Source organism: Theropithecus gelada, chromosome 12 (genome assembly GCF_003255815.1).
Source record: "Theropithecus gelada isolate Dixy chromosome 12, Tgel_1.0, whole genome shotgun sequence".
In the NCBI taxonomy this organism is placed as follows: Eukaryota; Metazoa; Chordata; class Mammalia; order Primates; family Cercopithecidae; genus Theropithecus; species Theropithecus gelada.
In genome coordinates, this window is record NC_037680.1 from 94,639,904 (window position 1) to 94,784,082 (window position 144,179).

At 45.9% G+C, this 144,179-nt stretch overlaps 2 protein-coding genes and 2 pseudogenes across 2 annotated transcripts; 3 read left to right on the forward strand and 1 right to left on the reverse strand.

Moving 5' to 3' along the window:
* The first annotated feature begins 1,989 nt into the window (after window positions 1–1,989).
* Window positions 1,990–18,527, forward strand: LOC112635886 (annotated as a pseudogene).
* On the forward strand, window positions 10,161–72,690 carry RUFY4 (RUN and FYVE domain containing 4). Its single transcript, XM_025404776.1, has 14 exons — window positions 10,161–10,236; window positions 10,317–10,493; window positions 10,575–10,652; window positions 51,815–51,966; window positions 52,083–52,189; window positions 53,662–53,787; window positions 54,068–54,174; window positions 54,513–54,656; window positions 55,079–55,148; window positions 56,371–57,018; window positions 57,702–57,808; window positions 65,187–65,333; window positions 71,358–71,468; window positions 72,058–72,690. The coding sequence occupies exons 4-14, from the start codon at window positions 51,921–51,923 to the stop codon at window positions 72,158–72,160; spliced, it is 1,716 nt and encodes a 571-aa protein (XP_025260561.1). The 5' UTR covers window positions 10,161–10,236; window positions 10,317–10,493; window positions 10,575–10,652; window positions 51,815–51,920; the 3' UTR covers window positions 72,161–72,690.
* On the reverse strand, window positions 41,025–46,365 carry LOC112636224 (annotated as a pseudogene).
* Window positions 72,691–111,961: 39,271 nt separating the features above from the next.
* On the forward strand, window positions 111,962–119,503 carry CXCR2 (C-X-C motif chemokine receptor 2). Its single transcript, XM_025404499.1, has 3 exons — window positions 111,962–112,034; window positions 117,911–119,364; window positions 119,452–119,503. The coding sequence occupies exon 2, from the start codon at window positions 117,951–117,953 to the stop codon at window positions 119,016–119,018; it is 1,068 nt and encodes a 355-aa protein (XP_025260284.1). The 5' UTR covers window positions 111,962–112,034; window positions 117,911–117,950; the 3' UTR covers window positions 119,019–119,364; window positions 119,452–119,503.
* Window positions 119,504–144,179: the final 24,676 nt, after the last annotated feature.

Below are 144,179 nucleotides of genomic sequence, written 5' to 3' on the forward strand. Positions count from 1 at the left end.
CTCAACAGCCAAGAGCCAGCCTAATGCCAGGAGCCAGCCTAATGAACAGGCCTAGGCCTGGAGGGAGCATGGTAGCCTGGGGCCCAGCCTGCTGCCTCCTTCTAGGTTCTTGGGTCACCTCTGCCCACCCCTCCCATGCTACCTCTGACTCCCTGGACCAAAGGCCCTGGACCTCTTCATCCCTCAAAGTCCTGCAGCAGCTACAAGAATGCACCTCGCAGACCTCCTGCTGCAGGAAGCAGAAATGACGGGGGCCCCAGCTACCTACTTTAGTTTAGTTTAGTTGGGTTTAGTTTACTTTAGTTTAGTTTAGTTTACTTTAGTTTAGTTTTTGAGACAGAGTCTCGCTCTGTCACCCAGGCTGGAGTGCAGTGGCAGGATCTCAGCTCGCTGCAACCTCTGCCTGTCAGTTTCAAGAGAGTCTCATGCCTCAGCCTCCCGAGTAGCTGGGATGACAGGCGTGCGCCTCCATGCCCAGCTAATTTTTTGTGTTTTTAGTAGAGACTGGGTTTCACCATCTTGGCCAGGCTGGTCTCGAACTCCTGACCTCAGGTGATCTGGCCACCTCAGCCTCCCAAAGTGCCGGGATTACAGGTGTGAGCCCCTGCTCCTGGCCTAGCTGCGTACTTTAAAATCCATTGTTGTGTTTGCTGAGGCAAGGCCCCCCACAGGCTTCTCCCTGCCATTGGCAGAGTGCAGTGGCGATACTAAGGCAGACCCCTGCCTGGGAGACACAGGATTTCTTTTTTTTAATTTGTTTTTTATTTTTTTAATTTCTATTATTTAGAGATCCCCCAGGCTGGACTGCAATGGTGCAATCATAGCTCACTGCAGCCGCAAACTCCTGGGTTCAAGTGAGCCTCCCGTCTCAGCCTGCCGGGTAGCTGGGATGACAGGTGTGATCATCTCACTGGCACTAGGGACAGTCTTTCTAGATCAACTTCACCTCCACGTTCCCTGTTGACTTTGCTGAACTCCCCTCGGAGTGCAGTGAGGTTAGGATGCTTCCCCCAGGCCTCTTTTCCTCTCTCCTCCCCTTGGGGTCAGGTTTACATTGCAGTGTGAGGCTCTCCCAGCCTCCCCTAGCTCTTTCATTTCAAAATCAGGCTTTTCCCCTAGTAAAATCCTCCATTCTATCCTATCTTGTTTCTCAGAGGACTTAGACTAAATCCCTTAGATAATGACACCACCAATAGTAACATCTTGATTAAGAGCTATCAATATGTCCCACCCTGTACTAAATGCTTTTAGGACAGTGGAGGAAACCAAGGCACAGAGAGGTTACATAAGATCTTCATCAACACACAGCCCTTAAGTGGCCAAGCCCAAGTGGAACTCAGTGTAAGCTCGAAGGCTGCTTGTACACCTACTCCCTCACACTATAACACAGATGCCAGCCATCCCTACCACCTGCCTTCTGGGGGAAGAAAGAGGGTAGAAAAGTGACTTGAGGCTCCTGAGGAGTGGACAAGACAGACTCACAGGAAGACACAGATGGAGCATGAGAGTGACGGAAGGAGAGAAAGGAGGCAGACAGGAGACCAGGATAGACCAGGAGCAGAGCCCGATCTGGCCCCGAGAATCCTGACCCCGCAAGCAAAAGCCCCTCTACCTCCCCAGAGCAGGGCCAGGTTGGAATATTGGACCCAAGGAAGCAGTAGAGAAAGGAAAAGATGGCTGTAGGGCACTTTCCCACCCAACCACTTCTGGCCATCCTTGGCCAAACGCTCCCCATCCCCCACCTCCCTCCAGCCCTTTCCCCACCCACTGCATATGTCAGGAGGCTGCGCCACAGGTGCCCCTCACAGCACCCAGGTCAGGAGACTCCAGCTCAACTCATCCCTCCCCTCCTCTCCATCCAACCCCTCAAGGGTAGGATGGACATGCCTAGTCTGGGTCCAGGGTCCCAAGAAAGCCAGGCTGTGCCCTGCCCATTCCCCAAGGGAGTGATGTCTGGACGGGCAGCAGGTGAAACTGAGCCAAGAGGACATGGCAGAGGGCCAGCCACGAGGTGAGCTCTTGGCTCAGATCCTGGCCTGGCGGGTTTAAGTTCTTGGGGCTACTGGCTGGGGTGTTGAGGGCTTGGTGGAGGATAAGTCAGGGAGGAGGAACGGCAGCTGGCTTCCAGGGGTCCACGAAGGGAGGAGAGGCTTCACGGTAAACACAATACCTATACTGCAGCCCCCCCACCCCGCCCCAACCAAACGCACACACACACTCATTCCCTTTTGGCCCAGCCATGTGAGAAACGCCCACCGGCTGTTCCAGTAACCCTACACCCGCCTGTCGTCTTCCACCCTGAGCCAGGGATACTTTAAAACATCAGTCCCTCTCTCGGGGGCCTTTCAGGGACTCCTTGGCCTACACATAAGTGTAAAGCCCAAACTCTTCAGCTTGGCATTCAAGGCCCTTTGCATGCAGACCCACCTCTTTCCCAGCTTCTGATCCTGCCTCTCCCCCGACCCTACTCTGCACCCACACTTAACCACTCCACTCCCTGAAAGGGCCACATGCTTCTAGCACCTCTGCGCCTGACCGAAATGGCCTTGCCTCTCCCTCTGGGTAGGTGAACTCCTGCTCAAACTTGTTAGGAACTTGTTCAAAGTGTCGCCTCCTCTGGGAGGGCTTTCCAGACTGTCCCAAGCAGAACAGGCCAGTCCCTGCTCTAGAACCAGGTGACAGCCCTGGGCACAGTGTCTCAGGGTGATGTGTTGGACCCTCTGCCTCCCGCACTGACCTCCCAGGAGAGGATGGAGTAGAGATGGCATATGTATGCATGGGGCTTGGCAGAGGTGAGGGGACGGTGGGAGAGAGGAAAGGTGCCTGGCTCAAGGATGGAGGGGGGATAGAGAAAGGGAAGGTGGCAGATGAGTGGAGGAAGAGGTGAGCGGAAAGGCAGAGGGGCTGAAAGGTGAGCAGACAGGTGAGGATTCAGAGGCTTCCCCAGTGCACAGCCAGCATCCACCCAGAGGCTGCAGGCCAGAGGCCCTGCAGACTGCAGGCTGGGTCAGAGGACTCTAAGGAATCAGGAGACTCCAGGCCACCCTAGATCCCTCTCAGTTTCAGCCATGGCAGGAGGAGGTGGGTGAAGTGGGATTTGATGGCAATGCTCAGAAGTTCCTGGGAAGGGATGCTGGCAGGAATGCCAAGACCAGCTAGCCCAGAGGACACCCCTCTCCAGCATCCTGGTGACTGCCACCTCTGCCAGCCCCAGCTGGTCACCAGGCTCTTAAGTCCTTTCTCATGCTCTTCAAACCTCAAAAAGTCCTTCTGTCAGTTGACTTCACCTGACCCTGTACACATTCCTATCTGACTTCCAGCCATGCGTGAGCTGGCCCCCACTGGCCTTACTCCAACCCCCTATCTCCACACCTGCACCCCCCTGCTGGGTGCCCAGAGAAGCTCAGGCTCAGGTGGAGCCCCGGGCGCAGGGAAAGCCACTATTTCCCAGACAGAACAGCTCCATCCCGTACAGCAGCCCACCCAGGCCTCTCACCACCATCCTCTTGCATTTGCCCTATCTGCATTCTCTCTCCTGTCTGTGGGATCTCTACCTGTCTGCCTCTCACCATTCATCCAGTCATCCCTTGGGCAACCTTTATTGAGTATCCAGATGTCCCAGGTCCTTTGCTAAGTTCCTGGGATGCCAGGCTCACTGAAGCTTGGCACTGGCCTGAAAACCCTGGCTCGTGGACTTACCGGGGAGACACACTTTAAACAGACAGCAGCAGAAGCACTCAGCACTCTCATATCCCAGGCCAGAAAGGAACCCTAGGGCTTGGGGTCTGCCATCCCCTATCCCTGGGGTAGATTTGCAGCTTCCTGCTCTGGGCTTTACAGCTACTCAGGCTAGGAGGCAGAAGGGCTGGCCAAAAGCACCAGGCTGGGGTCTTGGGGGTGGAGGTGAATTTAAAAATCAGAGCTGGGACAGTCAGCAAGGGGACCTGGCCCCTAAGCATAGCCTGGGTCCCCTTTCCTCCCCACTCCTTGGCCTCTCTGCAGATGGCAGCCTACACTTCCCACTCACAGGCTGCGGCCCCTCTGGGGTCTGCCTTAGCTTGCCTGCCCTTGGCACCAGGCTCTGTCCCAGTGCCAGGAGCCCTGGGCAAGTTCATACATCAAACAAGGAGGCAGTGGCTGGCTTCTTGCCCTTCTGGAAAGAGCAAACAAATAGAGGGTGTGGCCCTATCTTCAGCCTCACACCCCCTACCCATGCTAGGGACCCAAGCCTGCCTCCAGAGGGTGGGTAAGAGAGGTGATCGGTGGACCCCCACCCACCCCACTCCAAAGCAGGACTCCAGAGGTTCTTCCTCCTTTCCCTCCTGAGGCCCACAAGGCCTGGGGACAAGTGAATTGAGAAGAATCATTACAAAGGGACATAAGAGGGTGCTAGAGAATCTTCTCCCATCCCCAAGGCATCCCTCACCCCCAACGTCAAAATGCTGAAGTTCTCCCTTCATCAAATGATTCCTTTGATTCCAAGACACTCAGGTCTTCCAGAGACATCATCGAAATGGAGGGATACATATACCGAACAGATATCTGAGTTCATGATCTTCAAAAGACATGCATGAAAGTGTTCTTAGCAGTCTATTCACAGTAGCCCAAAACTAGAAACAACTCGAATGCCTGTCAATAGCAGAATGGATAAATCGCCAGCATGTCTTCACACAGTGGGATGCTGTCCAGCAATGAGAAGGAACGCTCGAAACCACACCCGGAAATGTAGATAAAATTCACAACCATGATATTGAGCACAAAAGAATACATATGATGTGCTCCATTGATTACAAGTGCCTTCTATTTATTAGACATTCTAGAACAGGCAACTCCCTGTGGTTAGAAGTCGGGATCGCGAGCTGCCCTCCGAGGGGGATTAGTGACTGGAAGGCGCAGGAGGCACATTCTGAGAGCTGGCACTGTTCTGTTTCCAGACTCTGCGTGCCAGGTATGTGAGTACATGCGTGTTTTCTGTCAGCAGGAAGTTCGTACACTTTTCTGTGTTTATGAAATATTTCAACACACTAATACAAATACCTTGACAGCCACCATCTCTGTGAGATGAGAGGGGTTATTTTCAACGTCCTCCTGCAAGTTGGAAGAAGTTCCTTCCACAAGTTCCTTCCACATGCAAGCCATCTCCATGTCCAGTCCTTTCTCCCAAGTTAGTCATGGCCCCACTCAGCCCTCTCCCTGACCAACCATCTCTAACCCTGACCACTCAGCACCTCCTGTAGACGGCTGCCCCGCCTCCCAGGCACCTTGCTTTGACTCTCACCCTCCCAATCCATATACATACAGCATGCGTGCAAGGGCTCCCAGGGATCGAGGAGCAGCCAGGGAAAGCCTTTGTCCACTTCTGTAACAGGTCCTGGCTCTTCTGCATCCCAGGACCTTCAGGTGTGCTGCTCCGACCACCTGGAATGCTTCTTCCTCCCAGCTGCTCTTGCTTCGGCTCCTCGCTCAGATGCCACTTCCTTCACCTTCCCGGTGCGATCCCTCTGGGATCCTTACCAGTCACATCCTGAACTTGGCCTCCATAGCACTGTCTCCAGTCATGCATTTCTCTGTGCAACGACTTGTTTGCAGTCTGTTCCATCTCTCCCACTAGATTGACAACCCCCTGAGGGCAAGGACCCGGGCTGTCTGCTTTCTACCCTATCCCCAGCCCCAAGCTCCATGCCTGGCCTATAGCTGACGCTCAAAAATGCTTGCATCAGTGTTGAATAAACGAATGGCCTTACAGGCAGCCTCTGGGGAAAGCAGTAGTTGCATCTGGGGATGAAACCCTCACTTATCTGGACCCGGGACTCCTGGGATGTGGTCCCAGTGCCGACACTCACTTCTAGTGTGACCTTGGGCAAGTCACACTGAGGACCCCTACTCTGGTCCTCAGTGTGCTGGTTTGAAATGCAGGGGGTGGATAAATCAGGGCTATAGTGGGGCTTGAAGAAATATATGACATTGTGTATGTTTGCACAGTGGCTAAGTGTGTGTCTGTGTGTCAGTGTGTGTGTGAGACTGTGTGTAAGCGTGTGTGTACGAGTGTGTGTGTCAGCATGTGTATGAGTGTGTGAGTATATGTGTGAGCATGTGTGTGTGTGAGCATGTGTGTGAACTGTGTGTATGAGCATGTATGAGTGTGAGTGTGTGTGTATGTCAGTGTGTGAGCATGTCTGTGTGTATGAGTGTGTGTGGGAGCATGTCTGTGTGTGAGTGTATGAGTGTGTATGTGTTGAGCGTGAGCATGTCTGTGTGTGTATGAGTGTCTTGTGTGTGAGTGTGCCTGTGGGTGTATGAGTGTGTGTGAGTGTGTCTGTGTGTGAGTGTATGAGTGTGTGTGTTGTGTGTGAGTGTGTCTATGTGAGTGTGTATGAGTGTGAGAGTGTATGCGTGAGCATGTCTGTGTGAGTGTGTATGAGTGTGAGAGTGTGTGTTGTGTGTATGTGTGCATATGAGTGTGTGTCTTGGGTGAGTGTGTGAGTGTGCCTGTGTGTGCGTGTCTGTGTTCATGTCTGTGTGTGAGTGTATGAGTGTGTGTGTTGCGTGTGAGCGTGTGTGTATGTATGTGTTGTGTGTGAGTGTGCCTTGTGTGTATGTCTTGTGTGTGTGTGAGTGTGCCTGTGTGCATAAGTGTGTGTGTCTGTGTGCATGAGTGTGTGTGAGAGCATGTCTGTGTGTGACCGTATGAGTGCGTGTGTGTGTGTGAGCGTGTCTGTGTGTGTATGAGTGTGTCTTGCATGAGTGTGTGAGTGTGCCTGTGTGTGTGTGTGTGTGTGTACCTTCTCCCTAGCAAGAGCACCCATAGGTTACACATCAGATTCTCAAAGGGATCTGTGTCCTCAAAAGACTCAGAAGCACTAAGATCCTTTTCAGCTCTGGGGTCTCTGATGCTACATAACAAGAGAGAGAGGAAGAGGAGGTCATCCAACCCATGGGGGAGGGAGTCAGGCCAGATCCTAGAACTTCCAAAAGGGGTGCAGGTCGCACAACAGGAATGCAGAGGAGGCTGCAGGACCAGGCCCCGGGAGAACTTCTAACTTAGTGGGTCTCCGGGCTGAAAGAAGCAGAGCCAGAAGAGCTGACTGCAGAACAGAAGAGGCAACAACAGCCCGGAGTCTGCTCCCCACTGCTCCCGCCCCATCCACAAGCACCCACTTGTCCTGGGATACAGCAGAGAGCAAGGAGGCATGACTGGCACCCAGAGATGCCCGCCAGGCCCCTTGGCACCCAGAAGGCTTGGCGGGAGGGCTCAGGAGGGTGCCAAACCCAGCCTCTTGCTCCTGAGGCTGACATGTGGGACCATAGGAGGGCTCAGGGTGCAGGGCAGTTGTGGGACCGAGATAGGCCACCTGGGAGGGGCAGAGCCCACAGCTGCAGGCACTGACAACCCAGAGCTGGACTTGGAAGCCTAAGAGCCAAGACATGCACCCTCTCGAAGCCAAGGAGAGCAGCAGGAGCCAAAAGCTGGCCAGGGGAGAAAGAGGAGTGGGCAATGAGGGCTGGGGGACAAGGCAGTCCAGGAGAAGGAGGAGGACAGTCTGCTCGTGGAGGAGGAGGCAGCATGACAGGGGAAAGGGGCGATGTGGCCTGGGTAGGAGAGGGGTGTGCTGAGGGGACAGGAGAATAGCGAGGCTGGGTGTGGACACAGGCAGCAGGAGCTCAGGCTGTGGCTCAGGGAGACACACTGGGCCTATGGCAGGACCTGGGGCAGGAATGGGGGGTGTGTCTGCAGCAGGACTGGCATTAGGAGTGCCCTGGCAGGCAGCCCAGATGTCTGGGTAGCCACTGAACCCTGGCTCCTGAGGGGATCAGCACCCAGGAGATGTTTATCCACCCCAAGAACGAGGGTGTCACCCCTCCTCTAGTGAGGGCCCAGGTGATGGGTGCAGGCTGCTCTTCCCTAAGCCCCTGAAGCGGGGAGCCCTGAGCAGCAGCAACCCCCACTGGAGCCAGAGTCGGGGCACAGCAGCTGGGATGGAGCTTGATCCCCACAGATAGAGGAGGGAGGGAGTCACAGGCGAGCTCCAGGCTCTCCCAAGAGGCCTCTCAGAAACCAGCTCATCTGATGCAGACAGACACTCATCCCCATCCCTGTCCCTGCCACTGTCACACAGCGGCACACCCACCCTCCCCTCCTTCTCCCCTTGATCATCCACCTCCAGAGCCCCGGCTCCTCCCTCCATCTCAGCCCCACTGCCTGTCCCTGTCCCTGCCCAACCTCACCTGGCCCAATAGGCACCCGCCCCATGTCAAAGGTGACTGTGTGGGAGGTGGGGAGGCAGGGACACGGGTGAAGAAAGAAGACCCACCAACAGTGAGTCCTGAGGTCACAGGGACCTAGAGAGGAATTACCCATCCCTGGTGACCCCAAACACCTCCTCCTACTCTCCCAGGGAGAAACCAGCACCACATCTATACCAGGCCTAGTGGTTCCCTGGCAGACACCTCCTCCAGAACAGACACCTGCCTCCCAGCTCAGACCTGTCCCCACTGCCAGGTCAGCTCCCCACTTGCTAGTCTCCCAGACTTACCCAGCACAGAGAAGGCAGGGGTGAGAGGCCAGCTGTCCCCACCATCCTTGGGCAGTTCTTGTGCCAGTGGCCCCCACCCTCCTAACTCCAGAGCCCTCTAAATCAAGGGACACTGCCAGAGCTGCCCTTTGGCCCAGCGCAAGGAAGATTAACCATTTCCCTACCTTGCCCCAGCACTCCGGGCCTGCCCCTCTTGGATGGCTCCTAAACCAACCTCACCCAAGCTATTTGCCCTTCTAGGAGTCAGGTCCTATATCACCCTCTTCCCAAGGGCACAAGAGACCCAGGGGAGCCCTCCACCCAACTGGAGGACCCTTCACCCGGTCCTGGTCCTGCCTCCCCCTTGGTCCACCTGCCTTCCCACACTTCCCAAGCGGACTGGCACTGTCCTGGGTTGGCTTCTTACCTGTGTCAGGTGCCCTGGGCTCTGCCAACCGCCAGCTCCCGACTCGGGGCATCCTCCCTCACCCATTCCCGCAGCCCCGACCTGAAGCAGTAGCTGCCTTCTCTCCGCACAGGCCAAACCCTGAGGCTCCCAGCACCCAGCCCGCGCCGAGGCCCAGGGACTTCCCGAGGGCTGGGGACCGCAGGGTGGCCCGGGTCGCAGCTCTTCGCAGCACACCAGGCTCACAGTGCAGCCCATCCGGCCTGGCGCCCGGCGGGCAGGGGCGGAGACGCGGGAGCCCCAGGAGCCGGCCCGCCCCCAGCCCTTGCTACAGCTCAGCCCCGAGCGCCTGCGACATTGGCAGGGGAGCAGCAACGCCCCCCCAGTCTGGCCCCGACACAGTCCCTGCCTTTACGGCCAGCAGCGACAGGAGCCCCCATTGTGGGGTCTGATGAGGGTCTGCAATACCGGTCCCGGACACAGCCAGTGATGAAGCCGACCTCAGGGAGGGGGGAAGAGAGGGTGGCAATGGTAGAGTCCTCGGGACAGGAACTTCAGACTGTCTGACTTGGGGGGCAGGGTGAGAAACACACCAAGAACATGACAGAGGGACAGGGAGAAGATAAAGGGAGACAATGAGGAAGAGGCAGAGATGAGGGACAGAGATGGGGACGCAGCCTCAGCATGGGGGATATAGGTGCAGGACCGAGCCCAGGGCAGAAACTCTGGGGCATCCCTGGTGCTGGTTTTTAGATGCGGTTCCTGGGGTTTGTGAAAACAGCCGTCCTCCCAGGCCCCTGCTCCGCTTCCCCGATACTAGCCTCTGGGGCAGCCCAGCCTGGAGAAACGAGGACCCGGCATGGAAAGACCCCAGCCTCAAGGAGGCAGAGCACAGCGAGGATGGGAGGCCCCAGCCCACGTGGGAAACCCGCCTAGCCCATTACTGGGCACAGGATCTCACTGGTGGTCTCACATCCATCCTTTTGGGAATGGGATCAGGACTGGGGGGTCGGCACTGGTAACCAGCACTCACGGGGACCGCTCAGCTCACTAAGGTGGAGAGAGGAAGGAGCAGCGTGGTGGGAACCTCGCCCTCTCCTCCCCACCCTGGAGCGCCGCCTCACAGCCCAACCAAACAACACGGAAGAGACAACCACAGGAACAGCAGCTGCGGAGCTCCACGGCCTCCCTCTGCCCCCTGGTGGCGAGAAGGAAGAAAGGCAGGAGCAAGTGCTGAAAACGAAAAGGAAACTAGCAGCAGTCCCACTAACCACAATGGATCAGCCCTCATTTGGCCAACAGGTGACTCTACCCCAGGCCGGCCTGAGGACCCATTTCCCATCTCACTATTCTGCCCCAGTGCCCTGGATCCTGCCTCTACCACTTCTTCCCTGCAGCGTCTTCCGTTCCCCCACCGCTGTGAGCCAGGTTCCCCCTCCAGGCTGCTGGGCTGAGACTGAGTCACTTCTTCCCAGGCTGTAAATCCTGGGACAGCTCTGCAAGGCACTGTCACTAGGGAGGGGCTCAGGCAGCAGAGCCGCGCTCTCGTACCCCAGCCAGCCAGGCTCTCCTGGGTGAGTAGCAGGGAGACCCTGGAACTTACGGGGATAGAAGGGGAGTAATACCAGGAGCCAGGGAAGATAAATTTCACACAGGATCTGAGCTGGAAGAGGCTGCCGAGACCATCAGTCCAATCCTTGGTCTACAGGTGGGGAAACTGAGGCTCAAGGAAGGTGAGTGATTTGCCCGAGATCACACAGTGAGTGCGTAGCCAGGCCAGGATGGAGACCCACGTCTCTGGACTTCTGACCCCATCCTCCCTAAATCCCATGTCCCACCCACCTCCCTCATTTACCTCCGTTTCCCTCTCCCCTCCCCTCCACTGTGTTCCACTGCTGCACCACTGCCACCCCACTCCAAACTCCAGCAGCCGCAGCCTGGGAGGCAGGACACCTGGGTTTTCCACTCCATACCTGGTCTTGACTAGGATCTCAGAATAAGGCCACCAGCTGTCAAGGCCACAATGTCCCTCTCTGGGCCCCAGGACCCATCGGGAGGAGAAGAGGATGAGATCCCCCTGGAGAGAAAGGCAGTATTAAAACCAGGCGCCCTGCTCCGCACACACACGCAGCATCTGCTCAGGCCCAGCCCTGGGGCTGCACTTTACTTCTGCACCCTCTCCTCAAAGAACACACATTTTCCACTCAGCTGGGGCCCAGGAAACAATGAGTGGGTGTCTCGAGGAGGATGAGTACCCAGGCAAGGCTGAGGGCACCCCATGGAGAAAGAGGGGACACCCCCAGCCTAGTGTCCACATGACATAAGCCCTCACAGGGTCACTTACACCAAGTCAGGGCCCAGAACATGGGCCTTTTGGGCACACAGACCTGAGTTCAAATCCTGGGTACCTCTGTGATGTTGGATAAAAATCTTACCTTCTCTGTGCCCCAGGTTCCCCTCTAGCCTCCCAGGGTTATGTGGGGATTGAATGGGACAAAGATGTTAAACAATTAGCACAGTGTCATCACCCGGGGACTGCTCAATCGGTGGAGGCCACACCTTCATATTCACATGCTGGCCTACAAGATAGAGCTGGGATTTTCTCCCCACTGGGTAACTTGCTGTGTGGCCGGAGATAAGTCTTTCCCTCTACAGACTTGCCCTCTGTAAGCTCTACATCCTCCTTTGTATAAGGAGAGAGCTGGGCAGTGAGACTCAGGGTCCTTCCTGGGCTCACAGTCCAAGTCACAGGGAATCACATTACCTAGCATCCCATGACTGGGTTAAATTAGAACAGGGGGGTGAGAACAAGTGAGTCTAGAAATCTAACTCTATAAAAGGAACGACAGGTCCAATTTGAACAAACAGGTGAGTTAGGGATGGTGCTAAGGTTAGCCACTGGGTGGCCTAAAGGATCTCTTAGGTCGTGTACAACTTTGGGTTTAATATGACAGAACCAACACTCCCTCAAGTTACCCAGAGAAGCTACTGGCTGTGAAATCCTAATTACAGCATAATGCTGCCAAGTGAAAGGGGTAGACATAAGCAAGGAGAAATTAAGAAAGGTAAGAGACTCGTTACGATGAGGAATCTTCTTCAGTGTTTTGGGGGAAACTGTCCACAGTGTGAAGTCATCAACTTCTCATTCTGGTTTGCAGTTTAAATGTCTCTGGTTATGGCATCAGGTATTTTGGTATGTCTGCATGGCACACACATCAGGCATGAAGGTTTTCCCTTGAAATTTACACCAAGTTGCCCAGCTCCAGCTTATAAGTCTTCAGGAACAGGGCAGTTCTTATTCTTTGTAATTCCATGGGAGAAAATTGGATTGGAAGAATCTAGAAGGAGTCAAGATCCAGTCCAGTCTACAGGTAAATAATAAACTGAGGCTGGGCGCAGTGGCTCACACCTGTAATACCAGCACTTTGGAAGGCCGAGGCAGGTGGATCACTTGAGGTCAGGAGTTCAAGACCAGCCTGAACAACATAGTGAAACCCCATCTCTACTAAAAATACAAAAAATTACCCGGGCATGGTGGTGTGTACCTGTAATCCCAGCTACTCAGGAGGCTGAGGCAGGAGAATGGCGTGAACCCGCGAGGTGGAGGTTGCAGTGAGAGGAGATAGCACCACTGCAGTCCAGCCTAGGCAACAGCGCACAACTCCATCTCAAAAAAAAAAAAAAAAGATAATAACTGAAAAACAATGAGCAGAGCTACAATCTAATAACAGGCACACTATAATTTTTTTTCTGAAACATAATTTTTCTCTCTACAGTCACTCTCATTTCTATTAAACATAATCAAAGTAAGACTAATTTATTTGCAAAATAAGTTTAGTCTCATCAAACACAGCCTGACTAATTAAATAAATGCAGCAAACATAGTAATCGACCACAGAGGTTTTCTTTTAAAGCTTGCTTTGTTGGAACTTTTGATAAGAAATCTCAAATTGGATTTTTTAAAACCTCTTGAGGCTAGAAAGCCAAACCAAAGCAGACTTCAGACTTCACCAGCAATACCTATAGATTCCTTCTCTGGACATTTTCAAATATGACATCCCAGTCAATGCCCTAGGAATATAGCCAGTACTGTCAATATATCCTGTTATAAAGAGAGCTGATTCCTATTGAATGGAAACAAATAACTATATTACCATAGAAACAAGAATATTCACAAATAGTTTCTGAATTCTGGAAGGATCCTATATGGAGAAAAAGTAAATGTTTCCATTTTTGTTCACAAAAGTACATTTGGCCAAATTGCTGTAATCTATAGATAGTTTAAAAGAAAAAAAAAGTTTCATAAACTATAGCAAACAAAATATTTAAAGAACCAGCAAAATTTCAAATAAAAATTCATAAAAAAAATTATCCTCCTCAGTTCATTTAACCTCATGTAATTAACTTTGTTCTGCTTGATCTTGATTAGAAGTTTCATAATAGCATCAGTCTCTTCAATAGAGTTATGGAAATTCTTACCCAGTCCAATGGTATGATCTTAAAGTTACCAAAAACCTATACATGTCAGAGTCCTTTCCATGAATCTCCTTGAACACATAACACCTTAGAATTATAGCTGCTTGAAAAAAAGTTTTCAAAAAAACACCAGAAAAAAGCAATTAATTGTGGAAAACAGGTCTTGAAATGGCCATGGTTAAAGACCTTATTTGTGTTTATTATGATGATGCAACTCAGAAGGAAATTTGGGCATCAGAGACATAGACAGAGCTGAGTTTGCTTTTGCAAAGTGCTCCATCGGTAAAAATGCAACAGTTTTGGGTGATTCATGGTGAATCTGTTTTCATTTTAATCATTACATATTCATTTTAAATTAAATTAACAAAAGTGAATCGATTTAAAGAATATTACCCTTCAGCAGACATGGCCAAAATGTGAAAGGTGGTTTAGGGATAATGGAAGTTTGGAAGACCCCAAATTAGATGATCGTGTTATCAGTGAAGAGTGCCCTCAGCTGCTAGTAACAAAAACCTAACTCCCAGTGGCTTAAAAACAGCGGGTGAGGGGTTTTTTGGTGGTGTTATTTTACGCATAACATTTGCTAATGTTGGTTGGGGGCTCAGCAATGTCCAAGGCTGACTGCCCTCTTTCTGATTCATTTGCCCTTTTCCTCATGGCCCCATGATGGTTGCTGCAGCTCTAGCAGTCACAAGCAAAAGGAAAGAAAAGGGAGAGAGGGTGCCAAGCAGTGTCTTTATTTCTTTTTGGTAGGAAAAGCAAAGGTTTTCCCAGAGCTCCCAACAGCCTTCTCCTTGACCTTCATTAGCCAAAATCGTATCCTTGGCCACTGCTAGGTGTAAAGAAGGCTGGGAGAGTAGGCAATAGATTGCATAACTGGTTTAAACCATCCTCATCCAATGGCGATTCTATCAGTGAGTAAGGAAGGGGCCTCACAGCATGATAAACCAACATTAGTAAAAGCAAACTGAGAGTGGCTGCTGTCTCTTTAAACTTCCTGTCACTATTTATACATGAAAAGAGAACCCAGCAGGAGAGTATGATCTACCTTTAAAAATAGGCTTGCCAGTGGCAGAATTGTAGGCATTTGTGGCATGATAAATTTGACGTTTGTGGTAAGGCAAGATTTACACTTCCATTAGAGGATGGTTGAGAAGGAACAAGGGCAGGCAGACCAGGTGGGCTGTGTGGAAGTGAAGCTTTCAGGCATACCTGTGGTATGAGTGTGTGACCAAAAGCAATAGACAATGAATCGCGCTGGTGACACGTGATCCATGAATCACAGTAGAAATGTCTCCCATTATTTATTACCACAACCGTTGATTGAGCACTTATTATAGTCCCTGAAAGAGAACACAAAGATGAATGGAAGAGGATTCTTGCTCACAGGCTGGGAGAGGGCAGACTTGCAAACACATCATTGCAGTATAGTAGGGTTCATGTTATAATGGAGAATTGATGAAGTTACCAGAAGACTCAAGCCAGGGGACAGACATTAGCTGCCAGGGAAAGTTAAGGCAGGTTCCCAGAGAAGCCTTTCTCCATTACTGAGATGGGGAGAGCAGTGACCTTGACCCCAGCTCTTCCATTCATGGACTGCCCCAGCTCTATGGTCTCTCTGCTAACCATCCAGACTCTGGGAGTGGCCTATGCCCCCAGCCTCAGAGCCATTTAAATCAACCGGTCATTGGCACTGGTTGTGCAAAAGAGTGGCTAGCAGCAAAGTAGCATTCATTTTCCCTTCAAATCCCCACCAGACTACCTCAAAGAAGCATGTAAAATAAGTAAAGATTGTGTACCTGTTGTCCAAACACAGCTCAAGTGCAGCCCTCCACCTCCTTCCCACTGGATTGTCCCCAATTTGCTCATAGAGAGGACTCCTTCTGAAGTCTCTGCTATAAAGCCAAATCCTTCCCCCTTTATTCTTACCAGACAGTTGCAAGCTTTCACAGGTGATCTACAAGGGAATTTTGGAATAAACAAATGGAAATAAATTCAAGAAAAGGAAAAGAATGAAAACGATCATCCATAGAGTGGAGAATTCAGATAACAGACCCTCAACCCCAGCTTCACACCTGGGACCCGCGCTGGGTCATATGGACCCTGGCAGTCTCTAATCACAAGTCTGTGATCCCTTGACTTAAGTGTTCTTCTCCAGATAACTTAACTGTGGGGCTCAGAAGGGAGGTGTTGTCTGACTTGGTTTCCTTATTTCCCTTTATTCATCAAGTGCCCTCTAGTTGTTAAGTCACTCTGATCCCTGAGCTGCAGCTCCTACGGTTGGACACACCCGGCTGGGGCCTCAGGTTGGAAACCACCTTTGCTTGCTGGGATTTTCTTTGGGGTAGGATGGCTTGGCTTGACTTTATTTTAGGAAACGTGTTCATTTCTGTGGGACCTGAGGATTTCTGATAAACTGGCTGCCCTCCTCCTCGCTTATGACCATGTACTAAACTCTGACTTCATACATGGAGGTAGGTGAAGAAGAGGCCACAACCTCCTCCTCCCTTCTTTTTATACCTCGCCATGGGAAGAGGCTGACAGTTTTCCAATTTGATGTTTATTGCTTTGCCCTAAGACTTTGTCTTTGGTGAAAATGCAAATACTGGTAGGGAGGGAACGTACTAAAATGTGTGTATCTGAGAGAACTTATCATAGATCTTCAGGCCTGGCAGCAAATGAGAGGTGGATGACTCTGTCTTCCTCGATTTGCAGATGAGAAAACTGAAATCTATAGGGGTATGAGACCCCACTCAAGGTCACGAGGCTTATTAATGGTATAATCAGGATAGAACGAGAACCACATGCTAGATGTCCTTACAACCAAAGTAATTTTCCAAAGGCTTTCAGATGGTTCTCTAGAGAACCCTGGGGCTTTGAGGGGCTTTTTAGGGGTCATTTGTGTTGGGAGATCAGCAAACCCTCCCCCACAGCAGCTCAGCTTTTGTCTATTTCACATATTGGGCTTCTGGGAAATTTTTGTTTCAGCAAAATTCTTCACAATAGGAAAATATTTGAAAAGTCTTGAATGACTCTGTAGATTTTGGGGGAAAATTCAAGGACCAAGATTAAAGCTTTATCCTCTCAAATGGCTAAAATTCCTTTAAACAGAGGAAAAGGCTTAAAATACAGGTTAATGCAAGGTGTTGCTACCACTTCCTTCTTTTCTTTCTTTTTTTTTTTTTTTTTTTGAGACGGAGTCTCGCTCTGTGGCCCAGGCTAGAGTGCAGTGGCCGGATCTCAGCTCACTGTAAGCTCCGCCTCCCAGGTTTCCGCCATTCTCCTGCCTCAGCCTCCCGAGTAGCTGGGACTACAGGCGCCCACCACCTCGCCCGGCTAGTTTTTTGTATTTTTTAGTAGAGAGGGGGTTTCACCATGTTAGCCAGGATGGTCTCGATCTCCTGACCTCGTGATTCGCCCGTCTCGGCCTCCCAAAGTGCTGGGATTACAGGCTTGAGCCACCGCGCCCGGCCCCACTTCCTTCACCTAGTAAATTTTAAGAATCAGGGAGAACACAGGAAAGGAAATAATAGAAGGGGCCACCTGGGAACAGGTTTGCCTTCTTGCATTTTGCTTAGTGCTGGCCCTTCCCTGAATGTGCAAGACCAACCTAGTACCCCTATCCGAATGCGCAGACACAGCTGAGGATAGAGAAGGCTAAAGAGGGACAGAGGTAGAGACATAGGCCGAGAGGAGGCAGTTGTAGGTTGAGCTAGGACTAAGGCGTTTTCCCCGTATTCCATCTTACCCCATACTCAGGCCAGGCCTTGGAGTTATGGAAGGTGGAGAACACTGGGAAGCCAACCTCCAAGAAGCCCAGGTTGGAGGCAAAGGAGGAAGGTGAGCTCTGGTTGCCAAACCAACAGGGAAGCAAAGGATATCCCAGTAACTGCTCTCACATCCTTGATGAGAGCACCTTGAATCCAAGCTATTAAGTCACATTTCCTTCCATCTAACCTTCCAGTTAGATCAAACCATGACTGAAACTGAAGAAGATACGGAATATTACAAACTCATGGATGTGGTTTGGTGAGGAGCATTCATCACTGACATGCCACCTACAGCAAAAGATTACAGCCCCTGTAGACTGGAAACTGACACACTCAACAAGTATGTTGTGGTCGTTACCTATGCCCTAGTGTTCCTACTGAGCCTGCTGGGAAATTCCCCGGTGGTGCTGGTCATCTTATACAGCAATGTTGGCCGCTTCATCACTAATGTCTACCTGCTGAACTCAGCCTTAGTCAACCTACTCTTTGCCCTGACCTTGCCCATCTAGGCCACCTCCAAGGTGAATGGCTGGATTTTTGCACACCCCTGTGCAAAGTGGTCTCACTCCTGAAGGAAGTCAACTTCTATAGTGGTATTCTACTACTGTCCTGCATCAGCGTGGACTGTTACCAGCCCATTGTCCATGCCACTTGTACACTGATCCAGAAGCATCACTTGGTCAAGATAGTTTGTTGGCTGGGCGCAGTGGCTCATGTCTGTAATCCCAGCACTTTTGGAGGCCGAGGCAGACAGATATCTGAGGTCAGGAGTTCGAGAGCAGCCTGGCCAACATGGTGAAACCCCATCTGTACTAAATATGCAAAAATATTAGCTGGGTGTGGTGGCACCCGCCTGTAGTCTCAGCTACTTGGAGGCCGAGGCAAAAGAATGACTTGAACCCAAGAGGCAGAGGTTGCAGTGAGCCTCACACTTTTGTCTTCATCGTGCTGCTGCTGGTCATGCTGTTCTGACACAGATTCGCCCTGCGCACGCTGTTTAAGGCCCACATGGGGCAGAAGCACCAGGCCATGCGGGTCATCTTTGCTGTTGTCCTCATCTTCCTGCTCTGCTGGCTGCCCTACCACCTGGTCCTGCTCGCAGACACCCTCATGAGGACCCAGGTGATCAAGGAGATCTGTGAGCACCGCAATGACATTGGCCGGGCCCTGGATGCCACTGAGATGCTAGGCATCCTTCACAGCTGCCTCAACCCCCTCATCTACGCCTTCATCGGCCAGAAGTTTCACCACGGATTCCTCAAGATCCTGGCCACGCATGGCCTGGTCAGTAAGGAGTTCTTGGTACGTCATCACGTTACCTCCTACACTTCTTCCTCTGTCAATGTCTCTTCCAACCTCTGAAAACCATCGACGAAGGAATATCCCTCCTCATAAGGAAAGAATAACCAACACCCTGAGGTTGTATATGGAAGGTGGTCTGGCTGTGGACAGGCACTATCTGGGTTTTGGGGGGACACTAGAGGATGTGGGGGAGTTAGGAACTGGTGTCTTCAGGAATCATGCCAACCTTCTGAAGAGCTGCTGAGGTACCTCCAAGGACCAGCCTTTGCAGCTCCATGGAAAGGAAGCACCAACATTCCTGTTGAACGTTGCATCTTTATCCCACTAACTGGCTAATTAATACAGTTTTTTAAAGCTAGTTTGACTTCGTTTCTATCATTTGACATCAGAAGAGCCCTGACATTTTCAGTCCTCACATGGGACATTTTTACACAGATGAAGCTAAACCACAAAGGCAAACTTGCTAAGTGGACAGCAGGAAACTGAAAGAGGAGAGGACAGACAACAGGAGCTTTGAGCAGATGGTGTGCAAATGAGCTGTGGTCTCTTCAGCATGCATACATTCCTTTGATCATTATTTATTGAGCATTTAATAGGCTCCAGGCACCAAGGACATAGAGTGAACAAACCGACAGGGCCCTGTCTTCAAGGAAGGAAAACGGACTAGGAAAAACTGCAACTCACGGAAATCATTTTGGGAGGGAGGGGCGAGCTCTCTCGGAGCTCCTCATTGTCTTCTTCCAACCTGGACAGTGCCTCTCCGTGCCTACTCTTCTTTCCCAGATTGATTTGGCTATGTTTCTAGATAAACTTTAGACACTGCTTATCAATTTCTGTATAATATCCAGCTAGGATTTGGATTTGGATTGTATAGAATCCATAGATCAAGTTGGAGAAAATTGACATCTTAACGGTATTGAGTCTCCCAGTCTATGAGCACAGTATCTTTCTCCATATATTTAGGTCTGAAATATAAAATTTTAAAGAGTTTATTTGAGCAAACAACAGCTCATGAACTGGGCAGTTCCAAACCAGAAGCAGTTCAGGAATTCCACTGAGGGAATGCAAGAGAGAGGCTTTTATAAGTTGGACACAGAAGTATAGCAAAAAAGAAAAAAATTGATTGGTGGTCTGTTATACAGCTGCTTTATTTGGTCTATCCTGTTGGAAAGTCCCTATTATGTAAGTTTGTTGGCTACTTCTGATTGATTGAGATAAGTTTTGTTTTTCTTTAATATGGGCATTTACAAGAAATAGCTTATGTTTCACTTATGTTTGCAAATCAAGCCAGCTTGAGGTAATTTATAAGGCCTACCTGGTTTTGTTTTCTTGGGGATTCCTGAGGCCTGATTCCAATTTTAATTTACTTTAACAATTTTCCCTTTTTGGTCATCCTTTCAGCAAGCTAAGAGTATGAGCAAGCAATATAGCGTTATTCTCAGTTACTGCTACCGATGTAGTCACTGGAACAAAGAGTCCTGTAGATGCCATTATCATCAACAGCTACCCTGGGATGTAAAATCACATAGTCAGCACTATCCAAAATTGCATAGTCTTTGTAGGCTTGAGTAGTTAGGCTGTTGACTTATCCAAGTTGTCTAATCCTTGATGGCAATCATTTGATGAGTGAGTGGCTGGTGGGAACCACCATGTAAGAGACTATGACACACTCAGGATATAAAGGCAACGACAATCAGGAGAATAATACCCGAGGACTGAAAAATTCCCTGGAGCAGAGTTTCCAGAATTTAATCAACTAAATAAATCAATAACGGAGGGAGTACCTGATTTAAAAAAAAAACAAAAACATATTAGTTTCTTAAGGTCTTTAATTTTGGGGCAACTATTTCTGATTTGTTGACATAGAAACACCATTTCTTATCAATATGAGTGTAAGTTTTTCTTGTTAAATTACATAGCTTAAAGAAAACTCATGGTATGTATCTATGAAAACAAAAGAAAAACAGAGGTTAATATTTTGAGCAAACTATGATCTTAGTTTTTTAGTCCAGAGGCTAGTTAGTTGAGATTTCTAGATTTGAGTGTAAAGCATCTTCAGAAGATGAAATGAGCATGGCAGCTGCAGTCTGATGGATTTACCTCATTTGCAGTTTGAATGTCTCTGGTTATGTCGTTGGGTGTCCTGGTAAACTCTCCAAGTGATCCCCATAGCAGCAGGCATGAAAGTTATTCATACATGATCTGCTGTAGTGATTTTTCTGAAGCTAAAATCATCCAGCTTCAGCTTGAAGGGCTTGGGAAATGGGCAGTTTTAATTTTTAATGAAACAGGAAAAACCAATACTCAATCCAGTTTACAGGGACATAAAACTTCAAAAAAATGAACAGGATCAGAATTTGATAATGGGTGTGTTACAGTTTTCTACTGAAATACAGTCTTTATTATAGTCACTCCTATTTTTACCAAAAATAATCACAATTATTTTGTTTCTACAAAATAAGTCTAGTTTTGTGATTGCAGTGTTGCTTTTCTGGCTAAAAACCTCTGTGGCCAGTGGTGCCTCTGCCCAAGTTTTGGTCTTGCATCCAGGGAGAATGAGGTAGGCAGAGAAGTGGAGGGTGAGCAAGATGAAGAGAAGGTTTACTGCATGTGAGAACAGCTCAGAGGAGACCTGCAGTAGGGTAGCCCCTCTCTGTAGGCAGATTGTCTCATTGAGTCTTCAGCTCTCAGCAGAGAGGAGGCCCTGAAATGGGTGGCTCCTCTATGTAGGCAGATCATCCCAGTGAGTGGTCAGCTCTCAGGAGAGAGGGTAGGTCTTCTCTGCAGCTGATCATTTTGGTCATCTGCCACTCTCAGCAGACAGGAGGCCCTGAAGACAATAGCTCCTCTCTGCAGCTCGTCATCCAGTTGTCTGCAGCTCTCAGCAGAAAGGAGACCCTGGAGAAGGTAGCTCCTCTCTGCAGCTGTTCTTCCCAATATCTGTTCCGCTCTCAGCACAGAGAGTAGCTCCTCTCTGTAGCTGGTCATCCCAACATCTGTTCAACTCTCAGCAGAGAGGGTAGGTCCTCTCTGCAGCTGGTCGACCCAACTTCTGCAGTTCTCAGCAGAGATGAGGCCCTGGAGAGGGTAGCTCCTCTCTGCAACTGGTCGTCCCCACAGACTGCTCTTCTCTGGCTAAGTCTGGGGTATGTATTGTCTTCAGATGGGGGAAGTGCATGCTGATTGGTCCATCAGCAGCCATGGATGGGCACAAGAAAAAGCACTACAAGCTCTACCTCCAGTCCACAGGACTGGCAGCCCAACCCCCAGACTTTGAAGGTGGGGCTTCACCAGTGACCCACCACCTTCCTCCCAGGAGCCTGTCTGCCTCCTGCCACCATCCATGGCATCCAGGCTGCTCACATGAAGGGGCACCCACAGGCCAGTGCTGAGCTGCCCTCAGCCCCATCTTGGATTTCCTCCCATGCTTGTCAGTGCCCAAAGTCCAGAAGGGGGCTGAGGAGGCAGGGGGCTGGTGTCCCAATACTGTTCTAAGTGTGCACCCACCCAGCAGGGCTATGACAGTGCCCAGGCTCAGATGCAACCTTACTGCATGATCAGAGTGGACACCGGGAGTGGGACGAGGCCAGGCAGCAGGAGCAGGCACTTCTGAGCCTGCAAAGGACTGGGAGGCCTTCCGAGGCCTCCAAGAGCACAGAGATGCCAGGAGCTACAGCTAGGCTTGGGCAGCTGCAGTGGCACCCAAGGATGGGTCCATAGAGCAGAAGGCCCAGGCTGCACCTCCTCACTGCAGCCGGTGTCTTGGCAGTGGCCTGATGAGCCACTGCTGCCATCAGTTTCATGAAACTTGACCTGAATGTGTATGTAAATGCAAGAATAATAATTCTATATATGCTATAAAATATGATAATATCCAAGGTGCTTTACTGTGTTTGTATCAGTCAATCTTAGTTATTTAAAACTAGCTGTAATGAGAAATCCCAAATCAGACTTTTTTTATGTTAACTTTTATTTTAAGTTCAGGGTACATGGGCAGGTTTGTTACATAGGTAAACTTGTGTCACGGGGGTTTGTTGTACAGATTATTTTGTCACCCAGGTATTAAGCCTAGTACCCATTAGTTATTTTTCCTGACCGTTTTTCTTTCTTCTCCCATCCTCCACCCTCTGATAAACCCCAGTGTGTGTTGTTCTCCTCTGTGTGTCCATGTGTTCTCATCTTTTAGCTCCCACTTATAAGTGAGAACATCAGTATTTAGGTTTCTGTTCCTGCATTAGTTTGCCAAGGATAATAGCCCCTAGTCCATCCATTTTCCTGCAGAGGACATGATCTCATTCTTTTTTATGGCTGCATAGTATTCCATGGTGTATATGTATCACATTTTCTTTATCCAGTCTACCACTGATGGGCATTTAGGTTGATTCTATGTCTTTGCTATTGTGAATAGCACTGCAGTGAACATATGTGTAGCTGTCTTTATAATGGAAGGATTTCTATTCTTTTGGGCATACACCCAGTAATGGAATTGCTGGGTAGAATTATATTTCTGTTTTTCGGTCTTCACCACACTGTCTTCCACATTGGTTGAACTAATTCACACTCCCACTGACAGTGTGTAAGTGCTCCTTTTTCTCCCCAACTTGGCCAGCATCTGTTGGTTTTTGACTTTTTAATAGTAGCCATTCTGACTGGTGCCAAGTAGTATCTTATTTTTTGTGGTTTTGGTTTGCATTTCTCTAATGTCATTGATGTTGAGCTTTTTTCATATGATTTTTGACTGCATGAGAAATCTCAGATTCGACTTTTTAAAACTTCTCTAGACAAGAAGCCAAGCAAAGAACTCAAAGAACTTGCCCACTTATGTCCTATTTACAAAGAGAGTACATTTTTAATTGAACCAGTGCAAATACCCATATTGCAAATAAGAATATTTAAGAAGAGTTTCCAAATCCTGGAACCATCAGGTAGGAAGAAAAAGATAAATGTTCCCTTTCTATTTAAAAAGTATATTTTATCAAATTAATGTAAGTTATTGACAGCTTAAGAAAAAAGAAAAAAATTTCCCTAAATCTAGAAAACAATACATTAAAAAAAACCAACAATGTTTCAACAAAAAGTAATAAAATGAATAATCATAATCATTCTCATCAGTTAATTTAGCCTCATCTAATTAACTTTTTTGTTTTGTTTGATATTTTGTTAACAGTTTCATGAAACTATCAGTTTTCTCTTAGAGTTTTGGAACTACTTACCCAGTCCAATAGCATAATCTTAGTTATCAGATGCCTGTACTTACCAGTCTTTTTTCTACTTATTTTTTAAAAATTGACAAATATGTACATAATAATGATACATATTTATGGGGTACATAGTGATGTTTTGATGTATACTATGTATAGTGATCAGATCAGGGTAATTAGCACATCCATCATCTCAAATATTTGTCATTTTCTTGTGCTAGGAACATTCAATATCCTCTCTTCTAGCTATTTGAAAATATATACTATTGTTAACTATAGTCATTGGACAGTGCTATAGAACACTAGAATTTATTCCTCCTATCTAATTGTGTATCCTGTAATTGTGTAAGGAGAGTGTAGTCTCTCACTACTCCCCCTGCCACCTGCCCTTCCCAGCCTCTAGTAACCTCTCTTCTACTTTTCACTTCTATGTGTTCAACTTTTTTTAGCTTCCACATATGCGTGAGACAATGCAGTGCTTAACTTTCGGTTCCTGTCTTATTTCACTTAATGTAATGTTCTCCAGTTCCATCCATGTTGCTGAAGTCATCATTTTCTATGAACATTTTGCAATGTTGTGTCATAGTTGCTTTCAAAATCTTCCAGGAAGAAAATTTGGTTACTCTTAAAAATAGAGCATTATAAGACAATCATTAGTTTTATAACTGATAACATTATACCAGAAAATATGAGATTTCTAGGAATTTTATACAATTTCTAGAACACTCTTATCAGTGACAAATATAACTTAGAGGAAGTTCAGCATCACTTATTATTTGGCAGTGCCTCTCACGCAATTTAACACATCAAATAAGTCTAATTAATTTAACTTCCCTCTTGTTACAAGGAGATAAAATTAATTCTTTTGACACATTTCAGGGACCCTGCTGGAAACTCTCAATGTTAATTTGAGGTCCAAAAGACTTAATTTAGAATGTGATTTTGGGGAGCTGTCAAAAATGTCAAAAGGTTTAAAACAAACATTTGATTAAATAGGTTCACAGGTCACTGTGAAACAATACCAAAATGACAATGATTTTAAAGGCAAACACAAAAAGTTTCATTGTGGGGAAAAAAAAAAAGTTTAGCTCTTTTAGTATAGAAAAAAATTCACTTTTCTTCAATAATAAAAGGCTTTTAAAAAGACAACATGAAGTACAAAAAATTACCTTGATTAAACACAAAATCTGTGTTTCTAAGCCAATTATTTGATGAGTAAGGAAAAAAACCTTTCACAATCACGGGGAGACCAATACTCCAAGAAAATGTGTCCTTTTAACAGAGAGAAAACCTAATTCTAACTTTGCACCAGTACATTACTGAGTTTTTTTAACTTTCAAGTAAAATCTATCTAATCTTAGTACTGTGACCACAAATAAAGTTCTTCTGTCATAGACCTTCTGCAACTTTCTATATCTACTCATTTTTTTTGTCTTAGTCTTTTTCTCCTTTTTTATTCTGGATCAATAAGTCATCTTGCTCTAAGACAAAATTACTCTCTTTTCCTCTTAAGGAAAACACATATGTTTTATACTTTTCCTTATTAAAAATACATCTCACTTTTAAAATACATTTTTCACATACATATTTATATACAGTTGTTTTCATTCATCCTTTGTTTTTTGTAGTTTTAATTACATGTATTAATTAAAATTCTTAACCCTTAGTAGCCTTAATATCTAGTGAAAATTAGGAAGTACGTGGTTTCATTGGTTTTAAATCGTATTTCCCCATAGCACAGGATATGCTTACCAGTGCACGCAATTATCTCTAGTTCCTCTTTAACAACCAGCCTAAAGTACATAAGCTTAAATCTACATTTATTTAGTGATTAATAATTTTAGTAGTTTGTCTCATATGGAAATTATCTAGATATTTAATTTATATTTATATTTTCATATTTAATTTTAATGTAGAAGTCTATCCCATTATAAAGTTCCCAGTTATGAATGTTAAGTCTTTTGGCTACTTCTGATGGGTTGAACTTATAAGTTCTGTTTTTCTATAGTATGAGCATTTATATTGATTTCTCTTTTCAGGTCTTTGAGGCATTGCCACACTGTCTTCCACACTGGTTGAACTAATTTACACTCCCAGTAACAATGTATAAGCGCTCCTTTTTCTCTGCAACCTTGCCAGCATCTCTTATTTTTTGTCTTTTTAGTAATAGCCAATCTGGCTGGTCTAAAGTGGTATTTCATGTGGTTTTGATTTGAATTTCTCTAGTGGTCAGTGATATTGAGCTTTTTTTACATGATTGCTCACCACATGTATGTCTCCTTTTGAAAAGTGTTCATGTCCTTTGCCCACTTTTTAATGGGGTTGTTTTTTCTTGTAAATTTATTTAAGTTTTTTATAGATGCTGGATATTAGACCTTCGTCAGATGTATAGTTTGCAAAAACCTTCTCCCATCCTGCAGGTTGTCTGTTCACCCTGTTGATAGTTTCCTTTGCTGTGCAAAAGCTCTTTAGTTTAATTAGATCCCATTTGTCAATTTTTGTTTTTGTTGCCATTGCTTTCTGTGTTTTCGTCATGAGATCTTTGCCCATTCCTATATCCAGAATGGTATTTCCTAGATTGTTTTCCAGAGTTTTTATAGTGTTTCTTATGTTTCTGAAGATATTATGGTTTTTGTAAAGATATATTTGATTCCCTTTATTGTCTCTGTCTCTTTACTTTTGGTCTGATAAACTCAGTTACTAAATATCCATCTACTTCAGATTTCTATTTTTTAAAAAATCAGTTATCTTTTCTTCACTTTCTCTTAATCCTTGTACCTTGTAGGATTATGCCTTTAAAAAATCCCTTTATTGCCTTTTTTAATGGATTTTTGAGAGGAAATAGAGGTAAACACATTCATTAAATTCTCCATTTTTAATATAAAATGCCTCTGGATTTTTAAAACATGCTTATTTTAAAAATCACATTCAGATTGCTCTATTATCTCTAGTCCTCAGTTGTGAAATCTCCCATGGGTTAAGTTGGCTGATTGTTGATTCTGGTGGTTATTAGTTCTTTGTAATATTTAATCATGAATTTCTCTTTTGAAGAGCATATTTTCATGTAATCTTGCATTTGCCCTTGATTACAAAGAAATCTACATGGAGGAAGTTTCATGGCTGTACTGGCTGGGGCACTACTGGGTCACATGGTTCACAGTATTTTTTGTTGTTGATAGATTTCTTGGCCCTGAGTTTCCACACCATTCCAAATGGCAGGTTTGGGACCTCATCACTTGATACTCAGGCTTGGGATTCTAGAATGTTCCTCAAATGACCTTCTTTTTCCCATGGCCTGGGGCAGGCAGCTCACTTGTGGATCATGTCCAGAGTTGGCAGGTGTTTTTCCCTGGGAAAGTCTCTATGTCTCCTTCATCTTTGAAGGATAAGTTTGCTGAATATAATATTTGAGGTCAAAAGTATTTTTCCTTCAGCACTTTGAATATATCATCTCACTCTCCTGGCCAGTAGAGTTTCCACTAAGAAGTCTGTGGCCAGATGTATTAGCCCCTTCATATTTAATTGACTTCTTTTTTCTTGCTGTTTTTAGGTCTTTTTTTTTTTTTTTTTTTTTTTTAGATGGAGTTTCATTCTTGTCGCCCAGGCTGGAGTGCAATGGCATGATCTCAGCTCACCACAACCTCCGCTTCCCAGGTTCAAACAATTCTCCTGCCTCAGCCTCCCAAGTAGCTGGGATTACAGGCATGTGCTACCATGCCTGGCTAACTTTTTTATTAGTAGAGACAGGGTTTCTCCATGTTGGTCAGGCTGGTCTCGAACTCCTGACCTCAGGCGATCCACTCACCTCAGCCTCCCAAAGTGTAGAGATTACAGGCGTGAGCCATCATGCCCGGCTAGGTCCTTTCTTTATCTTTGACCTTCTTTGTCTTTGAATTTGATGAATAGATGCCTTGAGATAATCTTATTTGAATTGAATCTGCTTGTGATAGTGACAGGAGACAGACAAATTCCTAGTCAGACGGGGACGGGTCCCTGGTGAAACCTGACCTTCAAACCAAGAACAGTTTAAAGCCTGAAAACCCAGCTGTCAGTTTTGGATAGAGTCCACGACCGGAGTGAGAACTTCTATCCCCATCTCACCCACTTTCTCTTGATTGGCTACTTCTGGATGATGTCTTTTTAACCAATCAAAAGGTGTTTTTTCCAAAGCCACCCATGGACCAATCAGCAAGTATTCCTCCATTCTAAGCCCATAAAAATCCCAGACTCAGCCTCACAGATGGCTACCCCACTTTCAGTGTCCCCTCCTGCAGCCAAGAGCTTTTCTTCTGTCACTCAATAAAATTCTTCTCCGCCTTACTCACTCTCCAGTGTCCACATATCTTATTCCTCTTGATCACAGGACAAGAACCTGGAACTCATCAAGCTACAGTAGGCAGGAGTGAAGGAGCTGTGATGCTCCTGGCTGGCTTGATGAGCTACAGATGACAGGAGTGAAAGAGCTGTAACCCTCCCTTCCACTTGCCGAACTGCAGGAGCAAAAGAGCTGTGACACTCCTAGCCAGCTCACCAAGCTGTGGGAGGTGGGAATAAGAGCTATAACTCTCCCTCCTGCTCACAGAACTGCAAGAGTGAAAGAAGCTGCTGGGTGCCACTCCCTTCCACTCGCCAAACTACAAAATCCACATTTCGTATTATATGACCTTCTTATAGCTGGATATTCACATATTTCTTTTTTTTTTTTTTTTTTTTTTGAGACGGAGTCTTGCTCTGTCACCCAGGCTGGAGTGCAGTGGCCGGATCTCGGCTCACTGCAAGCTCCGCCTCCCGGGTTCACGCCATTCTCCTGCCTCAGCCTCCCGAGTAGCTGGGACTACAGGCACCCGCCACCTCGCCCGGCTAGTTTTTTGTGTTTTTTTAGTAGAGACGGGGTTTCACCGTGTTAGCCAGGATGGTCTCGATCTCCTGACCTCATGATCCGCCCGTCTCGGCCTCCCAAAGTGCTGGGATTACAGGCTTGAGCCACCGCGCCCGGCCCGGATATTCACATATTTCTCTGTATTACCACATACTTTTTTTTTGGCTTAGCCAGACAGTGTTATATTTGTCTCTGCTAGATGTTTTAAGATCATAAAAGTATGAGTTTGACCTAAGAACAAATGTACAGATGAGAGTACATGCAATGCTCATTGTTTTCTGTATATCAAACACAATTTAACCTTTAGTGATTTTCTTTGACAGGAAAAATACTTGGAATAACGACCTGCTCTAATATCTCAGTTTTCAAGAGTAATCTAGGTAAAATTATTGTAAATAAAAAACAAGGTATATATGAATGGAATAAACATTTATACACAAACTTTTCATGTAATTTAAAATTTTGAAGTTACGTTAAAGTAAATGACAGATATTTATAAAATATCTAAGTAATTTCTTTTCATTTTTTAAATAAATTTTTGTGGAGATGAAGTCTTATGATATTGCCCAGACTGGTCCCAGACTGCTAGGCCCAAGCAATCCTCCCGCCTCAGCCTCCCAAAGTGCTGGGATCACAGTCCTGAGCCCTTTCTAAATAAGATAAAATGCTGAAACATTAATTGTTAAACATAACTTCAAGCTTATTTATTTTTGACTTCTGAAATATTATAAAAACACAAAAGATATTTGGGTCTGTTAAGAAAATGTCCTATACCACATTAGAAATTGTTCTGTAAAAATATGTTTTTAAGTATTATAAAACGTACATTCAGGGGATGTTTATATATAACAGTCCAAAAAAGTACTTATTCCTGGGTTTTTACTAAAAATTAAGGTTTCTAAAATTAAAGTTCTAATCAATATATTTAATTCTGTGTACAAAATATACGAAAGCTAATTTATGCAAGAGAAAAAATATTATGTGGTTTCAATAATAATGAGAAAAAGAGAACGTTCTTGTCCTAAGATAAAATGACTGACTGTTCCAATATTAAAAAAAAAAAAAAAACAGAAAAGTGTAGGGCAGTGATGAGACCTTAAGAAAATAATGGAAGACCTAAGCAAGTTAGGGAGGGTTTATGAAGGATGGTTTTGTGAAGGGAGTTTTGTGTGTGATTACATTGCCTGGATTTAAAAAATGTTTCTAAGTTTTCTAAAAATTAAACACTGACGTCAGGGGTACGATGGCACGGGGCTGGAGACTGATTTTCTATGTTTGAAACAGAAAGCTTTTCTTAAAATGTTGATCTGCTCCTAGTAAAACAAACAAACAAAAAAAAAAAAAATTACAGGGGTTTAATTCTGAATTCTGTTGAATTTTCAATCATCTTCTAAATTACACCTTTTTTCTATTTTAAATGTTCTACATAATTTCAACTTAGAAGTGCTATCTTCCTCATTCAAAATGATAATTTCCTTTCTCAAGGTAGAGTTTTCCTCCTAAAGCTTTTCAGACTTATGTCTCAGGGGTTCAGCTTTTTTCACATCTCACTACATGTGACTCACAGGTCATGCGTCACTGCCTTCTGCTCTTCTTCCTTGAAAAGATACATCTTTTTGCTTTACTAAAGTGGTGACTGTCCCCTTCAACATTTGTCAGTTCCTGCAGCTTTTTCTTTTTTTATTTCAGACTCTGCTCTTGCGGCCTGACCCAGAAAGTTTGTCTTAAAGGCCTAGAAGGACAACGTGTCCTCCAGTGTAAGTTGACTCTGTACTCAGCTCTTCCTGATGTGTCTAAATTGTTCTATGTAACCAGACAATTTCATATGCTTTTACTTTTTCTAAAAGCCATGCATTCCATTGCCTAAGGTATTGGTTTTCTTGTTTACCTTTTTCTCCTATAATATGGTATACATTCCTAACCTGGGGCTTAATCTTCTTGTGTCTAATTAGCTTCGTATGAGGTTTGCCTTCCAGGTTATCCAAATAGGCTTCCCATAAAGACAAGCTGTTATACTGCAGGAGGCTTTTCTTTACCTTTTAAGTAATCCGCCTAAGAAACAGAGATTTCAAGTTTTAAGGTAGTTTTTTGCCAGACAGAGTATTGAGCACCTGTAGTTCCAGCTACTCAGGAGGCTGAGGCAGGAGAGTTGCTTGAGTCCAGGAGTTCAAGGCCAGCCTAGGCATCATAGCAAGACCCCTATCTTTCTTTAAAAAAAAAAAAAAAAGATAACTTCTTGTGCTTTGTGCTGTTATTAAGGTTTGGGGAACCTATTAGTTTATTAATATTAATAAACTAATATTAGGTGTTTTGAAAGCCATCCCTAACACAAGTATAAGGTTTTTATTTTCTCTCAGCTATGTAACATTTTATATTTACTTTTAAAGTATTTTTATTATCCTTCTGATTCAATAAATGACTGTTATTTCAAAATGACATTTGATTCCCCTTATTATTGTTGTTATAATTATTTCATAAACATAAGGCTCACCCTGTCACCCAGGCTCAAGTGCAATGGCATGATCATAGCTCTGTGCAGCCTTAAACTACTGAGCTCAAGGAATCCTCCTACCTCAGCCTCCTAGGTAGCTGGGATAACAGGTGCAAGATGCAGTGCCTGGCTCATGATTCTATTTTAATTAAATGTTTTAAGCCTTTTTAACATCTTTGACAAACTTCCCTAAAATAGAATTCTAATTTAAGTCTTTTTAACCTAACATTGACCTTGGGATTTTCTAGTTGGGCCCCTGGAAAGTCTCAAAGGATGTATCTCTCATGAGGCTTATTTAATATGTTTAATTGTATGAAAAGCACTGTCAAATAACAAAATGATATTAAACCTCTTCTTCTTCTTTTTTTTTTTTTTTTTTTTTTTTTGAGACAGGGTCTCACTTTGTCACCCAGTCTGGAGTTCTGTGCCATGAACATGGCTCACTGAAGCCTCAACCTCCCAGGCTCAAGCAATCCTGCTACCTCAGCCTCCCGAGTAGCTCAGACTACAGGTGTGCACCACCACACCTGGCTAATTTTTATAATTTTTTGTACAGACTGGGTTTTGCCACATTGCCCAGGCTGGTCTCCAACTCCTGAGCTCAAGCAACCCACCTGCCTTGGCCTCCCAAAGTGCTGGAATGACAAGCCTGAGACACTGCACATGGCATAAACATATTTTAAGTTATATTCACAAGGATGTTACTGACAGAAATCTTCATCTTCTAAAGATTATATGAAATTTATAAAAGTCTGATGGTCCTGGTGTTATGCTGTCAGTCATGATTCTCATTTTTGTCTTAAAATGCTGTTTGCAATACAAATGACAGAATTCCTTTTCAAAAGTTGAACTTACATCAGATTTTAAGCATGGCTATTCTAACTTTTTATCATCTACTGTGTTGATTCTTCTCTAAAGGCATCTGCAATCAGATTCATAAGACTCTTAAAAGTACTCTTAAATGCAGGTTTTTAATTACTTTAAGATCAATGGACTAGGGTAAAGCGTGATGGCTCATGTCTGTAGTTCCAACAGTTTGGGAGGTCAAGGCGGAAAGATCACTTGAGGTCAGGTGCTCGAGACCAGCCTGGCCAACACAGCAAAACCCCAGCTCTACTGAAAATACAAAAATTAGCCAGTTATGGTGGCGTGTGCCTGTAATCCCAGCTACTCAGGAGGCTGAAGCACGAGAATTGCTTGAACCCGGGAAGTGGAGATTGCAGTGAGCCAAGATCACACAACTGCCCTCCAGCCTGGGCAACAGAGTGAGATTCTGTCTAAAAAAAAAAAAAAAAAAAAAAAAAAAAAGTGAAGCAAGAAGAGAAGTTTAGAGAAAAAAGAGTAAAAAGAAATGAACAAAGCCTCCAAGAAATATGGGATTATGTGAAAAGACCAAGTCGATGTCTGATGGGTGTGCCTGAAACTGACAGGGAAAATGGAACCAAGTTGGAAAACACTCTGCAGGATATCATCCAGGAGAACTTCCCCAACCTAGTAAGGCAGGCCAACATTCAAATTCAGGAAATACAGAGAACCCCACAAAAATACTCCTCAAGAAGAGCAACTCCAAGACACATAATTGTCAGAGTCACCAAAGTTGAAACGAATGAAAAAATGTTAAGGGCAGCCAGAGAGAAAGGTCGGGTTACCCACAAAGGGAAACCCATCAGACTAACAGCAGATCTCTCGGCAGAAACTCTACAAGCCAGAAGAGAGTGGGGGCCAATATTCAACATTCTTAAAGAAAAGAATTTTCAACCCAGAATTTCATATCCACCCAAACTAAGTTTCATAAGTGAAGGAGAAATAAAATCCTTTACAGACAAACCAATGCTGAGAGATTTTGTCAGCACCAGGCCTGCCCTACAAGAGATCCTGAAGGAAGCACTAAACATGGAAAGGAACAACCAGTACCAGCCATTGCAAAAACATGCCAAAATGTAAAGTCCATTGATGCTAGGAAGAAACTGCATCAACTAACGAGCAAAATAACCAGCTAATATCATAATGACAGGATCAAGTTCACACATAATCAAGTTCACACATAATATTAACATTAAATGTAAATGAACTAAGTGGTCCAATTAAAAGACACAGACTGGCAAATTGGATAAAGAGTCAAGACCCATCAGTTTGCTGTATTCAGGAGACTCATCTCACATGCAGAGACACACATAGGCTCAAAATAAAAGGATGGAGGAAGATCTACCAAGCAAACAGAAAACAAAAAAAAAGCAGGGGTTGCAATCCTAGTCTCTGATAAAACAGACTTTAAACTATCAAAGATCAAAAGAGACAAAGAAGGCCATTACATAATGGTAAAGGGATCAATTCATCAGGAAGAGCTAACTATCCTAAATATATATGCACCCAATACAGGAGCACCCAGATTCATAAAGCAAGTCCTTAGAGACTTACAAAGAGACTTAGACTCCCATACAATAATAATGGGAGACTTTAACACCCCACTGTCAACATTAGACAGATCAACGAGACAGAAAGTTAACAAGGATATCCAGGAATTGAACTCAACTCTGCACCAAGCGGACCTAATAGACATCTACAGAACTCTCCACTCCAAATCAACAGAATATACATTCTTCTCAGCACCACATAGCACTTATTCCAAAATTGACCACATAGTTGGAAGTAAAGCACTCCTCAGCAAATGTAAAAGAACAGAAATTATAACAAACTGTCTCTCAGACCACAGTGCTATCAAACTAGAACTCAGGACTAAGAAACTCAATCAAAACCGCTCAACTACAATAACCTGAATAACCTGCTCCTGAATGACTACTGGGTACATAACAAAATGAAGGCAGAAATAAAGATGTTCTTTGAAACCAATGAGAACAAAGATACAACATACCAGAATCTCTGGGACACATTTAAAGCAGTGTGTAGAGGGAAATTTATAGCACTAAGTGCCCACAACAGAAAGCAGGAAAGATCTAAAATTGACACCCTAACATCACAATTAAAAGAACTAGAGAAGCAAGAGCAAACACATTCAAAAGCTATCAGAAGGCAAGAAATAACTAAGATCAGAGCAGAACTGAAGGAGATAGAGACACAAAAAACCCTCCAAAAAATCAATGAATCCAGGAGCTGTTTTTTTGAAAAGATCAACAAAATTGATAGACCACTAGCAAGACTAATAAAGAAGAAAAGAGAGAAGAATCAAATAGATGCAATAAAAAATGATAAAGAGGATATCACCACAGACCCCACAGAAATACGAACTACCATCAGAGAATACTATAAACACCTCTACGCAAATAAACTAGAAAACCTAGAAGAAATGGATAATTTCCTGGACACTTACACTCTCCCAAGACTAAACCAGGAAGAAACTGAATCCCTGAATAGACCAATAGCAGGCTCTGAAATTGAGACAATAATTAATACTCTACCAACCAAAGAAAGTCCAGGACCAGACGGATTCACAGCCAAATTCTACCAGAGGTACAAGGAGGAGCTGGTACCATTCCTTCTGAAACTATTCCAATCAATAGAAAACGAGGGAATCCTCTATAACTCATTTTATGAGGCCAACACCATCCTGATACCAAAGCCTGGCAGAGGCACAACAAAAAAAGAATTTTAGACCAATCTCCTTGATGAACATCGATGCAAAAATCATCAGTAAAATACTGGCAAACCAAATCCAGCAGCACATCAAAAAGCTTATCCACCATGATCAGGTGGGCTTCATTCCTGAGATGCAAGGCGGGTTCAACATATGCAAATCAATAAACGTAATCCAGCATATAAACAGAACCAAAGACAAAAACCCCATGATTATCTCAACAAATGCAGAAAAGGCCTTTGACAAAATTCAACAGCCCTTCATGCTAAAAACTCTCAATAAATTTGGTATTGATGGAATGTATCTCAAAATAATAAGAGCTATTTATGACAAACCCACAGCCAATATCATACTGAATGGGCAAAAACTGGAAGCATTCCCTTTGAAAACTGGCACAAGACAGGGATGCCCTCTCTCACCACTCCTATTCAACATAGTGTTGGAAGTTCTAGCTAGGGCAATCAGGCAAGAGAAAGAAATCAAGGGTATTCAGTTAGGAAAAGAAGAAGTCAAATTGTCCCTGTTTGCAGATGACATGATTGTATATTTAGAAAACCCCATTGTCTCAGCCCAAAATCTCCTTAAGCTGATAAGCAACTTCAGCAAAGTCTCAGGATACAAAATCAATGTGCAAAAATCACAAGCATTCTTATACACCAGTAACAGACAAACAGAGAGCCAAATCATGAATGAACTTCCATTCACAATAGCTTCAAAGAGAATAAAATACCCAGGAATCCAACTTACAAGGGATGTCAAAGACCTCTTCAAGGAGAACTACAAACCACTGCTCAGTGAAATAAAAGAGGACACAAACAAATCAAAGAACATTCCATGCTCATGGATAGGAAGAATCAATATCGTGAAAATGTCCATACTGCCCAAGGTAATTTATAGATTCAACGCCATCCCCATTAAGCCACCAATGACTTTCTTCACAGAATTGGAAAAAACTACTTTAAAGTTCGTATGGAACCAAAAGAGAACCCGCATTGCCAAGACAATCCTAAGCCAAAAGAACAAAGCTGGAGGCATCACGCTACCTGACTTCAAACTATGCTACGAGGCTACAGTAACCAAAACAGCATGGTACTAGTTCCAAAACAGAGATATAGACCAATGGAACAGAACAGAGACCTCAGAAATAAGACCACACATCTACAGCCATCTGATCTTTGACAAAACTGACAAAAACAAGAAATGGGGAAAGGATTCCCTATTTAATAATCGGTGCTGGGAAAATTGGTTAGCCATAAGTAGAAAGCTGAAATTGGATCCTTACATGAAAATTAATTCAAGATGGATTGGAGACTTAAATGTTAGACCTAAAACCATAAAAATCCTAGAAGAAAACCTAGGTAATACCATTCAGGACATAGGCATGGGCAAGGACTTCATGTCTAAAACACCAAAAGCAATGGCAACAAAAGCCAAAATTGACAAATGGGATCTAATTAAACTAAAGAGCTTCTGCACAGCAAAAGAAACTACCATCAGAGTGAACAGGCAGCCTACAGAATGGGAGAAAATTTTTGCAATTTACTCATCTGACGAAGGTCTAATATCCAGAACCTACAAAGAACTCAAACAAATTTACAACAAAAAACAAACAACACCATCAAAAAGTGGGCAAAGGATATGAACAGACACTTCTCAAAAGAAGACCAACCAACACACACATGAAAGACAACCAACACACACATGAAAAAATGCTCATCATCACTGGCCATCAGAGAAATGCAAATCAAAACCACAATGAGATGCCACCTCACACCAGTTAGAATGGCAATCATTAAAAAATCAGGAAACAACAGGTGCTGGAGAGGATGTGGAGAAATAGGAACACTTTTACACTGTTGGTGGGACTGTAAACTAGTTCAACTATTGTGGAAAACAGTGTGGCGATTCCTCAAGGATCTAGAACTAGAAATACCATTTGATCCAGCCATCCCATTACTGGGTATATATCCAAAGGATTATAAATCATGCTGCTATAAAGACACATGCACATGTATGTTGATTGCGGCACTATTCTCAATAGCAAAGACTTGGAATCAACCCAAATGTCCATCAGTGACAGACTGGATTAAGAAAATGTGGCACATATACACCGTGGAATACTATGCAGCCATTAAAAAGGATGAGTTTGTGTCCTTTGTAGGGACATGGATGCAGCTGGAAACCATCATTCTCAGCAAATTATCGCAAGAACAGAAAACCAAACACTGCATATTCTCATTCATAGGTGGGAATTGAACAAGGAGACCACTTGGACACAGAAAGGGGAACATCACACACAGGAGCCTATTGTGGGGAGGGGGGAGGGGGAAGGGATAGCAATAGGAGATATACCTAATGAAAATGACGAGTTAATGGGTGCAGCACACCAACATGGCACATGTATACATATGTAACAAACCTGCACGTTGTGCACATGTACCCTAGAACTTAAAGTATAATAATAAAAAAAAAAGAGATCATGGACTAAATAAATAACATTTCTAAAACTCTAATGAGAAAACTGATAGGTTCATAAAACTGTTAATCAAAATCAAGCAGAATAAAAATTGATAACATGAAATTGAATAACTGATACAAATTATGATTTTTATATCATTTGAAATATTGTTGATTCTTTACTTAAATGTCTTGTTTTCCAGATTTAAGAAAAGTTTCTCTCTTAAGCTATCTGTAGTTTAACAACAATTTGGTGAGGCAAATTTTCATGAACAAAGGTGAAAACATTTACTTATTCTTCCTACTCGATCCTTCTAAAATTTGGAAATTATTTGTGAGAACTTTTTATTTTATGACAATATAGTTATTCACATAAATTCAATAAAATTCTGTTTCCTTTATAACAAGATGCAATTAAAAATGTTAATTATATTATCAGGGTTAGACTAAGTTATCATGTTTTAACTTATTTCCGGGTACTGCAGATAAAATCAGAAGCCTGCCTTAATGTGACTTCCTAGTCTCAAAATTAAAAAAAAATAATAATAATAAGATACAAGGCCAGACACATTGGCTCTTGCCTGTATTCCCAGCACTTTGGGAGGCTGAGGCAGGCAGATCACCTGAACTCAGGAGTTCTAGACCAGCCTGGGCAACATGATGAAACCCCATCTCTACTAAAAATACAAAAATTAGCCAGGTGGCATGGCAGGCACGTGTAGTCCCAGCTACATGGGAGGCTGACACTGGAGAATTACTTGAGCCCAGGAAGTGGAGGATGCAGTGAGCTGAGATCGCGCCACTGCACTCCAGCCTGGGCAACAGGGTGAGACACTGTCACCAAAAAAAAAAAAAAAATACAATCTAAGATTCAATCACTGTCTTTACTACACTTATATAAATAATCAGGCCCAACCTGATAAAACTAAATTTGGTGTTACTCTGATTATCTTCAGTAAAAATTGGGATGTCTAGAATACACTCGTTATTGCTTTTGTATTGTAGTCCAGTACCTTGTTTTTGATTTTTTATTATCTGACTGTAGAAGAGACTGTATCCTAAATTCTTCTGGGTTCCTCCAATCCAATTTTCCCCTATGGAATTACTAAGCAGGAAATTACTCTTTCCTAAAGCCCTAAACTAAAACTAAACAACTTAACATACATTTCAAGGAACAAGACTCATGCCTAATGTATGGGTCCACACGGAGAGTTCACCAACCATCCCCGCCCCAATGCCATCATCAGATATTTGAACTACAAAACTGGCAACTTCATGCTATAGGCAGCTTTTCCCAAGACCGTCAAAATATAACTCCATAGGTAGTACAACTCCTACCCCTCTCATTGACTACCTTTTCCACTTCACAGGATAATGCTATAATTAAAATTTCACAAATTAGATACTGCTATGGGTAATTTGACAGAATCTGACCTAAAAAAATTCTTCAGTCCACCTAGCAAGTATCTTTGGCAATATTCTAGTAGAAATTTTTGTTCAAATTGTCCCTTTTCTAGAGTTGGCACTCTCTGCTTTAATTCAGCCCAGTCACGGAATGCTACACAATGACTGCAACAGGTCTCAATTTGATTTGTCTAGTTGGTTGCCTTGAGGCTTGGGGTTTTTGTTCAAAACCATTGTACAAATTAGATTTATTATACTGTTGCTGGTTGTTTTGTGTATTCTGCTCTGTAAGCTCTGTTTTATTGCCTGTCTAATCTTTGGAAAGCCAGTTCTCTGAACAGGACAATGTTAGCCCCACACTTCAAGATGATTGCTGATGCCTGCCAGAATAATGTTTTTAGCTTTGATTTCAAACTATTGCATTCACAATATTCCCTGGTGTGGCTGCACCTTGAGAGTGTAACTAATCAATTCCCTATTGATGAACATTTGAGTTTCTTCTAATCTCTGATTTTTGTAAATAAGGGTGCAATGAAAGTTCTGTACACATTTGTCCAATTAAGCGGGTATTTCTGTAGGATAGGTTTGTAGTAGTATAATTCCTGAATCAGAGATTGTGTGCATTAAAAGAGATGTCATCAAATTGCTTTCTCTAAAGCTTGTACCTATTTATCTACTACCAGCAATGCATGAAAGTATCTTCTTCTAATCTGGTGAATTCTCACTCCAAAATTGCAGGATGCAAAAGCCTGCACTCCACTCTGTGCAGTGGGTCCTCAAAATTACCCGAGTTGTCCCTGTGCTCTTCAATCACTTTCTCCTTAGCTTTTCCTTTAACATTTTAAAACATTTCCATTGTGAATAGTATACATACTACAAGTTAAGAAAAACTTACATTTATAGCCCAAGGAATAATAATACACTAAAGCCCAAGCATCTATCATGTGGGTAAAGAAAGAGGACACTATCAGGGCCTTCAAAAGCCCCAGTGTGCTTCTGCCTTCCCTGACCCTTTAATAAACATCACCTGAACCTTTGTGGGAACCATTCTTTTTCCTTAGAGTTTGCACATAAGTTTGTGTGGAGGATTAGTACTGAGTCAGCATGATATGATAAAACTGTGATTCCCCCAAATTCTCTTCCTTTCCCATTTCCAGATCAGTGGGGGGCCAGAAGGGACCTTGTATGTGAGATCTGGAAGGGGGAAATGGAGCAGCAGTTTCATTCCGCTTCAGCTCAGGAAGGTCAGCGCAAGGCGCCAGACACCTTTATGGGTGTGTGTTTGGGTGGGAAAGAGAGAGAGGGAGGGACACTCACAGCAGGTGCTGCTGGCTGAGCTGGGAGAGCTCTCTGCCTTCCTGCTACCTGATCAGGGGGATTTGGTGAACTTACTCAACCCTCCGCACCTTCTAACTCTAAGTCCGATCCCTGACACTCCTGACTACTGCTTCAACCAAGGACATGAGACGCCCTAGAGCATCCCAGAACACATTTCTTTCCATGATGCGTGGTCTACAGCAGGAAGCTTGGGTTGTGGGCAAGGGAATGGCAAGACTGGACTCCATCTCTATTCCATCCTTCTCTCTACGACACAACAAACAACAAAGAGATTTACTTCTTGTAAAGACTCTCACCCAAGACCTCTGCTCACTCTTGCCCCACTTCTCTGTAGCAGTTTGGAAGCTTTTGGTTGGAAGAAACAAAATAAACACACAAAAGTGGTTTAAGCAATGAAAGACATTTAATGATCTCATTTAGCAAGAAATTCCAGCCTTGTTTCTTTGGCAAACATACCTTTGAGGACCAAGGTATTTTCTTTTTAACTGAGGTAAAATATACATAAAATTTTATCATTTTAGACATTTAAGTGTACAGTTCAGTGGCATTAAGTACTCAGACATTGTTGTACAACTATCACTACTGTTTATCTTTACAACTTTTTCAACATCCCAAACATAAACTCTGTGCCCATTAAACCGTCACTGCCCACGCTCCCCTCCCCTCAGTCCCTGGTAATCACTGTTCTGCTTTCTGTCTCTGTGAATTTGTTTGCTCTCAGTACCTCATGTAAGTGGAATCATAAACTATTTAGCTGTTTATGTCTGGCTTATTTCACTTAGCATAACATTTTCAAGGTTCGTCCATGTTGTAACATGTATGAGTACTTCATTCCTCTTTCAGGCTGAAGGATACTTCATTACGTACATATCACATTTTGTTTAGCCATTCATTCATTCATTGATGAACATTTGGGTTGTTTTTGCCTTTTGGGTCTTGTGAATAAGCTGCTATGAACATTGGTGGACAAATATGGGTTCAAGTCCCTGCTTTCACTCCTTGTGGGTCAATTCCTAGAAGTGGAATTGCGGGATCATGTGATAATTCTATGTCCGATGTTTTGAGGAAAGCTGCCATACTGTCTTCCGCAGTGGCCACACCATTTTACATTCCCACTCACGATGCTCAAGAATTCCACTTTCTCTACATCTTTGTGGACACTTTCTATTTTATGATTTTGTTTCTTCTGATACTAGCCATCCTAATGAGTATGCAGAGCTGTCTCACTGGAGGGTAGATTTTCACTTCTTAGAACACAGAGTGCCACGGGCTCAGGGGCGGGATGGACAGAGCTCTAGCAAATGACGTAGTAATTATGGCAAGGGGTGAGGCACCAGGGCAGGCTTTCTAAACCATGCAAGAGAAACTAGTAAGAACGTGGCCGCCTCTGCTTCCTGTGACCACAATGGGGGTTGCATGGACACTGAGACCAAGAAGAACCAGTGGACATGAGGCTTGGAATGTGACTGTGAAAAGAAGGGAGGAACCCCACGGGGCTGCACTTAGGCAGGACGTCTTAGAGAGTAGTGGAAGTGTGCCCTGAAGAAGAGCCAACAAAGGAAGGCCTGCTGTCTTTGGGCAGGGAGTCCTTGCTGATCAAGCCATGTGTGGCTAGAATCTTGAGGAGTCCATGGCGAAACTTCTGGCCAATGAAGGCGTAGATGAGGGGGTTGAGGCAGCTGTGAAAGATGCCCAGAATCTCGGTGGCATCCAGGGCCTGGTCGATGTCGTTGCGGCGCTGACAGCTCTCCTTGATCATCTGGGTTCTCATGAGGGTGTCTGCCAGCAGGACCAGGTTGTAGGGCAGCCAGCGGAGCAGGAAGATGAGGACAACAGCAAAGATGACCCGCATGGCCCAGTGCTTCTGCCCCATGTGAGCCTTAAACAGCATGCGCAGGGTGAATCCATAGCAGAACAGCATGACCAGTAGTGGCACCATGAAGCCAAAGGTCTGGGACAGGGTCCGTAACAGCATCTGCCAGTTTGCTGTATTGTTGCCCATGTCCTCATAGCAGACTGGGCCAACGTAGGGTGGTCCTTGGGAAAAGTGAGATGGGTAGGGCCACTAACAGGAACAGGGTCCACATACCCAGACATATGAACTTGACCAAGTGATGCCGCTGGGTCAGTGTGTGGGGGGCATGGATAATGGCCAGGTAACAGTCCATGCTGCGGCAGGCCAGTAGTAGAATACCACTGTAGAAGTTGACTTCCTTCAGGAGCTAGACCACCTGGCACAGATTGTGCCAAAAATCCAGCCATTCATCTTGGAGGCAGCTGAGATGGGCAATGTCAGGGAAAAGAACAGGTCGACCAAGGCCAGGTTCAGCAGGTAGACATCAGCAACAGAGTGGCTGACTCAACTGAATAAGATAACCAGCATCAGCAGGGAGTTTCACATCAGATTCAGTAGAAACATCAGGGCATAGATGATGACCAAAACATAATTGATTTCTAGGGATTCTGACCAACATGGGGCAGAATCTAGTAGAAAAGGGGGCAGGTCAAGGCTGTAACTGTAATTACTAAAATCTCCACTGAAGATGTCTTCCCACAGGTAATTTTCCCAGCTAAAATTTTCCATTTTTGAGGTAAACTTATTTTCTGGCCTATAGAAGAGAGAAGAGGATTATTGCACAATAAACTCTACCCAGATTATTGCCCATCCACCCAAGAACCTGGGATAGGATTCTTTGTGTTGGCTTGTATATTACATGGAAGTAATTTTCACCTCTAATTTGTATATGGCAGGTAGTGTAAAGTTTTGAGACAATGTTAGTGATAAATGCCACAGTTTATCAAAAGACTTCCGTACTGGTTCCTTTCCATGCTGGACACATATTCTTAGCATTTCCCGTGACATCACAGTCTCCCAAAACTTTGTAGAACATTCCCTGTGGATAGTAACTACAGAACACTCAATCCTACGTAGATTCCTCAGTGGTGAGCACCTTCAGTTGTCGAGGCTGGGTTTAATGTTCAGAAACATGAGATGCCACTCAGTTCTTAATCAGGGGACTAAGCAGCCACTCCAATGGGGTCGTACCCTCAAAAAAGATCAAGGTTTGACTATAAAGGTGAGGGATGAATCTCTTTGTGCATCCATCTGAAAGTTGTTTTGAAAGAAGTGTTCCGGAAAATGGTTTGAACAGTAGCCTGGAGTTTTGGAAGGCTCGAGTAGAACAGTCTTCAGTTAATTAGTAAGGCCCAGTGTTTCTCTTTTGGGTAAAAGGAGGCCTGCTCTGGGAATGTGTGTGTAGTTTGGAAAAGTATACTAAAAATGATAAGCGGCCAGGCACAGTGGCTCACATCTGTAATCCCAGCACTCTGGGAGCCCGAGGTAGGCGGATTGCCTGAGCTCAGGAGTTCGTGACAAGCCTGGGCAATACAGTGAAACCCAGTTTCTACTAAACTACAAAAAAATTAGCTGGGCATGGCGGCGTTCGCCTGTAGTCCCAGCTACCTGGGAGGCTGAGGCAGGAGAACTGCTTGAACCCAGGAGGCAAGGGTTGCAGTGAGCCGAGATGGCACCGCTGCACTCCAGCCTGGGCGACAGAGCAAGACTCCGTCTCAAAAAAATAAAATGACACAAAATAAAAATAAATAAAAAATGATAAGCAAGTGCGCTGCCTGATTATTCCTGTGGGTGGAAACGTAACAGGTTATTTGGGGAGCTCTGAGCAGCCATGTGCCGCCATGCAGGATGAGCAGACACAGTCAGTTCGCACCCCAATAAGAGGGAGGGGCGGCAGGAAGCAGAGAAGACAGGGGCTGCACTACCCTTGCTTGGTGGCTCTCCAGCCCTGCTGGGGCCCCTTCCTGTCCTGCACGTGTGTGCCTCCATCCAGCCCTGACTCCCCTGTTCTTCTCATTCAGTCCATCTCTGCTGGCTCTGCTCTTGCTACAGGGGCAGCAGAGATCCTGCTCTGGGGAAGCCTGGGTGTAGAGGGTGGGCTGAAGCCATTCAAAAATGTTATCCCAGTTTCTCAAAGAAGTCAACTAAAGCAATCCAGGTCTTTTCTGAACCACAAAACAGATCACCCTCCGGCCATTGCCTTAGAGTAAGAGATGACTATCCTACTACCCACCATGTCCAAGACCATAACCTATCTCCAAATGGAACCCAGTGTCACAGAAAAACCAGGAAGTTAAAGGTCCCAGGACCCACTTCACACTCACCAGGCTGGGCACACTCAGAAAAACATGCCCAAGAACAATGTGGGTGAGGAAGTGGAAAAGTCAGAACTCTCCCATATTGCAGGTAGGAATGTAAGATGGTGCAGCTGCTTTGAAACACAGTTTAGCAGTTGCTCAAAAAAGTTCAACATAGAGTTACCATATGAACCAGCAAACCCCATCCTAGGTATATACCCAAGAGAATTGAAAGCTATGCCCACACAAAAGCTCATGTTCATAGTGGCATGCTCCAGCCCTCAGGGATTAACCAGCAGGCAAGGGGCAGAGTGGGCCAAGAGGAATAGGAAGAACCTCAGAACCTTTGCAGGAAGCAGCTGGGGGCAGACATGGTAGGCACTGAGTCATGGGTGTGAGGGAGGCGCACAGTGTGAGGGCAGAGCATCAGGCTCCCGGTTCCCCAAAACTAGCAGGGAGGTGGGGCCTCTGCAAGTGCTGTGTCAGACAAAATAAGCTCACCACGTCACACATTAGCCCATAAGGCAAGGTCCTTAGGAAGCTCTTCCTTCACCTGAGCCGAGCTTCCACCTCTGAGGCTCCTCTTCCTTCAACCAAACAAAAGTCTCTTCTGACCCCTATTGATTCCTGCTCCTATCTGGGTAGAAACAGGAGCCCGAGGGTCCCCAAACTCCAAGGCTTCAGCCACAGCCCATCAGAGGCCAGAAGTTGGTCACAAAACAATAGTATCTTCCATGAACCCATAAGCACCCCACCCCAGCCCCGCTCCACCTGGTCACCAGCTTCACTGTACTTATACTTCCTGGACACTGCCACCTCCCTGGGAAATTCTGCACTGGGGCTTTGCGGGAAGTGAAGCATGAAGAAGTATGTGATAAGGGATGGGGAAGCAGAGCCAGAAGGGCTCAAGGCCAGGCGCCTGGAAGCAGAGGGCCCCAGGTTGCCTCCTCCACCACCAAGAACCCTCAGCTTCTGATCACAGTGCTGGCTCCCAGCCCTGGTGGTCAGCCGGACTGGCTGAGACCCTCCCCAGCCTGGACCAGCCCACTTCTCTCCAACTCCCTTCCCTCCATGGGCAGGAGAGTCCAGGACAACCTCAAGTTGGGTATCCAGCGCTGATCCCGTTCAGGGCTCTCCCACCCACCTCTCCATCTCAATCCACATCCTCCCTCACTCCCTCCCACAACCCTGGGCCAGAGGTGTCAGGCAGGGGGTGCCCCAGCTATAGCAAGTGCTGAGGTCCAGGGAGAGCTGGAGTTGGGGAGACAGGAGTGGCCACCAGCTGGCAGGGGCAGGTGCAACTTGAGGCCAAGTCTGAGCCACCATGATCTTTACCCACCCCAGGCAGCTTCAGGAGGGAAAGAGAGGGTGCTCCTCTTACACCTTCCGCACTGCTGCCATGCTGAAGGGGCAACTGGGGCTTCCGGAAGAGAAGCCTCTGTGCCCAAAGACCCTGGCACCCTAGTGTCCAGGTCCTCCTCCTATTCCCATCCCACAACTGCCTGCCTCCCTGCCCTCCCCCTCCAGCTCCTCCCCACCCAGCACCCATCCTGTCCCCTAACCCCATCCCCTCCCCTGCAGGGAGCCCAGCCTGGGAGCACAGCAGCCTTCTCCGAGTCCCCCTTCATCACCCCAAATCCAGTTTCCTCTTCTAGACAGCAGCCAGCCTAAAACATCTGGGCAGGCAGTCCTAGCGCAAGTCCTGGATTGGGGGTTGGGGGACAGACCCTGAGGTCAGCTCCATATGGATTTTCCAGCCTGGTGGAGAATCGTCTCATCTTTATGAGATGAGAGGGGCCATTTTCAATGTCCTCCCACTCCTTCTCACCCACACCCAAGCTATCTCCATGTCGAGTCCTTTCTCCAAAATTAGTCGTGGCCCCGGTCAGCACTCTCCCTGGCCCACTGCAGGTGGGGCATCAGCGTCAGAGGAGAGGAGGGGTGGGAGGAGAGGGAGGCGCAGAGGGGACGCAGCTACAGTCTGTTCATTAACCACCTTGACTGGCCATTTCTGCCCAGAGTGGTAAAGAAGGAATAAGGACTTGTGGCTGGGGAGGGTGGAGGGGGCACTCCTGCCAGGCTATGCCCAAGGGCAAGGGAGCAGGGCCCACGCTTTAGAGTGGAGATGGAGACAGTGCTTTGAACCCTAACCTTGCCGGGCCTGCCAGCCCCACTCACTCACTCACCTTTCCTGTAGAGGAGCCACTGAATGAGGTGGGTGTCTGGGACAAGGGATTCCCAGGACAGGCGTAGTGGCTGGTGATGCGAGCAGAGGCTGTGGCTGGCAAGAAGCTGGTTTCCCAGAAGAAGGCAGCGAGCGAGCCTGTGTCCAGGCAGGGAGTGGGGTGCAAGGAGCAGAGCTGGTCCCAGGGCCACTGCTGGGAGCAACTGAGCAGAGGGCTTTACTAGTGGGGTTCCCTCCCAGACCAGCCCAGGGGCGGGCCAGCAGTGCACCACCTCCTTCCCGGAGACAGCCAGGAGTGGGCCCCCTCCACCAGCCATGGCCTCCTTTAACCCCTACAGTGCCCTGCTGGCTTCACTCTAACCGGCTCTGGCCAGGCCATGGCAGGGCGCAGACACCTGGGCAGGAGATCACCAGGGAGTGCAGCTGCCCCTCCTTCAGCCACTGCCCTAGCAGCCTCCCTGGGGACAGGAGAGGTGGGGCCAGAAGGCTTGGGGACAAAGTGGGTAGGGAAGGAGACAGGGAGGCATCAGGGCCTTAAGAAGACCAGGACCCCATAGAAGAGACACAGGTGCAGAGAAATGTCCAAAGTGCTGCTAGGTGGGGAAGGATGGTTGCTGAGATGGTGATGATGATAATAATGATGATGATAATAACAGTAACAATATAACAACTGTCAACTTTTCTTCTCTTTTTTTTTTTTTAAGAAGGAATTTTTTTTTAAGAAGGAATCCAGCCCAGGCTGGAGCACAGTGATACAATCTCAGCTCACTGCAACCTCCACTTCCCAGGTTCAAGGGATTCTCCTGCCTCAGCCTCCCCAGTAGCTGGGATTACAGGCACTCGCCACCACACCCAGCTAATTTTTGTATTTTTAGTAGAGACGGGGTTTTGCCATGTTGGTCTTGAACTCCTGACCTCAGGTGATCCTCCCGCCTCAGTCTCCCAAACTGCTAGGATTACAGGTGTGAGCCACCGCACCCGGCCAACTGTCAATTTTTCTAGAGCACTCTGCTTTATGCTATTTCCAATTCATTTTGTGAATGCAGGCCAGGAATCTCACTTCTTTTTTATTTTGACTTTTTATTTTAAAATAATTGTGTGTTTACAGAAGAGATTCAATGGCGGTAGAGACAGTACAGGTCTCATATATCCTTCACCAGCTCTCCCTACAGGTAACGTCTTACATTACGTGCCACGTGTGTCCAAACTAGCTAATTTGCATTGCTGCAATGCTATTCAGACAACTGTGAGCCCTATGAAAATGTCACCATATTCTGAAGTGTCTGTTTTCTGTTCCAGAACCCAATCCAGGATCTCACATTACATTGAATTGTCACGTCTTCATAATGTCTTTCAAAATGTGACAGATTTTCAGTTTCCTTGTTCTTTCACAAATACCACACTGTCTTGATTACTGTTGCTTTAATGGTAATTTCTAGACTCTGAGAGCTGAGGATACCGATACACCTGTGTGTTCAGTCAGTGGGAAGTTTGTACACCTTTCTGTATTTATGAAATATTTCAACACAGTAATACAGACAAATGTCTGAGGCCGCCTTGTCAGTCACCGTCTCTGTGAGATGAGAGGGGTCATTTTCAACTTCCTCCCGTTCTTAATCACCTATGTACAAGCCATCTCCGCATCCGATCCTTTCTCCCAAGTTAGTCGTGGCCCCACTCGGCCCTCTCCCTGGCTCATAACATTTCTAACCCCAGCCACTGGCACCACCTCGCAGACGGCTGCCCCACCTCCCAGGCTCCTTGCTTTGCCTTCCGCCCTCCCAATCCATATATACACAGCACACATGAGAGGGCTCCAGGAGAGCCAGGAGGAGGAATGGGGGCATGTAAGTAGCAGGACTGGCATTAGGAGTGCCCTGGCAGGCAGCCCAGATGTCTGGGTAGCCACTGAACCCTGGCTCCTGAGGGGATCAGCACCCAGGAGATGTTTATCCACCCCAAGAACAAGGGTGTCACCCCTCCTCTAGTGAGGGCCCAGGTGATGGGTGCAGGCTGCTCTTCCCTGAGCCCCTGAAGCGGGGAGCCCCGAGCAGCAGCAACCCCCACTGGAGCCAGAGTCGGGGCACAGCAGCTGGGATGGAGCTTGATCCCCACAGATAGAGGAGGGAAGGAGTCACAGGCGAGCTCCAAGCTCTCTCAAGAGGCCTCTCAGAAACCAGCTCATCTGATGCAGACAGACACTCATCCCCATCCCTGTCCCTGCCACTGTCACTCAGCGGCACACACACCCTCCCCTCCTTCTCCCCTTGATCATCCACCTCCAGAGCCCCGGCTTCTCTCTCCATCTCAGCCCCACTGCCTGTCCCTGTCCCTGCCCACTTCACCTGGCCCAATAGGCACCCACCACATGTCAAAGGTGGCTGTGCGGGAGGTGGGGAGGCAGGGACACGGGTTAAGAAAGAAGACCCACCAACAGTGAGTCCTGAGGTCACAGGGAGTTACCCATCCCTGGTGACCCCAAACACCTCCTCCTACTCTCCCAGGGAGAAACCAGCGCCACATCTATACCAGGCCTAGTGGTTCCCTGGCAGACACCTCCTCCAGAACAGACACCTGCCTCCCAGCTCAGACCTGTCCCCACTGCCAGGTCAGCTCCCCACTTGCTAGTCTCCGAGACTTACCCAGCACAGAGAAGGCAGGGGTGAGAGGCCAGCTGTCCCCACCATCCTGGGGCAGTTCTTGTTCCAGTGGCCCCCCACCCTCCTAACTCCAGAGCCCTCTAAATCAAGTGACACTGCCAGAGCTGCCCTTTGGTCCAGCTCAAGGAAGATTAACCCTTTCCCTACCTTGCCCCAGCACTCCAGGCCTGCCCCTCTTGGGTGGCTCCTAAACCAACCTCACCCAAGCTATTTGCCCTTCTAGGAGTCAGGTCCTATATCACCCTCTTCCCAAGGGCACAAGAGACCCAGGGGAGCCCTCCACCCAACTGGAGGACCCTTTACCCGGTCCTGGTCCTGCCTCCCCCTGGGTCCACCTACCTTGTAGCACTTCCCAAGCGGACTGGCACTGTCCTGGGCTGGCTGCTTACCTGTGTCAGGTGCCCTGGGCTCTGCCAACCACCAGCTCCCGACTCAGGGTGTCCTCCCTCACCCATTCCTGCAGCTTCTACCTGAAGCAGCAGCTGCCTTCTCTCTGTGCCAGCTGAACACCATGGGCTCCCAGCACCCAGCCAGCATCCACGCCTGGGGACTCCCTCATGGCAAGTGACAAAGGGAGACTGGAGGACAGGGGGCCAAAGGAGGGCAGAGGGCTGAAGGAGGACAGGGGACTGGAGGAGGGCAGAGGACTGGAGGACAGCAGGGGACTGGAGGAGGGCAGGGGACTGGAGGACGGCAGGGGACTGGAGGACGGCAGGGTCCTAGAGAAGGGCAGAGGACTAGAGGGAGGCAGGGGGCTGGAGGAGGGCAGGGGGCTGGAGGAGGGCAGGGGCAGGGACCCGGACAGGGCTTCAGACAGACTGAATTGGGAGGGCAAGAAAGAGACCAAGGGTGCAAAGTGAGACGCAGGGAACAGAGAAAGGGAAGGAATGAGGGAAAGACAGGGACGGGAGACAGGGACGTGATACAGGAGACAGAGATGGGGGCTGCAGCCTCTGCATGAGGGATATAGGAACAGAGGAGAGGGCAGACGGGCTGGGGCATCCCTTGTGCTGGTTTTTAGATGCGGTTCTTGGGGTCTGTGAAAACAGCCGTCCTCCCAGGCCCCTGCTCCTTTGCCCCAGTACTAGCCCCTGGAGCAGCCCAGCCTGCAGAAACGAGGACTCCGCATGGAAACATCCCAGCGTTAACAAGGCAGAGTACAGCCGCGGGGCGGGTAGGGGGGCCAGCCCACCTGGGAATCCCGCCTGGCCCATTACTGGGCACAGGATCTCACTGTTGGTCTCACATCCATCCTTTTGGGAATGGGACCAGGACTGGGGGGTCGGCACTGGTGACCAGCACTCACGGGGACCGCTCAGCTCACTGAGGTGGAGAGAGGAAGGAGGAGCGTGGTGGGAACCTCGCCCTCTCATCCCTACCCTGGAGCGCCGCCTCACAGCCCAACCAAACAACACGGAAGAAGCAGGAATAGCAGCTGCGGAGCTCCACGGCCTCCCTCTGTCCCCTGGTGGCGAGAAGGAAGAAAAGCAGGAGCAAGTGCTGAAAACGAAAAGGAAACTAGCAGCAGTCCCACTAACCACAATGGATCAGCCCTCATTTGGCCAACAGGTGACTCTACCCCAGGCTGGCCTGAGAGGACCCATTTCCCATCTCACCATTCTGCCCCAGTGCCCTGGATCCTGCCTCTACCACTTCTTCCCTGCAGCGTCTTCGTTTCCCCCGCCGCTGTGAGCCAGGTTCCCCCTCCAGGCTGCTGGGCTGAGACTGAGTCACTTCTTCCCAGGCTGTAAATCCTGGGACAGCTCTGCAAGGCACCGTCACTAGGGAGGGACTCAGGCAGCAGAGCCGCGCTCTCGTACCCCAGCCAACCAGGCTCTCCTGGGTGAGTAGCAGAGGGACCCTGGAATTTACGGGGACAGAAGGGGAGTGATACCAGGAGCCAGGGAAGATAAATGCATGGCAGAGAGGAGCTAGAGGAGGAGACACATGGAGCCATTCATGGATTTCACACAGGATCTGGACTGGAAGAGGCTGCTGAGACCATCAGTCCAATCCTTGGTCTACAGGTGGGGAAACTGAGGCTCAAGGAAGGTGAGTGATTTGCCCGAGATCACACAGTGAGTGCGTAGCCAGGCCAGGATGGAGACCCAGGTCTCTGGACTCCTCACCCCATCCTTCCTAAATCCCATGTCCCACCCACCTCCCTCATTTACCTCCGTTTCCCTCTCCCCTCCCCTCCACTGTGTCCCACTGCTGCACCACTGCCACCCCACCCCAAACTCCAGCAGCCGCAGCCTGGGAGGCAGGACACCTGGGTTTTCCACTCCATACCTGGTCTTGACTAGGATCTCAGAATAAGGCCACCAGCTGTCGGGGCCACAGTGTCCCTCTCTGGGCCTCAGGACCCATCGAGAGGAGAAGAGGATGAGATCCCCCCGGAGAGAAAGGCAGTATTAAAACCAGGCGCCCTGCTCCGCACACACACACAGCATCTGCTCAGCCCCAGCCCTGGGGCCACGCTTTACTTCTGCACCCTCTCCTCAAAGAACACACATTTTCCACTCAGCTGGGGCCCAGGAAACAATGAGTGGGTGTCTCGAGGAGGATGAGTATCTGGGCAAGGCTGGGGGCCCTCCATGGGGAAGGAGGGGACACCCCCAGCCTAGTGTCCACATAGCATAAGCATTCACGGGGTCACTTACACCAAGTCAGGACCCACAGCACAGGCCCTATGGGCACACAGACCTGAGTTCAAATCCTGGGTACCTCTGTGATGTTGAATAAAAGACTTACCCTCTCCAATTCCCTGTTTGTCCTGGTCTGAAATGGAGTTAATAACCTCCAGGATGATGTGGGGATTGAATGGGGAAAGGGCATCAAGTGTTAGTACAGTGTCACCCAGGGACTGCTCAATCGGTGGAGACCACACCATCATCTTCACACGCTGGCCTACAAGACAGTGCTGGGATTTTCCCCCCACTAGGTAACTTGCTGTGTCACCCGAGATAAGTCACTTCCCCTCTGTAGTCTCTGCGTACTGCTTTATGTAAGGAGAGAGCTGGGCAGTGAGGCCAAGGGTCCTTCCTGGGCTCACAGTCCAAGTCGGAAGGAATCACATCATTTTCAAGTACCCATGGCAGAAGAGGCAGCCATCCTCAAGATCACCAAAGACCTAAGAGGTGAGTGTGTCCTGAGAGATGTTCTGGGACTGAGTCGCGGGAGAAGTCAGGGTCTGGGAGCCCCTCCCTCAGGGGCCTCGCTACTCGATGCCTGACGCCTGCCATCCTCCCTGCAGCTGCCGTCTCTGCCATCCTCCAGGGCTATGGGGATGGGCAGGGGCCAGTGACGGACACCAGTGCCGAGCTGTACAGACTCTGTGGCTGCCTGGAGCTGCTGCTACAGGTGGGACCTTCTCCTCCCCCTCCCCATCCTTCTCCCCAGACCCAGACAACTGGCAGGACATTCCTGGAAAACAAGGGAGGAGCCACAGTCCCATTCCTTACCATGCACTGTGCCATTTCCCTCTCCCTCCTGATACCTGACCTCACTCTTGGAGGCTGTCACTACAGCCTGAGAAGCGAGGTGAGGCAAAGTGGGGCTGGAAGGGACCCGGGCCTTGGGGCAGGACACAGACCTGGGGGTAGCCACCACTGTTTAAAGCTTCAAAGGCATGGATGTCCTAGGACTGGCCCTTCCTGCTGCTACTCAGAGCCCCAACTATGACCAGCACCAGCTTTTATTGAACACTTGCTATATGTCAGGCTTTGGCCTCTGTATGCCTGGCTTTGTGCAATCCTCACTCTCACCCTCTGAGTTGCTTGATGTCCACCCCCCAACACCCCAACACACACCTTCCTACTTCTCTGACTTCATCTCTTGCCAGCCTGCCACTCATCTGCTGCACCCCAGCTCCCCTGGCCTCTTGGATCTTCCTGGAGCACACCAGGCATGCTCCTGCCTTGGGGCCTTTGCATGTGCTCTCCCCTCTACCTAAAATGCTCTTCCACTGGAATGCACAGCACACTTTCTCAGCTCCTTCAAGCTAGAAGGCTTTTCTTTTTTTGTTTGGTTTTTTTTTTTTTTTTTTGAGACGGAGTCTCGCTCTGTTCCCCAGGCTGGAGTGCAGTGGCACCATCTCAGCTCACTGCAAGCTCCGCCTCCCAGGTTCACACCATTCTCCTGCCTTAGCCTCCCGAGTAGCTGGGACTACAGGCACCCGCCACCTCACCTGGCTAGTTTTTTGTATTTTTTTAGTAGAGACAGGGTTTCACCGTGTTAGCCAGGATGGTCTCCATCTCCTGACCTCATGATCCGCCCGTCTCGGCCTCCCAAAGTGCTGGGATTACAGGCTTGAGCCACCGCGCCTGGCGCTAGAAGGCTTTTCTGGACACCCTAGATTTTCAACACACCTGCCACACACACCACACACCACACATACACCCACCACATTTTTCATTCTCTTTCCTGCTTTATTTTTTTCTCCATAGCAGTCATCACTATCTAACATACTCGATGCTTTACTTATCTCATCTGTTTGTTGTCTTAACTCCCCTATCGAGATGTAAGCTCCATGAAGTCAATTTGTTCATAGCTGTATCCCCAGAACATAGAACAGGGCCTGGAACATAGTCAGTGCTCAATAAGGACCTCTGAATGAATGAATGAATGAATGAATGAATGAGAACACTGAGGCTCAGGGAGGTCAAACACCTTGCTCATGGTCACACAGCCAGTAAGGACAGGGCTCGGTCCGGATGCCAGGTGTGTCTGCAGGAGCCCTCTCTTCCAGCAGGTGTCCCCTCAGGACGCTAGAATGCAGGGTGTGTTCTAGGAGGAAGCATTTCTACACTTTCTTTGCCTCATTTTGGTTCTAGTTTGACCAGAAAGAGCAGAAGAGCTTCCTGGGGCCTCGGAAGGATTACTGGGACTTTCTCTGCACTGCCCTACGACGGCAGCGGGTGGACATGGAGCCAATCCACTTTGTCCGTTCCCAGGACAAGGTATCCAGGGCCAGGCAGCAAGAAAGCTGACAGGGTGGGGGTGGACATAGGCCTGCTCCTTCTCCCACATCCTGCTCTACCGACCATAGACCGCTCACTTGCTCCGCATGTCTCCTAAACCCTGCCCGCAGCACCCCTCCAGACACCCTTTTCCTCCCATGGCCTCAGGTCCCCCCACACCCTTCCCATTGCCCAGCACTTCCAGTCCCCTCCCTCTGTGTTTCCTGGGCACCCTCTGTCCTAATACCACCCCTCCCTTCTGCCCCTGTGCACTCTGCAGTTGAAGACCCCTCTGGGGAAAGGCCGTGCCTTCATCCGCTTCTGCCTGGCCCGTGGGCAGCTGGCTGAGGCCCTGCAGCTCTGCCTCCTAAACCCAGAGCTCACCAGGTGGGGCTGCTGGGACATCCTCCTGCCAATGCCATCTGAGCCACTTTCCCTCCTTTGTAAAAGAGCCCTCCTTCACCCCCCATGGATGGCTTTCTATCAAGGACCGTTACGATGAGAGTCATGAAGGAAAAATTAAGGGAGAAAAGGCAGAGGGAGGTTGGAACCCAGGAGTCCCGGCAGCATCAGGGTTCTTGGGCCTCCTGCTCCTGAAGGGCCACAACTCTGCCTGGGGACCAGCCTCATGACGGTGTTGAGGTTGAGCTGGGGTGGGGGTGGTTGGGGTCGAGGGAAATAGCCCCAGGGTCAAAGGCCAAAGGTTCTGATCACTGTTAACACAGGGAATGGTATGGACCCTGGAGCCCTCTGCTCTGCCCAGAACGCCAAGAAGACATCCTGGACTCTCTCTATGCTCTCAATGGGGTGGCCTTCGAATTGGACCTCCAGCAGCCAGACCTGGATGGAGCCTGGCCCATGTTCTCAGAGTGAGTGGGTGCGGCCAGGAGGGAAGTTTCTTTTGACACCTGATCCCATGGCCACCAAGGGTCCCAGGCGAGCCCCAAGCCCTCAGCCCCCAGCCCCGTCTGTCTCTGCCTCCTTTTGCTCCATGACTTTGGATCCTTCTAGACTTCGATGTTCCCAGTGCAAATTCATGGCATAATGCAGCCTAGAATACGCACTCACTAACGACTTCCTGGGTGGTTGAGGTGGCGGGCTGGAGGATGCATGGATAGCAGGATGCTGGGAGGGAAATGAATGCAGGATGGGATGCATGAGGGTGGGTGGGCAGGAAGGAGGAAGTGTCATGGGATGAATGGGCGAGTGGAAAGATGGGATACCCTCCATCTGAGGGCCAAGGCCACCACCGAAGAGAAGCCCAGGGTCCCCCTGCCTCTTTCACTTTCAGGTCACGCTGCTCCAGTTCCACCCAAACCCAGGGAAGGAGACCCAGAAAAACCAAAGATGCCCCAAAGAAGGTGCCTCTGCCTCTGCCCCGCCTTCACTCTGAGTTACCTCTTCCCCATCTCCTTGGCGTCCCCAGTTTGAGTAGTAACTGAGCTTCCCCTTCTGAGTGTACAGAGAGCCCTGACCCAACTGGACAGACAGAGCAAGAGGCCAGTGTGTGGAGCAGGGGCCTGGGGAGCTGCAGAGGAGGAGAGGGCTCCTATTCCTGGGGTGGGGACACTGGGAGAGAAAGGGAACTCTAGCACCCTCTGCCGGAGCCACTGGGCCCAGAGGAGGAGAAAGTTCCAAGGGGGGCAGGCCACTGAAAGCTTCAGGAAACAGATGAGAGAGATGCCCTCTGCTGAGTCCCCTGCACTGGACAATAGACAAACAACTCAGTTCAGTTCAAGAAGCGACTGAAGACCCAGGTTGCCTGGTCGAATTCCAGCCCCACCCCTTACAAACTATGGTTCTTGAACAAGTTACTTGTCCTGCCCCATAGGGATATTGTGAGGATGAACTGAGGCAACTCACATCCAGCACTGCACAGGGCTCCTGGCTACACGCTCCCCTCATGGCACCGTGTGATCACCTTCATTGTTGTTATCATCATCCCACGAGCACATTTTGCACCCCCACCAGCTTCCAGGCACTGGGTACAGATACTATTAGTTCTCTGGTCTGAAAAGTTCAGGGTCTCTTCATGGAGATAGATCATAAAGAAAAGCATTGCAATATATGAGTTCAGTGTAAGTGACACAGAAATGAACAGAGGAACATGGGAGCACAGAGAAGGCTTCCTGAGAAGTTGCTCTTAGCTGAGTGTTGGTCTAGTCAAGATTTCATCACAACCCTAAAACCGGATATTATCATTCCCATTTTGCAGATGAAAAAACTGAAACACGAAGTGTAGTTCAGGAGGAAGAATTAAAGGAAAGGGGTGGGTGGAACTTAGGGGGAGCCAGATCAATACCCAAGACCCAGGTGCAGGAAGGAGAAGGATGCGGACAGGAGAAAGGGAGAGAAGGACATCAGGATGTACTGCTGTCCCTCACCAGACCAAAGCATGGCGCTCAGATCACCTGGGTGTTGCTAAAAGTCAGATTTGGGGTTTGATAAATCAAAGTTTCCAGTGAGAGGACCTGGTACCTATCTATTTAGCAAGCCCATTAGATCAGCGCTGTGGCCTCTCCCACGCACCAGGTCAGTGAATTGGTGCTGAGAGGGATGACTGGTTTGGGGTCCTCTCCACAGATCCCAGCTGCATATGGAAGGCCCGAAAATGTCCAGATTGAGGACTCACACACCAATCAAGCTGTCTGTCTGCAAGATGCACCCAGTGGACAGCAGCTGGCAGGGCTGCCCAGGTCCCAGCAGCAAAGGCATCTTCCTTTCTTTTTGGAAAAGAAGGGGGGAAATTCCAGGAGACATAGGTACCCCCAGAGTATGTGGGAACCAGAAGAAGAGGAGCTTCAACTAGACCAGGAGGAAGGAACCCCATGGATTGAGATGTTCCTGGGGAACTCAACACCCAGCACCCAGGGACAGGGGAAGGGCGCTATGGGCACTCAGAAGGAGGTGATAGGGATGGAGGCTGAGGGCACAGGGGTTCTGCTGGGTGCAGAGGGTCAGAGAACAACAGAGGAGACTCATGAAAAGGAACCAGAGTGGAGTCATGTCCAGAAGCTGCTGATGCCCAGCCCCAGAGGGACCATAGCGGGAACAGTATCGGGGAGCAGGCAGGGATCGGGGGACTCTAGCATCCTGGGGGAGCCCTGGGTCCTTCAGGGACTCACAACAAAGGAAGACTCTACCATGGAGAATCCACAAGTGCAAACAGAAGTTACCCTTGTGGCCAGAAGGGAGGAGCAAGCCGAGGTGTCCCTGCAGGACGAGATCAAGGTGAGAACAGTTGAGCTCCATACCTGGTTGTTCTCCCCTCTCTGACCTGGCCCACAGATGAGGGTCTGAAATGGTAGCCTGGGACCATTCCCTCCCATGGATCAATTTTTATTGGCCCACTCAGGATTATTATTTGGGAATGCCTTTGAAAGCCATGCATTCTTCAGGTCACCACAGTTCCCACATCTCCCTATTGCCTCACGCTAGACCCACTTTATTCGGCAATACTTCTTGCCCAGCCCCAGTAGCATTGGAGTTTGAGATCCCTTCCCAACAGTTCTTCCAGGCAGTCACTTCCTCTCCAGTTCTATATCCTCATGATGGTAGGTCTTGTCCCCAAATCTAAGTTCCACTGTTGCAGAGCCCACCTCGTTGCTCCTGTGGTAGATCCTTCTCCTGGAGGTCACTCAAGATTGTCACCAAGCCTTCCTTCAGCTTCCACCCAGGAACTTGCAAGTTTCTGAGTTTACAACTTCCACCCTTCAGTGAAGGAAGAAACAGTGGCCCAGCCTCACCCAGAAGCAAGGCCTAGGACAGAGTCAGGCATCACAGCTCCCAGCACTGTCCCCAGCCCTGCCAGGGCATGGCCTGGGATCTCTCGGGAATGTTGTTCAGGTCAGCCCCGGTGTTGGGGTCTCTGTCCTTCTCCTTCAGCCTCCTCCTCCCCTCCTTCCAATCCCCAGAGCCTCAGACTTGGGCTCCGGAAGGCCGAGGAGCAGGCCCAGCACCAGGAGCAGCTGCTGAGGAAGCAGGAGGGGGAGTTGCAGGCACTTCGGGAGCAGCTCAGCAGGTAACCTTGGCAACCCACAGCACAGGGCACCGGGAGGTGCTCCCTGAGTCCTGCTGTCAGTCACGGTCAAGTCAGTGAGGTCTTGTGAGAACCTCCTGTGCACCACATCCTGGGCTGGGCACACCTTTGGGATCTGAGGCCTGCAGGGCATTGCTCCTGATCCCAGGGCTCCACCCTCCCTCCCCTGTGCATCCCTTTCTCATAGGCCTCCCAGAGCAGCCCCAGGAGAGGCCCCACCTCCTGGCCTGCTTCCCTCCCACCCTCACCCCTGCCTCCCTCTGCTGCCTCCCCTGGGCAGCTCCTCTCTCTTTTCCACCCTCTGCCTCCCTACTCCACTGGGCTTCTTTCCCCCATCTCTTTCTGTCTCCCTCTTTTACTCGGTTTCTTTGTGTCTCATTTGCTTTTTCCTGTTACGCCACCTCTCACCCTCTCATAATCATAGCTATCATTTACTGAGCATTTACTATGTCCTGGGCCCTGCTGTAGGTGTTTCTGCGTAACACCCTTATGAGATGAGTTCTATAGAACCCCCATTTTATAGAGGAGGAAGCTGAAGCTCAAAGATGCTGCACAATTCACCCACCATTGGCTAGTTAGCAGGGGAGCTGAGATTCAAAGCCTGCGGCTGACTCCAGAATCAGTGGGCTCAGACGCCTGGCTCAGGCAGCATGTCAGGTGCCTGCACTTCAGTCTCTCCGTTTCTCTTGCTCAGTGTCTCTCACCATCCAGTGTCTTCATCTTCCGTCATCACATTGACCTCAGGGGCCCACAGCACGCTGTCTGTCTCTACCATGCCCCTCAGTCCTCAGTCTCTCGGGTCTCAGTTTCTCTCTCTCTCTCTTTTTGTAGAGACAAGGTCTTACTACATGGCGCAGACTGGCCTCAGATTCCTAGGCTCAAGCTTCAGCCTTCCAAAGTGCTAGGGTTATAGGCATGAGCCAGCACACCCAGCCCATAATTTATTTTTTAAAGTCTCTTCTCCCTGCAGAGATCTTCCGTGGCCTAAATCAGCCTCTCTGTGTCTCTCTCCTGTGGTCTCCGGGTGCCTCGGTCTGCCCACCTGCCCCTGTCTCTCCCTCCCACATGGCTAACACCTGCCCCAGGTCCAACAGACACCAGTCAGACTCCAGCAGGGCCTGAGGAGCTGTGATTCAGCCTGAATCACTGGGAAGCCTGCTGACTCTCTGCTTCACAGGGGAGAGAGGCCCAGGAGCCCAGAAATCAACCCAAAAGGGCCCCTCGGGCTCCTCCCACTCCACACTCAGCTGAGCCCACAGTGTGGTCAGCAAAGGTTTCCATGATTCAGGACCCAAATGACCATGGGGGTTCTGCCCACACGAGAGTCTTCAAGGGATCAAGACAAGCTAGGAGGAGCAGCTGGGAGGTTGTAGAGATACGGCCTGGCCCTGGCTGCTCCCTTTGCTGGGGGCTCTGTCTCACAGACCACAGTGCTCCAGCCACCTGTCACTCATCATTCAGTCATTCCACAAACACTCTGTGCACCCACTCTGAGCCAGGCCTGTCCTAGGTACAAGAAATCCTCTCACAGACAAAACAGGCCAAACACCTGCCTTCGTGGAGCTCGCATTCTAGTGGGTGAAGCAATAAATGTGATTAGCAAGTGAAGTACCTAGGATGTCAGATTGGAATAAGTTATAAGAAGAAGACATAAAGCAGACAAGAGGAACGGGACGTGTTGGTGTGGTATTTTACATTTTAATAAGGTAACATGGCCAGGGAAGACCTCCCTGAAAAGGTGACATTGGTCTAAAGACCTGAAGGAAGTGAGGATCGAGCCCTTTGACTATTCGGTAGAATGTTCCAGGCTGCGGGGACAGCAAAAACAAAGGCCCTGATGGGGGACGGGCAGGGCAGCTTCTAGGAACATCAAGGAGGCCTTCCGGGCCCCAGTAGAGTGAAGGAGGGAGAGGATGTGGGAAAAGGTCAGGTGAGCCAAGGAGGCAGGTTAGAGAGAGCCTGCGAGGTCATCGGAAGGGCCTTGACTTTGACTCAGAGGAAGATTGGAGCCACTGAGGGGTCAGAGCAGGAGAGGGACTTGACTTTTTTTAATGTCAAAAAGATGTTTATATGCTTTTTCAAATGCTTAATAATTAAATGGTTTTTAGTATATTCAAGAGTTATGCATCCACCACCTCAATCAATTTCAGAACATTTCCATCTCCCCAAAGAGAAACCCTGTACCCATTAGCAGCCACTCCTCATTCCTTTCCCGGCTCTAGGCAACGCCAGTCCACTTCCTCTATAGATCAGCCTGTTAGAGGCTGACATGTTTTCTGTTGTTGGTGGTTTTGTGGTTTTGTTTTTGTTTTTGTTTTTGAGACAGAGTTTCGCTCTTGCTGCCTAGGCTGGAGTGCAGGGATGCCATCTCAGCTCACCACAACCTCTGCCTCCTGGGTTCAAGTGATTCTCCTGCCTCAACCTCCTGAGTAGCTGGGATTACAGACGCCCGCAACCATAGCCAGCTAATTTTTTTGTATTTTTAGTAGAGATGGGGTTTCGTCATGTTGGCCAGGCTGGACTCAAACTCCTGACTTCAGGTGATCCACCCACCTTGGCCTCCCAAAGTGTAGAGATTACAGGCATGAGCCATGGTGGCCGGCTTCATGTGTGTTTTAAAGGCCCCTTGGAGTTGGCCTGTTAGCAGGCAAGCTGAACACAGAGAGTCCAGTGAGGACCCTACCGCGCAAGGGAGAGTGGGGGTGCTCAGACTGGGCTGGCAGCATGGAGCAAGGAGAAGCTGCTGGGCTTTGGATGAAGTGTGAAGTAGAACTTCCTGAGGAATAGGATATGCGGTCTGAAAGAAAGACAGAAGTTGAGAATGACTCTGAGCTTTTCGACCTGATCAGCTGGAAAGCTAGAGTCACTGTTGACTGAAGTGTGCGGGCTGTGGGAGGGCAGGTTTGTGGGGAAAGTCAGAGCTCGGTTTTGAACATGTTATGTTTGAGACACCTGTTAGACATGTTAGACAAGGACCGCTGGACAAGCAGCTGAGTGTGGAACTCAGGAGGGAAGTGTGGGCTGGGAGATCGATCCTGGAGTCCTCAGAGTAAGGATGGTGAGTAAAGCTGATCCTGAGGCTCAGAAGAGGATGTGCTACCCTGATGCCTGGGACCCAGAGAGCTAAGGACAAAGCTCACTCCCAAGAAAGGAGCCCATGGGCATCAAGCTGGCGATGAGGTCCTCAACACAGAGAATAGAAGTGCTGAGGGACCCATTCATTCCATGGACATTTATTATGCTTCCACAGTGGCCATGAGCAGGTGTGGTGAACAAACCTGGCCCAGCCTGCTCTAGAAGACCTGGGACAGATAAACAGATAGCAATCCAATGGCAAACAGATAAACAGATAGCAATCCAATGGCAGGCAGGTAAACAGATCCAATGGCCATTGGATAGATGCTAGGGAAACAAAGGCAGGGAAGGGCGCAGACAAAGACAGGATAGTCATTCAGACTGGGGGCCAGGAAGTCCTCTCTGAGGTGATGTTTGAGCAGAAGCCCCAACCACATGAGAGACTGGACTGTTCAAATATTAGTGAGAAGTGCTGTGGCCAGAGGAATGGCCAGAAGACATGCGTTTGTGGACAGGCAGGCCAAATGCATACGGGGTATGGCTGAGCAGAGGAGAGAGGGGCAGAGCCAGAGGCAGGGGCCTCAAAGGCAGAGTGAGGCGCTGGAATTCTTCTTTGTGCTACCAGAGGCTGGGGCAGGGTTTAGAGCAGGGACGTTTCTCCGTCTGACTTCTGTATTTAAAGGCTCACTCGGGCTGTGGTATGGAGGACAGTGGAAGGGTGGTAGAAGTCCCACGCAGAGCACAGACTGGGGGCAGAGGTGAGCCACAGCCGACCTGAAGGCGGGAGGCCCAGGGCAGGCCCTTGGGGCTGTGAAAATGGACTTTGGGCTGAGACATGGAGCTTCCAACACCCATCTCACAGCTTTCTGGCTGTGGGCCCCTGGGGACAGTGGCCTGCCCTCTCTGGGTCTCAGGTCCCTGATTTGCAAAACGAGACGGTGGGATGGCTAAGGTTCCTCCTCCCAGCTCAGATGCTCGTGACGCAATCTTTCCAAGCAGGTGGGTGTCCTCTGCGCTGGGAGTAAGACCTCGAGCAAAAGAAATTAGGACAAGCATCAGCTGAAGAGGTCCTCAGGATGGGGAACTAGGCAAATATCACATGTCCCCCCAACCCCTGCACAGCAGCACTGAGCTCCTTTGAGGCCTGCCAGACTCCATCAGCATCCTTCCCTCCCTCCCTCCCACCTGCTGCCCACTTGGCACCAGTGCCAGGAATCACTGGTGATCAGGGCTTCACCTGGATGAAGGTGTAGGGAGGCAAAAGAGTTTTGATCTGGGCTGGTCTGTGTCCAGATTTCTGCTCCCTCCACTCATCAAGCTGTGTGACCCTGGGCAAGTGTCACCCCCTCTCTGAGGTTCTACTCTTCTCTCTTGTAAAATGAGGATTATATTATCTGTCTCTTAAAATTGTGAAAACTAAATGAATGGGGCCATAAAACACTAAGCTTGGGCCTGGCATATAGTAAGTGCTCAGTAAACTAATTCCCCTTCCATGTCCCCTCATGTGCTAGAAGTATCCATCACTCCCTGATTAAAATACTTCAGGGCTCCCCATTTCACTGAGATTAACATCCACTTTTCCTGGGCCACTGGCAGACAGCTCAGGTCCTGCCCACCTCCCCACTCCTCTCCTGCCTTCCCAGCCTCCCACTGCCCTTTGTGGCAGCCCAGAATCATTTGTCTTTCAGTTCCTCAAACAAGCTCAGCTCTTTCCAACTTGCAGACCTTTGCATGTGCCCACGCCTGGCTCTACATTGCTGATTTTTCATCTTCTAGTTCAGCTTCCATTTCACCTTGTCTGAGGAGCCTCTCCAAGAGCCCTCCGTGGTCTCTGTCTTAGCCTCTCCTTTGTCTCTGTCGTAGCACTTAGTTTAGTTATTTTACGAGTCTATTATTTATTTTACCCCTGCCGCAAACACTGTAAGATCCATAGGCTCTGCTTTATTCCTGGCACCTAAACATCCCCTGGCACACAGTAGGTGCTAAGTAAGTGTTCTCTCCCACCCAAGAGACACATGCACACACCACGGTGATCACATTAAGGGCCCAGGATCACAGGGCAAGTAAACTGGCTCGGGAAAATTAAAGTCAGCAGCTAAGAAATGAGATGCCAAAAGACTAGAATGTTCATTAAAATTAAAAACATGGCCCTGCTCCGTGCCTGAGCACCAGAACTCTCTTGGGGTTGCAGTGACTGAACTCTGGAATGTCAGTGGCTGGGCTGCTAACAGTTTGTCATGGCCCACCCAACTTTCTTCCCTGCAACATGCTAAAAGGGGGTGTTTTAAAATTGCATGTTCAATTCATTGTCAAGCCTCTTGCAAGCCTCTTCCACTCAAACACGCTCAAGCCCCAGGACACACACCGGCACAGACACGTACATGCATCCTGAGCACCGGGACTCTCACCCATGCCATCTGCCATTGCAACGCCCTCCCAGCTGAGCCAGGGGCCTCCCAACTGAGCCAGAGGCTGGGCCCTGGGACCAGGTCTTTTTTATTTCCAGTCCAGTGGTCTTCTTGGAACTTTTCAGAAAACCACTACAGACAAAAAGAAAAACCAAGAGTGGAACTGAGACGCTACCAAGCCCAAAACTAAAACAAATTTAGGAAAGCCATATTTTTACTATTTCTTTTTAATTGAAAAGACAATGTAACATAACTTTTTAAAAAATATTTTAAAGCAAAAAATCACTCTAAATCCTTCACTGTTCCCCTTCCACACACAATTATTTCCAGCTGGGCACCGACCATCCAGCCTGGGTTCCCAGGTATCTGCCTTCCCTCCAGAGAGCAGCCATGATAGTGAACACACCTTTCAAGAAAGTTACATTTTAAATGGAAATGTTTGAAAACAAAGCCGGGAGGAGGAAATGTTGGCTCATCCCCTCCCTCTAAAGGAACACTCAGGGCAGGGCCCTGTTTTCATTTCTCTAAATAGTTGGTGAGGAGTCAGTTCGTAGGTGTCAGGCAACACACAGTGTGCAGTTCAGTGTGTGGTGTGTGCATTGTATGTATGTGTGTAAACGCACACACATTGTGTGCATGTTGAGTTGTGTGTCTGCCTTATGGATGTCTGTTGTATGTGTTGTGCAAGTGTGTGTTTATATGTTGTGTTGTTTGTGTTCTGTTTATGTGTGTGGTGTGTGCATTATATATGTGTTGTGTGTATTGTATTGTGTGTGCGTTATATATGTTGTGATATGTGGTGTGTCGTGGTGTGTGTATGTATTGTATTATATGTATAAATTATATGCGTGTAGCGTTGTGTGTCTTCTGTGTTGTGTATATGTGTTCTGTTATACCTTGTGTGTATTAGGGCGTGTGTTGTGTTGTAGATGTGTGTGCTGTGTGTTGTGTATATGCTGTGTTGCATTTTGTGTTGTATTGCATGTGTTGTGTGCTGTGTTGTGTGTGCATGTTATGCATGTGCATTGTGTTGTGTGATTGTGATTGTGTGGTGTGTACAATGTGTTACGTGTGCATTATGAACGTGTATGTAGTGTGCTGTGTCTGTGTATGCTGTGTAGTATGTGTTACATGTGTGTTGTGCATATATGTTGTGTTTGTGTGTTGTGTTATGTGTATGGGTTACATGTGTGTTGTGCATATATTGAGTTGTGTGTATGTGTTATACTGTGTGTTGTGTATTTGTTGCATTGTCTATATGTGTTGTGTGTGTGCCGTGTGTTGTATTGTGTGTGTTATGATATATAGGGGTTGTTGTGTTGTGTGTATTGTCTTGTGTGTGTATGTTGTGTGTGTTGTGTATATATGTTCTGTTGGGTGTTGTATCTGTTGTTATGTGTGGTATTGTGTGAGTATATTGTGTGTGTTGTATTGTGTTTTGTGTTGTGTATATGTGTTGTGTTTTTGTGTGAATGCTGTTATGCGTATGGGCTACATTTGTGTTGTGTTGTGTATATGTTGAGTTGTGTGTATGTGTTATATTGTGTGTTGTCATTGTGTTGTGTATATGCATTGTGTGTATGTGTTGTGTGTAGTATTGTGTGTGTTACAATGTGTGGGGGTTGTGTGTGTTGTGTGTATTGTATATAGGTGTTCTGTTGGGTGTTATGTCTCTTGTGTTATATTGTATTATGTGTGTGCATTTTGTGTGTGGTGTGGTGTGTATTGTTGTGTGTGTGTGTATGTGTGTGGACTTCAGCTGCTGGGGGCATCACCAGTGTCTCCCATGGGCTCCCTATCCGGCAGAGGCCCAGCCTAGCTCAGGCACAAAGGCTGAGTTTTGCCCCCTAAGAACTTAGTCTTCCTTCTGTACCCAGGTGTCAGGAAGAGAGAGCCGAGCTGCAGGCACAGCTGGAGCAGAAGCAACAGGAGGCTGAGAGGCGGGACGCCATGTACCAGGAGGAGCTTGGAGGGCAGCGGGACTTGGTCCAGGCCATGAAGAGGCGGGTGTTGGAACTGATCCAGTAAGGACGGGGACAGTGGGAAAGGGGAGACAGACGGGGGAACGGTAAGGAATGTGGAGCCCGGAGCATGAGAATTCTACTCCACTCACAGCTCCCAAGCAGGGTTCTAGAACTTTTATATATGCTAACTCTTCTGTTTCTTTTAGCCACTCCCTGCTGTTATCCCCATTTTACAGAAAAGGAAACTGAGGGTCAGAAATAAGACAGACTTGGCCGGGTGCAGCGGCTCACACCTGTAATCCCAGTATTTTGGAAGGCCGAGGTGGGCGGATCATGAGGTCGGGTGTTCAAGACCAACCTAGCCAATGCAGTGCAATGCAGTGAAACCACATCTATACTAAAAATACAAAAATTAGCCGGGCATGGTGGCGCGTGCCTGTAGTCCCAGCTACTTGGGAGGTTGAGGCAAGAGCATCACTTGAGCCCAGAAGGCAGAAGTTGCAGTGAGCCAAGATCACACCACTGCACTCCAGCCTGGGGAACCGAGCGAGACTCCATTTAAAAAAAAAAAAAAAAAGGCAGACTTGGTCACCTAGGACACATAGCATATTAATTGTATAGAGTCCCCTGACAATAATGCACACCACCACCCGGACCCACTCCCACATACACACACCTACTGAGGTTAGGGAGGAGAAAAGAACCATGGGTTGAGAAGGAATTGGGAGAAGGAGGAAAAAGACACCAGGGAGAACCCAGAGGTGATCACGTGTCCTACACCTACCTGCCCACGGGACTTCGTCAGGCCCTGGGCCTGTGGACCTGCCCTGGGTCAGCTGTCCTAGGTTCCAGAGGCTGGGCTCACCAGGGTCAGCTCCAAACCACTAAGCTCACTGAGAGACAGGGAAGATGCGGAAAGCATAATTCCTGCCCTTTAGTTGGGTAGAGAGTTCACATACATATGTTATCCTCTCATACAGTTCAGGAAACAGGAGACCAGTGGACTCAGGTTCCATTAAAATTGGAAGGTTGCTAAGGGGTCTTTTTTTTTTTTTTTTAACAGAGTCTAGCTCTGTCACCCAGGCTGGAGTGCAGTGGCGCCATCTCAGCTCACTGCAACCTCTACCTCCCGGATTCAAGTGATTCTCCTGCCTCAGCCTTCCAAGTAGCTGGGACTACAGGTGCGTGCCACCATGCTGGGCTAATTTTTGTATTTTTGGTAGAGAAAGGATTTCACCATGTTGGTCAGGCTGGTCTTGAACTCCTGACCTCAATCAATCCACCCAGCTCGGCCTCCCAAAGTGCTAGGATTTCAGGTGAGGGGTCATTTAGAACTAAATCCTCTTACACAATATCCAAATGGTATTAAGGGTGAGAAAAAGGAGACATCAACTTGGAAAGGACAAACAATAATTTAAGGAATAGTTCCTCCAAAGGATTTACTGTCAATTTGGAGGAAGAGAGATATAAAAAGTGAAGTATTGACCTCATGAAATAATTTAAGATAGCCAACAATAAAAGACATATATACGTGATTGTTAAAGAAAACTAGAAAATTAAATGGAACATGGCCGGGTGCAGTGGCTCACAGGCCTGTAATCCCAGCACTTTAGGAGGGCAAGGTGGATGAATCACCTGAGTTCATAAGTTTGAGACCAGCCTGACCAACATGGTGAAACCCTGTCTCTACTAAAAATACAAAAATTAACTGGGCGTGTTAGCGGGCACCTATAATCCCTGCTACTCAGGAGGCTGAGGCAGGAGAATCACTTGAACCCGGGAGGCGGAGGTTGCAGTGAGCCGAGATCATGCCACTGCACTCCAGCCTGAGCGACAAGAGTGAAACTCCATCTCAAAAAAAAAAAGAAAGAAAGAAAATTAAATGGAACATGTAGTAGAAAACAAAAAGTATATATCCCCCAAAGTGTTGGGATTAGGGTTAGCATTAGAACTCAGCACTGAGCATATTGGTAGCAGGATCAAAAAGGGAAAGACAGAGTGACTAAATCTCACTTCCCATCCAAAGAAAATATACTAGTTCATCAGCTCTAGTTTCCCAGTGCAAAGGTGATTAATCACAGGTTCTCAGGCAGGAAACATTAAACTATGTAATACAATGTCCCTGGCAGAAGCTTATGGAAAATACAACCCTATGCAAAAAACGAAAAGAAAAAGGAAAAAAAATAACCACCAAGGTTGACTTCTGCGTCAGGATGGTGGACTGCCCACATCTTATCTATTCTCCATCCTGAAATTTCTCTAAAATGACTATAAAAGACTAAAACCTAAAACGGAGAGAAAAGTGGAGGAGCTAACCACAGAGGAGAGATTTCAACTAATTTCCAGAAGCTGGAAAATGGATGGAGAAGTGGATACTGTGTGAAGCCCAAGTTTTTTGTAGGATCCAGAGATCCCAGAGCCACAGATGGCAGAAGTCAGATGAGAGATAAAGTCATTAGAAAGAACAGTCCATACCTGCTGCCTTCTGCCTGCCTCCCCACATGCAGAATATCCAGCACTCAGGGGCCTATCTCCCAAGCAAATGACCAAAAGATCCTTCACTAAAGGAATTTAAGTGCCCCAAATAAAAGACCAGTTTGTCCTGGCATTTGGGTGTCTGGTTGTAGCAGGTAGCTCCCTGCCCAGTCCCCACTAAAGGGAAGCCACTAGTCAACCATTCCTGTCCACTATTCAGAGCTCTAAACAGCTTTTATTGCCTCTTTCTTACACATAAAATGACAACCAAGGATCCCCAGATATTTGAGGAGAGTCTAGAACATAAAGGGAAGAGATGAAGATAAACAAAGGAAAAAGATCCATCTTCCATGAAACAGGATGCTATAAAAAGCATCTGTCAAAAGAGAAACATTCTTGGAAATTAAAAATTAAATTAAAATTATGATCACTGAATTTTTCTCAATTCACTAAAATGATTAGAAGAGAAAGATGAGGCAGCCTCTTAGAAAGTAGAGTAAAAAGCATAGAGAGATGGGAGTCAGGAGAGAAATAATTAAACATACAGATAATCAGTCTCTGAATTCCAATGTCCTTTCTAACTGTGAGGAGAGAAACAAATGAAACATAGCAAAAATTAAGATGTGAGAGAATTCCCCAGCTCTGATGGACACAGATCTTCAGATTTGAAGATTTCACTGAGCAAAGAATTGACAAACAAAACAAAGCCCACAGATACATCATTATGAAATTTCAGTAAAACAGATAAGGAGAATGTCCTAAGATTGTCTAGAAAAAAAGACAGATCACCTATAAAAGAAGTAGAAATCATGTAAACAGTCTATGGTGCAATTCTTTTTAAGTTCTGAGAAAAACTGACTTTTGCCCTAGAATCTTGTTTCCAGACAAACCATGAATGAAGTGGGGGAGGTGGTGGAGTAAAGACATTTTCACATAGACAGATTTCAGAAAATTTACCTCCCACATAGCCTTTCATAGGAAGTTAGTTGAGGATGTGCTCCAGAAAAACAAGGAAGTAAGCCAAGAAAGGAGAAGATGTGGAATTCAGGAAAAAAAAAATTGCTTTAGCCTAAGAGAGAAGAAAAGGGAATTCCCAAGATGACAAGTGGGCAGCAAGCCCAGGGAGCAGTCAGTCCAGACTGTAGCAGAAGGACCAAGGACGCAGGAGGAAGGTATCTGGGGAGAAAGGGAATCAAGAGAACACCTGAAATGATGAAGAATTGGGAGGAAAATAATATGTTAAAGGCAAGTAATGCAAGGAAAAAAGAAAGGCAATTAAAAACTCCCAGAAAACCAAAAGCCTTCCAAGAAGGAAAATGTTATAGAAGGTATCTTAGCTTGTTGGGAAGAAATATGTATATATATTATCTAATAATGTAAATATTATTCATTAATTTTTTCAATGTTAGAATCAACTTAAAAGCAAAGCACAGAAAGCAATTATGTAATTATAGAAACAGAACGTAAATGCTACCACCTTAACAATATTATGTATAGAATAGAATCCAATAGAATGTTCTATAAAGGTTGTATATTTATGCTGTCCAGTATGGTAGCTGGTAGTCACATGTAGAGATGAAGCACTTGAAATATTGAGCTGGTGCAACTAAGGAACTAAAGTTTTTATTTTATGTATTAATATTTTAATTAAATTAAATGTAAATAGCCACATGTGGGGTAGTGGCTACCATTCTGGATGCTGTGAGAACAGATGGCAAGTTAGAAGGTGGAGGAAAGAGGTGAGTTGAAAGGAAGAGATGCTGGCATCATCATATTACAGAACAGGAGTCATAAGGATACTACCTATAGTTAGTAGATGAAGAAATAAATATGTGAGTATATTCTGGAAAAATTACAATGGTGGCCTGGGCACGGTGGCTCATGTCTGTCATCCCAGCACTTTGGAAGGCCAAGGCTGAGGTCAGGAGTTTGAGACCAGCCTGGCCAACATGCTGAAACCCCATCTCTACTGAAAATATAAAAACTAGCCAGGCATGGTGGCACATGCCTGTAATCCCAGCTACTTGGGAGGCTAAGGCAGGAGAATCACTTGAACCCAGGAGGGGGAGGTTGCAGTTAGCCAAAATCATGCCACAGCACTCTAGCCTGGGTGACAGAGAAAGACTCTGTCTCAAAAAAAAAAAAAGAAAAAAATTACAATAGTAGCCAATAGAGGAACTAAAAACAGGAATATAACTATGTGAGGATGGTGAGTTAGTGAGGATGGTAATAAATAAGCTAAATCCTCTGATATCAAAGGACGGAGCTCTATAGAGAATGTTCTCTATTGGTAAACAAAGAAGGAGATAAAGGAGCATATTACTTAAATATGGAAGCAATTTCAAGGAGAGAAAGCAAAACGATGTCAGAAATGGTTTGCCACTGAGAACGAGAGAGGGAGGTGTTTTGATATGAGCACTTTTGTATGATTTTATTTTTAAATCACGTGTATGTATTATTTTGATACAAATTTAAAAGAACCCTTCTTCCTAAATATCCTTTCAAAAGGGAGTGAAGGCGGGGCATGGTGGTTCATGCCTGTAATCCCAACACTTTAGGAGGTTGAGGCAGGGTTCAAGACCAGTCTGGGCAACATGTCGAAACCCCAGCTCTACAAAAAATTAGCCAGGCACACGCCTATAGTCCCAGCTACTTGGAAGGCTAAAGTGTAAGGATCACCTGAGCCCGGGAGGTCAAGGCTGCAGTGAGCTGTGATCATGCTACTGAACTCCAGCCTGGGCAACAGAGTTAGATGCTCTCGCAAAAAAAAAAAAAAAAAAAAAAAAGGCAGTGAAATCAGTTTTGCAAGGGCATACACGTAAATAAATACCAAGGCAGTTTGTACTAAGTGCCAGATAAGAGACAGTAGGCAACATGTGCTGTAAGTGTCTGGAGCAAGAAACCCCAGGGGGCTCTGTGATCAGGGAGCACTCCTTTGTGCTTAAATAATGGATCCTTAAATCATGGGTCAAGGTTATTTTGGGCGAAGAGGAGGCCAGGTGTCAGACGCATTCTGATCTCTTGTATGTGTCTCTCACTGTCTCTTCATTTCTGTCTGTCTTTCTCTGGCCCCTGTGTCTCTTTCTCTATCTCTCCATCTGTCTCCGTATCTGTCTCTTCCCCTCTGTCTCCATTTTCTCTGTCTCTGTGTCTATTTCTCTGTGTGTGTTTCTCTCCCTCTATATATCTCTCAACTTCTCTATGTCACACTCTGTCTCTCTCCAATCCTCTGACTTCCTCTCTCTCTCTCTCTTTCTCTCTCTCTTTCTCTCTCTCTTTCTCTCTCTCTCTCTGTCTCTCTCTCCCTCTTTCACCTTCTCTCTGCCCCTCCCTCTCTGAGTAACCATCTTTCTCTGTCCATCTTTGTATCCCCCTCCATTGCTGTGTCTCTGTCTTTCTGCGTCTCTGCTCTTGTTTCTGTCCCTGTCTCTGAATCTCTTTTTATTTCTCTGTGTGTCCATGTGATTCCCTCCATCACCCTCTCTGTCTCTCTCTTCCTGTCTGTGTGATTCCCTCTGTTCCTCTCTGTCTCTCTGTCTGAGTCATTTCCCATTTCTGTCTTTTGATCTCTGTCTCTGTCTATGTCTCCCCACCTTCATCCCCCATCAGAGAAAAGGACCGCCTGTGGCAGAGGCTCCAACATCTTTCTTCCATGGCCCCTGGGTGCTGTGTGGCCTGTAGCAAGATCTTTGGCCGATTGTCCCGGCGGTATCCATGCAGGTAAAGGGAAGGGCACAGATTCCTCCCTCTGGGACAGCCCAGTTTCCACCAGCTGACAGCCCCCACCCACCCCAGGGAAGGGAGGGACACAGCAACTGGGTGTTTATAAAAGGCCACTTACAGCTGGCCACTCATTCTACCATATCTGACTTCCAACACTAAGCAGAGCCACGAAGGAGAAGAGCAGAAGGGTCAGATAAGGAGTGGGGTCCGGGGGGCAGGATTGGGTCCCCCTCCAAGAACTGACCAAGAAATGGGCCTCTCATCCGGAAGGGAGCGTCTGTACAGTGTAAGCTGCTCCCCCTCCTTCGTCTGTGAGCACAGTGCTAGGACCAGCCTTGGGAGAGAGGAAAGTGAGCCACCAGGAGAAGCTACCATGTGAAGGTGGAGGCTCTGGAGGGGTCGGGCATCAGGACACCCTTCAGGAGAGGGGAGACCTCTTGAGACAGACCAAGGGCATTCCACTGGGAGATGAGAAACAGATGTCTCAGGTGGACCTGAAGATGCTGGAACTCCATGACCTCAGCGCCCACTTGGGGAAGTGCCAGCTGCAGAGGCCACCCCAGGCTTCCCTGCCTCTGCCTTCCAGGCTCTGCGGAGGCCTGCTCTGCCACGCTTGCTCTGCAGATTACAAGAAGAGAGACCGCTGCTGCCCACCCTGTGCCCAGGGAGGAGAAGCCCAGGTCACCTGACCAAGACCAGCCCACGACTGGCCTCCCACCCGCTTGCCCATCCCACTCAATCCACTCCCTGCCCGTAGCTCTTCCCAGCCCTCTTGTTTGTCCAGTCCGAATTCTAGACATTGGAGATCTAAGGCACCAGCACTTCTGTGGACAGAGTAGGGTGTGGGGAGTGGTTCCAGCCCTGCAGCTACCACAAGGAGCCAGGTGACTTTGGCGAAGCCCTCAGTGCTCAGGGCTTCTTCTCTAATGTTAGGAGTCGGGCCCCATCCTCTCTAAAGTCCCTCTGGGATCAGCAAATCCATGACTGTAGATAAGACGCCAGCAGCCCTGACATTTCTCCTCCACACTCCCCACTCACCCAGCACTGGTGCCTACCCTTCCTGATTCACTAGAAGTGAAGCCTGCACTGTCTTGGGCTCTCCCGCAGCTTCTTGTCTGGAGTCAGCTTCAGGGATCTGTGTTTGTATTGCTGTGTTTCTTTTTATGTTTAACAGTTTTATTGAAGTACTACTGATGCATGATAAACATGACAGAGTGTACAATTTGATGAGTTTTGATTTTAATAAACGCCAGTGAACCATCTTCATAAACATATCTATCCACCTCAAAGTTTCCTTGTGCCCCTCTGTGGCCTCCCTCCCTTGCTTTCCCTCCATACCTAGGAAAACACTGATCTGCTTTCAGTCACCACAGGCTAATGTACATTTTCTAGAATTTTATGTAAGTGAAATCATACAGTACGCCCTCTTTATTGCCTGCCTTCTTCTGCTCAGCTTCATGATGTTGAGATTCCTGCTTGTTGCTACATATATCAGGAACATATTTTGTTTTCGAGTGGTGTCCGCCATATGGATATGCCACAATTTGTCTCTGCATTCACTTGTGGATGGACATCTAAGTTGTTTCCAACTTGAGGCTATTACAAATAAGATTCACATGAGTCTCTGCTGACATACACTTGTTTGTCTTATGTTTCTCTTGTGTAGACATACACTTGTTTCTTTTACGTAAATACCTAGGAATGACATGAATGGGTCATTATGTTTAACTTTTTTTTTTTTTTTTTTTTTTGAGACAGAGTCTCACTCTGTAGCCCAGGCTGGAGTGCAGTGGTACGATCTTGACTCACTGCAAGCTCCGCCTCCCGGGTTCACGCCGTTCTCTTGCCTCAGCCTCCCGAGTAGCTGGGACTACAGGTGCCCGCCACCATGCCCGGCTAATTGTTTGTGTTTTTAGTAGAGACGGGGTTTCACCATGTTAGCCAGGATGGTCTCCATCTCCTGACCTCGTGATCTGCCTGCCTTGGCCTCCCAAAGTGCTGGGATTACAGGTGTGAGCCACCGCACCCAGCCATGTTTAACTTTTAAGGAACCAGAAACTATTGCCCAAAGAGGTTGTACATTGGCCCTTCCCACCAGCACTACGTGAGAGTTTCTGTTGCCCCCACCCCACTCCCGCCAGGACACCTGGGTTTGGAAGGCAGGAAAGAGGCACAGACACAGAACTTGGGCCTCTTTGTCCTTCCCCACCAACCACTATAGTTCTTGATTGCTCTCAAGTTGAGAGCACCTGGAGGGAAGGGCTGAATCTAGGTGACTCTCTGTGCAGCGTTCATTTGGCCAGACTTTTGATAAGGACCATTGATGTGGACTATGTAGTAGTGTGGCATAAGATCACATCCCCTATATTGTCCAAGAAGGCTTATGAAAGGTGTAGGTCATTCACTCGGCACCTGATTGTGGTGCTTCTGAGAATAACTGTTTCAGAAGTGGTGCAGACTACACTCTAGGATAAGGTGATTAGCTGCCGTACACAGTTCAAAGACACATTTTGTGGCCCCCAGCAGGCATTCACACTGTCCTTATCTGCTCTGCCTTACAGGCACTGCTAGAGCCTCCACAGCTGTTGGGCAATCCTGTGGCTCTGACCAGAGCTCTGGACAGCCTCTCGGGGTTAGGCCGCCCAGATTGCATCCCATTACCTTCACATGGAGCAAGAGTTTTGCAACAGTAGTTTCTGCCCTAGAGAGCTGGTGAGAACTTCTGCTTAGCAAACACAATAACAGGGCAAAGGGAGAAACTGGGGGGCTCCTGGAGCAAGCAGAGCAATAGAATTGCCACTACCCTAAAGGGCAGCAGTCCCTTTCTGGAAATGAGGCTTACTCACATGTCTTTACTAGGGCAGGGTTCTTACTGTAGCAGAAGAAGTCATATTCTAGCAGGAACTCCAGCACAAAATTCAGACCTTCCTGATGAATTGATTGGATGTTCACGGGGTGGGGAGGGGGACTGGCTGAAGCCCATTTCATAGAGCAAGGAGGCTGCTCCTGGAAGAGAACTCATCAGATGGGAATCAGGGGCCAGGACTCAGGGAGCTGGACCTTCTCCCACTGTTTGGGGTAAAGAAGAGCAATGCTGAAGACCAACATGTAGCTCAACACTGGCCCTGAAGAGTCTGCACCAAGTCCAATGGAGAGCAAAAGAGCTCCAAAAAGAAATCAGAAAAGTCTGTTAGACTTTGGGGACTCTCAAGCAGAGAGATCCACAAAAATCAGCATAGACCTCCCAGAGCCTGGCACTGCAAGTGCACCCATCCTTCTTCAGTGGTGACTCTAGGGTGAATGTCCAGCAACTGCAAAGCCCAGAGAAGCTTGTGGGAGACACCCCAATAGACTCCCCCAAGTCCCTGAGGAGCGCATTACAGGGCTGAAGTCCAGCATGAACACATGGGCTCTGAGCCAGCACGATCCAGATTGTTGCTATTGATGTGACTTCATCTGTATTCATAGGCTGGGGATACCCTGGGTAATTGGGGCAACATAGTTATTTCTTTAAATTAGATGTCACTGGGATGCTCCAACATACATCAGTTTCCCCTACCTGTCAATTCATTCAGTGCTCAAAAAAAAAAAAAAAAAAAATGTGTTAAGCTTCTATGATATGCCAAACAATGATTGGTTTGGAGATACAAAGATAAAAATATATATGAAAGCACTGCTTTCAAGAACTTCGCCATGGGGGAAGGAGCAGCCAAATGGATGATGAATTATAAACCCTTGGCTACATTTGCAAGGCAAAAGGAGAGTTGGCCAAACCAAAAGAATGGGAAAGAGCATCCCAGGGAAAAGGGAAACACATGCCAAGACCCCAGAGGAAACCAGAACAGCTCCTTGGGGGTTGAGGGGACTGTAAGTGGTTCCCTGTGGCTGGAGTTAAGTGTTCTGTATTGGGGGGTGGGGAGAGCCTGAAGTGACAGGGTTGGAGAAGTAACAGGAGTTAAATGGAGGGTGCCAGGTGACCAACTCAGGAGTCTGACTTTACCTGAGTGTAACCAGGGTCCTTGATGAATTTTAAAAGGAAAAGAAAGTGATCAAATTCACATATTAGGAAGCTCATTCTGGCAGTGGATTGGAGGGCGGGTTAAAGGGGGAACTATTTGAGGTAGAAAACATTTAGGAGAGGAGGAGGGGGAGAGGAGGAAGAGGAGGATGAGGAGCAGCTAATAGAACCAAGCATCATTCTAAGTGTTTATCAGTATAGACTCATTTAATCCACATAACAACCCCTTGTAGGAGCTGCTCTCATTATACCCACTTCACAGATAATGAAACTGAGACCCAGTGAGATTAAATCACTTGACCAAAGGTCCAGGACTAGGTAGGTGGATTCTAACTCACACAGCCCAGTCTAGAACTCACAACTATTGCATGACCATTGCCTTAGGTGAGGTGAGAGAGAATAAAGTGTTGCCTAACAGTCTCAGTGAAGGTGGTGAGGAGGAGAGAGTCAGGAGTGATGTTAAGGAGAGGAAGAGTGAGGAGCAGGTACATTTCTGGTTTGGCAGATGATTGAACAAGGAACCATTCAGAAGAAAGACATGTCAAGAAATACAATGAGATTAGTTTTCTACATGTTGAATTTGCAACATCTGTGGGCCCTCAGGGAGATTTCAGGAGGTAATTGCATGTCAGAGTTTGGAGCTTAGGGGAGACACTGGTTAGGAGCAGTAGCTATGGGAGACCCTGGCACATGTTGGATGACAGTTGAAGCCATGAAAACCAGTGGACTCCCCAAGAGGGAGCAGGTAGAATGAGAAGAGAAGAAAACCGAGGTAGAATCCTCAGGAACTTCAATATCTGAGGAATAAATTAAGAAATAGAGCAACAAACAAGACCAAGAGAGATCAAAGGGAATAGAGGAGAATAGGTCAGTGGGATTCAATGATATAGAGATCAAGTAAGACCTGAACAGTAACTTTCCACCATAAATGAAGTTGAAAATCATACAGCAGGCAGGAAGAAAATATCTTAACATAACTAACAAATATTCAAAACACAATATGCCCAAATTATATAAAGAGCTCCTACAAATCAGTAACAAATTAACAATCTGAGGCTCAGCATGGTGGTTCATGCCTGTAATCCCCAGCACTTTGGGAGGCCGAGGTGGGTGGCCAGGGGTTCGAGACCAGCCTGGTCAACATGGTGTGAAACCCCATCTCTACTAAAATTACAAAAATTACCCAGGAGTGGTGGTGAACACCTGTAGTCCCAGCTACTCGGGAGGCTGACGCATGAGAATTGCTTGAACTTGGAAGGCAGAGGTTGCAGTGAGCCAAGATTGCACTCCAACCTGAGCAACAGAGTGAGACTCTATTTCCAGGAAAAAAAAAGGTATATTTCTTGCCATGCACAATGGCTCATGCCTGTAATCCTAACACTTTGAGAGGCAGAGGCGAGAGAATCACTTGAGGCCAAAAAAATAAAAAATAAATAACAAAATAATGATCCAAGCAAAAAGGAAAGAGATAAGAATAATTAATTCAGCTGGACCCAGTGGCTCCCACCTGTAATCCCAGATATACAGGAGGCTAAGATGGCAGGATCACTTGAGGTGAGATACATACATATATATACATATATACGTGTATACACATATATACATATATATGATATAGTATATATATCTTTTTATTAAGAAAAGAAGGAAGGAAAACATGTTTGTATTTACATAGAGAGAATTCTGGGAAAATGTACACACCAAGCTGTAGACAGTAGTTATCTGAGGAAAAGATACGGGTGAACAGAGGAACAGAAGGGAGACTTTCCAGCTGTGCTTTATATGCTTTTGTGCTTTTGTATTGCTTGTATTCTTTACATATGCATGCTTTGTTTTGTCATATTAAAAGTTTTGTGTATTCATGTGTTTCTTTTTTATTTCAATAGTTTTGGGGTACAGGTGGTTTTCTGTTACATGGATAAGTTCTTTAGTGGTGATTTCTGAGAGATTTTTATGCACCCGCCACCCAAGCAGTGTACATTGTACCCAATATGTAATCTTTTATCCTTCACCTCCCTCCCAACCTTTTTCCCTACATCCCTAAAGTCTATTATATCATTCTTAGGCCTTTGCATCCTCATAGCTTAGCCCCCGCTTATAACTGAGAACATATGATATTTGGTTTTCCATTCCTGAGTTACTTCACTTAGAATAATGGCTTCCAGCTCCATCCAAGTTGCTGCAAAAGATATTATTTTGTTCCATTTTATGGCTGAGTAGTATTGTATGGTATACGTAGGGGAAAGAGAGATCAGACTGTTACTGTGTCTATGTAGAAAAGGAAGACATAAGGAACTGGATTTTAACCTGTACCCTGAACAATTGTTTTGTCCTGAGATGCTGTTAATCTGTAACTTTGCCCCAACCTTGAGCTGATAAAAACATGTGTTGTATGGAATCAAGGTTTAAGGGATCTAGGGCTGTGCAGGATATGCCTTGTTAAAATGTTTACAGGCGGCCGGGCGCGGTGGCTCAAGCCTGTAATCCCAGCACTTTGGGAGGCCGAGACGGGCGGATCACGAGGTCAGGAGATCGAGACCACCCTGGCGAACACGGTGAAACCCCGTCTCTACTAAAAAATACAAAAAACTAGCCGGGCGAGGTGGCGGGCGCCTGTGGTCCCAGCTACTCGGGAGGCTGAGGCAGGAGAATGGCGTGAACCCGGGAGGCAGAGCTTGCAGTGAGCCGAGATCGCGCCACTGCACTCCATCCAGTCTGGGAGACAGAGCCAGACTCCGTCTCAAAAAAAAAAAAAAAAAAAATGTTTACAGGCAGTATGCTTGGTAAAAGTCATCGCCATTCTCCAGTCTTGATAAACCAGGGGCACAATGCACTGCGGAAAACCGCAGGGACCTCTGCCCTGGAAAGCCAGGTATGGGCCAAGGTTTCTCCCCATGTGATAGTCTGAAATATGGCCTCGTGGGATGGGAAAGACCTGACTGTCCCCCAGCCTGACACCCGTGAAGGGTCTGTGCTGAGGAGGACTAGTAAAAGAGGAAGGCCTCTTGCAGTTGAGATAAGAGGAAGGCCTCTGTCTCCTGCCTGCCCCTGGGAACAGAATGTCTCGGTATAAAACCCAATTGTACATTTGTTCAATTCTGAGCTAGGAGAAAAACTGCCCTGTGGTGGGAGGTGAAGCATGTTGGCAGCAATGCTGCTCTGTTATTCTTTACTCCACTGAGATGTTTGGGTGGAGAGAAGCATAAATCTGGCCTATGTGCACATCCAGGCATAGTATCTTCCCTTAAACTTATTTGTGACACAGATTCCTTTGCTCACATGTTTTCTTGGCTGACCTTCTCCCCACTATCACCCTGCTCTCCTACCGCATTCCTCTCGCTGAGATAGTGAAAATAGTAATTAACAGATACTGAGGGAACTCAGAGACCGGTGCCGGTGCACATCCTCCGGAGGTATGCTGAGCACCAGTCCCCTGGGCCCACTGTTCTTTCTCTATACCTTATCTCTGTGTCTTATTTCTTTTCTCAGTCTCTCGTCCCCCCTGACGAGATATACCCACAGGTGTGGAGGGGCAGGCCTCCCCTTCAGGTGCATATAAACCACATTTTCTTTATCCACTCATTGGTTGATGGGCATTTAGGTTGGCTCCGTATCTTTGCAATTGTGAATTGTGCTGCTATAAACATGTGTGTGCAAGTGTCCTTTTCATATAATGACTTCTTTTCCCTTGGATAGATACCCAGTAGTGGGATTGCTGGATCAAATGGTAGCTCCACTTTTAGTTCTTTAAGAAATCCCCACACCGTGTTCCATAGTGGCTGCACTTTATATCCTCACCAGCAGTGTAAAAGTGATCTCTTTTCACCACATACACGCCAACATCCATTGTTTTTTCACTTTTGAATTATGGGCATTCTTGCAGGAGTAAGGTGGCATCTCATTCCAGTTTTAATTTGCATTTCTCTGATGATTAGTGATGTTGAGCGTTTTTTCATGTTTGTTGGCTGTTTGTATATCTTATTTTGAGAAATGTCTAATCATGTCCTTTGCCTACTTTTGATGGGATTATTTGGTTTCTTCTTGCTGATTTGTTTGAGTTCCTTGTAGATTCTAGATACTAGATTCTAGTTCTTTGTCAGATGCTTATTTTGCTGATTTGAGTTCCTTGATTCTGCATACTAGTCCTTTGTCTGATAGAAAGTTTGTGAATATTGTCTCCCACTCTGGGTTGTCTATTTACTCTGCTGGTTATTTCTTTTGCTATGCAGGAGCCTTTTAGTTTAATTAGGTCCCATTTATTTATTTTTGTTTTTGTTGCATTTGCTTTTGGGATCTTAGTCATAAATTCTTTGCCTAAGCCAAGATCCAGAAGAGTTTTTCCAAAGTTATCTTCTAGAATGTTTATAGTTTCAGGTCTTAGATTTAAAGTCTTTGATCCATCTTGAGTTGATTTTTGTATATGGTGGGAGATAGGGATCCAGTTCCATTCTTCTACATGTGGTTTCCCAGCACCATTTATTGAAATGTCCTTTACTCAATTTATGTTTTTGCTTGTTTTATCAAAGGTCAGATAGCTGCATTTGGCTTTATTGCTGGGTTCTCTATTCTGTTCCCTTAATCTACATGCCTATTTTTATACCAGTACTATGTTGTTTGGTAATTATAGCCTTGTAGTATAATTTGTAGTCGGGTGATATCTTCAGATTTATCTTTTTTGCTTAGTTTTGCTTTGGCTTTGCAGGCTCTTTTTTGGTTCCATATGAATTTCAGGATTTTTTTTTTTCTAATTCTGTGAAGACTGATGATGGTATTTTGATGAGAATGGCTTGAATCCGTAGATTGCTTTGGGCAGCATGGTCATTTTCACAATATTAATTTTTCCATCCGTGAGCATGGAGTGTGTTTCAATTTGTTTGTGTCATCTATGATTTTTCAGCAGTGTTATGTAGTTTTCTTTGTAGAGATGTTACACCTCCTTGGTTAAGCATATTCCTAGGTATTTCATTTTATTTTTTGCAGCTGTCGTAAAAGAGATTGAGTTCTTGATTTGATTCTCAGCTTGGTCGTTGTTGGTAGATAGCAGTGCTACTGATTTGTGTACATTGATTTCATAACCTGAGACTTTACTGAATAATTTATCAGATCTAGGAGCTTTCTGGATGAGTTTTTAGGGTTTTTTAGGTATATGATCATATCATCAGTGAACAGTGACAGTTTGACTTCCTCTTTTCCAATTTGAGTGCCCTTTATTTCTTTCTCTTGTCTGATTGCTCTGGCTGGGACTTCCAGTACTATGTTGCATAGAAGTGGTGAAAGTGGGCATCCTTGTCTCATTCCAGTTCTCAGGGGAATGCTTTCAACTTCTCCCCATCCAGTATGATGTTGGCTGTGGGTTTGTCATATAATGGCTTTATTACTTTGAGTTAAGTCCTTTCTATGCCTATTTTGTTGAGGGTGCTGGATTTTATTAAATGCATTGTGTCTGTTGAGACAATCATAGGATTTTCCTTTTTAATTCTATCTATGTGATGTATCACATTTATTGACTTGTGTATGTTAAACCATCCCTGCATCCCTGGGATGAAACCCACTTGATCATGATGTATTATATTTTGTATGTGCTGTTGGATTCGGTTAGCTAGTATTTTATTGAGGATTTTTGTATCTATGGTCATCAGGGGCATTGGTCTATAGTTTTCATTTTTTGTCATGTCCTGTCCTGGTTTTGGTATTAGGGTGACACTGGCTTCATAGAATGATTTGGGGGGGTAATTCCTTCTTTCTTTATCTTTTGGAATAGTTTCAGTAAGATTGGCACCAATTCTTCTTTGAATGTCTGATAGAAATCAGCTGTGAATCCATCTGGTCCTGGACTTTTTTGGGTTGGCAATTTTTTATTACTGATTCAACCTCACTGCTTATTGTTGGTCTGCTCAGAGTTTCTATTTTTCCCTGATTTAATCTAGGAAGATTGTATGTTTCCATGAATTTATCCACTTCCTCTAGATTTTCTAGTTTGTGCACATAAAGCTGTTCATAGTAGCCTTGATTGATTTTTTGTATTTCTGTGTGATCAGTTGTAATATCTCCAGTTTCATTTCTAATTGAGCTTATCTGCATCTTCTCTTTTCTTGGTTAATCTCGCTAATGGTCTATCAATTTGGTTTATCTTTACAAAGAATCAGCTGTTTGTTTCATTTATCTTTTATATTGTTTTTGTTTGTTTCAATTTCATTTAGTTCTTCTCTTATCATTATTTCTTTTTTTTTTTTTTTTTTTTTTTTTTTTTTTTTGAGACGGAGTCTCGCTCTGTCGCCCAGGCTGGAGTGCAGTGGCCGGATCTCAGCTCACTGCAAACTCCGCCTCCTGGGTTTACGCCATTCTCCTGCCTCAGCCTCCCGAGTAGCTGGGACTACAGGCGCCCGCCACCTCGCCCAGCTAGTTTTTTGTATTTTTTTAGTTGAGACGGGGTTTCACCGTGTTAGCCAGGATGGTCTTGATCTCCTGACCTCGTGATCCGCCCGTCTCGGCCTCCCAAAGTGCTGGGATTACAGGCTTGAGCCACCGCGCCTGGCCTCTTATCATTATTTCTTTTCTTCTGCTGGATGTGGGTTTAGTTTGTTCTTGTTTCTCCAGTTCCTTGATGTGTGACATTATGTCGTCAATTTGTGCTCTTGCAGATTTTTTGATGTAAGCATTTAACGCTATGAACTTTCCTCTTAGCACTGCTTTTGCTGTATCCTAGAGGTTTTGATAAGTTCTGTCACTACTATCATTCATGCCAAAGAATTTTTAAATTTCCATCTTGATTTCATTGCTAACCCAAAAATCTTTCAAAAGCAGATTATTTAATTCCCATGTATTTGTATAGTTTGAGAGTTCCTTTTGGAGTTAATTTCCAGTTTTATTCCACTGTGGTCTGAGAAGATACTTGCTATTTTGATTTTCTTAAATTTATTGAGGCTTGTTTTGTGGCCTATCATATGTTCTATCTTGGAGAATGTTCCACGTGCTGTTGAGAAGAATGTATATTCTGCAGTTGTTGGAAAGAATGTCTGTCAATATCTGTTAAGTCCATTTGTTTTAGGGTATAGTTTAAGCCCATTGTTTCTTCGTTGGTTTTCTGTCTTGATGATCTGTCTAGTGCTAACAGTGGAGTATTGAAGTCCCCCACTATTATTGTGTTGCTGTCTATCTCATTTTTTAGGTCTGGTAGTAAATGTTTTATAAATCTGGGAGCTCCAGTATTAGGTGGATTTAAATTTAGAATTGTAATACCTTCTTGTTGGACTAATTCTTTTATCATTATATAATATCCTTCTTGTCTTTTTTTACTGTTGTTGCTCAAAAGTCTGTTTTGCCAGAAATAAGAATAGCTACGCCTGCTTGGTTTTGGTTTCCATTTGTGTGGAATATCTTTTTTCCCTTTACCTTGAGTTTATATGAGTCCTTATGCAGCAGGTCAGGTTTTCCTCAGCAGCCAAGGTCAGTTTCCACTAACCCTTTACTATAATTTTGATGAATACATAAGTTAAATATTAAAGAACTGGAGAAACCAGTGTCTGGGTATATTAGTCTATTCTTACACTGCTGTAAAGAACTACCTGTGACTGGTTAATTTATGAATAAAAGATGTTTCATTGACTCACAGTTCTGCAGGCTGTACAGGAAGCATGGCTGGGAGGCCTCAGGAAACTTACAATCATAGCAGAAGGTGAAGGGCAAGCAAGCATGTCCTACCATAGCAAAGCAGGAGACAGACAGTGAAGGCAGAAGGGCTACACACTTTTAAACAACCAGATCTCATAAGAACTCACTATCATGAGAGCAGCAAGGGGGATATCCACCCCCAAGATCCAATCACCTCCCACCAGGTCCCTCCCCCAACACTGGGAATTACAATTCGACATAAGATTTGGGTAGGGACATGAAGCCAAGCCATGTCATTGAGTATGAGGACTAGAATGCAAAAATAAACCCATTAAGACCTTGCCTGGGTTTTCTCAGACCCTAAAGTCTGATCGAATAATAAAAGCATTCTAACACATATACCTCATACCAGGACCCACTTAAGATTAAGAAACTTTCCAAGGCTCTAGAGAAAGCTTTCCAGACTCCAGACCCTAGTTAAAGATTAGATATATATTGAATAAAACAATCTTGCTTGTAGGTGCACTCCCACATGTAGACATAGAGTGCAAAATATATATAAACACTGGGGGAAAATTTGTAACTTTGAGTTGGTCTGGTGAGTTATTCCAACCTTCTCCCTGTAACCAGTTATAGAAATAAACTCCCTTCTTTCCCAGTCTGTCTGCATCTTGTTATCAGACCATAAGTGCAAGCAGCCAGACCTTGTTCATCTGGGAACATTTACATGTTAGTTGTGTCTCTTGAAGACAGCAGATATTTGGTGGGTGGTTTTTAAGCCAATCCTGCCATTCTATATCTTTTAAGTGGAGCATTTAGGCCCCTTACATTCAATGTTAAAATTGAGATATTGTGTCCGGAATTGGTTCCTTCCAGTGGGTTATTGGTCTCGCTGACTTCAAGAATGAAACCATGGACCCTCGCAGTAAGTGTTACAGTTTTTAAAGATGGTGTGTCCAGAGTTTGTTCCTTCAGATGTTCAGATGTGTCTGGAGTTTCTTCCTTCCGGTGGGTTCGTGGTCTCACTGACTTCAGGAGTGAAGCCACAAACCTTCACAGTGAGTGTTATAGTTCTTTTTTTTTTTAATTTTACATTTTATTTTATTTTATCAAAGTTATGCTTGGTTCCAGATCTGTGAGACAATATTTTTAATATGGAAAACAGAGCATCAGCAAAACAAACAAGAAAATGACTTGCAGCCTTGAAGTATGCTCAGGGCAAGGTAATGTGGGTGACCCTCCGATTAAAGAAGCTAAGTCAGAGCCAGAAATCGCTTCATGTTTTAAGTATAATAATCATCAAGTCAGAATCACAGCCAATAATTAAACTTCTTAGGCAGTTGCTTCATCATGACATTCATTTCTGCATACATACTTTCAGGTAAGAAGTAGAAATTCTTAAAGGTCTGACTAACCAATATACAAAAACAATTCTGAAGACATTCATTAAAGAAGCACCTTCATACAGTGTTCTCAGATTCAAAAAGTTTTAAAAGGGGCTTGGATTTGGAGGAATGCAGGAGGCAGACAGATCGATGGGGAGAAAGGAGGATGGTCAAAGAGGCAGAGCTCTTTGCTATGAGAATCAACTTCAACCAGAAAAGATCCACTTTTACTAATTTTATGAAGTAGGATTTCACATGAGTTATCTTTAAAGATATCTTCAAAGAAAGTGTTTACTTTAAAAAGAGAGTCCAAAAATCACTGTCCTAAAGAATGAGGCAATAAGAAAAGTAGAGGCAATAAGAAATTTGTAGTATAGTGATGTTAAGGAAGAAAACTAACTTCTGAGCTATTGTCTACATTTCCGTTCATTTAATTCCATTCTCTCTGAGCTGTCCTGGTGTCTCCTGGTTATGAGAACACCCCCTTATCTTACACCATCCAACAAACAGAATCCTGTAATTGCTTTGGTAGATTTGGGATTCTGGTTTACGTAACTATTAGCTATGGCAGAAACACCTAGGACGCTATCTCAGTGTGTTTACATGGTTCCTTTTGATTCTAGATTTACATGGTGCCTTTTTGCTTCTTATGCTTGTTACTTATAGGGAATGCCGTTTTACAAGCTAAGATCTTCTTGACTGTGGTATTATTCTATGTAGAAACTAGCTCAACTCCTCCTAGTCACTAAGAGACCAAAGGCTGTAGTAACTCTGTCTCCCTATCACCTCTCTGGATTTCTATGTGGTCCATGCCTCCTGTAAGACTAATTTCTTCTTCTTTTTTTTAAAATTATACTTTAAGTTCTAGGGTACATGTGCACAATGTGCAGGTTTGTTACATATGTATACATGTGCCATGTTGGTGTGCTGCACCCATTAACTCATCATTTACATTAGGTATATCTCCTAATGCTATCCCTCCTCCCTCCCCCCACCCCACGACAAGTGTGTGATGTTCCCCACCCTGTGTCCAAGTTTTCTCATTGTTCAATTCCCATCTATGAGTGAGAACATGCGGTGTTTGGTTATCTGTCCTTGCGATAGTTTGCTGAGAATGATGGTTTCCAGCTTCATCCATGTCCCTACAAAGGACATGAACTCATCCTTTTTTACAGATGCATAGTATTCCATGGTGTATATGTGCCACATTTTCTTAATCCAGTCTGTCATTGATGGATATTTGGGTTGGTTCCAAGTCTTTGCTATTGTGAATAGTGCCACAATAAACATACATGTGCATGTGTCTTTATAGCAGCATGATTTATAATCCTTTGAGTATATACTCACTAATGGAATGGTTGGGTCAAATGGTATTTCTAGTTCTAGATCCTTGAGGAATCACCACACTGTCTTCCACAATGGTTGAACTAGTTTACAGTCCTACCAGCAATGTAAAAGCATTCCTATTTCTCCACATTCTCTCCAGCACCTGTTGTTTCCTGACTTTTTAATGATCGCCATTCTAACTGGTGTGAGGCGGTATCTCATTGTGGTTTTGATTTGCATTTCTCTGATGGCCAGTGATGATAAGGATTTTTTCATGTATCTGTTGGCTGTATAAATGTCTTCTTTTGAGAACTGTCTGTTCATATCCTTTGCCCACTTTTTGATGGGGTTGTTTGATTTTTTCTTGTAAATTTGTTTAGGTTCTTTGTAGACTCTGGATATTAGCCCTTTGTCAGATGAGTAGATTGCAAAAATTTTCTCCCATTCTGTAGGTTGCCTGTTCACTCTGGAGATAGTTTCTTTTACTGTGCAGAAGCTCTTTAGTTTAATTACATCCCATTTGTCTACTTTGGCTTTTGTTGCCATTGCTTTTGGTGTTTTAGTCATGAAGTCCTTACCCATGCCTATGTCCTGGATGGTATTGCCTAGGTTTTCTTCTAGGGTTTTTATGGTTTTAGATCTAACATTTAAGTCTTTAATCCATCTTGAATTAATTTTTGTACTAGATGTAAGGAAGGGATCCAGTTTCAGCTTTCTATATATGGCTAGCCAGTTTTCCCAGAACCATTTATTAAATAGGGAATCCTTTCCCCATTGCTTGTTTTTGTCAGGTTTGTCAAAGATCAGATGATTGTAGATGTGTGGTATTATTTCCGGGGGCTCTATTCTGTCCCATTTGTCCATATCTCTGTTTTGGTACCAGTACCATGCTGTTTTGGTTACTGTAGTCTGGTAATATAGTTTGAAGTCAGGTAGCATGATGCCTCCAGCTTTGTTCTTTTGGCTTAGGATTGTCTTGGCAATGCAGGCTCTTTTTTGGTTTCCTATGAACTTTAAAGTAGTTTTTTCCAATTCTGTGAAGAAAGTCATTGGTAGCTTGATGGGGGTGGCATTGAATCTATGAATTACCTTGCAATATGGTCATTTTCACAATATTGATTCTTCCTATCCATGAGCGTAGAATGTTCTTCCATGTGTTTGTGTCCTCTTTCATTTCGTTGAGCAGTTATTTGTAGTTCTCCTTAAAGAGGTCCTTGACATCCCTTGTAAGTTGGATTCCTAGGTATTTTATTCTCTTTGAAGCTATTGTGAATGGGAGTTAACTAATGATTTGGCTCTCTGTTTGTCTGTTATTGGTGTATAGGAATGCTTGTGATTTTTGCACACTGATTTTGTATTCTGAGACTTTGCTGAAGTTGCTTTTCAGTTTAAGGAGATTTTGAGCTGAGACAATGGGGTTTTCTAAATATACAATCATGTCATCTGCAAACAGGGACAATTCAACTTCCTCTTTTCCTAATTGACTACCCTTTATTGCTTTCTCTTGCCTGATTGAGTACCCTTTATTTCTTTCTCTTGCCTGATTGCCCTGGACAGAACTTCCAACACTTTGAATAGGAGTGGCAAAAGAGGGCATCCCTGTCTTGTGCCAGTTTTCAAAGGGAATGCTTCCAGTTTCTGCCCATTCAGTATGATATTGGCTGTGGGTTTGTCATAAATAGCTCTTAATATTTTGAGATATGTCCCATCAATACCTAGTTTATTGAGAATTTTTAGCATGAAGGGCTGTGGAATTTTGTTGAAAGCCTTTTCTGCATCTATTGAGATAATCATGTGGTTTTGTCTTTGGTTCTGTTTATATTATGGATTATGTTTGTTGATTAGCATATGTTGAACCAGGCTTGCATCCCAGGGATGAAGCAAACTTGATCGTGGTGGATAAGCTTTTTGATGTGCTGCTGAATTCGGTTTGCCAGTATTTTATTGAAGATTTTTGCATTGATGTTCATCAGGGATACTGGTCTAAAATTCTTTTTTGTTGTGTCTCTACCAGGCTTCAGTATCAGGATGATGTTGGCCTCATACAATGAATTAGGGAGGATTCCCTCTTTTTATATTTATTGGAATAGTTTCAGAAGGAATGGTACCAGCTCTTCTTTGTACCTCTGGTAGAATTCAGCTGTGAATCTGTCTGGTCCTGAACTTTCTTTGGTTGATAGGCTACTAATCATTGCCTCAATTTCAGAGCCTGTTATTGGTCTATTCAGGGATTCAACTTCTTCCTGGGGTAGTCTTGGGAGGGTGTTATGTGTCCAGGAATTTATCCATTTCTTCTAGATTGTCTAGTTTATTTGGTAGAGGTGTTTATAGTAGTCTCTGATGGTAGTTTGTATTTCTATGGGATCGGTGGTGATATCCCCTTTATCATCTTTTATTGCATCTATTTGATTCTTCTCTCTTTTATTCTTTATTGGTTTTGCTAGTGGTCTATTAATTTTGTTGAGCTTTTCAAAAGACCAGCTCCTGGATTCATTGATTTTCTGAAGGGTTTTTTGTGTCTCTATCTCCTTCAGTTCTGCTCTGATCTTAGTTATTTCTTGCCTTCTGATAGCTTTTGAATGTGTTTGCTCTTGCTTCTCTAGTTCTTTTAATTGTGATGTTAGGGTGTCAATTTTAGATCTTTCCTGCTTTCTCTTGTGGGCACTTAGTGCTATAAATTTCCCTCTACACACTGCTTTAAATGTGTCCCAGAGATTCTGGTATGTTGTGTCTTTGTTCTCATTGGTTTCAAAGAACATCTTTATTTCTGCCTTTATTTTGCTATGTGCCCAGTAGTCATTCAGGAGCAAGTTGTTCAGTTTCCATGTAGTTGAGTGGTTTTGAGTGAGTTTCTTAATCCCGAGTTCTAGTTTAATAGCACTGTGGTCTGAGAGACAGTTTGTTATAATTTCTGTTCTTTTACATTTGCTAAGGAGTGCTTTACTTCCAACTATGTGGTCAATTTTGAAAAAAGTGCTATGTGGTGCTGAGGAGAATGTATAGTCTGTTGATTTGGGGTGGACAGTTCTGTAGATGTCTATTAGGTCTGCTTGGTGCAGAGCTGAGTTCAATTCTTGGATTCCTTACTAACTTTCTGTCTCATGGATCTGTCTAATGTTGACAGTGGGGTGTTAAAGTCTCCCATTATTATTGTGTGAGAGTCTAAGTCTCTTTGTAGGTCTCTAAGGACTTGCTTTATGAATCTGGGTGCTCCTGTATTGGGTGCATATATATTTAGGATAGTTAGCTCTTCTTGTTGAATTGATCCCTTTACCATTATGTAATGGCCTTCTTTGTCTCTTCTGATCTTTGTTGGTTTAAAGTCTGTTTTATCAGAGACTAGGATTGCAACCCCTGCTCTTTTTTTGTTTGTTTGTTTTCTATTTGCTTGGTAGATCTTCCTCCATCCCTTTATTTTGAGCCTATGTGTGTCTCTGCACATGGGATGGGTCTCCTGAATACAACACACTGATGGGTCTTGACTCTTTATCCAATTTGCCAGTCTGTGTCTTTTAATTGGAGCATTTAGCCTATTTACATTTAAGGTTAATATTGCTATGTGTGAATTTGATCCTGTCATTATGATGCTAGCTGGTTAGTTTGCTCATTAGTTGATGTAGTTTCTTCATAGCATGGATGGTCTTTACAATTTGGCATGTTTTTGCAGTGGCTGGTACCGGTTGTTCCTTTCCATGTTTAGTTCTTTCTTCAGGAGCTCTTGTAAGGCAGGCCTAGTGGTGACAAAATCTCTCAGCATTTGTTTGTCTGTAAAGGATTTTATTTCTCCTTCACTTAAGAAACTTAGTTTGGGTGGATATGAAATTCTGGGTTGAAAATCCTTTTCTTTAAGAATGTTGAATGTTGGCCCTCACTCTCTTCTGGCTTGTAGAGTTTCTGCTGAGAGATCTGCTGTTAGTCTGATGGGCTGCCCTTCGTGGGTAACCCGACCTTTCTCTCTGGCTGCCCTTAACATTTTTTCTTCCATTTCAGCTTTGGTGAATTTGACAATTATGTGTCTTGGAGTTGCTCTTCTTGAGGAGTATCTTTGTGGCATTCTCGGTATTTCCTGAATTTGAATGTTGGCCTGCCTTGCTAGGTTGGGGAAGTTCTCCTGGATAATATCCTGAAGAGTGTTTTCCAACTTGGTTCCATTCTCCCTGTCACTTTCAGGTACACCAATCAGAAGTAGATTTGGTCTTTTAACATAGTCCCATATTTCTTGGAGGCTTTGTTCATTTCTTTTCACTCTTTTTTCCCTAACCTTCTCTTCTCACTTCATTTCATTCAATTGATCTTCAATCACTGATACCCTTTCTTCCACTTGATCAAATCAGTTGCTGAAGCTTGTGCATGTGTCACATAGTTCTCATGCCATGATTTTCAGCTCCATCAGGTCATTTAAGGACTTCTCTACACAGTTTATTCTAGTTAGCCATTCGTCTCGTCTTTTTTCAAGGTTTTTAGCTTCTTTGTGATGGGTTTGAACATCCTCCTTTAGCTCAGAGAAGTTTGTTATTACTGATCATCTGAAGCCTTCTTCTCTCAACTCGTCGAAGTCATTCTCCATCCAGCTTTGTCCCTTTGCTGTGGAGGAGCTGCATTCCTTTGGAGAAGAGGCACTCTGATTTTTAGAATTTTCAGCTTTTCTGCTCTGGTTTCTCCCCATCTTTGTGGTTTTATCTACGTTTGGTCTTTGATGATGGTGACATACAGATGGAGTTTGGTGTAGATGTCCTGTTTGTTAGTTTTCCTTCTAATAGTCAGGACTCTCAGCTGCAGGTCTGTTGGAGTTTGCTGGAGGGCCACTCCAGGCCCTATTTGCCTGGGTATTACCAGCAGAGGCTGCAGAACAGCAAATATTGCAGAATGGTAAATGTTGCTGTCTGATCCTTCTTCTGGAAGCTTCATCTCAGAGGGGCACCCAGCTGTATGAGGTATCAGTTGGCCCCTACTGGGAGGTATCTCCCAGTTAGGCTACTCGGGGGTCAGGGACCCACTTGAGGAGGCAGTCTGTCTGTTCTCAGATCTCAAACTCCATGCTGGGAGAAGCACTACTCTCTTCAAAGCTGTCAGACAGGGACATTTAAGTCTGCAAAAGTTTCTGTAGCCTTTTGTTCAGCTGTGCCCTGCCCCCAGAGGTGGAGTCTACAGAGGCAGGCAGGCCTCCTTGAGCTGCAGTGGGCTCCGCCCAGTTGAAGCTTTCTGGCTGCTTTGTTTACCTACTCAAGCCTCAGCAATGGCAGATGCCCCTCCCCCAGCCTAGCTACCACCTTGCAGTTCAATCTCAGACTGCTGTGCTAGCAGTGAGCAAGGCTCCATGGGCATGGGGCCCTCCAAACCAGGCACAGGATATAATTTCCTGGTGTGCCGTTTGCTAAGGCTGTTGGAAAAGTGCAGCATTAGGGTGGGAGTGTCCCAATTTTCTGGGTACCATCTGTCATGGCTTCCCTTTGCTAGGAAAGGGAATTCCCCAACCCCTTGTGCTTCCCTGGTGAGGCAATGTCCCACCCTGCTCCATGGGCTGCACCCACTGTCTGACAAGTTCCAGTGAGATGAACCTGGTACCTCAGTTGGAAATGCAGAAATCACCCATCTTCTCCGTTGCTCACACTGGGAGCTGCAGACTAGAGCCGTTCCTATTCAGCCATCTTGGAACCTCCTTCCGAGTGTTACAGCTCTTTAAGGTGGTATGTCCAGAGTTGTTTGTTCCTCCCAGTGGGTTCATGGTCTTGCTGACTTCAGGAGTGAAGCCACAGACCTTCGCAGTGAGTGTTACAGCTCGTAAAGGTAGTGCAGACCCAAAGAGTGAGCAGCAGCAAGATTTATCGTGAAGAGCGAAAAAACAAAGCTTCCACAGCATGGAAGGAGACCTGAGCGGGTTGCCGTTGCTGGCTCGGGTGGCCAGCTTTTATTTCTTTATTTGGCCCCGCCCACATCCTGCTGATTGGTCCATTTTACAGAGTGCTGATTGGTTCATTTTTACAGAGTGCTGATTGGTACGTTTTTACAGAGTGCTGATTGGTGCGTTTACAAACCTTTAGCTAAACACAGAGCATTGATTGGTGTGTTTACAATCCTTTAGCTAGACAGAAAAGTTCTCCAAGTCCCCACCCAACCCAGAAGCCCAGCCAGCTTCACTTCTCAATGCCCCCTCTAAACAGGACACCTCAACTGCTGTTGGGAATTGGGTGATGACCACTCTAGCTACTTCCTGCTGGATGGGGTGAAGAAGGGGCCCTGCAGTTGTAGTGTCCTCCAGAGGGGAACTCTTTAGGGCAGTGAAAGGGCCAGCTGGTTGGTCCAGGGGTCCTTGATAGAAGTTGTTAGTTGAGCTCATTTGGGGTTCCATTTGTAAGACCATCTGCAGCTTGATGGCTTCGATCCTAGAGGAAACAAATTTGACAAGACGGTTAAAAATACAGGGCCCGCAGGCAAGTAATAGCAAGATGGCTGCCACCAGACCTAGAAAGGGGAGAAGTCATGTTGCCCAATTCCAGAGGTTGGTATAAGAGTTTGACAGGCATTATCTGATTTCAGAAGACTTTTTCTGCAAATGCCGGGCAGCATCTCGTACTATCCCTGACTGGTTAGTGTAAAAACAACACTCTTCCCCTAAAAAGGTGCAGAGTCCTCCTTTCTCAGCAGTGAGGAGGTGTAGGCCTCAGCAGTTTTGGAGAGTCACTGTTGCCAAAGAGTCTATTTGGGATTGTAGAGTAAGGATAGATTTTGTTATTTCTTGTAAACTGTCTGAGAAATTCTTTGAGAGTGTGTGATAGTAGGATAATGAAGTAGATAAACTGGCTACTCCAGTTCCTGTAGCAGTAGCCATTCCTAGCCCTATAAGTAGGGGTATTAGTCATATGGCTTTGCACTGACAGACTTGAGCTTTGAGGGGTACTGATAGGGTCTGATTTCCTGGGGCAATGTTAATGTTGGAACTTAGAAAGACTAAGGTGCAGGTGCCTGTCCAGTTAGTGGAGAGACAGATATAGGTCAATGTTCCACATAAGAAGAATATACCTTGGCTGGGTAGAAAGAACTGGTTGTGTATGTTAAAAAGGCATGTAAGTTTGTTGTTTTCATTTTTTCATACTTCTAGAGTACTTGTCAAGTTAACTCTGGTGAGTGTCTGGAAACGGGCATTGGGAGCAAACAGAGTGACTCCCTGTGTTCTATTTTATTTTCATCCTGGCAGGAGCTACAGTATATAGTCCTATCACGAAGAGTATGGTTAGTATGCTGCTTAATAATATGATGAAATGGTAAAAGGATTCCATTAAAGGAGCAAGGAGAGGTGTTAAAGATTATGTAGGTTTTCACTTATCTTTTTTAAGGAGGAAGGGGTTTTTCTTCAGGATCAGTGGTAGGAGTCTTTTTAGTCTGGGATGTTTCCTTCCAAAATAGGAGACACAAGTCCTCCAGTGGTTCTCAGGTGTATTGAGGTTGGTCTGGCTGACCTTGGGACTCCTGAGCTGATGGTCCCACAGGTTCCTCAGGGGATATCCAAAATTTAACTCGGGTGTAGTGAATCCAAGATTCCACTCCTGCCACCTTAACTGCAGTGAGGGTAGAGAGGATTACTGAGTATGGTCCTTCCCACAAAGAGTCCATAGATGGGGAGGTAGAGGGAAGATATTTGACCAACACTAGATCTCCTGGTTGATGAAACAAGTCTGTTCCCTTTTCTCTGTGACATCCTTCAGGTAGGTTTTTAAGGTTTTGTTGATATTTTGCCAAAGAAGTTATATCTTTGACCAAGTTGGCTATTTCCTGAGCAAGTAGGTGATTTGTGAGAAAAGGTTGTCCATACAGCATTTCATATGGACTGAGCCCCATTTTGTGAGGAGAATTTTGGATTTTCAACAAGGCCATGGGCAAAAAAGTAGGCCATGGGAGATGAGTTTCTTGTGTTAGTTTCCTTAAGTGCCTCTTGAGTGTTTCATTTGCCTTCTCGACCTTCCCTGAGGATTGTGGCCTCCAGGTGCAGTGACGGTCATGTTTCCCTAGTGCCCTGGAAATTCCCTGAGTCATGGTGGCTTTAAAAGCTGGACCATTGTCACTCTGTAAGCTTTGGGGAAGCCCAAATCTAAGAATTATTTCATGAATTAGGACTTTAATCACTTCCTGAGCCTTCTCTGTCTTTCAGGGGAAAACTTCTATCCAATTTGTAAAGGTATCAACACAGACCAACAAGTATTGAAATCCCTTTGACTTAGGCATATGGGTGAAGTTTAACTGCCAGTCCTCTCCAGGATAGTGACCTATTCTTTGTTCCCCCAAAGGGGCCTTACAATGGGCCAAGAGATTGTTCCTTTAATACACCTCACAGGCTGTGACTACCTGTCAGATGGTCCAGAGGAGATTTGGCCCCGTAAATAGGGATTTGGCCATTTAATGAGTGTTTTCAATACCCATATGAAAAGTTTGGTGGAGAGTTTTAAGTATTTTCCCCTGGCTGGCTTCGGGTATAAGTACCTTTCCTTTTTCTGTTATTAAGCACCCCGAGGGGAGAAAACTATGCCCCCATGAAAGTCCCCATTCTGTTTCAGTCAGGGAATACTGGGCCTAATCTCTTAGAGGGGGTTGTTCCATACCAAGGGTCCTTCCATAGGTATTTCTAATGGGAGGTGCCACCTGGCAGCAATTTTGGCCTCAGCATCTGCCCAAAGGTTTCCTTCTGCCTTTTCTCCTTCACCTTTCTGATGGCTTTGGCAGTGTAAGACTGCCACCTCCTTGGGTTTTTGCATTGCATGCAATAACTCCATAATTTCCCTGTGGTGTTTAATGGGGGTTCCCCCAGAGGTTAGGAACTTCGTTTCTTTCCATATTGCAGCATGGGCATCTAGGATTAGATAAGCATACTTGCTATCTGTATACACATTTATTCTTTTTCCCTTTCCCAGTTCAAAGGCTTGGGTAAGTGCCACTAGTTCTGCTAACTGGGCACTGGTCCCTGGAGGAAGAGGCTTACTTTCAGGTACAGTTACATCACTAACTATGGAATAACCTGCCCTTCGTATCCCATTCTCCACAAATGAACTTCCATCGGTATATAAGTTAAGGTCAGGATTAACTAAGGGGACTTCTAAGAGATCATATCAGGTGGCATAAATCTGGACTATAATTTGTTGGCTGTTGGGAACAGGCTCCCCAAAATCTGGCCATTAACTGGCCCCCAAACTGGCCATAAATAAAATCTCTGCAGCACTGTGACATGTTCATGATGACCATGATGCCCACGCTGGAAAGTTGTGGGTTTACCGGAATGAGGGCAAGGTATACCTGACCCACCCAGAGCGGAAAATCGCTTAAAGGCATTCTTAAACCACAAACAATAGCAAGAGGGATCTGTGCCTTAAGGTCATGCTCCTGCTGCAGATAACTAGCCAAACCCATCTCTTTATTTCAACTCATCCCTTTGTTTCCCATAAAGAATGCTTTTAGTTCATCTACAATCTATGGAAACAATGCTTTTCACTGGCTTGCTGTCAATAAATATGTAGGTAAATTTCTGTTCGAGGCTGTCAGCTCTGAAGGCTCTGATACCCCTGATTTCCCACTTCACACCTCTATATTTCTGTGTGTGTGTCTTTAATTCCTCTAGCACCACTGGGTTAGGGTCTCCCCAACTGAGCTGGTCTCAGCAAGTGGCATCCATTGTGGGGGCTCAAATCCAGGTCAAAGGCTTGCTGGAGCAATGGTTGGAGAATGTGGAACTAAGCTGGAGGACACCCGAGTACTCTTAAAGCAGTCCCCATAGTGAGTAAGAAGGGGAGCTCAGAAGCATCAGAGTAACAATGGGACAAGTGTGGGCTCTGGTTTGTTCCACCTTGGAACCTTTTCACACTGATGATGAGGAGGAAGGAGAGTATAATGAAGTAACAGAAGAGGTTACAGAGCAGGTTTGTTTGCCAGCTAAAACTAAAACAGCAAAGGAGAGAGAGGTTCATCCCTACCCTTCTGCATGCCTTCATTATTATTTTGAAGAACAGTGGCCTGACCCTCCAGATCTTTCTTTTCCAGAGGACACGGTGAAAAGTAGTTGCCCCAGTGACTGTTTGAGCAGTGCCTCGAGTGATCGCTCTCAGTTCTATTCAGGCAGGAATTCAGCAAGCTAGACAAGAGGGTGATATGGAGGCTTGGCAGTTCCCTGTTAGAATATACCCCCCAGATCAACAGGGAAATATTATAGCTACATTTGAGCCTTTTCCTTTTAAATTTGGGAAAGCACATTTAGTTGATTATATCAAGGCCTATAATGGTATCGGAGGTAATCTGCATAAAGCTACTTTGTTGGCACAGGCAACAGCAGGACTGAGAGTGGATAAAGGAAATACTCTGTTTCCTGGAGCTTGTTTTAACTGTGGGAAGCATGGTCACACTAAAAAAGAATGTAGAAAAAATCAGCTAGTCAGGCCACCAGATAGGGGATGAAAGAAAACTGCTGAGTCTGAAATATGTCCAAAATGTAAAAAAGGAAAACATTGGGCTAATCAGTGTCACTCTAAGTTTGATAAAGACGGGAACCCGATTTCAGGAAATGCCATGAAAGGCCCGTCCTGGGCCCCATTCCAAACCAGGGCATTTCCAGCTCAGGCCATTCCCTCACCCCTGTACAATGTCTGTCCCCCGCCACAGCTGGTAGTGCTACAGTAGATTTATGCTGCCTAAAAGCTGTGAGCCTTCTGCCTGGGGAACCCCTGCAAAAGGTCCCAACAGGAGTCTGTGGACCCTTGCCAGTGGGAATGATAGAATTACTTCTAGGCAGGTCTAGTTTAAATTTAAAAGGGATACAAATACATGCAGGAGTCACTGATTCATATTACAATGGGGAAATTCAAATTGTTATATCTACTTCTGTTCCCTGGAAAGCAGAGCCATGAGAGGGCATAGCACAGCTCCTGATTGTGCCGTATGTGGGAATGGGGAAAAGTGAAATTAAATGAACGGGAGGATTTGGAAGCACAAATAAACAAGGCAAAGCAGCTTATTCGGTAAATCAAATTACTGATAAACATCCTACCTATAAAATAACTATTCAGGAAAATAAATTTAAAGGGTTGGGAGATACAGGAGCGGACATTTCAATCATTTCTCTACAGCACTGGCCATCCACATGGCCAATTCAACCCACTCAATTTAACATAGTTGGAGTTGGAAAAGCCCCTGAAGTATATCAAAGTAGCTATATTTTGCATTGTGAAGGGCCCCATGGACAACCTGGGATTATTCAACCAATTATAACTTCTGTACCTATAAATTTATGGGGGAGAGATTTATTACAACAATGGGGAGCACGAATTCTAATTCCAGAACAATTATATAGCCCTCAAAGTCAACATATGATGCATAAAATGGGGTATGTCCCTGGTATGAGACTAGGAAAAAATTTGCAAGATTTAAAGGAACCACTTCAAGCGGAAAGACAAATTACCACCAAGGTTTAGGATATCATTTTGATGGTGGCCATTGTTAAGCCTCCAGAACCTATACCTTTAAAATGGTTAACAGATAAGCCAATTTGGATAGAACAATGGCTGCTGAGTAAAGAGAAACTGGAGACTTTAGAGAACTTAAAATTGGGCTTTAATAGTCATAGATTTAAAAGCCTGTCTCTTGACTATGCCCTTAGCTGAGCAAAACTGTAAATGGTTTGCATTTACAATTCCTGCAGTAAACAACCTGCAGCCTGCTAAGCATTTTCATTATTTTACAGATGGGTCTAGTAATGGTAAAGCTTCTTATTCTGGCTCAAAAAGTAAGGTTTTCCAGACGTCCTACACTTCAGCTCAAAAGCAGAGCTTGTAGCTGTAATTGAGGTGTTGACTGCTTTTGATATGCCTATTAATGTGATTTCTGATTCTTCATATGTGGTTCATTCCACAAAGTTAATTGAAAATGCTCAGTTATGATTTCATACAGATGAACAACTGAAAACAAAAACAAAAAAGGGGGAGAAACGGATTATAGCACAGCCCATATACAACTTAATCTAGCATTATTAACTTTAAATTTTTTGAGCATGCCCAAAGGCCAGATGTTATCAGCAGCTGAACAGCATGTACAGAAACCAGCTGCAAAGACACAAGCAGAACAACTGGTTTGGTGGAAAGATCTGATAACAGAAAGTTGGGAAATAGGTACAATAATAACTTGGGGTAGAGGTTATGCTTGTGTTTCTCCAGGCCAAAATCAACAGCCAATTTGGATACCATCAAGACACCTGAAACCTTATCATGAGCCATATGCTGAGGAAGATACTCTGGGAGGACCCCCAGGACCCCCTGGTTGCAGCCATGTCAAGGCCAATGCTGAGAAGGACCCCAACTGTCATAAGCAACACCTGTCAAACACAGCCACCCACCTGGGGACAGATCAAGAAGCTGTCACAGATGGCAGAAGAAAACCTGAGGAAAGCGGGACAACCAGTCACAATGAGTGATTTAATGGTAGCTATGATCGCGGTGATCACCATTGCCATGAGTATTCCTTAAACAAGGTCTGACACAGAGAACAATTATACTTATTGGGCATATTTATCAATCTTGGCTAGCAATAATGCCTGGATGTAATCACTCTGTGACAGTTACACGTGCTTTCTGATCTCAGTATTTACTATAATAAATCTGCTCCTATGATTGAAGCATACCACCCTCAAAAACCTATTTGTAAACAAAATAGAACCTGCCCAGAAATAATGAATCTACTTGTTTAGGAAGACTGCATTGCAGAACAGGCAGAGGTACTGCACAATTCTGATGGAATCATTGTTGATTGGTCCCCTAAGGGGATGTTTAGCTTAAATTGCACCTCTCAGTCTGCATGCCATGGCCACACTATGTCCAGCTAGTCTGAACAAAAGGGTCAGATGGTAGAGATGATAAGAAGTATGGCAAGAGTGCCTATTATCTGGAACCATGACAGCATAGTGGCACCTCAACCTCAAGTGACATGGCCTGCTCTAGGAGCTTAACATAAGGATTTGTGGAAACTGTTAATAGCTCTTAATAAGATTAAAATTTGGGAAAGAATAAAAAATCATCTAGAAGAACACTCTACAGGCTTGTTTTTGGATATTGCAAAATTAAAAGAACAAATATTTAAAGCATCCCAGGCAAACCTGACCTTAATGCCAGGAACCGGAGTGCTTGAAGGAGCTGCAGACAGATTAGCAGCTAGTAACCAATTAAAGTGGATAAAAACACTTAGGAGCTCTGTGATTTCAATGGTGATTGTGCTATTAATCTGTGTTGTTTGTCTTTGTATAGTCTGCAGATGCAGATCCTGACTCCTGCAAGAAGTAGCTCACCGTGACAAAGCTGCCTTTGTTTTTATCGCTTTGCAAATCAAAGAGGGACATGTTGGGAACAAGCCCCTCAAACTCTGGCCATTAACTGACCCCAAAACTGGCCATAAATAAAATATCTGCAGCACTGTGACATGTTCATGATGGCCACGAGGCCCACGCTGGAAGGTTGTGGGTTTACCGGAATGAGGGCAAGGAATACCTGGCCCACCCAGGGTGGAAAATCACTTAAAGGCGTTCTTAAACCACAAACAATAGCATGAGTGATCTGTGCCTTAAGGTCATGCTCCTGCTGCAGATAACTAGCCAAACCCATCCCTTTATTTTGGCCCATCCCTTTGTTTCCCATAAAGAATGCTTTTAGTTCATCTACAATCTATAGAAACAATGCTTTTCACTGGCTTGCTGTCAATAAACACCTGGGTAAATCTCTGTTCGAGGCTCTCAGCTCTGAAGGCTGTGATACTCCTGATTTCCCACTCCACACCTCTATATTTCTGTGTGTGTGTCTTTAATTCCTCTAGCACCGCTGGGTTGGGGTCTCCCTGACCAAGCTGGTCTTGGCAGTTGGCAGTCATGCTCGATTGGTTCCCCATCCTCTCGGAGAAAGGTGGCAGGGTTGAGGGTCATGCACGTATGTATTTGAAGCACCAGTCCCTCAAGGAGTAGTACCTAGTATCTAAGTAGGCAATTGTCTGATAGCCATAAACTTCCTTTGACACCTAGTATGCTATTTACATTATGAGTAGTCCAGACAGTGAGATCCTTTCCTTGTATTATTTTGATAGCCTCTGACACTAAGATGGCCACTGCTGCAACTACCCATAAACAGTGAGGCCAGCCTTTTGTTACTACATCAATTTCATTACTTAGGTATACCACTGGTTGTGGGGTTGTCCCACGAGTCTGAGTATGGACTCCAAGAGCTATCCCTGCTCTCTATGTGACGTATAAAGAGAAGTTTTGTCCTGTGGGAAGGCTTAAAGCTGGAGCTTTACTAGGGCCTGCTTTAAGGTTTTGAAGGCTGTTTCTGTCCCTGGTTCCCATTCTACTAGATAAATATTTGCCCTCCTTGATTTGAGTATAGAGGTGCCTGGCTATCTCACTGTATCTGGGGATCCATAGTCAGCAAAAGCCCGTGATTCCAAGGAACCCCCACAACTGTTTTAATGTCTTAGGGTGAAGATAAGCCAGTATAGGCTGTATTGGTTCCTTGCTGAGGGCCCTGGTCCCTCTGGCTAAGATTAGGCCTAGATATTTGACCTGCTGTAGGCAAAGCTGGACCTTCAACCTAGACACTTTGTACCCTTGATTAACTGGAAAGTTCAAAAGATCTAGAGTAGCCTGCTGGCATGAGGCTTCTGAACTGGTAGCCAAAAGTAAATCATCCACATACTGAAGGACCAGAGTGCCTGGACTTGAGAAGTGGCCTAGTCTTGGGCCAGTGCCTGACCAAACAGATGAGGGCTATCCCTAAACCCCTGGGGCAAGACCATCCATGTAAGTTGGGACGTGTGGTCTGTGGGATCCTCAAAGGAAAGAGAAACTGGGAGTCAGAGTGCAGGGGAATACAGAAGACGGCATCCTTGAGGTCCAGAACAGTGAACCATTCTGCTTCCTCTGGTATTTGAGAGAGCAGGGTATAGGGGTTGGGTATAACTGGACATAGAGGAATTACTGCCTCATTGATAAGTGTAAGATCTTGCACTAGTCTCCACTGACCATTCGGTTTTTGTACTCCTAGAATTGGGGTGTTGCAGGGACTGCTGCATTTCCTTACTAAGCCTTGAGCTTTTTTAAATGTTTAACAGTATTCTGTAATCTTTTATGACCTTCAGGCCTTAAGGGATATTGCCTCTGATAAGAAAAAGTGGTGGGCTCTGTTAGCCTGATTTGGACTGAGCGGGCATTTTTTGCCCTTTCAAATTGTCCTTCTAATGCCCAGATTTCAGGATTGATTCCCTCCTCAAGTAGGGGACAACAAATGGGTAACTTGTTCTCCATATTCATGTAGATAATAGCTCCATCTTTGGCTTCCCTTCCTAATAAGGGCGTGGGACTTTCAGGCATGACAAGAAAGGCATGTGAAAAGAGCAAAGTTTCCCAGTTACAACTGAGGAGGTGGGAGAAATACCTGGTTACAGGCTGTCCCAGGATTCCTCAGATGGTAACGAACCTTGAGGACAGTCATCCGGGACAGGAGATTAACACTGAGAAGGCCACATCAGTGACCAGGAGGAAGTCAATTTCCTGGCCCTCAATGGTTAAACATACCTGGCACTCAGTGAGGCTGATGACATGAGCTGGCACTGGCCCTAGGCACCCTCAGTCCTGTTTTTGGATCATCTGGTTGGGGGCTTCTGGCCCAGAGAACCTTTGTCCTCTGGGGCAGCATGCCTTCCAGTGATTGCCTCGGCATAGTGGACATGGGCAAGGGGGCAACTTGTTTCTCACTGGACAATCTTTTTTAAGGTGTCCTTGTAAACCACACTGATAACAAGTCCTACTGGCTGCTCCATTTTCTGTCCTCTCTGAACCACCAAGGTTTCGGCCTTTCTCTGATCTCACTTTTCCTTTGGGGCCTGTTCCTCTTGGTCCCCATTATAGAACACTGAGGTTGCCAGATTTAATAATGCCTCTAGATTTTGTTCAGGTCCAGGGCTTGCTTTTGGAGCTTTCTCCTGATATCTGCAGCTGATTGGGTAATAAATTTATCTTTTAGAATCAATTGACCCTCCAGTGAGTCAGGTGACAGGGGAGTATATTTTCTTAAGGCCTCCCATAGCCACTCGAGGAAGTCAGAGGGATTTTCTTCCTTTCCCTGAGTTATGGTAGACATCACTGAATAATTTATGGGCTTTTTCCTAATTCTCCTTAGTCCTTCTAGAATACAGGTCAACAGATGTTTACAACTCCAGTCCCCATGATCTGAGTCGAGGTCCCAGTGGGGATCCATACTGGGGATGGCTTGCTGACCAGTAGGGAATTTGTCTCTTTCTTCGGCTGTCATTTTATCATTTACTTGACTAAGATACCAGGTATCTCCAAACTCTCGGACTGCAGCTAAAGCCACATTCTTTTTATTAAAGGCCAAGGTTTGATCTAACAATAGCATGACATCTCTCCAAGTGAGATGGAAGGTTTGCCCTAGACCCTGTAGGACATCTATGTACCTATCAGGATCATCTGAAAACTTCCCCAGTCTGCCTTGATCTGCTTTAAATCAGAGAGGGAGAAGGGGTCATGTAACCAGGTTGGGCCAAATTCCCCTCCCCCTACAGCTTGAAGGGGACATAACTGATAGCCCGGAGGGTTTTGTGGTCCTTTGGAGATTTCTTTGCTTATTTCCTTCTGGGCAGGGGAGATTAAAGAAGGCTTATCATTAATAGGAAGGGGAGATATAGGGAGGCTAGGATACGGGGGTAAGCTGAAAGATCAGCTTACCTGATCTTTCAGGTAAGGGGTGGCATGTAAATTGCAAGCTTTACATAGTTGTGTATTCTCCTTCAATGAAAAGAAAACTTGGACATAAGGTATTTCACTCCATTTGGCTTGCCTCTTATAGAAAAGGTCAAGCTGCAAGATAGTGTTGTAATTTATACTTCCCCCAGGTGGCCATTTTTCCCCATCAGAGAGAGAATAGCGGGGCCAGGACACAGTGCAGAAAAAAATGAGCCGCCTCTTTTTCAGGGTTTGCAGGTCAAATTGGTCCCAATGGCTTAGGATGCATTTCAAGGGTGAACCTGTTGATGCCTGAGTGTTTCCCATCTGAAAGACAAAATCACCCACGATTTTGGTTTGTTTGTTTCTCCCCCTGCCCAAGAAACTGCAACAGTCCCTTGACTCTGCTGATTGGAATAGCTGTACTCACCAACGCAGCAGCAGAAATACTAGTTTTACTCCTAGACCACAAGGAAGACCAAGGAAGGTCAGATTTAGTGGCCCTTACTGATGCATTCTCAAAAACCTGCACCCTTGCCTGTCCTCCTAGACCACAAAGAGGACCGAGAAAAATCGGATTTAGTGGCCCTTACTGACGCATTCTCAAAAATCTGTTAGAGTCCTAAGCCTTCTCCTGTTAGTATCGGGAACTTACCCATGTCCTATAAAGATGTTATGCCCCAAAAATGAAGTGGAGGGCTATACCCTGAGGGAGGGAAGGGATTTCCAGAGTTGGAAGAGTGATGCCTTTTGTCCTCATTTATATGAATAGGAAAGATACAATTTCTGAGGCTCCCCATATCCTAGCTTCAGGAATAGCTTTTGTTAGGCCTGCTTGTCTGGGGAGGGATCCTAAAATTCCAGATAGACACCCCTATGATGGGGCTTTCAAGAAAAATTATGTCTTTCTGATTGGTGAGCCCAGGTGCCTACAGAAGGTAACAGAGTCCTGAAGTTTATACTAGAAATCATTCTTACAAGAGAAACTAGAAAAGCACCAGAGACAGAGAGTGGTTTTTAGAAGCGGGACTAGCCTCAGAGAAGAGAGGTGAGAGGAAGTTTGTCTGACAGGCATTAGGACCCAGGAGGCAATGGTCAGGATAGATAGGAGAGATGGGCGAGTCTCGCTTGGGTGACATGACTTTGAGAGTTCCCCTCATGGCCGTAGGGTCAACGAACTTGTTGTCAGGACCCTGGAGCTAAATGATTTTCCTCTCTGTCAACCCTTGGCTCAGCCCAGAAGTACAGGAATAGTGGAAACTGGTTCCAAGCAAACCAATGCTCCCATCTCCGAAGAGTCGGGGATTGTTAGAGAGCCCTTTCCCAGAAAGCCTGACACCCATGTCTTTAGTCCAGCAGCCGTGCTAGTCGCTTTTAACCGGCTGACAGGTGCCCAGTAATTAGCCCCTGAATTCTAAGGAAAAATAGGACAGAATAGGAAGTGAAAGGGATCCGATGGTACTCACCGCTTGGCGATAGGCAATAGTCCCTTTGTGGTAACCAAAATGTGTCCAGAATTGGTTCCTTCCAGTGTGTTCTTGGTCTCACTGACTTCAAGAATGAACCCACGGACCCGCACAGTGAGTGTTACAGTTCTTAAAGATGGTGTGTCTGGAATTTGTTCCTTCAGTTGTTTAGATGTGTCCAGAGTTTCTTCCTTCCAGTGGGTTCGTGGTCTTACTGACTTCAGGAATGAAGCCGCAGACCTTTGCAGTGAGTGTTACAGCTCTTAACGGAGGTGCATCCAGAGTTCCTGGCTCCTCCTGGTGGGTTCGTGGTCTTGCTGACTTCAGGAGTGAAGCCACAGACCTTCGCAGTGAGTGTTATAGCTCATAAAGGTAGTGTGGACCCAAAGAGTGAGCAGCAGCAAGATTTATTGTGAAGAGCGAAAAAAACAAAGCTTCCATGGCATGGAAGGGGACCCGAGTGGGTTGCCACTGCTGGCTCAGGTGCCCAACTTTTATTTCCTTATTTGGCCCCACCCACATCCTGTTGATTGGTCCATTTTACAGAGCACTGATTGGTCCATTTTACAGAGTGCTGACTGGTCCATTTTTACAGAGTGCTAATTGGTGCATTTACAAACCTTTAGCTAGACACAGAGTGCTGATTGGTACATTTTTACAGAGTGCTGATTGGTGTGTTTACAAACATTTAGCTAGACACAGAGTGCTGATTGGTGTGTTTACAACCCTTTAGCTACACAGAAAAGTTCTCCAAGTCCCCATCCAACCCAGAAGCCCAGCCAGCTTCACCTCTCAATGTGAGTTACTGTTCTATTCATCATATTAGTTGTTACCTAAATACTTTGTTTTTTTCATTGTGTTATTGTTTTATAGGCCCTGTGAGATTTATGCTTTAAGGAGGTTCTATTTTGGTGCACATAAAGCTTTTGTTTAAATATTTAAAACTCCTTTTAGAATTTCTGATAATGCTGGTTTAGTAGTGGCAATTTCTGTCAGCATTTGTTTGTCTGAAAAAAGACTTTATCTCTCCTTCATTTATGAAGCTTAGTTTTGCTGGATACAAAATTCTTGGCTGACAATTATTTTGTTTAAAGTAGCTAAAGATAGGACCCCAATCCCTTCTGGCTTGCAAGGTTTCTGCAAGAAATCTTCTGTTAGTCTGATAGGTTTTCCTTTATAGGTTACCTGATGTTTTTGTCACACAGTTCTTAAAATTCTTTCCTTCATGTTGACTTTAGATAACCTAATGACTATGTGCCTAGGTGATAGTATTTTTGTAATGAATTTCCCAGAAGTTCTTTGAGCTTCTTATATTTGGGTATCTACATCTCTAGCAAGGTCAGGGAAGTTTTCCTCAATTATTCCCTCAAATAAGTTTTTCAAACTTTTAGACTTATCTTCTCTCTCAGGAATACCAGTTATTCTCAGGTTTTGCTGTTTTACATAATTTTATATTTCTTGGGGACTTTGTTCATTTCTTTTGATTTTTTTTTAATCTTTGTCTGATTGGTCTAATTCAAATGCCTTTTCTTTGAGCTCTGAAGTTTTTTCTTCTACTTGTTCTAGTCTATTGTTGAAACTTTCCACCACAGTTTGTATTCCCTAAGTGTACTTTCATTTCCAGAGGTTTTGATTAGTTTTTCTTTATGATATATACCTCTCCAGAAATTTTTTCATTCATATCCTGAACTGGTTTTTTTAAATTTCTTTATGTTGGTTTTTACTTTTCTCTGGTATCTCCTTAAGTAGCTTAATAATCAACCTTCTGGGCCAGGTACAGTCATTCACACCTGCAATCCTAGCACTTTGGGAGGCCGAGGCAGGCAGATCACTTCAGGCCAGGAGTTCGAGACCAGCCTGGTCAACATGGCGAAACCCAAGCTCTACTAAAAATACAAAAATTAGCTGGACGTGGTGACACATGCCTGTAATCCCAGCTACTCAGGAGGCTGAGGTAGGAGAATCACTTGAACCTGGGAGGCAGAGGTTGCAGTGAGCCAAGATGATACCATTGCACTCTAACCTGAGCAACAAGAGTGAAAAATCTGTCTCAAAATAATAAGAATAAGAATAAGAATAAGAATAAGAATAAGAATAAACCTTCTGAGTTCTTTATCTGGTATTTCGAAAATTTCTTCTTGGTTTGGATTTATTGCTGGAGAGTTAGTGTGATCTTTTGGGGGTGTTACAGAACCCTGTTTTGTCATATTGCCAGAACTACTTTTCTGATTCCTTCTCATTTGGGTAGACTATTTCTTCAAGTTATTCTTGAATTTATTTTTGGTTTGACTTTTTTTTTTTTTTTTTTTTTTTTTTTTTGAGATGAAGTTTCGCTCTTGTTGCCCAGTCTGGAGTGCATTATGTGATCTTGGCTCACTGCGACCTCTGCCTCCCGAGTTCAAGCAATTCTCCTGTTTCAGCCTCCCAAGTAGCTGGGATTACAGGCATGTGCCACCATGCCTGGCTAATTTTGTATTTTTCATAGAGACAGGATTTCTCCATGTTGGTCAGGCTGGTCTCAAATTCCTGACCTCAGATGATCTGCCAGCCTCAACTTCCCAAAATGCTGGTATTACAGGCATGAGCCACCATGCCCAGCGACTATGTTTTTTTTTTTTTTAATTTGTTTTTCTTTCCTCTTAAGGATCTGACTTTAATGTTTATAGTTTATTTTACCCTAATTTGATCCTTGGTTTTTAGGGGTGAAGACTTTTGGGTTTTAGGAGTGAAGACTCTGTATGAGTTCCTTAGCGTGAGAGAGTGTGTGCTGGCTTTCCCAGATCCTGGTTGTAGTAGTTATGTACGTAGTGTGTGAGAAGGTTTACTGTCTCCTATGGGGTTGGAATGGCAGGAATCTCTTTAAGCTTACCTCATTCTCTCGTGGTGTACTCTTTATTTATTTAATTTTTCCCCAGTATTTTATTTACTGAGTTGATGATTCAGGCTTCGGACCAGTAGGGGAAGTATCCCTGGGTAGGCACCAGTTGTAGCTAAAGCAGGTGGGTAGATGTAATACCCAATGGTGGGCAGAGATCCCAGCCTTGATGAAAGTGGCTGGGGGAGCTCTCAATTAGATATGCTGAGGTTTTGTCAGGGTGAAGGGTAAGAGCTACCTCAGGTCCCCCACAAGGCCAGCTGGAAAGCTATCTACCTCCCCACTTCACTCCTGTCCCAGTGTTCTGGCTATTCAGATCAGACAGGCAGTTATTTTCATCTGTAGAAATGTTGATGTTCCAAGTAGAGTGGAATTGGGACTGCCTGTCTTGCAAGCCTGAATCTGGGGAGTGCTCCTCCCGTGGAGATGCAATCACCCTGATTTGTTCAGGAAAGCTGTTTGTAGGTGCATCCATGCTGCATTCCTTTGGGAGAAGCCCCAGCTCTGTCTGCAGTGGCGTACCAGGGGGAAAAAGGATCCCTTCTCTAAGACCCTTCACAATACCAGAGGCTACCTGCCTGTTGGGTAGAGGTGCAAACTTTCCCTACTCTGCCCAGCACAGCACGGCAATTGTGTCTCTGCTATAGGAAACTTCACACCAGTGAAAAGATCTGGCACTCAAGACCTGCCGTTCAGATTATTTTGTCCCACAGGGTGTTCCCTTGATGTGATGTTCTTCCCCTTTCTTTAGGAATGGGACTTCCTGAGACCAGACTACAGTGCTCTTCTGGGTCTAGCTCCTCAGTGGGCCTACCAGACTCTGGGCTGGTGCTGGGGAATGTCTGCAACGGATCCAGTGATGTGACCTGTCTTTAAGACTCCCAGCAGTGAATACCAGCACCACCTCTGATAGACATGGAAGGGGAGTGATGTAAACTCTGCAAGATTCGAAAGGCTTAGCGTGCTGACTTTCTCAAATGCTGGTTATAATTATAGTGATGTTATCACGTGGACGGATGCAGGACTTCTGGTTAGCCAGGGTGTTGTAAGCAATGGTGATAGCTGAGAATATGCAGCCGTTTTCTCCTTCCTGGGTGCAGTACTATTCTGCCTAGAGGTGAGTTTTTTGCCTGTCTCACAGAGTAGGCTGCAGCTGCCACTTCTTTCAAAAGTTTTGTGGATTCTTTCAGTTTTCCTGTTCAGTTCCTGCATTCATTCCTGGAGAAAAAAAAATTTATAGTGTGAATCTCTACACACTATTCTGTCCTTCCAAGTGGGAGAGGCATGCGAACGCTACCTCCAATCTGTTTGTCTTGGGGGGAAAAGAAGCAATTTGGTTTAAAAAACAAAACAAAACAAAAAAATGGATTTGCTGGGTTTAGCAACCCAGAGGTCATTGGGAACCTTGGCGAAAGCTATTTCAGTGGAGCAGTAGGAAGGAAGCCAGTTGCAGTGTCTTTGTTGAGCAGCAGAGGGGAGGTAAGGAAGTGGAAAGAGCAGCTGTGGTAGCCGAAGGGTGCTAGGACAGAGGCAGCATGATAAAGCCATAAGTAAGGTGTGGTGGAAGGAAAAAGAGCCAGGACAGAGGGCAGAGAAAGAGGATCCTCAAGGACTGGAGAGGCAGTGGGGCCCACAGAGGTGTGGGGATTCAACAGAAACAGAAGGAGGGACGTTTCTCACTCTGGCCCTGGAAAGAAGGAAGAAACTGCGTGTAAGTTCAGACACGTCCATTGGCGGGGGCTGGGATGCCTGCATCTTCCTTGTTAAAAAAGGAAGTCCAGGTTCAAAACATTTAGAGACAGAAGGTGGGTAGGCAAATCTCCACCTTCAGACTGGTAGGCTCCTCCAGAAGCCATCAGACAGGAAGATGTGAAAATCCCCAGCACTCATCCCAGAATCACTAAGTGGCACCTCTCCTGGGCCAAAGTCCCAGGACAGACCTCATTGTTCCTCTGTGGGAACACCTCCCCAGGAGGGCCTCTTGGATTTCCCCCTTGCAACCCAGGTCAGAAGTTTCATCGTCAAAGCTGTCTCTTTTTTTTTTTTTTTTCTTTTCCTGTCTAACAGCTCTGACTACCATCCAACCTTGAGGCACAGTGAAGACATCGGTGGCCACTCCAATAACAGCAGGTAGGTGACTTGTTCAGTCTGAGATGCTGGGAACATATTTCTAATGGAAGAGATCTAGAAACTTCAGCCTCCTCTGAGGACCTGAGAACTAGGGTGATGAAGTGTAGAAACTTAGAGCTAAAGACAACTAAGTCTTCACCTAGACAGCGCTGCACAAAAGAATTTTCTGCAATAATAGAAATGTCCTAGATCTGCCCTGCCCAATATGGTAGCCACTAGTCACACGTGGCTACGGAGCACTTGAAGTGTGACTAGTGTGACTGAGGATCTCAATTTTTATTTTATTTTATTTTATTTTTTCTTTTTTGAGACAGGGTCTCACTCCAATGCCCAGGCTGGAGTGCTGTGGCATGATCTTGGCTCATTGCAACCTTGACCTACAGGTCTCAGGTGATTGTCCCGCCTCAGCCTCCCAAGTAGCTGCAGCTACAGGCACGTGCCGCTACACTCAGCTAATTTTGGGGGGGTTTTTTGGGGTTTTTTTGTTTGTTTGTTTGTAAAGACAGGGTTTCGCCATGTTGCCCAGGATGGTCTCAAACTCCTGGGCTCAAGCAATTCGCCCACCTCGGCCTCCCAAAGTGCTGGGATTACAGGCATGGGCCACCTTGCCTGGCCTTTATTTTATTAATTTTAATGTAAATAGCTACACATGGCTAGTAGCTATCATGCTGGACAGAATAGACTTGAAAGAAGCTCCCATTTTCCAAAGGCACACACCAAGGCCCAGAAAGAATGACTTCTCCAAGCAGGATTAGAAGCCAGGTTTTTGTTTTGTTTTTGTTTGAGACAAGGTTTCGCTGTGTCACCCAGGCTGGAATGCAATGGCACAATCTCGGCTCACTTCAACCTCTGCCTTCCTATTTCAAGCAATTCTTATGCCTCAGCCTCTGGAGTAGCTGGGATTACAGGCATGTGCGACCACGCCTGGCTAATTTTTGCATTTTTAGTGGAGGCGGGGTTTCACCATGTTGGCCAGGCTGGTCTCTAACTCCTGGCCTTGAGTGATCCACCCGCCTCAGCCTTTCAAAGCACTGGAATTACAGGCATGAGCCACCTCACCAGAAGCCAGTTTTTTAATTCACTCTACCCTACATATAACAGCAGTGATCTCCATGGAAATGAAATTGACCTAAGGAGTGTGAAGGAGGCTGACTGGGAAACGTCAAATCTGGGCTCCCCTCTCTACATCCTTCGTATCTGGCTTTCTGGGACACAAGGAGGTACCTAATGGGGCTCAGAAACTTTAGGCTGGGATCCTGCTCCTTATTACAGTGAACAGGAGATAGCATTTGAGAGTAGATTTTTAGAGGTTTTTTAAACTGAAAGCCTAATTCAGCTGTGTCACTCTAGGTAAGTTTCTTAACCTCTCAGAGTCTTCATTTCCTCATCCAGAAAGTGCCTGCTTCATGAGGTTGTCCTGAGGATTAATTGATATAAATTCTAGAAAGCACTTTGCCCAGAAGCTAGAACCTGGTAGACATTCAACATTACAGCTAATATGGCAATTAATATCCAGGGCAAAGCAAATTAGATGTCATCAAAGTCAGCCTTGAAAGCAGACCCACTGCCCACTGCTTTCCCTTGATTGGGGATGTAGTGAGAGAGGCAGCATGTTATCAGTGAATAAACTATTCCGGTAATAATGATCACAATAATAAAGGTTAACGTTGTACTTTATGTATGTCTTACATGATTTACAAGCAATCCCTCATTTCATCCTCACCACAACCCCATAAGTTGGAGTCTGTATTGGCCCCATTTTACAGATGAGTAAACTGAGACTCAGATGGGAAAAGTCAGTAGCTCAGAATTGCTCAGCTAGCTCTGGTCTCATCTGCCTCTCTCCATATGTAATAAGCCTCTATCTGGTTTTAGCGTCAGCTGGCCAGGTGGCATTGCATTCTTCCCCAGCTTGGGAAAGAGAGGTGACGAAGACTAAGAAACATTTGCTAAACAGTTAGACTCAAACATTCTTTCTTTGGGGTAGGTAGGCAGTTTAAGTGCGTCTGCCACAGGCATTGAGTGCCCTCTGGGCCCTGGGATGCATGGAGCAAGAGATAGGGTAAAGAGTAATGGAGAGGATTGAGGTGTTGTTCACTGGGGTGGGCACTTGGGAGGGAGCAGAATTAGTGTTCATAGCTCTCCCTGGATTAATTCATTCATTTGTAATCAATAGCAAATTGATAAAATACATTATTAGGGTCACTCAACACTGTTTTAAAAAATATATTTGGACTTGGGTGGAATCTTCACTTTTACCAAAAGGCTTTCTTTCCCAAATTAGAGGGTCTTGGCTCCAAGGGTGGTAGCTGCTGCAGAGTTGGGGTCCTCAGACCCAATGCCAAGTGTATGAACCAAGAAAGAATATCAATACCCAGAGATGGACTTGTGGTCAGAGCAGATGGTTGGGGAGTGAGGGGAAAGAAGAGAGGCAGGAGTGGGGCCGAAAAGTAGAGGCATCAGGTCCAGGGAGGAACACCACCAGACTCACCAGAAGCTTTAGTCCATCTCTGTCGTTTTAATGCACTGCTCCCCTTTGACATGTGAAAGACATTCAAGAGCTATAGTACTGCCGATGGTACGACGGGGAAGCCTGAGGCAGCTGGAGTGCCAGGAGACTCAGACAAGGTAGCTGAAGGAGCCAGGGGCTCTGAGATACAGCAAAGATGAAAGAAATCCATGCAATCCTGGGCAAGCCATTTCCTTTGTCTGGGCTTGTTTCCCCATCTGTAAAATGAAAAGACTAGCTAGAAAACCCCTCAGGTCCCTTCCCAATATAAACTCTACGAGTCCGTGAAATGACTATGGATCCAAGAGCTGACCTGGGAACTAATTATTCAAAGTTATCAGAATCACCCGCACCCTCAGGAGCTCCACCCCTGCACTGCATTGAGCAATCTAATCCACCACTCACTTCCTCCACTGTGTTCTCACCACCACCTCCCTTTCATAGGTTGCAGCTGCCCTCCTGGAGGTGTCCTACAGGTGAAAAGCCCAGCATCCTGGTAAGTCTTGGAACACCCACCCTTCCCAACAGCTAGAATGTTTCTGTTCTTTGTTTCCCTTGATACTCAGCCTACATTTATCCCAAGCATCTCTCCCCACCCTTGGTGGGCCCCTCACCCTCACCCCTTGGCCTCTTCATTTTCTCCCTTTGGGGACCCGATCCCCAAAGGGAGAACTTCTGTTCCTCCTCCCTCACAACCCTCTCCAACCGCTCAGGACCACTTGATGCCCACGCTCTTCCCTTGGCCTAGTGGCCTTCCAAGACTCAATCAGCCCTCCTGGCCTGGGCTAGGACTGGGTCTGAGGATGGGCCGAACACTGTTCACTTCCCACTTCCCTACACTAAATGCAAATATTTGTGGATTATATTTATAGAGAGAAAGAATACTGAAACTGTACTAAAATGACTGTTTTGTTGTTAAAAAGATTGCCTTAAATGTTTGAGATCTTGTAAATGTCTCTCATTCTATAGCATTTTCATGTAATAAATTAGAATTCATGCCATCATCTATGGAGTTTCCAAACTACCATGAGTCACTAAGGGGCTGGCATTTTCCCTAAGTCAAGAAAGCCCCCTTTTTTTTTTTTTTTTTTTTTTTTTTTTTTTTTTTTTTTTTTTTTTTTGAGACGGAGTCTCGCTGTGTCTCCCAGGCTGGAGTGCAGTGGCGTGATCTCGGCTCACTGCAAGCTCCGCCTCCCGGGTTCACGCCATTCTCCCGCCTCAGCCTCTCAAGTAGCTGAGACTACAGGCGCCCGCCACCACGCCCGGCTAGTTTTTTGTATTTTTAGTAGAGACGGGGTTTCACCATGTTAGCCAGGATAGTCTCGATCTCCTGACCTCGTGATCCACCCGCCTCGGCCTCCCAAAGTGCTGGGATTACAGGCTTGAGCCACCGCGCCCGGCCGAAAGCCCCCTTTTTATCCTGGAAAATATGACTGGGTGGCCAGCCGGACCCAGCCATTTCAAGGGTGTTTGGTTTATCATCCCTGCCAGAGCTGTTTCTTTCATTCTGGGCCTAAGAAATGGCAAAAGAAAACAATGCATAAAACATCAAAGAATGTGAGTGGACCATACACAGGTTGATTTAATTATATCTCAAGAACTTAACTTACAAATATGTTTAATAGATGAGGTGCACTTTTTTTAAGAAGAAGGGCTATAGACTGCAAATAATACAAGTGGAGCCCTTTACACCTCACTGGAACAGTGGTTTCACCACTTCTCCACCCTGTGATCGCAGGCTGGTTACTGAGCCTCCTGTTAGGTCAGCTGAACCTCCTTGTGTCTCAGTCTTCTAGAAACAGGACCTAATTGTATCTATTTGTAATGAGCCATGGAGATCATGTACCTGTGAGGCACAAAGCAGACCTCAGATGTGTCATCTCCTTCCCTTAGTTTGTCCCTCTGTCTGCCAAGTCATCCTCTGTAGAGATTGGTAAACTAAAAAACAACACCAACAGCGAACACCCCTCTCCCTGCCCTAGGAGCTGAAGGTCATTGGCCTGACCTGGTTCTCCTTGCTGAATTCTCTACCTTCTGTCCTGACTTACATGCTCTCCCTCTGGAACCTGCAGTTGACCCATAATGCCTGGGAGCATGGGCTCACCCATATACGTCCAGCCCACCCCCAGCACAGCTGAGCACTGGATTATCCACAGTGAGGATTTACCTGTGAAACATGCTCTGCCACTGCTGCCTGTGCCGACACGACAGTTTCTGCCGCAGCCCCAGTCCTGGCTTCTCACAGCCAATACTCATACATACAAGGCCCTGCTCTCTAAGAGCACAAGCTCTCTGCACCCAATATGCCCTGCATCTACTCTCAAAGATGGGTCTTCTCTTGGGTCATCTGTTCCCTTAAGAGCATCTGTAATCATCTGCTCTCAGAAGTGATCCACCCTTGACCTCGTGATTTCATTGGACATACCCTGGACCTCTGAGCAAACTTGCTCTCAACCATGGGACTGTGGTGCTGGTGACTTCTTTCAGGTCTTGCTGACTATACTGGTCCAGCAAGCTGTATTACCCGCCCTCTCAATACCTCCCCAGCCTTCCGGCCAGGCAGGGCCTCACCATCATCATCATGTCTCTCTAGGTTCATCAACTGATTGAATCTTCTCTATCAGTTGCCTTGGTATGCTGGGAAGGCAATGTATCTGGCCCCTAACTCTCAAAAGAGAAAGTAAAAACTTGTCAGGAAGGTGATGGCTAAGAATTCCGTCACTCTTGGGGGAAAAAGGGCATTATTTTCCCAGTTTTGCTTAATCTTCTTCCGCTTTCTTCTTTGCTACATATGATTGACAACAACAGAGACTTCCTTTCTGCTAAAGAGAAATCCTCCCTAGGACTTTTGTTGTTATTGTTGTAATATTTGCATTTGCTTTGCAAGGCTGTGCACCCTTTGATTAATCTTTTTGTTTTTAATTGAGACATAAGTCACATACCACAAAAGTCACCCATTTAAAGTTTTTAGCATATTCTACAACTATTGCCACTAATTCCAGAACACTTTTATCACTCAAAAGAAAAACTCTGTAGTCATTAACATTCCTCTCCCAACTCCCCTTGCCCCTGGAAACCACCAATCTACTTTCTGTCTCTACCAATTCTACCCATTTGCCTATTTTGGTCATTTCACATATATGGAATCACACAATAGGAAAACTTTCGTGTCTGCCTTTTTTCACCTAGACGAACATTTTCAAAGTTCATCCATGTTGTATTGTGTATCAGTACCTCATTCCTTCTCATGGCTGAATAATATTCCATTGTATATAATACAGTCATAGGTTGCTTAACAATGCGGATGCATTCTGAGAACTATGTCATGTGAACATCATAGAGTATATGATGTTATAGCCTACTACACACATGGGCTATACGGTAAAGCCTACTGCTCCTAGGCTACAAACCTATACAGCACGTTACTGTGCTAAATACTATAGGTAATTATAACACAATGGTAAGTATTTGTATATCTAAACATAGGAAAAGAACACTAAAAATACAATATTATAATCTTATGGGACCACTGTGGTATTTGTGATGTGTCATTGACCAAAAGTCTTCCAGTTGCTCATGACTTTTCCTCAATTTGTCTGTCCATTCATCAGTTGATGGATATTTGGTTTGTTTCCACTTTTTGAGCTTAATGATGACTGCTGCTATGAACATTAGCTTTCAATTCTCTTGGGTACATACCTAGGATGGGGTTTGCTGGTTCATGTGGTAACTCTATGTTTAACTTTTTTGAGCAACTGCTAAACTGTTTTCCAAAGCAGCTGCACCATCTTCCATTACCACCTGCAATATGGGAGAGTTCTGACTTTTCCACTTCCTCACCCACATTGTTCTTGGGCGTCTTTTTCTGAGTGTGCCCAGCCTGGTGAGTGTGAAGTGGGTCCTGGGACCTTTAACTTCCTGGTTTTTCTCTGACACTGGGTTCCATTTGGAGGTAGGTTATGGACTTGGACATGGTTGGTGGTGGGATAGTCATCCCTTACTCTAAGGCAATGGCCGGAGGGTGATCTGTTTTGTGGTTCAAAAAGAAGCTAATTAGGGAGCTGGATTGCTTTAGTTGACTTCTTCTTTGAGAAACTGGGATTTTTTGTTTGTTTGTTTGTTTTTGTTTTTGTTTTTTTGAGACGGAGTCTTGCTTTGTCGCCCAGGCTGGAGTGCAGTGGCACCATCTCGGCTCACTGCAAGCTCCGCCTCCTGGGTTCACGCCATTCTCCTGCCTCAGCCTCCTGAGTAGCTGGGACTACAGGCGCCCGCCACCATGCCCGGCTAATTTTTTGTATTTTTAGTAGAGACGGGGTTTCACCGTGTTAGCCAGGATGGTCTCGATCTCCTGACCTCGTGATCCGCCCGCCTCAGCCTCCCAAAGTGCTGGGATTACAGGCGTGAGCCACCGCACCCGGCATTTTTTTTTTTTTTTTTTTTTTTTTTGAGGCAGAGTCTCACTCTGTTGCCCAGGCTGGCGTGCAGTGATGTGATTTCGGCTCACTGCAACCTCCACCTCCTGGGTTCAAGTGATTCTTGTGCCTCAGCCTCCCAAGTAGTTGGGATTACAGGCGCACATCACCATACCTGGCTAATTTTTGTAATTTTAGTGGAGATAGCGTTTTACCATGTTAGCCAGGCTGGTCTCGAACTCCTGACCTCAAGTGATCCTGCCACCTTGGCTTCCCAAAGTGCTGGGATTGCAGGTGTGAGCCACCACACCCAGTCAGGATCATACTTTTGAATAGCTGCAGCCCACCCTCTACACCCAGGCTTCCCCAAAGCAGGATCTGTGCTGTCCTTGTGGCAAGGGCAGAGCCCGGGGAGTTAGACTAAATCTGAGAGGAACAGGGGAGTCAGGGCTGGATGGAGACAAACACATGCAGGACAGGAAGGGTCCCCAACAGGGCTGGAGAGCCACCAAGCAAGGGTAGTGCAACCCCTGTCTTCTCTGCTTCCTGCTGTCCCTCTCTCTTATTGGGGAGCAGACTGGCTGTGTCTGCTCATCCTGCATGGTGGCCATGGCTGCCCAGAGCTCCCTGAATAACCTGTTACGTTTCCACCCACAGGGAGAATCAGGCAGCCCGCTTGCTTATTATTTTTAATATACTTTTCCAAACTACACACACATTCCCAAAGCAGGCCTCCTTCTACCCAAAGGAGAAACGCTGGACCTTACTAATTAACTGAAGATTCTTCTAGCTCAAGCCTTCCAAAACTCCATGCCACAATTGTTCAAACCATTTTCCAGAGTACCTCTTTTAAAATAACTTTTAGAAAATTGAACAAAGGGATTCATGCCTCAGTTTTATAGTCAAACCATGATCTTTTCTGAGGGTACAGCCCATTTGGAGTGCCTGCTTAATCCCCTGATTAAAAACTGAATGGGGCTGAATGCAGTGGCTCATGCCTTTATTCCCAGCACTTTGGGAGACAGAGGAAGCAGAATTACTTGAGGTCAGGAGTTTAAGACCATCCTGAGAAACATAACAAGACCCCATCTCTAAAAAAAAAAAAAAAAAAGAATTGAGTGGCATCTCACATTTCTGAACATGAAACCCAGCCTTGCTAGCCAAAGATGCTCACCACTGCAGGATCCAGGCAGTATTGAGTGTTCTGTGGGGATTATCCAAAGAGAACTTTCTTTTTTTTTGGGAGGGGGTTATATATTTTATAATTTTTTTATTTTATTTGTTTTTATTACACTTTAAGTTCTAGGGTACACGTGTACAATGTGCAGGTTTGTTACATATGTATACCTGTGCCATATCTGCTATAAAGACACATGCACACGTATGTTTACTGTGGCACTATTCACAATAGCAAAGACTTGGAACCAACCCAAATGTCCATCAATGACAGACTGGATTAAGAAAATGTGGCCCATATACACCATGGAATACTATGCAGCCATAAAAAAGGATGAGTTCATGTCCTTTGTAGGGACATGGATGCAGCTGGGAACCATCATACTCAACAAACTATCACAAGAACAGAAAACCAAACACTGCATGTTCTCACTCATAGATGGGAATTGAACAATGAGAACACTTGAGACACAGGAAGGGGAACATCACACACCAGGGCCTGTCCAAAGAGAACTTTCTGCAAAGTTTTAGGTGATGGCAATGCTAAAAGAAATGCTAAGAATTTCTCTCTTATATTAAAGAGAACTATAGTCCTTTCATAAAATGTACCATTTATCACCAAATTTATCTCATAACCTAAGAGCTACTGATTACAAATTTGTAGGGAAAAATTACTTCAATGTAATACTCAAGCCAACACAAAGAATCCTATCCCAGTTTCTTGGGTGGATGTGCAAGAATCTGGGGAATTTATTGTGCAGTAACCTTCGTCTCTCTTCTATAGGTCAGGATTTAAGTTTACCTCAAAAACAGAAGATATTAACATGGAGAGTTTCAATTTTGAAGATCTCTGGACAGGTGAAGATTTTAGTAATTACAGTTACAGCTCTGACCTGCCCCCTTCTCTACCAGATGTCGCCCCATGTCGACCAGAATCCCTAGAAATCAACAAGTATTTTGTGGTCATTATCTATGCCCTGGTATTCCTGCTGAGCTTGCTGGGAAACTCCCTCGTGATGCTGGTCATCTTACACAGCAGGGTCGGCCGCTCCATCACTGATGTCTACCTACTGAACCTGGCCATGGCCGACCTACTGTTTGCCCTGACCTTGCCCATCTGGGCTGCCGCCAAGGTGAATGGCTGGATTTTTGGCACATTCCTGTGCAAAGTGGTCTCACTCCTGAAGGAAGTCAACTTCTATAGTGGCATCCTGCTACTGGCCTGCATCAGTGTGGACCGTTACCTGGCCATTGTCCATGCCACACGCACACTGATCCAGAAGCGCTACTTGGTCAAGTTCGTATGCCTCAGCATCTGGGGTCTGTCCTTGCTCCTGGCCCTGCCCGTCTTACTTTTCCGAAGGGCTGTCTACCCGCCCTATATTAGCCCAGTCTGCTATGAGGACATGGGCAACAATACAGCAAAATGGCGGATGGTGTTGCGGATCCTGCCCCAGACCTTTGGCTTCATCGTGCCGCTGCTGATCATGCTGTTCTGCTATGGATTCACCCTGCGCACGCTGTTTAAGGCCCACATGGGGCAGAAGCACCGGGCCATGCGGGTCATCTTTGCTGTCGTCCTCATCTTCCTACTTTGCTGGCTGCCCTACCACCTGGTCCTGCTGGCAGACACCCTCATGAGGACCCGGTTGATCAACGAGACCTGTCAGCGCCACAGTGACATCAACCAGGCCCTGGATGCCACCGAGATTCTGGGCATCTTTCACAGCTGCCTCAACCCCCTCATCTACGCCTTCATTGGCCAGAAGTTCCGCCATGGACTCCTCAAGATTCTAGCCACACATGGCTTGATCAGCAAGGACTCCCTGCCCAAAGACAGCAGGCCTTCCTTTGTTGGCTCTTCTTCAGGACACACTTCCACTACTCTCTGAGACGTCCTGCCTAAGTGCAGCCCCATGGGATTCCTCCCTTCTCTTCACAGTCACATTCCAAGCCTCATGTCCACTGGTTCTTCTTGGTCTCAGTGTCCGTGCAGCCCCCATTGTGGTCACAGGAAGCAGAGGAGGCCACGTTCTTACTAGTTTCTCTTGCATGGTTTAGAAAGCCTGCCCTGGTGCCTCACCCCTTGCCATAATTACTACGTCACTTGCTGGAGCTCTGTCCATCCCGCCCCTGAGCCCGTGGCACTCTGTGTTCTAAGAAGTGAAAATCTACCCTCCAGTGAGACAGCTCTGCATACTCATTAGGATGGCTAGTATCAGAAGAAACAAAATCAGGCTGGGCGCTGTGGCTCAGGCCTGTAATCCCAGCAATTTGGGAGGCTGAGTCGGGCAGATCACTTGAGGTCAGGGGTTCGAGGCCAGCCTGGCCAACACAGTGAAACCCTGTCTCTACTAAAAATACAAAAATAAAAAAATCAGCTGGGCATGGTGACAAATACCTGTAATCACAGCTACTTGGGAGGCTGAGGTGGGAGAATCGCTTGAACCCGGGAGGCAGAGGTTGCAGTGAGCTGAGATCGTGCCCATGCACTCCAGCCTGAGTGACCGAGTGAACTCTATCTCAGTCCATGAAGATGTAGAGGAGAAACTAGGACTCTTGAGCATTGAGGGCGGGAATGTAAAATGGTGTGGCCACTGTGGAAGACAGTATGGCAGCTTTCCTCAAAACATCGGACATAGAATTATCACATGATCCCGCAATTCCACTTCTAGGAATTGACCCACAAGAAGTGAAAGCAGGGACTTGAACCCATATTGTCCACCAATGTTCATAGCAGCTTATTAGCTTATCCACAAGACCCAAAAGGCAAAAACAACCCAAATGTTCATGCATGAATGAATGAATGAATGAATGGCTGAACAAAATGTGATATGTACACAACAAAGTATCCTTCAGCCTGAAAGAGGAATGAAGTACTCATACATGTTACAACATGGACGAACCTTGTTATGCTAAGTGAAATAAGCCAGACATAAACAGCTATGATTCCACTTACATGAGGTACTGAGAGTGAACAAATTCACAGAGACAGAAAGCAGAACAGTGATTACCAAGGACTGAGGGGAGAGGAGCATGGGGAGTGATGGTTTAATGGGCACAGGGTTTATGTTTGGGATGTTGAAAAAGTTCTGAAGATAAACAGTAGTGATAATTGTACAGTAATGTGACTTAATGCCACTAAATTGACACTTAAAATGGTTAAAATGATCAATTTTGTTATGTATATTTTATATCAATTTAAAAAAAAAAAAAAACTAAGCCCTAAAAGGTATTTTAAGCACCAAGGCTGATTAAACCAAGGCTGGAACCAAGGCTGGAACCACCTGTCTATATTTTTTGTTAAATGATTCCATCAATATCTTTTTTTTTTAATAAACCATTTTTACTTGGGTGTTTATATTACTGCTTCCAAATTGCTACAGAGCGGTGGGGCAAGGGTGAGCAGAGGTCTTGAGTGAGAGTCTTTACAAGAAGTAAATCTCTTTGTTATTTGTTGTGTCGTAGAGAGAAGGACGCAATAGAGATGGAGCCCAGTCTTGCCATCCCCTTGCCCCCAACCCAAGCTTCCTGCTGTAGACCACGCATCATAGAAAGAAATGTGTTCTGGGATGCTTTAGGGCCTCTCATGTCCTTGGGTTAGGCAGTAGTCAGGAGTGTCAGGGGTGAGACTTAGAATTAGAAGGTGCAGAGGGTTGAGTAAGTTCACCAAATCCCCCTGATCACGTAGTAGGAAGGCAGAGAGCTCTCCCAGCTCAGCCAGCAGCACCCGCTGTGAGTGCCCTACCCTCTTCCCTCTCTCCCACCCAAGCACACACCCATCATTCCAGGTTTGACAGGACAGCCCGATTGCAGAATGGGGAAGTGGTTTATAATCTGTCATTAGGAGAAAACAAAAGATTCGAATCATGCCTCCAACAGCATGGAGTTCTGACTGTTCAGAGAGTGGGGATACAGCAGAGATCAAGACAGACAGTGCCTTGCCCTGGGGGAGCTCGCATTCCTAGGGCTTGTCTCTGCAGGGTCTTTGTCTAGAGGGCGTCTGGGTCTGAGCAGCCTGAGAAGGAAGGAAGGAGGCAAGAGGAACTAAATGACCTCAGTTCCCAAACAACCCCCTTCAGGTTAACAACTAAATCTAGGAGAAAACAGGGAGGCAGGAGCACACCTCTGAGTGGGAGGGCTTGGGGGCAGAGAACTTCCACTCAAAAGCCACAAAACTGCCTTTCCTATTGCATTCAGCACAACAATCCCTTCTTTCCTGCTCATTCTATACTGGGCACTTGCTAAACTCAGGACCAAGCATGACTCAACTGCTCTGGCTGAGTCTTCGGAACAGCTTCTGATTCAGTAGCAGGAAATGCAGGGGAACGTGTATTTTTTTTTTTTTTTTTGAGACGAAGTCTTGCTCTGTCGCCCAGGCTGGAGTGCAGTGGCCGGATCTCAGCTCACTGCAAGCTCCGCCTCCCGAGTTTACGCCATTCTCCTGCCTCAGCCTCCCGAGTAGCTGGGACTACAGGCGCCCGCCACCTCGCCCGGCTAGTTTTTTGTATTTTTTAGTAGAGACGGGGTTTCACCGTGTTCGCCAGGATGGTCTCGATCTCCTGACCTCGTGATCCGCCCGTCTCGGCCTCCCAAAGTGCTGGGATTACAGGCTTGAGCCACCGCGCCCGGCCGGGAACGTGTATTTACCAAGGACCTGACTTGCCAGAGGAACCAATGGTGCTCTGCCTGGACAAGGCTGATGGACCAGGTGGCTCCCCGAGACGACTCCCAGAGGGAGGAGGCCAAATTATGCCTCTAGTTTCAGGACTCTGCTCTTTCCTCTAACAAGGACTGGTTTCAGGACTCTGCTCTTTCCTCTAACAAGGACTGGAAGAAACATGGTTCTCCAAGGATAATAAAAGGATACCCTCAGCCTAGGAAAATGAGGCAGAGATTAAATTATGCTTACATGAACTCTGTAATTCATCTCTATCTCCAATCTCTCTCTGTCTGTCTCTCTCTGTCTGTCTGTCTGTCTCTCTCTCTCTTTCAGACTCTCTTTCATAAGAACAGTCTTGGCACAAATAATTTACCAACCACACCATCCCTAGGACAGGCAAATCTGGGGCTTGCCTTTGAGTTGTTGACTTCTTTCTTCCCTCCGATGTTTCTGAGCCTGAGTCCCAAGGTCTCAGGGTCCAGCACCTTTCTGCCTGATCTGCCTGCTCTGTCTGAACTGGCCATTCTTGCTTCCTGTACTCACTCTAACACCATTGTCTATTTTTATCTATCTCTCTGAGTTCATGGTGTCTCTTTCCACCACAATCCCCAGTCTCTGCAGGATGGGCTCCCTTTGTTCATTAAATCAAGGCAGCACCCAGTCTAAAGAGCACCTCAGTCTGCATGTCCTGTTCAAACTCATAACATGCAGACCCACAGGGAGAACCACACTACCATGCATAGCAGAGTCAAAGAGGCCTGAAGATCCGCATTTCCATACATAAACGAGGAAACTGAAGCTTTACCAAAGCAACCTAGCCAAAATCTCATGGCTAGACAGTAGTAGAGCTGAAATAAGATTCCTAGACAGTTCGTTTTTTAACCAATATTTTGCTTTTCGGCACAAGCACCTGACAGATGGAAAATTACATGTAGATAAGACCTTTTCAGACCATTTCACTCACATGGGTAAGATCAGTCTACATTTTCTGCACCTGCACTCATCTGTGCCTTGAGCTGGGGTTGCTGGAGTCTCTGTCATCCTGATAGGGGTGCCCCAGCGGAGGCTCAGGGGCACAGGTGTGGGAGTAGCCTCAGGCTGGGTTTTCCTATTCTCGGCTGGCAGGCAGGACAGTTAAAGACACAGTCGTGGCCAGGCACAGTTGGTCACGCCTGTAATCCCAGCACTTTGGGAAGCCGAGGAGAGCAAATCACCTGAGGTCAGGAGTTCAAGACCAACCTGGCCAACTTGGTGAAACTCAGTCTCTAACTAAAAACACAAAAATTAGCTAGGTGTGGTGATGGGGACCTGTAATCCCAGCTGCATGGGAGGCTGAGGCAGGAGAATCACTTGAACCTGGGAGGCGAAGGTTGCAGTAAGCCGAGATCACGCCATTGCACTCCAGCATGGGCAACAAGAGTGAAACTCCATCTCATAAATAAATAAATAAATAAAGACACAATCAGAGCCCAACACAAAATTCAGAGACAGGCACAACTAACCCCTCTACAGAGGACACATATCTTATCAGGCAGGGGCCAATCAGAGAAGCAAAACCACTGGGAGGAGGAATTTGTGACAAGCATTTGACCCTAGGCAACTGTGGGAGCTGGCTAAACCATTAGTGTCAGGCTGTTGGCTTTGTTTCTTGCCTGGGATCTGAAGCTGGTAGGATGGACAGCCTGGAAGGAAAGATGGATGTAAAGTGGGGAATCGCGAGGAGGAGTTGGAACCTACCAGGATAGGCTGACACCTGTGTTGATCCAAGTTCAGTATGTGAATGGCCTATGGAGAAGCTGGCACCTGCACCAGGCAGGTAAACCCACACCTGAGGGGCTACAGGCCAACTCAGGCCCCACGCCTACAGAAGCCGGCAGGTATGTGACTTATATGGTGGTATCTGGTACTTTGCACTGACCTTCCTGAGCTGAAACAGAATGTAGCTGCTGCTCCACCTCCACCTTCCAGATCTCACATACAAGGTTCCTTCGGGCCCCTCGCTGACCTGGAAATGTGAAAGGAAGAGAATTTAGGGAAATACAGTTCTATCTTATCTATGCTGACGCAGTACAAATTCTCTGCACAAACTTATGTGCAAACTCTAAAGAAAAGGAATTGTTCCCACAAAGGTTCATGTGATATTTATTAAAGGGTCGGGAAAGGGAGGAACACATGGGGGCTTTAGAGACCACTGATAATGTCCTCTCTCTTATCCTACATGATAGATGCTTAAGAGCCATTATATTATTATTTTTTAAGCTATAAATGTTAGTTTTCTGTAACCTGTGGTATGTATGCTATTCACAATAAAAGTGATTTTAATCATTCAAATGAAGGGAAAAATAAAGAAACAGTCATCAGAAGAACAAAAGGACAACCTGGGTCATTTCAAGGAACCACTGCAGGGAGTGGACTGCAAGCTTTTGTGTGGTGTAGTTTGGGGATCAGAATTCACCAGATTAGAAGATATTATCATCCACTGCCAGTAGCAGAGGAATTAGGAACGATCTTTCAAGAAGGCAATTTTGTGATACATACTTTAATGCACACTATCTCTGATCCAAGAATTATACTACTACAAATCTATCCTATAGAAATACACATCTAGGTGGATAAATGTGTACAGGATATTCATCACAGCATTTTTTAATAAAAGTCAAAGCTCAGAAACAACCTAAATATTCATCAATGGGGAATTGGTTAGAAACACTTTGAAGGTGCAGCCACACTGTGGAATACTGTGAATGCAGTGGTTTGAAAACGATGTTTAAAACATGGAAAGTACGGCCAGGCGCAGTGGCTCACACCTGTAATCCCAGCACTTTGGGAAGCCGAGGTGGGTGGATCACGTGAGGTCAGGAGTTTGAGAGTAGCCTGGCCTACATGGTGAAACCCTATCTCTACTAAAAATATAAAAATTAGCCAGGCGTGGTGGTGCACTCCTGCAATCCCAGCTTCTTGAGAGACTGAGGCAGGAAAATCACCTGAATCAGAGAGGTGGAAGTTGCAGTGAGAGGAGATCGTGCCATTGCACTCCCGCCTGGGCAACAGAGCAAGACTCTGTCTCAAAAAATAAATAAATAAAATAAAAGTAAAACATGCAAGGTGGAAGCCACTGATCAGAAGACCACATATTGTATGATTCCGTTTACATAAAATGTCCAGAAAAGACAAATCTATACAGACAGAAAGCATATGAGCAGTTGCCTGGAGTTGAGGGTGTGAAAAGGGATTGACTACAAACAGGCACCAGGGTTCCCTTTGGAGTGATGGAAATATCCTAAACCTGGATTATGGTGATGGTTGCACAACTCTGTAAATTTACTAAAATTTACTGGATGGTATTCTTAGGACAGACTGAATCTGATAGTAGGTTAGTGATATCTCAGTAAACCGTTCTTTAAAACAATCTTTAAAAATAATGAAGTAGGGACAGGCATAGCGGCTCATGTCTATAATCCCAGCACTTTGAGAGACCGAGGCAGGTGGATCATTTGAGCTCAGGAGTTTGAGACCAGCCTGGCCAACAAGGTGAAACCCCACCTCTACTAAAAATACAAAATTCGCCAGGCATGGTGGCAAGTGCCTCTAATCCCAGCTACTTAGGAGGCTGAGACACGATAATCGCTTGAGCCCAGGAGGCAGAGGTTGCAGTGAGCTGAGATCATGTCACTGCACTCCAGCCCGGGTGACAGAGGGAGACTCTGTCTAAAAAAAAATAAATTAAATATAATGTAATATAAAAATAATGAAGTAATTCTGTGAATGGACATGGAAAGATCTTCAAGAAATAATGTTGGATGGAAAAGGAAGGCAGATGATTCATGAATTGCTGTTTGCTCAAATACAGTGTTTAAAATTGCAACAACAGCCGGGCGCGGTGGCTCAAGCCTGTAATCCCAGCACTTTGGGAGGCCGAGACGGGCGGATCATGAGGTCAGGAGATCGAGACCATCCTGGCTAACATGGTGAAACCCCGTCTCTACTAAAAAATACAAAAAATTAGCCGGGCGAGGTGGCAGGCGCCTATAGTCCCAGCAACTCGGGAGGCTGAAGCAGGAGAATGGCGTAAATCCGGGAGGTAGAGCTTGCAGTGAGCTGAGATCCGGCCACTGCACTCCAATCTGGGCCACAGATTGAGACTCCGTCTCAAAAAAAAAAAAAATTCAACAACAGAAAAGGAAAAGGAAGGTAGAACAGCATGTGTAGTAAATGGCTTACCTGCCTGTGTAAAAAACACTCTAATCTATATATGGGTTTGTAAATGTTCAGAAAAATGTCTGAGAGAACATATAGCAAGCTGTCAGTAGGAGTTAGGCTGGAGAGAACTAGAGGATGGGGTTCATCACTGGTTTGTACAGTTTTGCATTGTTTCCATTTATTTGGTTGGGGCTGTATTTTTCCAAAAACGAAAGAGCTGAGGCTGATTTTGGAGGGGTCTGCACAGGCCTCCTTATAGGCAAAGAAGCTGGGCTTTGTGGACATGACCATTTCTATGTTTTATATTCTTTCTTGAACAATATTCATATTCTTTTTTTTACTTCATTTCCTGGTAAAGTTGCTTTTTGAAAAACATCACCTTAGTCCCAAATGAGTTAAGTAATAAAGAGGCTTGTTGATATTTGACCAAAAAAGAACTGCGTACCACTGATGGCCCTGGGACAGCATTTCTAAAATACTCCATGCTAAAAATGGGCTTCTTGGCCAGGTGGTTCCTGCCTGTAATTCCTGCACTTTGGGAGGCCAAGGCAGGAGGAGGACTGCTTGAGCTCAGGAGTTCGAGACCATCCTGAGCATCAGTGAGACCCCATCTCTACAAAACATGTTTAAAATTAGCCAGACATGGTGGCGTACATGTGTAGTCCTAGCTACTCAGGAGGCTGAGATGGGAGGATCATTTAAGCCCAGGAGGTGGAGGCTGCAGTGAGCTGTGATCATGCCACTGCACTCCAACTGGGACAACAGAGCAAGACCCTTTCTCAAAATAAAATAAAATATAATATAATAGGCTTCTTGCTTAAAATATGGATTTATGGATAATCCCCAGTTTCCTGGCAGAAACTAGACAGTGCACTTGAGCTAGGCAAGGAGAGAGAGTTTTATCAACTTCAGTAAGAGTTGAATAAAGGGACCTTGAACAACAGTGTGTGGAGGATTTGGGGAAAGTAATGTGAAATTCAGCACCCTAAGGACCGTGACAGTAGGGAGCAGTCACTATCCCTAGGCTTGAAGCAACAAGGTGAGGAACCATGACAGGAGTCCAAGAGACAGCAATATGATGTGGGCTGCCTGACAGGTGCCAACCCCAGCAACCAGCAGGGACAGGGCTGAGCAAAGAAAAGCCCCGACTTGACACTGCTCCTGTTTAGGGTTCCTGAAGCCTCTCTCACCAGAGTTCCCATTGGCTGAACTCAGTCCCATCTCCCACTTGGGTCCCCTTGGGTTGAGCTCAACCCAATCTCTTACCAGTGAAACAGGAGGAGTTCCCTTATCCCTCTCGCAAGGCGTATGACAGGGGTGTGTCTCGCTTCTTCAGTGCCCCGCCGCTCAAACCTCGAGGGGGAGCATGCAGATGGGCAGGTCGTGGGGAGCATTTTTGGGCTCCAACCCCACAACAGCGCCTATGGTTGAGAGTTTACAGCTCCCGAAACCTCAGTGGGCATGTGTTACACTGTGCTCTTTCAGTTCTGCCATCTGCAGGTGGCTTGTGTTAATCAGCTCAATTAGATCCTCTGCCTTATCACAAGGACAGAGGGCTTTCTGTATCCCAAGTTCTTGCCCTAGTGTACCAGAAAAATCAGATCACACATGGGCTTGGAGGATGGGTGCAAGGTTTTATTGAGTGGTGGAGGTAGCTCTCAGCGAGGTGGATGGGAAGCCAGAAGGAGGATGCAGTGGGAAGGTGGTCTTCCCCTGGAGTCAGGCTGCCCAGCAGCCAGCCTTTCCTCCTACCACCCCCAACCGATTTCCGTGTTGTTCCACCCTCAATGGCCTGCTGGTGTCTGCTGGTGTCTGCTGGTGTCTCCTGGTGTCTGTTGGTGTGTTGTTCTGCTCCTCTTGACATCTAGCTACTTGTGTGTGTGTACCTGCTAAGGTCTCTCGGGTTTATATGGGCACAGGAAGGGGGGTGTAGGGGGCCAGTGTGACCTTAGAAAATGCAACAGAAATGACTCTCCTCATTTAGGTCCGTGGACACAGGCCCAGAGTGGATCCCTCACCAGGGACCCCACCCTTCTCTACCCAGCACTTCCCTGCCCCACTCCCGTATCACCAGGATTCCCATTGGTTCAGCTCAGAAACCAGAGGACAAGGGAGTGCCCTGAGATAGTCCATGTAGTCAGCATCCCAGGGCATAGAACACAGTAAAGAAAGGTAGAGAGTGTATCTGGAGGAAAACACAGATGATATCCAATTCACCACCCAAGCTTCAAGTTAAGAGTGATGGTTCCAGTTCTACCAAATCTGTATGGCTGAGGGTGGATCCTGAGAATCTGGAGCCCCAATGACTCTGGTCATGACTCAAGTTTAAAACCCACCAACCCAGAAGTAATAGCAGCAGAGCTCTCAAACTGGAGATGAGAAATGCCCTCTTGGAATTCGAATTGTTTCTGAGGGTGATTTTTTTTTTTTTTTTTTTTTGAGGCAGTCTCGCTCTTGCCCAGGTTGGAGTGCAGCGGTGTGACCTCAGCTCACTGCTCCTCCACCTCCCAGGTTCAAGTGATTCTCCTGCCTCAGCCTCACAAGTAACTGGGATTACAGGTGCCCGCAACCAGGCCTAGCTAATTTTTGTATTTTCAGTAGAGACGGGGTTTCACCATGTTGGCCAGGTTGGTCTCGAACTCCTGATCTCAGATGATCTGCCCTCTTTGGCCTCCCAAAGTGCTGGGATTACAGATGTGACCCACCACACCCAGCTGTTGGGAACAGGCCCGCCAAAATCTGGCCATAAACTGGCCCCAAAACTGGCCATAAACAAAATCTCTGCAGCACTGTGACATGTTCATGATGACCATAATGCCCACGCTGGAAGGTTGTGGGTTTACCGGAATGAAGGCAAGGAACACCTGGCCCACACAGGACGGAAAAACCACTTAAAGGCAGTCTTAAACCACAAACAATTGCATGAGCGATCTGTGGCTTAAGGGCATGTTCCTGCTGCAGATAACTAGCCAGACCCACCCCTTTATTTTGGCCCATCCCTTCGTTTCCCATAAGGGATACTTTTAATTAATCTAATATCTATAGAAACAGTGCTAACGACTGACTTGCTGTTAATAAATACCTGGGTGCATCTCTGTTCGGGGCTCTCGGTTCTGAAGGCTATGAGACCTCTGACTTCCCACTTCATACCTCTATATTTCTGTGTGTGTGTCTTTAATTCCTCTAGCGCCACTGGGTTAGGGTCTTCCTGACTGAGCTGGTCTTGGCACTCGGCCATGATTTTGGCCTAGCCAAAAAGAAGATGGCCTTGCATTGGAGCCTCTTGTGGTCATTCCATCTGCCCAAGGTGGAGCAACTATGGGAGTCCAGAGGGAAAACAGGAAGGAGCAGAAATCATGGCCCCAACTCAAGGGCCCTCCACTAAGGACAGCTTCAGAAACGTGAACAAAGGAGCACCTTCCGGAAGAAGACAAACACACCACTGATTTCTCAACAGGGACTTGCTAGGTCTGATGTCAGACATGTTCCCTGCTCATAAACAGAAGAACCAGCTTCCCATCAACACTGGCTCTGTGCCAGGCAGACCCAGAGACAGGGCTAAAGTCCTGGTTCCCACGAGGTGGTCTGTCCAGTGTTTTTTGTCTATTCTGCTACAGTCATGATCCCAGCTGGCATTTCTAGAGGACTTTCTTAGAAGTCAAGCAACATGCTAAGGGATTTGCTCTGCTGGACTGCACAGCTAGCTATGGCACTTGGAATACCTCGCTTCCCCATGCCTAATTCCATGCTTGCCCAGCAGCCCAACCCAACTGCCAAAAATGCATAAGCAGGGCTACCAGGGATCTTCTGCAAGGCTCAGGGGTCTCGATGTCATAGTAGTTCCCAGGGACCACAGTCAGAGGTGCCCAGAAACCCTCTGTTTATGGGAAGATTCTGCTCATTCAGTTTAGGACATACACACAGAAGTGTGTTATTTATATCATACTCTCCACTCTCCACTCATCACTTGTGTGAGTGGTGGCCTTGAACTGCTTTACCTAAATCCACCCTGTCTGGGTGGAAGGAATCTTGAAGATCCACTTCTGAACTGACCTCCCCTTTTGACAGGTGAATGACTGGAGGCCCAGAGCAGGTGGACACTTGCAAGAGATCTCAAACTACAAGTGACAGAAGCAGCACTGGACATTGGTCTCCAGATTCCCCATTCATTACCCTCCTCACTACCAGGAAGCCACTCTCAAGTCACTGAGAAAATGATTCTTATGGGACTGGTGGCAAGACTCATAAGATTATGCCCATGGCCTTTTTCTTCCAGTACCTGTAGATAAAGATTCAGAGAAAAAGAAGACCCAGGAATAGAGACACAGAGGACAGTCCTAAAGCTACTCCTTCACTTATTCGTTTTTTTCCTCTTCATCATGCAAGTCAAGTAAACATTTGGAGCTGGTTTAGTGGTAAACATTGGCATGATGACAGCTTCTTGCAAGAGCTTTTAATGCCAAGATGCCTTGTATTCAAACAGAGAGATGTTTCATTTTTTACCCAAAAACATAAACATTTAAGAAGTGTTAAAAGAAAAACTATTTTTAAGTATGGTGAACAAGACATAACTGAAATAACAACCATTAATGAATAAGTATTGGGAGAAAGGTACCAAACTGTGCCTTGAGGCGGTCTAGCAGAGTGGTTAAGGGTGTAGGCCCTGGGGCCAGAATGTTAAATGCACATCCCAACTCTAGTTACTTAAACTTTTGTGCTTCAGTTTCCTCCTGCATAAAATGGGCTCATTACAGAACCAGCCTTATAAGGTAATTTTAAGGATTAGGTTAGTTAAGAAAAACATATATAAAGCACTTAGCCCAGGGCCTAGAACGTGGTAAGCTCTCAATAAATGTTAGCTGTTGATCTTTATTTAAATCTTTAATTTTGTTTCAAGTTCACAAATAAAATAATTTGGGCTAAATTTTGTAAACAGAAATTTTGATATAAAGTTCAAAAAAGATCCTAGCTATAGTATTAATACAAAATACACACAGCCATCATCAACTAGCCTGTCATATAAAAGTAGTGACTTTTTTTTTTTTTTTTGAGACAGAGTCTCACTATGTCACCCAGGCTGGAGTGTAGTGGCGCAATCTCAGTTCACTGCAACCTCCACCTCCCAGGCTCAATCGATTCTCCTGCCTCAACCTCTCGAGTAGCTGGGATTGCAGATGCCTGCCACCACACCAGGTTAATTGTTGTATTTTTAGTACAGACGGGGTTTCGTCATGTTGGCCAGGCTGGTCTTAAACTCCTGACCTCAGGTGATCTGCCTGCCTCAGCCTCCCAAAGTGCTGGGATCACAGGCATGAGCCACGGCACCCAGTCAAACGTTGTGACATTTTTAAACCTGTTCTAGCTAGGCATAGTGGCTCACACCTATAATCCCAGCACTTTGGAAGGCTGAAGCAGGAGGATCACTTGAGCCCAGAAGTTCAAGACCAGCCTGGGAAACATAGGGAGACCCCATCTCTACAAAAAATTTGTAAAAATTAGCCAGGCATGATGGTGCACACCTGTGATCCCAGCTACTCAGGAGTCTGAGATGGGAGGATCCCTTGAGCCCAGGAGGTGGAAGCTGCAGAGAGCCATAACCATACCCCTGCACTCCAGCCTGGGTCTCAGAACACGACTGTCTCAATAAAAAACTAATTAAGTTAATAAAATCTGTTCTAAACCAGGCTTATTCTACTTTTAGCCATTCATTTATTTACACCACCTAATAAGTGAGATTGGGCAATTTTAATCTACAAAGCCACAGATAACCCTGTAGTGTTGCAGAAAATGAATCCTAAGTTACGTAGCTTCCTGAGGGTTGATACTCGTGGGACTCTGATGAGCTATGAGGAACAGGCAGCCAATGCCGTAAGCAAGCTAGCTGTGGCATTCTCTTTTTTTCTATCACATGCCCTGCGTCCTGCCCAGGGTGGATGAAAACTAAAAGGCTGTTTGGCTCCTTCATTTAAAAATTGAACCTATCAGCCAGGCACGGTGGCTCACGCCTGTAGTCCCAGCACTTTGGGAGGCTGAGGCGGGTGGATCACAAGGTCAGGAGTTCGAGACCAGCCTGATCAACATGGTGTGAAACCCTGCTTCTACTAAAAATACAAAAATTAGCCAGATGTGGTGGCACATGCCTGTAATCCCAGCTACTCAGGAGGCTGAGGCAGGAGAATTACTTGAACCCAGGAGGCGGAGGTTGCAGTGAGCTGATATGGCACCACTGCACTGCAGCCTGGCTGACAGAGCAAGACTGTCTCAAAAAAAAAAAAAAAAAAAAAAAAAAATTGAATCTGTCCTTATTTTAGACCTGGTTCTTCCCCTGACTCTAGAGAAAAGGAGATGAACAGGTTCTGAGCCTACCCCCAAGGATCTCATGGTCTACTGAGAGACAGACAAGAAATCAATGGATATGACCCAAATATGATGTGTTCGAATCAAGGTTTGCTATGGATTTACAGGAACACATGGAGGGGTCTCCTAACTCAGCCAAAGGAGGCTTCTGGGAAGGTCTAACTCTTAAGGGATGAATAGGATTTAGCCAGATGGGCCGAGTGAGGTGGCTCACCAGTACTTTGGGGAGCTAAGGCAGGTGAATCACTTGAGATCAGGAATTTGAGATCAGCCTGGCCAACATGGTGAAACCCAGTCTCTACTAAAAATACAAAAATTAGCCAGACGTGGTGGTGCACACCTGTAGTCCCAGCTACTTGGGTGACTAATGCAGGAGAATCGTTTGAACCCAGGAAGCAGAGATTGTAGTCAGCTGAGATGACACCACTGCACTCTATCCCGGGCAACAGAGTCAAACTCTGTCTCAATTAAAAAAAAAAAAAATGTAGCCAGATGAAGACACAGGGAAGGGTATCCAATGACAGGAAATAGTATACATAAAGATTCACATGGAGAATTTGGGGATTTTTCTGGGGCTGTCCCTCCAAGCCTTCTTTCTCCAAGCTGTGTTTGTTCTCCATGAGGCTGCCTCCCTGGCTATAGCTAATAGCAGGGCCAATCACAATTGCTTTCCTGGAAATGTGAGCCTATAATGCCACCTGGACTTTTCAGTGGATCTGGGGTGATGTAAACTCAGGGAGTGTCCATGGGCAGAAAAGGGCAGGGAAAGATAGTGTGCTTAAAAAGAGGAGTGACACAGATCCCCTAAATGAAGTAGAGGTGAGGAATCAGTGGCCCCAAAGATAGTGAGCCTGAGAAAATCATGGAATCTCAGGACCCTGGGGCCCATCAGATACCCTTTGATCCTTCTGCTAAATTCCTCTTGGCTTCAGCCTTTTCAAAGCAGGTTTCTGTCCCTTACAACAAAAGAAATCCAGTCAATGGCAGAAGACATGAGGCATCAGGGGAAAACTAAGGAATCTAGAATGACCAGAGCAAAGGCCATTCCAGATGTGGGATGAAATAGATAAGACATGCACCTGGCCCAGAAGGCAAGACCAAACCACAAAGGGCTTTGAGTGCTGAGCTAAAACGTTTGCACTTTATCTCACAGGCAACAGGAGCCCTGGAAGAGCTTTCAGCAAATGGATAATACAATCCCATCACTCCCCTGAGCTTGTGTGTGAATACATAGAAAGAGGTAAAGGCTCAAGGCAGGAGTCCAGTTAGGAGGCTAGAGCAGAGGTAGTGAAGACCTGGAACAACAATGGGGGTGGAGATAGGGGTAAGTTCAAGAGATCTTTAAGGCAAGTCCAACAGGACTTGGCTAGCAACTGGAAGGAGGATGGGGCAGTGAGAAAAACAGAAGGATTCAAACAGGATTCTTCAGCCTATAGCTTGGACAAATGGCTTAAAGGGACAGGTTTTGGGGGAAGATGTTGGCTTCAATTCTGGTCTTGTGGTGAGAGTACAAGTAGATGTGTCACTGTGCATTGGGACACTTAGCTTTGGGAGCCCAGGAAAAACATTTTTCAGAGCCTCCACACACTTTTTCAGAGATCATTCTCCCAGAGATGGCACATTAAAGCCACAGGAGGAGATGACGTCACACAGGGAAACTGGGAAACAGAGAAAGGGCAGAAAATGGGAGAGAACAGAATCTTGGAGAATGCCAGCATTTGAGGGACTAAAAGAGGAAGAGGGGCTTTCAAAGGGGACTGAAAAGAAGCCAAAGACTCTGGATAAAAAGAGGAGGCCTGAGAAATAGAACTTGAAGCAAGGGGAAGCATGACATGTGAGAAAATAATGCTCTGCTGCGCTCCTGATGGGAGTGGAAATCCGACCACCTTTCACCATCTCCTCCCCTATCACCTTCATCCAAGCCACCATCACCTCTCTCTTGGAATGACTGAAATAACCTCCTAACTGGTCTTCCTTCTTCCACCCTTTCCTGCCTTCTCCTGGAGGCGCCTCCCTGACCACAGCTGAGCCAACCACAATTGCTTTCCTGGAAGTGGGCAACCGCGATGCTACTTGGACTTGTCAGTTGATCTGGGGTGATGTAAATTCAGGGAGCATCTACAGGCAGAAAAAGGCAGGGAGAGGTGGTGGGCCTAGAAAGAAGAGTGACACAGACCTGCCAAATGACGTAAAGGTGAGGAATCAGTGGCCCCAGAAACAGCAAGCCTGAGAAAGGCACCACCTTCCTGCTCCTGGTGCTGGTCCCTCTTGGAATCTCAGAAGACTTGAGAAAGTAATGACTTAGGGTTGCATCTTAGGGAGAACTTGAAGGTGACAGTTTATAAAATGACAGGAGACTCTACACATCAGGGATAATAAGAGAAAACTCGTCTTTTGAGTAAAAGGTGGACTTCATCAACTCTGAATTTGCTTGGTGATATTTAGGGCTTATAGCCATAGACTTAACTATCTTCAAAAATTATCATTATGTACGTTTCTAGAAAGCAATAACTGTTATTGTGAATTTGAGCTCTCTGGATTACAACACTTCTTCTCCCCTTAAGACACTTTTGGTATAACGAAATTTCCTAGGAATACTGTATGGTGTTATGGCAAAACGGATGGTACTGAGAGGAAAACAAACAAGGCTACAAAATACCACATTTTTGTTTTGTTTTTTAAAGTGTTATATGCATAGACCAAGGTACGGCAGGATATACCACAAGTTGACAGTGGTTATCTATAAGTGAGGAAATAGACTCTTACGGTCTTCTTTAGTTTTTCTGAATCTTCTCATTTTTTAATGTTTTTTAATTGTGTTAATTTCTTATAGAGACAGGGGTCTCACTATGTTGCCCAGGCTGGTCTCAAACTTCTGGCTATAAATGATCCTCCCACCTGGGTGTCTCAAAACACTGGGATTACAAGTGTGAGCCACAACCACTAACCCCCAAAATAATCTTTTATACGTAAATTTTCTCCTTTTCATACTGTGAATCTGGGGATTTGTGTTTTTTTAAAAAATCAGGCAAGAGGAGGCCAGGCGTGGTGGCTCACACCTGTAATCCCAGAACTTTGGGAGGCTGAGGCGGGTGGATCACAAGGTCAGGAGATCAAGACCATCCTGACTAACACGGTGAAACCCCATCTCTACTAAAAATACAAAAAATTAGCTGGGCGTGGTGGCGGGCACCTGTAGTCCCAGCTACTCAGGAGGCTGAGGCAGGAGAATGGTGTGAACCTGGGAGGCAGAGCTTGCAGTGAGCCAAGATCACGCCCTGTACTCCAGCCTGGGCAACAGAGCAAGACTCTGTCTCCAAAAAAAAAAAAAAATCAGGCAAGAGGTGTGGATTTAGGCTTTTGTAGGGCAGGTTTTGCTCCTGCTGTTCCTCAGGTACTGCAGGAGGCCTGACACACAGACATTGCTCCATTTCTTTTTCATAAATGAAGAAAGGATATGAATAGGGTCAAATTCTACAGAGAGGAAGTGTTGTCCGGAAATCCCATATGCAGAGACCTAGGGGAGGAACTGAAGACTGGGAGAGGTTGACACAACAGTGGGTTAAGAGGGGGCAGGAAGCCAGAGCTGGTTCAACATTGCTGAGGAGGTGGGTGGATCAGGCACTGCAGGGGGATTCAACCGAATAGAAGGAGTGGAGGCCACCTCCTCCCGGGACATCACATAAGGGACAGGGAGGAGAGGAGAGTAAGTGTGGATGCTGGTGAGGCGTCAAATTGCTGAGGAACCTCCAGCCCAGCAGCCTTAGTTTCTTTTTTTTTTTTTTTTTTTTTTTGAGATGGAGTCTCGCTCTGTCGCCCGGGCTGGAGTGCAGTGGCCGGATCTCAGCTCACTGCAAGTTCCGCCTCCCGGGTTTACGCCATTCTCCTGCCTCAGCCTCCCAAGTAGCTGGGACTACAGGCGCCTGCCACCTCGCCCGGCTAGTTTTTTGTATTTTTTAGTAGAGACGGGGTTTCACCGTGTTAGCCAGGATGGTCTCGATCTCCTGACCTCGTGATCCGCCCGTCTCGGCCTCCCAAAGTGCTGGGATTACAGGCTTGGGCCACCGCGCCCGGCCAGCAGCCTTAGTTTCTTAGGTCGATGGGAGGCATCTAGCTGGGAGAGAGAAAGCAAGACTATGCACAACCTTGGGATGGCAAGCTAGAGAGGAAAGTGACCGAAATAACAAGAGGCCAGGAGAAAGCCGGAGAAAATCACTAAGTGGGAGGAATATAACAGGCAAGGAAATGTTAAATATGATAATAACATGAAATCAAAGCACTATGTAGGCTGATTTTTAAAAATGAAAAAAAGATTAAAACGTAATAACATGAAAACTGCATTAAATTATTCAACGAACATAGTATGAACCTAAGCTGTACTGACAAGACATTGTGGTGATACGATCACATATGACATTGAAACATTCAAAAAGAAATACCACAATGAAAAAATGTGGCTGAGCACAGTGGCTCACGCCTTTAATCTCAGTACTTTGGGAGGCCAAGGCGGGTATATCACCTGAGGTCAGGATTCGAGACCAGCCTGGCCAGCATGGTGAATCCCATCTCTACTAAAAATACAAAAATCAGCCGGGCATGGTGGCAGGTGCCTGTAATCCCAGCTACTCAGGAGGCTGAGGCAGGAGAATCGCTTGAACCCAGAAGGCAGAGGTTGCAGTGTGCCGAGATCGCACCATTGCACTCCAGCCTGGGCGAGAAGAGCAAAAATTCTGACTCAAAAAAAAAAAAAGTAAAGTGAAGAAAAAATACTAGAAGATTTTCTGTTCAATTTTGCTGTGAACCTAAAACTGCTCTGAAAAATAAACTCTTTATTGTTTTTTAATGCTAGAAGGCAATAAACCAAAATGTGCACTGGGTTGACTTTGAGTGGTGGAAATATGAGTGCTTTTTTTCTTTTTTTACCTTTTTTTTTTTTGGCTCTTTCTGTGTTCACACTCTGTACCTGTGTACCCCGTGAGCCAACCTGTGACTCAGCACCCCAGGTAGCCTCCCCAGGTCCTTCCTCCCACATGCATCCCTGAGGTTGCCTGCACCCATTTACCACGTTGGCCTCCACCCTCTACCAATTCCAGCCCAGCCACCTGCAGGGGAATAGGGCCAGGTTTCCCTGAGTGTGTTGCTGGCACTGCCAAAATCTCCCCAGTTTTTTTCACTTTCCCTCCCAGCCCCATCTCCCTACTACTCAGGTGAGAAGCCCTGGACCTGGGCTGGTCTTGGCCTCAGCACTCAACTCCTGTAACCCTCAAGGTCTCTCTAAGCCCCAAACCTGAAGCATTGCCTTCAGCAGGCCTGTGTGCTTTCCTCCTGACCCCCAGAAATGAGCTCCTCCCTAAGAGCTCTCAACTCTTCATTTCTTTCAGGGACGTTGCTTGCATTGACTTACGTGAATTCCAGAGTGAAACCAGTTTAGGTTCAAACTGAGACTCTGCTCAGTGTTGCTAATCTCCCCTCACGGACTTGAAGTACCCCTTGGGCAGCGGGCCTCAGACATTAGCTGCGAAGTGGAGCAGAAAAATAGGACCGTAGCTGATGTGATGTGGGATCAAGGGAGGGTTGTTATAAGATGGGAACTCCTAGAGCGGGTTGTGCGCTGACGGGCGATCTAGGAGAGAAAAAAATGGATGTCACAGGAATAAGGATATACCTTGATCACCTTTCCAAGTTTTATCTTTTCATCTCAAAGCATCTCTTGGAAAGAGGTATATCCCAACTCTCCTCCAAGTTCCCTGGAGTTATGACATCATGTAGGAAACACTGCCATCACAGTTAGAGGATTTGAAGTTACATCCCGATTTCCCAGTGGACTTGCCTTTCCAAGATTTCTCTGCTATGATATATAATGTTTGCCATTTATGGAGACCCTAGTCTACCCTGAGAGCCTGGCATATATTACCCTGAACCTTGACAAGCTTCCAATGCTGCCATCCCTTCAAGGAGGGAGGGGTCCAGAGAGGTTAAATTACTTGCTCAAGATCACACGAGTCGGGATAGACTAAGCCCTAGGCTACCGCAAATTCACTCCGTGGCTCTCTCTCCACCACAGCACCTCTCCGTGTGTCACACTGCAGTTGAGAGCTCAGACTCCAAAGGCAGCTAGTCCTTGACTTAAACTCCAGTTTTGCCACTTACCCACTGCTGTTACCTTGAGTAAGGGACTTAATCTCTTTGGCCCTTATTTTCCTCTTCTATAAAATAAGGATAATAATAATTCCCACCATCAGGTCTTGATGACCATTAAATAAAGTAAAAGTGTTTTTTTCAGTGCCTGGCACAGAGTAAATCTTCAATTACAATATCATGGGAAACACACTGTACATATAAGGATTTAGATAAGGGTTCTCCTTGTGTTGTAGAATCTAAAATAGAACTCAGGGATCAAAGTGACAATTCCATGGAAGTAGGGCAGAAGCAGCTGACCTTTGGGTGCTTTTTTTTTTTTTTTTAAGACGGAGTCTCGCTCTGTCACCCAGGCTGGAGTGCAGTGGTGCAATCTCAGCTCACTGCAACCGCCACCTCTTGGGCTCAAGCGATTCTCCTGCCTCAGCTTCCCCAGTAGCTGGGAATACAGGCGTGCGCCACCACGCCTGGCTAATTTTTATATTTTTAGTAGAGACAGGGTTTTGCCATGTTGGCCAGGCTGGTCTCAAACTCCTGACCTCAAGTGATCCACCCGCCTCAGCCTCCCAAAGTGTTGTATTACAGATGTGAGCCGCTGCCCCCGGCCTGGGTCCCTTTCAACAACTCATTGCTCTTCCTTTGCAACAAAGCCCTCAGGAATCCCAGATTACTCCTCTCTCTCTCCTTGCAAAATCTTCCAACAGATTAATGTTAGCATCTAAGAGGCTATTCCTAAATCCAAAGTGGGGTCATATCAGTGAGCACGGACCTACCTGTTAGTGAGAGGCTGAGCTTAACACGTTGGACTGGAGTGTGCCAGTTTGCTCATGACCTTGAAGGCTTAGAATAGAGGATCCTATGCTGGAGAACACTTTCAAAACTCCATTCTCATCCCTGGCTTAATGACTGAAAGAATTCCCCCAACCCAGCAGCATTTGCTCTTTTTCTAAGAGGCCTGCCTAGGCCAAATAAAAGAATGGCTGACAGACCAGGGAGGGAAATATTGGATGGGGAGGTGGAAGAGAGGAGAAAGAGAAGGGGACAGAGAAAGGCCTCCTAGGAACTCCTCAGGTCAGACTTGGCCAGCAGCTACCTGGAAAACACATAGTAAGAATCGACCTTCACAGGACACCTAATTGCAGATAATCATAATCTGGGCAAAGATAGACGTTTCATGTCAAGTTCACTAGAGCTATAGTGCTGTTTGTCCGTCGCAGTACACTCTTAGATTTAGAGCATCGCCCATTCTTAGAACTGAAAGGAAGCTTGCCTAATCAAACTTCATTTTATGGGAGCGGAAACCAAGGTTCTGAAAATTTAAGTGAAAATTCAAGTAACACAGCAACACAGCAACTAAGTCTGTCTTTTTGCTCTGTTTTATTTAATTAGAAACATTTTTCCAAATCTTCAATTTCGGCTTGTGGTACACTAGGATCCCCAAATAGATCTCTTTTTTCCAATGACCCTACAGGAAGTTTCATAAACTCCTCACATATCCTCCATTCACTCACTTCCTTTGTCCCCTTAGATTTTACTTCTTTTTAGTACATTACTTTGTTTGTTTGTTTGTTTGTTTGTTTGAAATAGAGTCTTGCTCTGTCACCCAGGCTGAAGTGCAATGGCACAATGTTGGCTCACTGCAACCTCTTCCTCCTGGGTTCATGCGATTCTCCTTTCTCAGCCTCCCGAGTAGCTGGGATTACAGGCGCCCACCACCACGCCAAGGTAATTTTTGTATTTTCAGTAGAGACCAGGTTTCACCATGTTGGCCAGGCTGGTCTTGAATTCCTGACCTCAGATGATCCACCCACCTCAGCTCCCAAAGTGCTGAGATTCCAGGTGTGAGCCACCGCGCCACCCATTACTTTAATACCTAACACAGAGTTGGATGCAAATAAGCATTTGTTACATAATCAGACAACTAGCGGATTCTCACTTCGGAACATGTGGGAATGTGCACAAAGACAGTACATGCTGAGTCTTGCCAGGGTCCCACTCAGAGGAGTGCTCAAGGATGCTGGCCAAGTGGGGAACCCTGCACTGCACAGCCCTGAGACCTGTACCTGCCTCATCTCCCCACACCCACAATACCTTTAAAGCTGGAGCAATACCTTTAAAGACAGCCATGTTGTTTACAGTATGGGAACCAAGGGAGAGGTACGGATGTGGCCTCTTAGGTTTCAGTTGGGCAACACAATTCCTTCCTATGTCGGAAGTGACTAGATTTCTTCAGAGGCCCCTCCCCATTTACGTTCTAGATCTTACTTCTTCCATCCCGCTGATGCAAGCCTGGCTAAAAGAAGGGGGTGATAGTTCTGGAATAACATTGGATCATTCATCCCCAAAACGGATATACGTATGCACCCATGCATAAGCAACATGCACGTACACACTGTGGGTTACCTAGAAATCCCGTCAATGTATCCTCCTGGGGTACGTAACATTTTCTGGAAGAAAGTTTTAACATAAGAAAGGGAAATAAAATACAAGAAAAGGAACTTTGTTTTTTGTTTGATGTGCTGTCTGAATTCGTACTGATTTCTGGTCATGATAATGGACTGAGGAGGCATAGTAGCAACACAGCAATACAAGGATGCCCTCCATAGGCATCCTAAATAAAATTCTTTCTAATTTTTAAAACTAGGCTGGGCGTGGTGGCTCACGCCTGTGATTCCAACACTTTGGGAGGCTGAGGCAGGAGGATCACCTGAGGTCAGGAGTTTGAGACCAGCCTGGCCAACATGGCAAAACCCTGTCTCTACTAAAAATACAAAAATTAGCTGGGTGTGGTGGTGGGTGCCTGTAATCCCAGCTACTCAGTAGGCTGAGGCAGGAGAATTGCTTGGACCCGGGAGACAGAGGTTGCAGTGAGCTGAGATCATGCCACTGCACTCCAGCCTGGGCAATAGAACAAGACTCTGTCTCAAAAATGAATGAATTAATTAATTAATTTTAAAAAATAAATATCTGAGATCAAAAGCAGGCAAGGGAGACAGAAAAAATCTCCAAGGGCCAGAAATGAAGAGGGAGTTTAAAAATGTATGGGCTTATCAGGGGGTAGGATTAAAACCAGAGGAACCCAGAAAGATACTAAAATTGATCATGTGCCTTAAGGATGGGAATGATAATACCAGTGACCCTAGAGGCCCCATATATAGCAGGAACTGTAACTTGATTGCCTATAAAATGTCAGGACCAAGAAAGAGCTGCCATGCCCTTGAATGGGGATAGAAAAGCACTTTGCAGCCTGAGACACAACCCCCAAGTGAGCTGCCTTCCTAGGTCGTGAGAGGAAAGGGGCCAACTGAGGAGCATTTCAGAATCTCAAGCCCTAGTATCAAGTGATGAGGACCTAAATCTGCCATTTGCAATGGTGTGGAAACTTAGGGCCAAGAAATATCAATAACAAAAAATGCTCTGAGCCGTGTAACCCAGTAAGGCCCCAGCAGGTGCAGCCATAAAGCCACCCTGTATAGACTTCTTCATAATCCAGGGCACATGCAAGACTCCCATGAAAAAAAAAAGATACCTTCAAAAGATGAATTCACAATAAAATGTTACAAAGAGCTGACAGTCATCGTGATCAACAGTCAGTCAACAGCAAATGGGAGAATTCACACCTGAGGAGCTAAAGATAATACAGCAATTTGGATTTGACTTTAAAATAACTATATTTTTTGCCATGCACAGTGACTCACAGCTATAATCCCAACACTTTGAGAGGTAGAGTTGGGAGAATCAATTGAGGCCAGTGATTCGAGACCAGGCTGGGCAATGTAGTGAGACTCCATCTCTACAAAAAAAAGTTTAAACATTAGCCAGAGGTGGTGGTGTGTCCCTGTACTCCCAACTACTTGGGGGCTAAGGCAGGAGTATTTTTTTTTTTTTTTTTGAGACAACAAGGTCTCATTCTGTTGCCCAGGCTGGAAGGCAGTGGTGCAATCTTGGCTCACTGCAACCTCTGCCTCCCAGGATCAAGCGATCCTCCCACCTTAGCCTCCAGAGTAGGTGCACGCCACCATGCCCAGCTAATTTTGTGCATGTGTGTATTTTTTTGTGGAGATGGGGTTTCACCATGTTGCCTAGGCTGGCCTTGAACTCCTCGACTCAAATGATCCTCCCACCCTGGATTCCCAAAGGGCAGTAATTACAGGCATGAGCCACTGCACCAAGCCCCTAAAATTTTTTTTATAATAGGTCAAGTTTGGTGGTTCATGCCTGAAATTCCAGAACTTTGGGAGGCCAAGGAAGGAGGATTGCTTGAGCCCAGGAGTTCAAGACAAGCCTGGGCAACATAGTAAGATTCTATCTCTACAATTTTTTTTTAAATTAACCAAAGGTGGTGTTGCATGCCTGTAGCCCCAGCTACTAGGGAGGCTGAGGTAGGAGGATTTTTTAATTTTTTTTTTTAAATAGGCAGGGTGCAGTGGCTCAACCTGTAATCCTAGCACTTTGGAAGACAAGGTGAGGGGACCACTTGGGCCCAGGAGTTGGAGACCAGCCTGGGTGGCATAGGGAGACCCCGACTCTATTAAAGAATTTTAAATTAGCCAGGCAGGCATGGTGGCACACACCTGTAGTCCCAGCTACTTAACAGGCTGAGGTGGGAGGATTCCTTGAGTGGGAGGTCAAGGCTGCAGTGAACTGAGATTAGGCCACTGCATTCCAGCATGGGTGATACAGTAAGATCCTATCTCAAAAATAAAAACAAAAAAATTCTTTAAAAGAAAATTAAAGAATAAGGAAAACAAAGGGTGGAAAACTGTCAAAGAACTAATACCAGATAAATTTACATAACCTAAACTTCCAGATTAAGAAAATTTACCAAGTGCCCAGCACAATGAATGAAGAAAAGCACCACCAAGGTATACATCATGAATTCTAAAACTAAAAAGAAGATTTAAATGCTGAAATGATTGCATACAGTTAAAATCCAAAGCAATCTTAAAAAAAAAAAAAGCTGCTAGAACTAATAAATGAATTTACTTAGGTCCCAAGTTACAAGGTCAATATACATACTGCAACTACATTTCTATATGCTATAGTGACCAAAAAAAACTTGGGAAATGAAAACTTTTTAAGATATCGTTTGTAATAGCATCCAAAAAACCCATAAAATACTTAGGGACAAATTTAGCAAAATAAGTACAAGATTTATGTACCAAGAACTATAAAACATCCTTTGCAAAAAATTAAAGAAGACTTAAATGGAGAAAGATATCTTGCCCATGGACTAGAAGACTCAATACTATAGTGTCAATTTTCTCTAAATTGATCCCTGGATTCTACATAATCCAAATCAAAATCCCAGCTGGGTGTTTTATAGAAATTGATAAGCAGATTCTAAAATTTCTCTGGAAACATAGTCAAAGCAACTTAGGAAAGAGGAACTGGCCCCTTCCCTAAGAGTCACCTGTCCAGGTTGGAAGAAGACAATGAAGGACTCCAGGAGAGAGGTCTTCGAGAAAGAAAAATTAATAGATTATCTGCTGAATGTGGATGTGTTGAGGGAGACATTGGAACTGATGTCATGATAAATACATGGAACGTCCTCTCCTCAACTGCAGGGAAAACAAAACTTGTACAAAGAAAGGAAGTGTAAACATCGAACCCAACTGTGAATAATTTTTTACCCAGTGATAATAACAAAAAATTGAAGGTTGACTTAACCAAAAAAGGTGGTATCTGTTTCTGG

Coding starts and splice junctions, on each gene's coding strand:
- CXCR2 (XM_025404499.1), top strand. CDS start 117,951: ATGGAGAGTTTCAATTTTGAAGATCTCTGGACAGGTGAAGATTTTAGT.
- RUFY4 (XM_025404776.1), top strand. CDS start 51,921: ATGGCAGAAGAGGCAGCCATCCTCAAGATCACCAAAGACCTAAGAG. Junction 57,019..57,701: donor CCCTGCAGGACGAGATCAAG/GTGAGAACAGTT, acceptor TCCAATCCCCAG/AGCCTCAGACTTGGGCTCCG. Junction 65,334..71,357: donor CGGGTGTTGGAACTGATCCA/GTAAGGACGGGG, acceptor ATCCCCCATCAG/AGAAAAGGACCGCCTGTGGC.